We start from the raw sequence: 144,179 nt of genomic DNA, 5'->3' as shown, positions 1-144,179 counted from the left end.
AGATCCATGTGTTTTGAGACTATTCAGATGCCAAAACACTGCATCACACTTTAAGAGTAGGCTTAAAACTTTCCTTTTTGATAAAGCTTATAATTAGGGCTGACCAAGCTCGCCTTGGACCAGCCCTTAGTTATGCTGCTATAGGCCTAGACTGCCGAGGAACTTCCATTGATGCACTGAGCTCCTCTCTCCTCCTCTCCATCTGTATGTATTCATTTACCATTAATGCATGTTACTAACTTGACTTCTTCCCTGGAGTTCTTTGTGCTTTCTCATCCGCAGGAAACCCCATGGACCACACTGACATGGGGATGTCCTTCTCCTGCGGTTGCTGCTGTTTGTTGTTGCTAGTCATGTATCTATCATTATTGTTGTTGCTGTTGTTGTTCTGCTTCTCTGTCCCACTGTGTACAGTATTGTAAATAACTTTGCAAATATATTTAACAGCCCAGTTTCTGTAGGGGTGGATGGCATTTTTGTTTAATATCTTTCCTCCTGTTTCTGTTAAGTTAGGAGTTATGTCAGTGATTTGTATTTTTGTGTCTTTATGTTTAAATAGGTAATTTTAGGTTGATTAGCTTTAGTTCCCTTTTGTTTATTGTTTAGCAGTTAACTCACCCTGAAACCACAACTGTGAAATAAACATTTAAAGGCTGCAAAATCCTTTGTTGCTGCTGATTCTTGGGAGCTGGGGAGAGGGAGTATCATTTTCATGTTGCGCCAGGGTTTCTCTGAGGCCGGGTCATAACAATGTATTTTTAAATTCTTCTGCTTCTCCCAGTTTAAAGGCCCCTAATGATAGACCCACAGAGATGTTTTTGCCTATTTTGCTTGATTAGACCTCTACTTTGGAGTGTGTGGGCCTGTATAGACTGTCTTTGATTGACATCTTCCCTAAAGAAGTAAAACATATTTCCAATCCACTGGAGATAGAAATATGAACGTAAATTCAGACTATACAATATATATCTAAAAAACACAGCAGTAGAGTGGACAAAAGAGTCATTAAGTTTCATTCAGTGTATTCTGCTCATTCATCATTCACCACATTTGGATGACTCATTCAGTATACAGCAGGTTTAAGTGTTTAGTGTGTTCATAATGGAAAAGTGACAAAATTGACTTTTGATTGATTTTTGTGTGTGCTATTGATGGATAATATTCTCCCACAATGCAATGCACAAAACAAATTGAGGGAGCTACAGTACTCACAGCTGTGGCAGGCTCTGATGATGGCAGTGTACACACAAAAAATATTCCTCTGAAGAAGACAGTCAGATGGATATATTGGATAGTTGCTTGTAATTACAGTAAAAACTATACAGTAAATCTCATACATTAATTAGATCAGAGATCCAATATATCTACAGATAAGTCTGTAGATATATTGCTTGTAATTACTTTCAAATAATGTTTATATAAAGTAATGATTATTAAAATTATGTTTTTGTAAGCCATTTTGACATGATCCTATTTTTTTGTACAGTATCAAACCAATATTTTTACCAGGAATTTAATGTAAATAGATGAGATAATCACATACAATTAAAGCCTAAAGCTCTCAAGATACCATTAATGGGTGTTAAAGGATAATTTGAATATAATTTTACATAATTTTTTTTGTGTTTTACATTCAGACATTTGTGCTTTGATGGGGCAGTCTTAAGGATAAATTAGATAATTCTATGAATTTACAAAAGAATACTGTATAAAACAAGCCATTATTTAAATTAGGTAATTTTAAGGTATTTCTGCAATATTTTTAATTTTTTTGTGCATATTTATACATTTATTTAACATTCTAGCAATATTTTATAATTATTTTGTTTTTATTTTTTATTTAAAGTAAAAAACAGAAAGTTGCCTTAATTTTACATTCAGTAATAGGATGTGTATTATTTATATTTTTACATAGAATTCACTGTAATTTAACACTTAAGACCATTTAGTAATTGAATAATCTTGTTTAAAAAACTATAATATTCCATTATATTAATGTACAGATTACAGCCTTTATCTTATGGTGAATATTTTTAATAAAAATAATTTACTGTGTTTTATGGCATTTACACTTAATGTAGAAAAAACTGTAAAATAATACATTAAATTTCTGTGAAATAACTTTTTTTTACAGTGTAGTTGTGGTTTAGGACTTAGCAGGTTCAGAAAATCCATGTCTACAGTCTGAGTTGTGAGTGTGCTGGACAATTAAGATGTCTGTTGTGTTTGGACATGATGCATCACTCTCACAAGAAATCTCTGAGCTTGCCATTTGTTTTTGTCTGCCAAGTCACTGTCCAGTGCATTCTTAGTTGGCAAGATAACTTCTTGGATCAATCCATCCTTCCTGCTGTGCATTCTTTAGTTTTGGAATCGAATTTCAGCCATTATGTTTAATAAAAAATGTACATGAAATCATGAGTTTGCCAAATAGAGTACAAGGGTGGGCAGGAAGGAAATGGGGCCCCAAGCGCCTTCAGCAGCCAAATTGCTTCACATTAGCAACTGATTCTTCTTCTGAATTCCTTCATCCACAAACATTTCAGTGATTTCTGTCCCTTGGATGACCTCATAATTTACATTCGCAAATAAAGTCTATGAAAAAAGCAATGAGAAAAAAGACAAAACTGCCTAATACAATCATAAATCAAGTCCAAAACACACAACATAATTCCACAGATGTTCAAGTTCTTCTGCAGCCAGCCAGTAGAGGTCAATGGAAGGACCATCATGCCCACAACTTCCTCAGTTGACTTTGAAAGCCCATGTTGGTCTTGGCTCCTCAGGCTTCACAATGTCACGGCAACTCGCCAGCTAAAATGTTCATAACACGAGTTAGGAGCCAAGAAACACTGGGAAACACCAGAGAAAAGCCTTTGGCTGTAAAGGCCTGGCAAAGTGAAAAGACCTGATGCATCGTTGTTTATGCACAGCAGCAGCAGCAGCAGCAGCAGCAGCAGCAACAGTGGACTCTGATTTCTCTTTCCAAATCCCAAAGACTTCATTAATACAAATATATACTCATTATCAGCAATGAACTTGAAATATAGATGGATCAAAGCATCACGTGCATGTAGTAAATATATTTCTTTGTCTGTTTCTCTTCTTTCTGGGACAATAGATTGGTTCCATTTCATGTTCACATTCATCCATCCATCTGGCACTGCACATGCAATCCCAAATGCTGCTGATCAGATTTTGATGAAAGTAGGGAAATGATGCATTTCACCATTGCTCTCTAATATTTTTAAAACTGGATTAAAGGAATAGTTTAAAATGTAGGGAAAAACACTTATTTCTTTCTTAAAAAGAGTGAGATAATAATATTGATGGCAATCTCATGTCTTAAATACAGAGCTGGAGATGGGCACGTTTAGCCTAGCTTAGCATAAAGACTGGAAACATGAAACAGTCTGGTTCTGCCAAAATTAAAAAAAACATGTCTACTAAAAACTCTAAGGGACGGGTTATGCTTGAAAAGAAGTAGTTCATATGGCATGTTGTCTGACCTCGCTGGAAATAAAATGTGTATATATTTGCACCAGATGGCCGCTCTTAAAGGTGCCGGTCATCATATAGAAGGGAAGATGTGATAATGATGCACATTTTCAGAAGGTAATGGAAGGTATAGTATTGTACTCAGTTGTTCACATGAAACGTGACAGAAATAGTGTTAAGAGTGAAAGAAGAAGGCTTGAGAGAGAAGTTAAAATTCTTTTCTCACCTCTGCACGCTTGGCCAATCATGGCATATAGTGAATGTGAATGTTAGATTGGGGCTTGTAAAATTCCAAAAATGGTCAGACACAGCTCCCCCCAATCCAAAATTGGATAGGTGTGGCGGGAGAGGATTTCTTAAGCTATTTGACCACCCAACAAACACTTTTGACTGGAGTATACGCCAGCCTTAAAACTGAATGAACATGTTTTGATTTTAGCAGAAGTTACATATTGGAACAATTCTTGACGAACAGTTTATCTATCACCTACTTGCCAAATACAGTTAATGAGCATGGATTTTGGTTTCTATAAAGGTATGATGGTACTTCATACCTCATTGTGACTACAAAACTTGGTTGCTGTGCACAGTCACTGCTCCTGGCTGTTGTTTCTCAAGAAATACCATGAAACTCAACAAATTGTTTAAACATTTTTCTTGCTATGCAGTTAAACAAACAAGATACAACATGTTACAGTTTCTCTCAATTGCTTTGAAACATTTCTCAAAACATTTTTTAAGTCCTCAGCACTGAAGATGCATTTCCCAAAACAGCTCATACCTGCAGCAAAACACTATAGTTAACCTGCAAAAGGCTGTAAACCCCCCAAACCCTTTAAATCATGTTTCAAAATTAAGTTATTTTGTCAATGAATAGATCAATGGCACAAAATGACATGATTCTTTCAGATTGTGTAAAACCAAGGTGGTCAAAATGTTTAGATGTTTTGTCAGAATGACAGTGGACTCTGGAAGTGTGTTCCTCATCTCCTAATTTCCAAAGTCTTCTCTTACATGTTTTCACTGACACTGAATGCCTATTGGGCCAGACTGTTATTTTTCTGAAACTAGCTGACTGCTATTGTGTATCAAAGTGAAAACTCTTCAGATGCTGATTTCAACAGTACAAGGTTTCACATTCTACTTTATAAAGCAAAATATCACTTAGATTTGCATATAATATGAGGAAAAACAACTTTATTTTCCTGGAGTGGTACACAGTACAATACAGTAAACAGAAAAAAAAGAAAATTGAAACAAATCATAGGCCTACTATATGAAGTACAGTAACAAAACAAAGTTACAGTGCTGGGAATCACGGGACATCCTGTCAAAAAAACAATCTGTTTTGATCACAAAGACATAAACAACCAATAATTGTTCAAATTGTAGACAGTTGTAGTTAGTCACTTGCCTAAATGTGCAAAAACCTCTGCAAATGGTAACAAAGAATGAGAAATGCTCTTTCTGTTGTGCACAAGTAACAAAGTGTTGTGAAGAATTTCTTCAACTGTCATTCAAGACTTGAGCAATTGAGAAAAACTGTAATTGGTGAACTTTAGATGTGTTAATAAACGTCCTGCGTCCAGTCTTTATGCTAAGCTAGGCTAACTACATCCTGACTCCTGCACCGTACATAATACACAGACATGAGATTGTTCAATCTTTTCATCTCACCCTCAGAGAGAAAGCATAATAGTATATTTCCCAAAATGTTGGCCTATTACTTGAAGACAGGATGCCTTAATTACAGTTCAAACAAAGTGATGTTTTATTACTAATTGACCAAGAAGGGTGTTGTGTCATCTATGGGGTACAACATGAAAGCCTTTTCTCTGTTTATTTATACATTTATTTCTGTTTCTGTCTGTCTTTCAAGCATGTTCAGTTTGTGACTCACATGAGCGGCTCAAGGCTGTGTCAAGGTTGTTAGCTGCTACTGGCATAACACAACCAAATCTGTGCAGTCGAGTGAAATGAGTTGAGTTGCATTGTGGGTAATTGTGGGTAACACAAACACACACACACACTCACACACACACAATGGCTTTCATTCTTTATCGTCATTCTTTCTTGCACTCTCTGCTGTGTATGCATATCTCCTTTCTGACACACAGAATCACTGACATTTTCACCCTTCTTTCTCCTTCTCTCTCCTTCCACCTTTACCCATCCTCTCTCTGCCTTCCTCTCCCCCATCTCATTCTGATGCATGGCTGTACATTTGGCCTTTGTAGAGACAGCCTCGCTCCTGGAGGATTCTCCTGGAATCAATTTACCCTGCCTGTGCCAAGCCACTGATCAACAATTTACAGGCCATCAACTGCTGGGGCTACTGGGAGGCTGTTTAACCGGTATATTAGGTGTCTGACATGACAGAGCATTTACAGCGGACATAGTCCCTGCTTTAAACACAAAGAGTGCAACATATCAGCAATGCCTTTGATATTGAGTTGCACAATTGCAAAATATCTACACTGGTTTTGTTTAACCTGCAGTTAATCCCTCTCCTGTTTGCTGACATGTTGCCTTTTGGGACCGGAGTGGATTTAGTCGATGAAGATTTAGTCTGTTACACAAATGTGCTGCAGTAGAGTGTGTTCAGTTCTGAGCCCAGATCTATTAACTCCAACATTATGAGATGCGGCTGATCAGCCGATATTTCACCGAGGTGCGAGTCAGAATTCTATTTGCAACTTGGAATAGTATTTGTTACACAAACATCATAGAGAGGCAGAAAAATCAAGGCAAAATGACACTTTCGTTTCAAGCAAGAATGTAAAACATGCAACACCTACACAGCAGCACAATGAATGAAGCGCTAACACACTCCATTGGAGAGAAATACATTCAACACATTTCAGTGTGATTTCAGCTGCGGAGTTGAAGCCTGCATAGACACATTTGCACCTGACGTGCATGTTAGACTGATTCAGACATGTAAACCATATTACAGAGCCTTCACACATTTTTGCCTTTTGTTGAGCTGTGCAAAATAACAGTTTACAATTTAAAAACACAGCTCTGTGGTGCTGTATCCATGGAGATGAATTAGATTCAGTGGGGCTCGCTCTCCTTCTCTCTCTAGACCCTTTATGCATGGAGAGAAAGGAAAAGAGAGTGAGAAAGAGAAAGAGCAAGAAAAACAAGAGAGGAAGTGTGAGAGACAGTCGGGCAGTTCAAACGACAGACAGGCAGATAGCGGTTGACATGCGACGGCCATATAGAGTGGTGATGGCCGTGGTAATGCTACCTGGCGTTCTGTTCAGTGATTTAATAAGCTCGCCCAGCTAGCCATAAATCATCATCAGGCTGAGTTACAAAAGCTTAAAGGAGAAACACACCCTAAAACCAGAATTCACATCACTGCTTTTGAAGGAAAAGCGTGTTGCTCTGATTTTTGCGTTCAAGTTTGATGAACTTTCATGTTCCAGCATGTGTGACTGGGAGTCCTTGTGTAGCTTGGAACACATGCAAGTTTTTAAAACCAATCGAATGAGATCATTCTAAGCAATAGCTAAGGCTCTAATTTGTGGTATAATATTATAATGAATGTCATAATGAATGACAAAATTGTCACTATGTCTGCAAACTCCTCAAATGAAATACTTAGGTGAAGTTTACACAAAACTGCAGGATAACTGCAGTATAGTTATCATCATGAACTCTCTAAATGGGCTGGAAATTCACCACCAGTACTTCCACAGTCCACATCATCAGTCTCCCGCTGCCCAAGGAACAGCTCCAAGCGTCATATATACAATATAGTGACACAAATTACAGGCTTTGTTCATTTTTGTCAGTTTATGAAAGACTTGCTAACATGATAATAGGAACGACATGGGCAAAATTGGATTTCAGCTGTGATCTGTAATTAAAAATCCAACCTAACGGCCATTTTGGCAAGTAATTCACTGAGCAATGAGATGAGATTGAGATACATTCCTTTAATGCATCTCTGGGCACAGTTAGCTTCTGCCTGAGTGGTGTGTGCTTTACTACATCTAACAAACTCCATGTGCTACAAAATATGTTACAATTGCTCACTTTCACTGACAGTATTTATCATAATCAGCATCATCCTGTATTAATCCTGTATAGTCTCAGAGTCTACTTTTCCATTCTGACAAGTTGGACTGTAACCAGAATTTAACACACTATGATGTAGTTTTAAAGAAACATAAGAACATTTCTTAGTATTAATCAATGTGTTTGTCAAAACTTTACTCCATGATATGTTATAAAGCACTTATAACTACACCAGTTTTACACATTGAAGTCTGTTAACAGGTCTTGGGGAGCACTACTGCATATGTGAAAAAAAATTGTATAAATCTCTTTGTGATCCTGAGGGAGGTGCGTAAAAAAAAAAAAGTCTGAAAATGAAAAAAAAAAATCTGAGTGTGTGGAGTTAGGAAGAAGTGAGGTTATCAGACCTAATGTAAGTGCCAGGATTTGACAAGGGAGAAAAATTGATGGAATAAAATAGGTTGGTTCTCTTGCATCAATCTTGTTTTAATAACTGTCCATCGTGACTCCGACAATCAGTAACCAGGTTACTCAAGGTTTCTCCCCTACCCCCGACCTTATTTTGGAAAAGTGGTTTACTGATTTTAACTGTATTCGTGATTAAAGACGCTGCTTTCTTTTTTGGGGATTGTTTGTGTGTATGTGTCTGTGACTTACAGCACAGTGAGAGGAGAGGCAGACAGGCAAACAGCCCAACAGATGTTTGAATATAACAAACAGTCAAATGGTCAGTTGTGGAAACTGACGTATTTAGACTTCTACAGGCTACTTTGTCTTAGTTTCAGCTTTAATTGGACTTTGGATGGTATCATTTTAAATGCGAGGATGCATTGCTTCACTGTGCTTTCCCTGTCTGCACCCTTTTGTTATGCACATGCATGACCCGATTATGCATACACATGGCAGAGAAATCTACCTGGGAAAATCAGGTTTCTCTAATCCCCTACCCCGATTATGGTAACCTGGTTTCTCGTTTCCATGACTGAGTGTTAGGAGGTCAATGCTAAATCGGTTGATTACTCTTTTAACTGTTTATACACCAACATGAAGAAATGCTTTATTAATTCTTCATACACTGCTAATAAATGCCAAATATGGAGGTTAAACCTAAGTGTTACCAGCATTTCTGACAAGCCACCAAAAACAGTCATTACTTTATTTTTTTCCACATTTTGTATGCAATCATGCAATAATGTTCTGTAAAGGTTATCTCTAAATGCTGTTCCAAAGCCTTCTCCACGCTTCCCGGTAAGTGTTACCTAAAGATCATACTTCTCATTTAATAGGCGTTCTGTTTGGCCTGGTAGACCTTTGCCTGTACATGTTCACAATGCCTGAGATCAAGCCAATCCTGCAGAGAGACTTCAAACCCCTCAACAACTCGCTCATTAGGGAAACAGTATGCAAGCCACCCCTGCCTGTGACACTCATCCACCAAGCCCTCATATTTGGCACTCTACCTCTTGTTGGCCTCTTCAATCCTCATGGGGAAGAGTCTGCTACTGTGTGCCCAAATGCTTTGATTTTTAAAATATTCTACCACAGAAATCTTGCCTTGTGCATGTGATAAATGCAGAATTCAGTCAGGACAAATGTGTTTGTAAAGCATATTTCAAGGGCCATTAGATAATTTATGGCCTTTATTGTATGTTGGTAGGAGCTGCACCAACATCAACAGAACTTTTCTCTATCTGTATATCAGCAGATATTGGTTTCTGTGCTACATGATTGGGTAATATTGGTGGAGTTGGCATTAGTGCACAGATATCCTCATCTCTGTCTCTAAAGTACAGTAGTGCCCTCCAACTCCCCTTTAAGTACAGGACAGATGGCTCCTGTGTCGAGCTGTTTCAAGTAAGACGGCAACACACTTAAACACACGCCTGCACACAAACACACCTGCAGGTAGACTTGAACCGTAGGTCTTATCAGGTTGCCCCAGCTGTGTTGCCAGACGCTGGCCTCCACTCTCCGTCTGTCTGCCGGAGTTAAACTGGGGGCGTTTAAAATTAGATTTAACATCGATCATTTCCCCGGCCTGAATGGGGCCCAATGTCAGAGGCTGGCAGGGGCAATCCCTCACCCACCGTCCGTCTGCCTCGCCTCAACACACCATCAGTCAGGCCTGGGAGAGGAAAAGGGAGGGATGGAGTGAGAGAGAATACAAGTAAGGGAAGGAGAATGAAGACGGGGAGTCAGGATAGAGGTGGGGAGGAAGAGAGAAAGGGGATGAAGGAAGGATGGGGGAAGAAGATAAAAGGTGGAAAGGATGAATAGAGATGCAAGGACTGGGGTCGCTAAGAAGGAAAGGAAATAGAGAAGGAGTAAGGGAGGCAGGAAGAGGTGACAGAGGTGAGGAGGAGAGGTGAAGGAGGGTGAGAAGGAAGGAATGATGGAAGAGTGATGGATGACGGGAGGGAGGATAATGAAGACATTTACAAATAAAATCTTCATGCTCTCATTTTACATACCAGTTAGATAAATTTAGCACACTATATTTCATTAAAAAAAACTTTTATCCTTAAAGAAAACACTTAAAGAAAGTGTTGAGCAAATGTAGGTTCAGACAAAGTTTAAAACTGTAACATTAATTTATTATATCATCCCTGCACCTGAATGGATAGCTGAGATTAGACAGCAGTGATAGAGACTGCAGGTTCCTAACAGCAGTGTCATGTGAAACAACAGAAGCAACTATACCCAAAACTACTGTTAAATCATTCCACAACCAGAAACCATGGATTACCAGAACCATCTGGGATGCCATAAACACATGCACTGCAGCCTACAACTAGGGGCTGTAGTCTGGAAACATGGACAATTGTAAAGCAGCAATGTAAGGAGAGCAGTAAAGTAGACAAAAAGGGACTACGGGAAGAAATTGGAACTACAGTTCCAGGAGGGCAATCTCAGACGTATGTTGCAAGGTCGAAGAACTATGATAGATTAACCCCCCAACCCTCCCTCCTTTCCTTGTCAAGTGCTGATGCATCTCTAGCAAGTGAGTTTAACAACTTTTATTCTCGCTTTGAGGACACAAAAACTGCTGAAGCAGAGGTTAATGGTTGGGTGGGTGCACCTTTCACACCTATCACCCTTTCTGAGCATGACGTCAGGAGGGCTTTCAAGCATATGAACACCAAGAAAGCAGCAGGACCAGACAGTATCAGTGGGCGTCCTCAAGCGATGCGCTGACCAACTAGCGTCGGTGTTTACAATGATATTCAACCTGTCCCTGGCTCAGTCTGTCATACTCACATGCTTCACGTAGTCCACTATCATTTCTGTGGCCAGGAAAACAAGACCAGCCTGCCTGAATGACCACCGCCCAGTGGCACTCACCTCTGTAATGATGAAGTGCTTTGAAAGGCTGGTCAAGGATTACATCTGCTCCTCACTACACAGCATACACATACACATACAGTACAGTTTGCTTACTGTCCCAACAGATCAATGGAAGACACCATAGCACACATCCTCCACACCACCCTATCTTACCTGGACAAGAAAGAGGGCTATGTGAGATTACTGTTCATTGACTACAGCCCAGAGTTTAACACCATAATTCCCTCCAGGCTCATTACAGAGCTCAAGGACCTGGGATTAAAGGGACCTATTATGCTTCTCCTTATTTTCAGTCATATATGTAATGTTACAATGTCAGATGTTCATTTTAAACATGGCCAACGTGTCAAATAATAAGGTAAACGTATGTAGAAGTGATCTCTGTGAGCAAAAAGCACCAGCTTGAGACTGCTCTCAACGTTTTTCTGATGACACAGCTGTGGTGGGCCTGATCACAGATAACAATGAAAAGGCCTACCTGAAGGAAGTAGAGGACCTGACCTGGGTGCTGTATACTGACTCAGTGGTGAGAAAGACAAGGCAGAGACTGTTCCACCTCAGACACTTGAGGAAATACCGGGTATCCCCTCAAATACTGAGGAATTTCTACTCCTGCACTATTGAGTCCTGACAGAGAACATCACTGCCTGGTACAGAAACAGCACTGAACAGGATCACAAGGCCCTGCAAAGAGTGGTTCATTCAGCTTCAGAACATACAGTAGGCAGTGCTCTATCCTGCCTAAATGATATTTACACCAGGCACTACAAGAATAAGGCTAGGAGAATTCTGCCCTTAGGCCACTAGGATCCTAAATGAAGACACTGCCTAGACTGCCCCCCTACCCCTAACGGTCCCCTCCAACCCTGATCATACACATATATTTACTACTATTCCCATTCTATTTAAACCCTTTTTAATGCACAAATTGAAGTATTGGCAGGATTACATTTCAGAGACAGTGACAAATAAATTTGATTGATCGATTGATTGATTTTGATTTATATGACTTATTTGCATGGTAATTGTATTTTCATGCTACGTTTCCCTTTATGCGGTGTCACCACCGAGCAGAGGAGGAAGGTGATCTGCATATTAACAAGTTACATGGTGGGTAATACTGGGGCAATGTTGGATAATAGAATAAGTGTTCCTGGGTTATTGTCCCTGTGGTGCAGCTGTTTGAAGGATAATTTAAGGTGCTTTTGTTGAGCAGGAGGGGGAATGTGGTTAAAGACATGTTCAAATGAATGTTACCTTGAAAATGTCAATACCCTCAGATGCTGATATCTTCTTTCTCTGTCTGACAATAACGTAGAGATCCTTGCAGTGTACAGTGGTGCACAGTTTTACCTGGTTTATTATGTGTCTCTTTTCCTTGAACCAAATGAAGATGACAACTCAAATTATATAAATGAATAAATTAGAGCTGCTAACTTAATAATTGCCATGTTTTCAGACACATCTGATTTTCAGGATTCTGGATGTCTTTAAAAATCAAATAAGGGTTACGTGTTAAACATACTGCAGCATTTTTCAAAGATTTACTTGATTTCTGTGAACAACACAAAAAGTCTCCAATATAAAAACAATGATTGCTTCAAAGTCACAAACTCTACCCAAAAGATATTCTTTATTCATTACTTGACTGGCAGTTGCAATCTCAAGCTGCTGCACTCGTAATGTAACTTCTACATTTTGGACAATAGGATATACAAGGAAATGAAAGCAGATTTTGTAGAACACATAAATAGACAATAAGAAAGCCAGATTTTGTATTGGGCAATTTTAGTTACATTTCTGCTCTATCAACCTGTCTGACCCTTTGTCATTCAAGCAGTACATCCTTTTATAAAACACGCAATAAAGCCCTTCCAAGCATGAGATTCTCTCTGTAATGCCATCCATATACCACACCCCAGTTATGGCCTTGCAGCTATAATGCCTACTCATTGGACTGTCGCTACTACCATCAGCATCCTTGTTATGTTTGTGAGGCATGGCCTTGCCAAATGTGAGGGACATTGATTTTTATTTCCTTGCTCCCAAGAAGCAGAGTAGGGGTTTCTGGCACAACTTCACCTACTTCCAAGGTGCACTGAGAAGGGAAAAAAGTCTAAAGAGGTCAAAACTCCAGCAACACTTGTAGTATATAGAACAACTTTATTGTTAGACCAATGTATTTCAGCTTGTGGCCATCATCAGGGATATCATGAAACACATTACAAACGACATTTAAGTAGGGCAGGTATGAAGCAGAAGAAAAAATCAAAAAGGTAAAAAAATATAAAAGACCACCAATCATATACATCCACACACATATCAGCCAATGGGGCACCTACAAAGATGGGTTGGGTATAAAGTCATGTGGCTTCAGGCTAATTGTTGTCCCAGACTGGCAGAGAGGCAAGGGGAGTCTCCAACAAGGGACACGGGTGACACCATATTTGGTCCATTAACTGGAGATGTGCAACTTGAGTTTGTACAGAAGAGGCCTTAATCCAAAATGTGCCTTTTTGAAAACGTGCCCATTGGCTGATATGTGTGTTGATGTTTGTGATTGGTTATCTTTTATATTTTTTTACCTTTTTGATTTTTTTTCTTCTTCATACTTACCCTAATTAAATGTTATTTGTAATGTGTTTCATGATGACCCCAATAAAGGCCACAAGCTGAAACGCATTAGTATAAGTACAATATTCACAAGTACAATATTTTTGAGTGAACACAGTAATTAAGCAGTTAAGATCTTTTTGTTGTATGTTTCTGATACATTTGATCAGTAACTATTTCCCCTTCATAGAATAAATACCCAACTCTGTTTCCATTCAGTTAATTCCTGGCATGGCTTTCTTATTAATGCTTGTTCAATTAGAGTTTCCTTCACTTTGAGTTGAAAGTGAATTAGCCTAATGCTGTAGTATATGAACTGCAGTCAACTGTTTGTACAAAGGAGCCATTCAGGGTATGGAAATGGGTTTTACCTCAGGGATGAAATCATAGGGCTGTTAAAATAATGAGAGAAGAGACAGTTTCATCCTCACATTGAATGTTGAGGGAATAATGTATATGCAGACTCCAAAATGCTTCACCAGCCAAGGATTTATACTATACAGTATCAGTTACAATAAAAGTAGAGGTAAAACCATTTCTTGAACCTATTTCGAAAGAGTAGATGTCACTTTTAAACTTTATCTAATTTTGGAACAAAATCCAATCATATACTATATGAGTCTTTGAAAGAGTCTGGCAAGTTACTTGAAAAATGTAATCATTTACACATAACACATTACTCCTTAAAAAGTAATCATATTACTAATAACTCAACAGCAAAAATAATTGATCACTCATTACTCTACTTTTATTTACTTTTATTACTCAGCAGACCATCAACAGCAAGTTTAATGTTAGTACCAGTGACTGCATGAAGTCCTGTACTCTCAGTGAAGCTGTATTGTTCTCACACCCTCCAATTCTGAACTAAAGCAGGTGTTTCCAGAGTGTAGCCTTACCAGTGGTTGAAAATAGCAAGCCAGCTAAGAAGACACAATATGTAAAAGACAACTTTGGGTTTTCTTCTCTTTCAGTGCAGGCAGTGTCAGCTCTTGTTTCATATGTCTATGTGATCATTAGAAAAAAGATCATTTTGTTCCTCTGTAGACTACAGAGTTAAAATGAATGTGTATATTTAGAACATGTATAGTCCACTGTTTTTGTTTAGTGATATATTGTGTGTTGCTCATATGGAGTTTTAGTATATTTTTATAAATATCTCTTTTGAATGTTAGCTCTTATCATCCCTGTATCATATGTATTATTGTTATGTAGTGTGAGAGTAGGTTGTCAGAGTGTCTCCACTTACATGGCACAAAGACAAATTACTGTGCTTTCACTGTCGTTGTACGTGATAAAAATGAGGATGTGATTGTGTTTTCAATCACATCTGTGATTTCTTATGCAGAAGAAAATATGTCTAATGATGCCAGCAGGAATCTGAAACACAGAATGGAAGAGATATTTACTGCGTCTCCTTTCATATCGTATATTCATATTCACAACTTAATGTCACTGCACTTTGACAGTTTCAAAAACAACTATTTTGAATGTATGTACCATCTCTAGGCCAATTTTGTAATTCGGTGTATGGAGTTTGATAGCAGAGAGTGTCTTAGTGATCTAAAGCACAACAGAAGTTACCACTTCACACTAACAACTATCAATCAGTTGTAGAAGAGGCACACAGACCAATCTGACTGTTAAATCTTTTGTATTGGGTTTTTCTCAAGAATCAGTGTACTTTTACTTAAAGTCGAGTGCATGTTTAAGATAAATGTTCCATGAAGAGAACAAACCTTTCTCAAAGATAAAGTAAAATATCAAGAATCCTGGTACATCATTTACAGTACTGTATGTCAGTTCCCTCTCCTGTTTAGTGATTAGTAAGGAGTATGAGCTGTCTCTGACCATATCTCTGCTTTACTACCATTCCAAGTTAATTTAACATTTTTCCCAACACTGTCTTCTTCCCTCTCGACCCCTCTGTGATATCCATCAATCCTTAACTGTTGAGAGACACACTCATTTCACAGGTCAATTAATTTTAATCAGAGTGTGTCAATTTAATCTGAGTTCAAACCGCTAGACGGACACTTTGTGAAAATCTCATTAACCTTCCGATTTCCAATCTGCTCACTTCATCAGCAGGGCAGAGCAATGACTCAGTCATTTTCAAACCCACGCTTTTTCTGTCAGTAAACAAACTCCTGAATTTGGATGATGTCAAGGGAAAAAGAGGCACCTGGGAGGGGAAACACACAACATCCTCACACCGTAAATGACACTGACATTGACTTAGTGTCCTCGGGTAGGTGTTTTAATAGCAATAACACCAGCAAGAAAATCAATGTGATCTTAAGATAAGGTTAAGTTTAAATGATTGCCATGAAGATAAGGGACGACAATAGAATATAGAAAGCACTACAAGGAGGACATGTAGAGTCATCATCAGCATTGCAGTCTCGGAAGACCATAGATTGTGAGTTAGGTTTTGGTGCAGTGTCTGCTGTGGCTGTGAAATCCAATCTCTAAGAGGCAGACTTGGCCACAGATGTTACATGTTGTTGTTGCTTCCTCTTCATTCTCTTTGCTTCTCGGTGTTGAGCCAGGCTAGTTTCGTATATCAGTAGCCCACAGCAAAGTGCCTGCTGCCATTGAAGATGGTCTTGAGCTGCATCTTCCCAGGTGGCAGGGTTGATGTTGAGGAGCTTAAGGTCTTGCTTGCAGACATCCTTATAGCGTAGCTGTGGGCGGCCAATTTGCCTCTTGCCAGATGACAGGTCTGTGTAGAGAATGTCCTACACATGCGTGAAGGCTCTACACTATGTCCATGCAGATCTGATGTCTTTTTACTGCAGTGTAATTTCAACTATATCACTCTGCATCACACAGATCATTATCACAATTCTGTCCATATGAAAGGAAAGTCAGTCAGCCAGCACATAGACAGCAAGCTCACAACTTTAATTAGTATTGAGAGAAATGTCTCCATTCAAACTAAATTACAAGGGATACTACTGAGTGTTTGAAAAATTAGAAAAAGAGAGGACCCAGTAGAGCCACAGCTGATTCTTTCTTTCTTCTTCCTCTGTGTTGACAAAAAAGAAAAAAACACAGAAACCTTAAAGCTGCACTAATCAATATTGTCATATTTACAGTGAATCATCAAATGGCCATGTATGATGTGAAAAGAATAGCTCTGATTTACCTACAGTGACCTGTCACCCAACTCTGCAATTCCCCTAAACTCTACACGACAGTTTAGTGTCTTTCAGCTCATTGTTTTGTTGCTTTATCCCGCAACTTCATTGTCTTAGTTCACTCCCATCGCTCTCATTAACCTCGTTTCCAACAGAAGCAGGCAGAAGTTTTCAGCATAAAGCTCTGATAAACCTATATGCTACCTACCCTGCACAAAAACAGCACACAGAAAAAGCTAGCAACTAGCTGTTGAACATAATGTAGCTTTCAGGAGGTAGAGAGTGCTGCTTAAAGCTAAGTTCAAGAAGAAGACAGACTCCAGTCAAATATGTGGCCATGGCTGTATTACATGTCCTTACTTATTTTAATAGGTAATGCTTCCCATTGTTTATTTCTTTTGGCCATTTCATGATGGAGGGCCATTCAAACGGCTACTGGACATTGCTCTCCTTCTGTCTGGTTCAGATGTCCTAAGGTGGTGTGACCTTGATGCTAAAACGAACTCTAACCCTTTCTGCCATTGTCCCATGGAGTATGTGGTCACCACCTTTAGATTTGATTAAAATCTGGTTGAGCACTAATATGAATAAGTTTCATCATTTTTGCTTTTATAGATTTTTACCGGAAAAAAAAGAAATTAAATATGTGGAAGAATTTGGAACAAATGTAAATGACTCTGTATTACTCTGTACACCAGAGTCCCTATGACTAACTTCGACGTTTTTTTTAAAATCTGATTTTCCACATTTTTTAATATTCAAAGTAAACAACAACAAATTCCTTATATTTTATTAAAAAAATGATGAGCCCTAAGTATGAATGTAGCAATTACAGCAGAACAGATGTGCATGTTTGCATAATTAGGTCTTCATCATTATCAGATTTACAGATGGAACAACATAGACATATATACGATTGGCCCAATGCTCTGCTGTTATTTCCACCATAATACTGAAGATTTCACTAGGTGGTTCATTTAATTTACACCAGACTAGAAAATGAAGCTCAGTGACACTACTGAAAAATACTGTTGATATATTCTGAATCTTTATGCACAAAGATTACATCTCTTCAGTCGAGGTTGTACACACTTCATTAAGCCTGACTCTCATTGCAACTGAGGCTTAGTGCTTTTTATTCTAGAGGTTTCAGTGTAGCTGACAGACTAAATCAAGCGCACCCAACCACTTCGGCCAAGTATTCATTATTTGGACTTAGGTGTCGTGGAGAGCTGATAAGATGCAAGCTCATTTGTATGAAAGGCCAAGACACCCTTCAGAAACCACAGAGCCGTACAGGCTAGCTGCTGTAGTCAACATTGGCCTTTCATCTCTATCTCTATCTGCTTCGCTCTCCTATTCTCTTTCTTCACACAAGCACACACTCACACTGCTGGACACAAAAGAATAATAGGCGCGCACTGCAAAAAATGACAAGGTTGGCGAGAGATTTTATTCGCTTTCAAAGCTTATCAACCTCATTTTAAGATTGTTTCAGTCAACTCACTCTACTGCAGACTCCCAATCATAATGTGAATTGTCTCAGGACATTTGCTTCAAAAAAGAAGAAACAGGCTCAGAGTTTTTTGTTTCGAGATTCTATGATTATTTCCTGAAAGAGGTCATTTGAAGTGAAACTAGTGGAGTTCAAGAAAATGTGCAACAGTATAATTTCACACAAAAAATACCCTGAAGTAAGGGTGATATTTCTTGATACAAAGTACAAGCCCTTGCCAAGCTTGTAATTTTTACAGTGCAAGAATATGAGGACATGCACTCACAAATACACACAAGCAGGCACACATACACACTCACACACACTCATGCACTCTCTTTATCTCTCTCTCTCTCTCTTTCTCATAAAGACGCTCTCTGGCCTTTTTAGTATTCTGATGTGGTTCGTGATTCTCTGTCAACATTTGACTTCACAGGCGGTGGGGATCAGACTCATACAGAGAGAGGCCAACCGCCTGTGGCTCACCACTGCAGAGGACTGTAGCTGGAGATTACATGGACACAGAGACAGAATGACAGGAATACAGACAGACACTGACCCTCCTTACACCTTGACATTAAGGGGCATTAAGTAATCTTTGACCTTAAATGATCTCTGTAGCCAGCTACAGCCGTACGAAGTGCACAAACTAATAAATTGAACTTTAGAACAAGTTTTTGACCCGATCACCTGTCCCCTGGAGCTACGGTGGCCTGTAACTGCCACAAAACAATGAAGTGAGATTGTCACAGTTGAGACAAATAAGCTTGCTAATCACAGCAGAATTCGTTATCAACACCCTGGAGATATATTACGGCCATTTTGTGCTATGAGGCAGTTACAGTCTTACTTATAGCCTCTTTAACATTCATCTCACATCCAGTTTGCTTCTGGATATGATTCAGCTGGAGTACATTTACGCCTGACATTAAAATGCGATGTGGTATACACAGTGAAATTGGATTTCTCTTTCCCTTTCTGAAATGCAGATTGTGTCCTTTACTGACAGTAAACATCTCATCCTGCTTGTTGTTCACACGCAAGTAATCACACACAAAGTATCCCATCTTGAAGACGAGTTGCTTTACATTTATTATTTAGACAACATCAGTACAGCTTGTGACCAAACGCTGAATATGTGTACATGCAACATGCTTACGAATGGTTCAAACCTTTGGGGTGTCTTCTTCATCCACATCTGCTACTGAAGTGGCACTTCAGCATGTCTGGTGCAAGTAATCTCTGTTGTTATTATGGCTTTGAGGCGGATTAGAAATACCCAAACATTGCGTTTTTCTCGCTCTAGTGCAAGCACATTTCTTACTGTCAACCTTACAGCTGTTAGCGCGGTGCTCATGCTGACCTCTCACATCTGTTTCCATTACCCCAAACCACAATTCTATTAACACATAATACACACAGAGAGAAAATGAATAATAAAAAACACAAAATGTAGCAACATTGTATGTAACATTACTGTTGCCTCAGGTTGCCCCCACATGTGAATGCTGCTTTGTGTACTTATTTTAATCATTATAGACACAAAAATCTGTTTAAAGTGGGCATTTAGACTTAAAATAGATTGTTAAAAAACACAAGAGGCTTCATTGGTGAGGATGCATTTTTTCAGGTATCAGTAAGACGATGAAATAGGATCCAGTTTGAGTATCAGATCCATGAGTTTGAAGGGTCATGAGACACCAAAACACTGTATAGCACCTTTTAATATAAGACAGGACATAAATATAGAAAGCTATAACAGTGACAATCACTTTATTGCCTGCTTTTACAATTGCAAGGTTAAGAGTAGAATAATGCCATTCATGTTGCAGGGTACTATACCTGGAATATGTGCTTGAATGCCTTTGATTGGCCAGAACCTTGCTACATGCTGCTGTTTCGCATTGTTGCAAAGGTTGAGCCAGATTCAGCACTTCTGCAAGATGACCCTGCATTTTTTTTATGGCTCACTCCAGATTTCTATTGCTATAACAATGAATGAGCTGATTGAAATGAATGAAGAGGCTTTTTTCACAATTTAGCTAAATCACATAACCTCATACACATTTAGAAAAGGACTTGTGTTAACTGTCCCTGGACTCAGCGGGATAGAAAAGTGTTATGGTTTCTCATCACAAGCCCCCAAAACAAAGTCTGCTCTCTTCTTTCTCTGTTTGGAAGAAATTATCTTTGAACCAGAACCTGAATCTGAAGCTCAGATTTGATGTTCCAGGGCACTGACATGTATTGCAAAGTTTTCTGAACAGCTAATCCTGCTATCAGATCTCTGTATTGTGGGAATGTGATTATGTGTGTGGAAACGTGTGTGAGTGCAAGATAAAGAGAATCTGAATAGGAACAAGTGGTGTGCACAACTTTGTGTGTCCACCCCTACAATCGTGTACGCATGTGAATTTTCATGTGTCTGTGTTTGAGTGTGTGCAAATGTCATTCAAGACAAGCAAAGCCTCTGAGATTTGATCCTGTGTGTGAGAGCTAAAAAGGAGTGATGCAGGGATTAATAAAAGGGATTTCTTCAGTGTTGTGAATAATTCATTAGAAAAATGTGAGATTAGGACACTTTTGATTTTCTAGCATCACTTGTGACTCGAGCTTACCTCTTAAGAGTGGAGATGTAAGTGCATGCAGGGATTTGGGGAGGATGTTTGTGTGTGACAAAGACAAAGTAAAAATGTGGGAGTTACATTTGACAGACTGTCTTGTCTTGGAGGAAACCGACACAGACACAGAGCACATGAAAAACGCCACATAGAGTGACCCCAGCTGGCTTTCTTGCTGTGAGGTGACAGTGTTAACCACTGCACCGCTGTGCCACCTGTGAATGTTTTCCTGTCCTTTTTATACAACAACATTTTAGCATTTTGGCTCTAAGGCGGGCAATGCTGATCTGTTGGTCATTTAGTTGGTCCACCGTTGTGATCCGGACTGAAATCTCTCTAAAACTACTTGATTGGCACAACATTTTGTACAAAAATTCATATACTGGCTTTGGTCCCCCTCAGACTTATAAAAATTTGAATTTACATATGACTCTGTACATTCAATAAATTACGTTTTATGATCAGATGAGTTTCTAACTGATGGGGGTCAGAAGGGTCATCTCAGTGTGTCAAAACGTCCATTTTTGTTTTGTCTACATGAAAGCATTGTGCCTCTCTGTGAATTTCAAGCTCTTCAAGAATCTCTGAGATACCATTGAAATAGAAGCTCTCTGTATTTGGTAGCTCTGTGAATTTAAATTGGGTTTCCACTCACTATACTGTACATGAGGGTGAGCAGATTAACTCATGAAATTAATTTTCATGCCTTTAAGGACCTGCTAATCCACCTAAAACACTTTCGTCAGTATCAGTTTCATTGGAGAGTTTTTGTATCAAATTGTGTTCTATATTCTTTTTTCAGAGGCTTTTTCACCCCAGGAACAATGTGTGTGTGTGTGTGTGTGTGTGTGTGTGTGTGTGCAGGCTTCTCCACTATCACTCAAAGGCATGGGCCACCACCAAAGAACACCACAGCCATCATATTCATAATGGAGATAAAATTAATTTCCTTTCCCCTCCTCAACCTCTGCCTGCCACTCTCCACCTCCTCTCTCTTGCTCTCCCTCTCTCTTTCTCTCCCCTCCACCACCTACACTGTTCCTACATACATTTATATCTGAAGTCTAGTGTATGCCCTGCCTCCTCCCATCTTCTCTCTCTCTGTCTTATAAGTCTGATTTTTTCAGCCATGACATGGATTGCCAAATAATCCTTGAGGTCTTTAAATAAGCTTGAGTAAACCCAACTTCTCCAGCTTTTCCACTGCAGGAAGGTCACCAGAAATGAGGACCTTTCTAAGCTGCAACAGTGATCGTGAACATTAGTTGAAAATATAATGCTGCTTTTCACATCACAGGAATTGCCCTCAGAATGACTCGACCAACTAAGTGACAACTTTGAAGTGCTTATTGTGTGCCCTAATCTGCTGTTACACACTTAACACACTTAGTGAGCAAACCAAATTTTGCAGCATCAAACACAAATAACAACCATCGTTCACCATCAAATCAAGTGCTGGAGTCATTTCTTAGATTTAACCAGGATATATCCTTCAACAACCTGCCCAGTCTTAAATCTTTTCCCTCCAGACGTCCACCTCGGTCACGATTGCAGAGTCACTCCTCATTACTCTTCAGACTCCACCTTGTCTCTGTGCCTTTCCCCTCACCATAGGCAAGGTTCATACGCTCCAGCTGACTGCAGAGTCTAACTGATAATCCACACATACAGGTGGTCAAAAGCCTTTATTACTGCAGTGTAGAAGTAGAGCGAACCACAAATAGCTGTGCTACATATAATAATACAAAATAGAAGAGGACAGGAAGGCTAGTGAGCAGAATTAATATCAAGTCACTCATTGCCTAAAGACAGAAAGAGGAGATTGGATTTTTGGTATATTCAATATAAAAATTGAATTTCATTATTTATCTATTAAGATTTTCATGAATGTCATTACACAAATGTGGATTGAATTATTCTCTTTATATATATATTTTAAATGTATTAATTCATTAATGTGTTTTTTTCCACTTGGCACACCAGAGACTCCAAACATCACACATGTAATTTGGCAAACTTCACTAAACATTGTACCCTCAACCTGGCGGCACACCTGGTGTCCAAATGAAACTGAATGCAAATCACTAGAGTTGGGTTTTGACATTTTACCATTCATCCAAAATGCTTCCTCAAGTGACAAGTGGTGTCTCAGCCCCCTCGTCTGTTCAGGGCAGATTTCTGCTCTTTCACACGTCTTTCAAACCATCTGTCCTATCTGACGAGATATTTACATTTTGGTTTTCAAAACTGTGCTTTTGGCAGGTTAATGTGTTTTCACCAATGAGTTATTTCCTCTGCTGTGCATTTGTGAAGAGGCTCCTTGGTTTCTCCAAAGTACACATCTGCATAAGATTTCTTCTCTGTTGTTTTAAAATACAGTTCACTGAGTAAACAAAGCAAGATCTGAAAAATACCAAGATTATGTGTTTGGTCCAAATCCTTAAATTCTCAGTTGCACCACATTCTACATGTGGGATGACTATTGTTTGTCCAGTTTGATGTTTTTGGCTGTTTTCACATTTAACAAAGACCTACTTCGAATTTTCCATAGAATTAATGTGCCTCCTTTCTCTTGAATCTAGTGTTTGGGGTATGATTTCTGCAAATCAAAACTACCCCTAATTTGGTGTGATGTCGTAGTTTCCCTATGAGTAACACCCAGCGCCAATGTTCAGTGGTATTGCAGGAAGTGAAAGTAAAGGTTTGGAGGTATTAATTTGTGTTTTCTGTGCACCTCAGTGCAGAGTTTTCCCCTCTCAGTGAGGGACACTGCACAGTCAAGAAAACCCAATTTGCTGTAACTTGTCTCCTCCATGGTGAAACTGATGTTGGCATCCAATGAGTTTGTGTGTTTAGTGAAGGCTCAAATTACAGTTGGGCCTGATCTTTTCCCATGTGTTGTCCACATACCTCAGCTAGTGGCTTGTGGAATCCCCCTGTTAAACATTACTACTTCCTCTATGTTTAGATTTTGCTGCAACAGGGAATTGTGGTGAACCTTCACAGACATGCGAGAGGTAATTCAAGTGGTTCCATTCAAAACTGGGCATTAAATTTGATTTAACCCCCAAATTGTGGGGTGTAGATTTCAAGATGGCAGTATACAAAGCTGGAGCATTTCTGCAGTGGGCTAGACCTGATCCATATACAACATACCACAACAGTTATATAAGATGGTCAACCTTTGATATGGTTGACCATGTAATTCTTCTTAATCACCTTGAACACTATTCAGGCCTTAGAGGCACTGTTCTTAACGGGCTTTCTTCTTACCTTACTGGTAGATCTTTTTCTGTTTCTGTTGGTAACTCTGAATCAGATGAAGTCAGAATTCCATATGGGGCCCTTCAAGGGTCAATTCTTGGTCTTCTACTGTTTAATTTGTATATGCTCCCACTTGGGTCCATCATTCAACAATACAACATTTCATATCACTCCTATGCTGACGACACACAGATATACATATCTGTTTCTGCCAACCACCTTAACCCAGTGAATGATCTCATCCAGTGCATTACTGATGTCAAAAACTTCTTGCAGCTAAATGAGGACAAAACAGAGGCACAGCTTTGAGGCACCAGAATCACTCTTTTTTAACTCCCCTGTCGGTAAAACCCTGTGAGCATGTCGAAAACATGGGTGTGATTATGGACGTTGATCTTAACTTTCAGAGGCATGTTTCCAATATATCTAAGACTGTTTTTTATCATCTTAGAAATATATCCAAAGATAGATCTTTCCTGTCACAGCAAGATTCTGAAAAGTTGGTTCATGCATTCATTTCCAGTCGATTAGATTATTGTAATGGACACTTTGCTGGACTGGCAAAGCAAGCGCTTAAGAAACTCCAGCTTATTCAGAATGCTGCAGCCAGAGTATTAACCAAAACCAAAAGGTGTGAACACATCACTCCTGTTTTAATTTCTCTTCACTGGCTCCCAGTAAAGCAAAGAATTGATTTTAAAATACTTCTTTTTGTTTTTAAAGCTATGACTGGCCTATCTCCCTCCTACGTTGTTGACATGCTCTCTGAATACACGCCAGACAGATCCTTGAGATCATCAAATAAAGGTCTCCTCACTATACCAAGAATAAACTCTAAATTTGCTCATGGTGCCTTCAGTCATCACAGTCCTACTCTTTGGATTTCTCTACCACATGAACGCAGGTCTGTTACAACAGTGTCTTCCTTTTAAAGGAAAAAAAACATATCTTTTTTTGCAAGCTTTTAGTTAGTTTAATGGGTAAAATCTTCATTTTAGAAATAGTATTATTATTGTTATTTCTTTTTAATAATGATAATGATAATACCTTCTTACCCTACTCTCTTATTGTAATGCCTTCTCACTTTATATGTTTTTATGTTTATATGTTTTTATATATGTAACATCTCCGTATTTTATGTTTTATCTAATTTGTTTTATATATGTAATGTTAATGTAATGTTATATATTTTTGTCATGCATGATCTTTACTTGTTTTTAAGTACATTGAGTGAGGAAAATGATACAGTGTTGACAGCAAAGCTTATTCCCTGCAAAATTCCCATCCATAAATATGTACCACTGTATATTATGACCAAAAAAGTGTTGTTATGGAAATCTGAGATAAAGTATTTTATCTTGATTTGTGCCAATTAGGCGTTGATAGGGGATGGGACTTTAAATAACCCTGCTGATGTGATGCATAACTCAAATAATATCTAAGAGGAGAGAAAACTATTTGATTGCACCACTTGACTTGGGAAAAATGATAGGCCTAAGGGCAATCGTTTCTCATCATCTCACTCTCTCTCTCTTTTAATAATAGCATTGCCACTCTGAATTTTGAGCACACTTGTGTAGGACTCCACTGCATGATACAATCACACTGACCTCATGTGATTTAATGCAATCAGCCCTCACAGCTTGTGTGAAATTGTATTGTTCGGTTTCAAAGGGAAATGAGGTATGATTCAATGGAAATGATCCTACAGCGTCGCCCCAGAATAATTCTGCAGGGAAATGATGAGGCGATGTCATTAAGCAGACAGTTGTGTATGAAAAGCTTTTGGCTCCTTCAGGGATTGTGGAATGTGTTAATCATTGTGTAAAACATAAAGGATTTGTAATAACGGTAGCTTCAAGGCAGCTGCAGTGGAGAGGAAATTCAGAGTTAGTTGATTTCTAGGTTTCTGGTCTGTTTGACATGTTTTGATATAAAATTTCTAGAATAAAAAAAAGACCAGAAATAAACTCTGTTGTGAAAAGAAACAAGATGAAATAACATTTCATTACAATAAGCTGAGTTTTAAAATGTATTGTATTATTTTACAATGTCTTGGTTATTCATTTTGTTTGTAATTTATTCATATGATTTTTTATATTATGATTTCTTTTTTATTCACTATACAATATACTATAATTATATGTAAAGATTAATATTTTGGTTCTTCATATCAGAATTCTCAAGTGGTCTCTTGTCTTTTTTAACTGTCTCTAGTGTTAAAATAAAACACGGTGATGGTGTTAGTTTATATGCACCACATATCCGTAGCAAATTTCTGGAAGATCAAAACTCTTTTTTTCTAAATGGGGTTTTTATTTCTGCACTGAATGTGCATATTAATTTTATTTCTTTTAAAAACTATCTCCCATATTTTATTAATTCTGTTCAACAGCACTTTGTATTGCCTCTGTCTTTGAACAATAATAGAAGTCTACAGAGGAAAGCAGCAGCACGAGAGGAAAAGTCAGGGGATCACAAATGACTTCAGGCTTCATTTTCTGGAGACCATGAATGTCTGTACAACATTACACGGCAAAGTATCCAATAACTGTTGAGATATACAGTCCGAAGTGGCCGACTAACCAACCGATGTTGGGACCCTGGAGCCATGCTGCTATAGTGTGGCAGCTATAAACTTGCCTTTGACTTGCTTGAGTTTCTTCAGCTGTCGCTCTTTTTTTTTTATCTGTTCTGTCATCACTGCCATCACTGATCACACTAACACACTAACCAGTTCTTCTATTGCTCTTGCAGTTAATATGATATGATAATAAATTTCACTGACATAGAATTTTTTTCTTAAAAAAGTTACAAAGTGTTTAACAGTAAATGAAACTGCATGTTCCTACTTTATCAGATCAAATAAAATGCATAATTTACTGTTTGCCAGTTTACCACATGTTTAATTCATTGATGACTCAGAGAAACTGTTGCATAAAACATTTCATGCATGGATTATTACTTGATGTTTTACTGCAGTCCTTGTCTTTTACAGTCCAGGCTTGACCACATCAGATGAACATGCGGCTCATCGTCATTGCTTTCACGCAATGTGGGGTAGCTGCTTGTCCATCTGTCAGCTACACTAAACTATCAATTATAAATCTGGTTTTCTGGTACACAAAACTTGTGATATATACTCATTATTTTATGATGACTCACCATCATTACTAATTTTAAGCATCAAAACACAATTTGGGAAATACTGGATTGCAGCTGATCTAATTTACCTTGCTGAATATGCTTACAGCATTAGTACAATGTATATGAGATTCAAAAATTTGCTGTTAGGTTTTAAACTCCACGCAGCTGTCAACCTCATAAAAAAGAGCCCTCTCTACTTTTCCCAATCAAGGCTTTGTATTCATCTGAAACTGTCTGGCTGTCTCTAGCTGTGGGATTTCCATATAAATTTCTCTTTAGCCCCTCTTGCTCCCTTTTATTCTCTTCCACTCTGTTTCTCTCTCTTTCCTTTGATCAAGAGCTTTTTCCCTCGTGTTTGTTGGGATGTCAAGCTTGACTGCTTGGCAGTGGCCTTCCTTTTAAATGTTGTTTCTATTGCTCTACTGTCACAGATCACTGGCTAGAGACTGGAGTGGCAATGGAGGCTTCTATACCAAGCACGACTCATACATTTCCCAACGATGCTCATTGAAAAGGTGATTTTCGGCCTGTCTGGAACAATAAGCCAGCTTGGCATACAAAGCTCCCCTGGTAGGAATACAGCAAAACTGAGATCTTAAGACCAGGATCTCTCAGGAAGTCTGATGACGTATGATGAGGAAACATTCATGTCTAATTTTACTTATATCATTAATAGGGGGAAAAAACATATTTCTGTATTACTTCGTGCGCAACATGCTATGTGGCTATCTATCTATCTATCTATCTATCTATCTATCTATCTGTATAGTCATTGTCCATACTTACTGTATGCTGTGTTGCAGACCTCAAAGACCTGAATTGATATCCCCTGATAGACAACTGGACTTGAAAATCTGTATCCAATCAGCGTTACGAAAAAGCTTGAATAAACTAAATTTGTTCAAAAATATTTCAGGGTAAGTAAATCAGATTGCAATCCTGCTTGAAGCACAAAAGAGGCTTTTTTATAATGTATTATAAATTGTAGACATGCTGAGGATTAAACGTTACCAAGTGAATTAAGTAAATGTTTCTTTTTATTTCCAGCTTTACTGAAATTAGAGGTAAATTGCTGTGGTACTCATGAGCTCTAGTCACGCTGTCATGGATACAACCAAGCTTTACGACAGTATCATGTAACGTTTTACGGCATGCATGTGTTTTTGTGGGCAGCGGGTTGTTATTAGCTAACTGCTGAAGTGTATGCTCTTATTTGTTTCCAACGCTTGAACAAAACATTTTTACGTTTTCCAAGCCAGAGAAATGGATGTTGGAGAGCTCCTGAGCTATCAGGTAGACATTTTATTCTGCTCAGCAGTGTTTAGGGAACTCTAACTCTAACTTAACGTTAGCAGTTAGCGTGCTAGCTAGCTACAGTATGTGACAGCAGTGAATGAAAAGCTACGATGTTAGCGTTAGTTATCGCCTAAAACAGGTTTTACACACGCATACTCAGACAAACGCATAGGCATTTGTACACTTGCTCATTTGAAGAGGTTGCATGGTTTTGTGTTCAGTGCAGTTACACAAACTCTTAACTTCTACTCCGTTTCTGTCTTGCGTGCCGGTTTCCGTTTAAAAAAACTAGCAATTAATACAGTTTTATTATTTTGGTAGACGCACAAACTCCATATTATACGAAGAATAGCATTTTATCAATCGTTGGTTTTCATTATCAAATTCGGCACACGAGTGACCTGTAAAATAACTCGGTATTTCATTAAAATCGTAGCTGCTGATATTTCATGAAAGACAGTGTTTCCTTGCTGAGTTTCTTTTGTGGTGTTTGCAATGTTGTATTCAGTCAGGCATACAGCTGCAACGATTAGTTGATTAGTTAAACATCAGAAAATCATTCGCCAACTATTGTGATAATCGTTTTGAGTCGTTTTCTAAAGAAGAAATGCTAAATTTCTCTGGTTCCAGCCTCCTCAATGTCAACATTTTCTGGTATCTTTAGTCCTCTGTGACTTACTGCACATTTTATAGACCAAATAACAAATCGATTAATCAAGAAATAATCAAAGAATTAATTGATAATGAAAATAGTTGCAGCCCTATTCAAGTACATAGAGATACTTATAGGTGGGATGGAAAAACTTATTTCTTCATTCTCACTTCATTACTTATCTCTGATCACTTCTTATGTATGAAATGTAAAGGAGAATACCTGTCTGCTTCCTCTTCCACCCCATTTTATGCAAGCTACATCTTAGTCATTACAATTCCTTTGTGTGTCATTACATTTCTCTGTCTCCTCTTATCTCGCAGCCTGATAGAGGAGCAAAGCGTCTAAGGGAAGAGGATGGAGGAGCAGCAGGAGAGGATGACTCCCGAGGAGGGAAACAGCAGAAAGGGCTTAGTGTCAGAGAGTTGACCAGACACAGAGAAGCAGGAATAGGAATGGAAGGAGGGATTGAAATGAGGGAGACTGAGGAGCTGACTGGGGATAGGAAGAAGATCCTGGAGAAACTGATGGACCAGGATGAAGAAGAACCTGAGGTGGGTGAAATTCTTAGTATAATTATTATAAAGTTGTTACATTCATTTTCTGCAAAGTGTTATTTTTATTCAGAAACACATTACATGCACACACTCTTGATGTACTTTCTTTTCATTCACTTTGTCTCAGCAAGTTGCTGTAGCTTCTCATAGTTAGGACTTAAACTGCGACCTTTTGTTTATTGTGTATGTGCAGGTGTTGTTGGTATTGCTTCACTGTTGACACTATTCATTGCACACAGAACAATGGAAAATATAGACATTTCTAATGAGTAATTATCACTATTTATTTATAGGTGTCATGCAGCACTGTGCATGTGAAGTGGTATGATAGCTTTGAGTTGGATTTTCAGCACCTCTGAGAATCATCACCCATCACACACACCAACGCTGCCTCTCGAAAGAACAAATGTGACCTCCATACAGTGTGCTTAAAGTTGCAGAAGAGTAGAACAGAGAGTAGAGATGGCATGTCAAATGTGTTGCTTCGCCTTGATTTTCTCTGTTGGAGATTTGAGGTTTATCAGGACTCAATAAGTGTGCCAACATTCAAATGAGGTTTCTGTTACTCTTGGTAATCTGCATTGCTTATTTTCTCCCGGTACTCTTGTACTCTGTGTGAGTTACAACGAAACATGTCTAAAAATGTGATGGTTTCAACTTCTTAGCTACTGTAGGTGAGAGTGTGTTTATGTCTAAATGTCCATATTTCTGCACTTTTTTCAACTGTTCTTATTATCTCAAACTGCAGCCTTTTCATATATTCAATGTGTCAAGAGCTACTCAGAGCAAAATGCTGCACTGTTCCATAATGTCGGGCAATTGTAATTTCCTACCCTGTCATTATTATTATATAAGACTTTCCTTGCTTTTAAGCCAACAGGAGGTCAAACACGTCCCCTTCCAGTGAAGTGACCTCAGATTCCCTCCGATTGTTGAAAACGTCTGGCACTCTGCTTCACTCATATGATTAAGCTTAGTTTATGCTTGATGCAGTGTCCTCAGTGCAAGGGTGTGTGCGCCAAAAATGATGTCATTGCGTCTTTCACGTTGAGCACAAAGGCTCCGCAAGTTGTTGCAGCTCTTGGTTGCGCACGCCTGAACTTTTTTAACTGCTCGTGGACATGCTGACTGAAGTAGCTGATGTGCTTGTCGATTACACACATCGACCACAGTACAGCTATATCCTCCACTGAGACGTCTCTCTGCATGTAAGGGATGGACAGACCATCCCCTTTTGCGTCCCCTTTGTAGTTTTAATAGCCATAAGCAGATAAATTCTTCCTCAGCAATGACGAGCTCCAGGACAGCGTGTGTAGCTTTTTGGATAATAACATTCTACAGGTAACAGTCGTTGACTTCTTGCTTATTCACAGAATATTTTGTTTGTACATCCCCCAGGTGTTTCGGAGAATACTGCAACAAACAACACGTTGAGCATAAAAGCGTCTGTGCATGCTCATAGCTCACGCCCCATTTGCAGAGGCTTGTGCAACTACAAACAAGGCTTTAGGATGAACTTGATGTCCCTTTGTTGTCATTGCAGCCGTTCCTTCAATAAAATGTGATTTCTCTTTCTGTCTTCCTTTTCGTCTTTTCCTGCCTACTCCTTTTCTTTTGTACTAATCAAACAGGCGGAGCCAGTGGATGAGAGTTCAGTGAAGAAAATGATCCTGACCTTTGAGAAAAGATCGTACAAAAATCAGGAACTTAGGATAAAGTTTCCGGACAATCCAGAAAAGTAAGCATGAATGACACCCTGCATTGTTTTCTGTGGGTCATATTTTAGGATTTTGTTAAAACAAATCTTTTTTTTATAACTGACAATGTATGTATGCATGTATGTAAGCTAAGTTTTGTGTGGACTTATGGAAGCTTAAAATGCTTAAATTCATTTTTTGGTAAATTGACACTGTGTGCATCACTATCACCAAAATAGAATTTTCTGTTGTCTGCCACTTCTCTTCAAGACAGGATGTGTCTAAAACTAATGAATGAATTTCTGTCTGCCTCAACTGTGCTTTGAGATGAATGATAACGCAGAATGCTAACATACTAACGAAATTTCTTCTTCTTTAAACCAGGTTCATGGAGTCGGAGCTGGATCTGAATGACATTATCCAGGAAATGCATGTGATTGCCACAATGCCAGACCTCTACCACTTGCTGGTGGAGCTTAATGCTGTGCACTCACTGCTGGGCCTCCTCAGTCATGAAAACACTGATATCCTTTCACTTAAAGATTGATTCAGTCTGTCTGTTCATTTTAATCCATTCATCCCATGTTTAGAATTTGGCATTTAACATTGATTTTTAAAAGATAAGTCTGGTGATATTATTATTTATTTATTTTTTTACTTATGGTCAATAAATCCCGAGAAAAGACCAAAAGCAGTAATAATAACACTGTAGTTTTGTTTTTTAATCAATCCCACATACAAGTGCACTAAAATAAATTGGTTGGAGTGAATTAAATGTCATATAATATAAAACAAAACAGAACAACTCAATGACACAAACTTATTGTCCTTAACCTGAGCTACATGTCGCCATAGCAGTAGTGGATCTGCTGCAGGAGCTGACAGATATCGACACACTCCACGAGAGTGAGGAGGGTGCTGAGGTACTCATAGATGCTCTGGTGAGTTCAGGATTTACATCAGTCTTTGTTGATATTGATGAAACAGCACTCTGTGGGGTCAATACTTCAGGTCTGGGCTCTGGCATCCAAAACAGGCAGATGAGATTGATTCCTTTAGTCTCTGTTAATGAATCAAAAGCAAGGACATTTTGAGTTTTTGATCACAAAACTTTTGTTATATTGCTGCTGGGCAAAAAACCCTTTTGAGACCAGCATCTGTCTACATTTGATATATTGATACTAACAGATTATGAAATTTAGGATTATGTTAAATGACTAAAGTAAAAACACTTTCTTCAACTTCAAACATTTACTTATTTGTTAAAAGAAATTGCTTATTGACTTTTGAAACATACAAAAGCCAAAATTGAGAGCTTATTGTTTATTTAAGAAAGATTATAAATGTGACAATATATATAGTATAATTTGGTTAGAAGAGATCACTCTGCACAGTTGGTATGTTACCACTGCATATAGAAACTGGTAGATACAGAAGTGTGATTGAAGATGAAAGATTCTGTGAAGACTGCTATCTAAATGAGGTGGAGAATGAAATTCATTTCATTCTATACTGTTCTTTATATCATGATTTATGACAAATTTTGTTTGAAAAAGTTTATGTTCCAGACTTCGATCTAATAGGTTTTGATAATGTTTTTACGTTTTCTGAATACCTTTCTAAAGCATGGGATAGGAGGAGAAAAGTAACATGGTAGTTAAATTCCTAGGACTCTTATCTCATATGGACTGCAGACTATTGTTTTATTTACTGGATCCTGGAGCATTATTTGGGGGATGTGTATGTTTTATGTTTAAAGATGCTTATGTTTATGTTTGGCTGATATATAGCCTATGTATTGTGCGGATAGATGATGGTGGGTAACATGCCGTTATGTTTGATTTGTTGTAGGTTAATGTTTCTGAACAATCCCATGAGGGATGAATCATGTAAATGACCAGACACAAAAAAACCTTAACTAACTAACTAAACTAAACATACTGTAGTTTAACTGAGCTACTGGGGTTTGCGTGCACAAAATACTTTGTGTCATGGTTTAATGATCTTTTTAGTAATATACCAGTATGAGTTGTTGTGGCAATGAAATGCATTTGAGATTGAATTTCACAAAGTGACAAGAACTTAGTCAAGGTGAGGGGAAAAAAATCAAAATATTATGTCAGCCACATGATTATAGCATCTCATCTCACACTCTTTATGGTTATCTAAAACTTTTCTTTGTTACCCTCCAGCTGTATCTGTTGGCATCAATTCTTCTCCCTCTCTCTATATATTTATCCCTCTCTCTCTTTTGTTGTTGAGCCTGTAGTGTTGTATATGAACCAGGGAAGATTTTTGATGCCCCATTATGTGTGCTGACATTTAGACTGATACAGACAAAGACAAAGGTCAAACTACAATTACTATTTGCCAATATACCTATAAAGGGGGAAAAAACAGCGTGCCCCAGTTCCTTCACAGCTGTCACTATGACACTACATCAAAGACTCTGTTGGCTTGAATGTGCCAAGTTTTGTGCCAAGCTACATCCCACTGGTATTTGTCAGGGATATTGGGAGTTGTTTCTCACCACAATGAATGACCAGTTTTGTCTGACGTCTCAAGGGTCTTTGAGCAGGCTGACTTGATAATTTACACTTCTAGGCATCCACATAGGACATTTGAATCCAGGAGTTCAGTGAAAGAGACATTGCAATCAGGATCACAAGCACACTGATATATTTGAAATCGAGATAGTATGACTTCTTTGTTTTGGGACACATTTAACCAGTAAACACAAACCCATCCTCCCCGTGGAGAAAAAAAAATAGTGGTTGGCTTCTTTTAAGGCAGAGCAGAGTGTTTCCAGAAGAAGAATATGCCAGCCTTTTAGAGGAGCACTCAATTGTTTGGCTTTAAACTACAGCACTCTACTTTTTGCCATAGTAAAAAAAACAGCAACTTTGAAATCCTCCCCAGCGCCACAAGCACATCCATACACAGCTCTGTTGTTGGATTGTGTGAACTACATACGTTATGTTTGAGGATAGTTTGATGATCATTTGATTTGCCTTTCCGTGTTTGCATAATGTACTGTTGGAATAATAATACTAAAAAGTGGAGTGATGTCTTAAGAACACATCACTCTGAACCATTTTGATGAGCATCAAGAGGCTAGCTGGCTGGCTAGTATCTGACAGGAACAATAGTACAGACATGTTGGATGAATGTCAACTTTTGACCAAAAAAAACTGCACTGTGTGTGTGTGAATTGGATTGTGACATGATATTGGGTGAGACAGTAGCTCAGGTGGCTTTGCAACACTCAGGAAAAAAGGCATCATATAAATGCAGTCCATTTACCATGCGATGGAGCGCCATAAACCACACTCTTCTTTACAGTAACTTCCAAGGGAATTGGTTTAAGGGCAGCAAGGGTTGGTTGAATCCATTTGTCTCTCCTTTTTGCTGTAATGCCTCCAGCTCCTCTGTCCTTGCTGCCAGAAGGCCAGGTGGTATCCTTGATAAGATGAATAAAAATGATCCACGACGGTCTCTGGTGGCTCATAAATCTGTGTCGACTGTCTGTCTTCTTTCATCTGTAATAGTACTTTTATCCAGCCAGTCGGCTCCCTGCGAGGCGAGTTCTGTTTGGTTATGAGTCTCCAATCTTGACTTGAGTGATAACACTTGGACATGTTCAGAGAAGCTCAGACAGAAACCAAGTGTCATCTGCCAAGACCGAGGCTTAAAAGTGAACATTCATTTTGTCATCTCTTCATTCCTCCGCATCTTCTCTCTTTGTGAAATGAGTTTAACTTTTCTTCTGAAACATCACTTCACGTAGCAAAATATAAAGATAAGGATTGAGTTGCCAGACTTCAAACAATGTGGAAAAAGTTGAAAGTTGTGATATTTGAAAATTATTCTGTTAAAAATTATACTGATGTAATGGTGGGAAATTTCAAAATCTGTTCTCAACCAACCCAACCTCAACAATCATACTATGTTACTTGTACTTCATAGTATACAATAGTCATGTTAAGTAGGGGAAACATGTTTTTGAGTTGTGTAATGTCATGTAAATGACATTCTTGTACAAGAAGAGCTTTGTTTGTAAAAAAAAATGCAGTTTCTGAGTGAGTCACCCTTCTTTGAGCTTCCAGTTATCACTAAACTTGTATGAAATAAAAGTTTAGTCAACGTTGACAAGGTTTCATAGTGTTTATATAGAAGAATTAAATGTTTAATCCAAGATGGACTTGGATGTACCTCTTGAAGAGGAAAACAAAAATCAAAACTTCATTGACATTAATTTCAACCTCTCGATATCAAACTTTTGTTTCTGTGTCTGTAGTTGGAGGTTCAGGTGGTGGCCTTGCTGGTGCAGAATATGGAGCGGCTGGATGAACAGGTTAAAGAGGAGGCTGACGGCATCTATAACACACTGGGTAAGGAGACGTACGCCGAGGCCTTGATGATGAAGCTCCAGTCAGTGTTCATCCTCAGGCAAACTGCCATCAACAAAAACAGCATTTGTTTTTTCATGATTTTATCCCCAAAAGACCTATTATATATACATACAGGTGACAAATTAAAGGAATGGCTGCTCTGAGATTTAGTTAAGGGACAAGGGACTGTACACAGTATATTTTCAGCTGTTTACTTAAAAAAATAATAATTTAATTTCCTCCAACTTGCCAACGCTCTGTTTGTTTGTTTCCTACAGTATCAAGCAGAGCCTTCAATTGGATACTGTTGGGTGCAGGACAGAAACAGAGCTACTGTCGTTTCACTGTCACCTGTCCAATTTGCGCAAAATGCATCTGAATCAAACTGCTGAAAACTTGGCACCCAACGCCCAAACATGCAAAATGTTTTGAACTGAATCCCAGTCTATCGAAACTGGCCAACAAAGCTTGTGCCAGGAGTGAAATATGGAACTGCTTTGCTTACAAAGACTGCTACTGTCCTCTTGTTCAGTAGTGGGAACCAAAGTAAGATTGCAAGCAGTATCTTAGTGTTTTTTATGCAGCACCACATCATATTTTAATTATAATCAAGGTGTATTCTTATATTCCTCATTCAATGCAGGGTAGAATATTATATGTAGAATGTAAGTTGTTGATAATTATTCCGCATTTTCTTTGACGTTTTTGTTTTTAAGAAAAATACGATAGTTATTCTGTTTTCTTTGTGAATATTCTTGTTGGTTGTCAATCAAGAGCAACAACATTACTAACACAGTTTTAGACAGCGTTGGTATTTAAGTCACGATTGTAGTATTATCACAACTCTATTACTGTATGCACAATCCTCACATACCAATCTTCCTCTTAGTAGCAAAACAAGCTGGGCTGCAATATAACCAGTAAAAAAATTGCACAGCGTTATGCATTCATTCATATTCAAAATGTGGTACTAATATCTGGGACAAATTTACTGCACACTGTAGGTGCTGCAGAGACGCTTCTCTATGCCTCTATACTGAACATGATAAAAAACAGGTTTGGATAAAAATAGCAGCTCAACGACACTAGAATATTTAGAGCAAGCATTATTAATCAACCCTTTCTTGTTTAGTGCTGAAACATGACAAGCTCTTCCAGCGGGAGGCACATCTTCAAGGTGTGTATGAGCCAGAGCCGGAGCTTTTGGGCGGCACAGTGACAGGGAGTCCTTGTGGACTCACACAGAGAGGGTAGCCTAACTTTATTTGTATTCTATGAGCTTTAAAGTGTAACTACATCCCTACGTCTGAGCCCCACTATATAATGTCTCTATGTAAAGCAAGTAAACAAAGTAGGTTTGTCCTTCGTGTTCCTTGAGAACTGTCAATCTGATCTACTTCATTCCTGGCAGGTGGATTGCTAGGGAAACGAGGAAGTGCAATGTAGATGTGTAAAGTTGTTTGGATGAGCGGTTCTTGAGAAATATATAAAAATACCTCAGAAATGACGTTGATTTGCTTCTTCTTCTGACCATGGAGTCTATGAGTGGAAATACGGGCAGCGCCACATTGTGGTCGGAGGTGGGATTACATCCATCGTGTTAATGACTTAAAAATGTTTAAGAGACTTAAGCTCTATTGAACTGTGTAACGTTACTATGAACGAAACTTGGCAGAATCTTGCAAGATTAGTGCTGGATGTCTCAGGCACATTCAGAAATATATAAAAAATACCTCCTAAACAACGTTGCTTCTGCTTCTTCTTCTGCACGTTGATTCAACGAGTGGAAATACGGAGAGCGCCACTCTGCCATTGCAGCTCACATTGTGGTCAGAGTTGGGATTACATCCGTAGTGATAAGAACTACCATAGAGAATGAATTGAAAAAATTTAGAGAGTTAAACTCTATTCCCATTCCTGACATGCGGGAACTTTGTATGTATGTTCAAGACATAGTGCAGGATGTCTCAGGCACGTTTTGAACAGACACTAATGATCAACTTCAGCTCAACTCAAAATTGTAGTCTCCAGATATTCTGCGTGTGAGGCGTTTAGGGAGCATCAGTAAATTGTAGATTCTACCAATAGCCTGCATGTGAGGCATTTAGGGAACATGGGTAAATTATAGCGTCTACTGATAGCCTTGGTATGAAGCGTTTAGGGAGCATTGGTAAATTGTAGCATCTATTAGTAGTCTACATGAGAGGTGTTAAGGGGATGAGCACTGTTCTCTCTAGGTATTGAGAAATTGACCCATTCCGAACAGGCATGATTTGGACGGGCACTGCTTGTTTTAAAATGTTGAATTGCAGTGTAATCGGAACCGTTACTGAACCTGTCCGACCGCAGCTCTGCAGCTCTGCAGCTTTGCAGCTCTGCAGCTTTGCAGCTCTGCTCCACAGCTGACAGGTCCACAGCGGAAAGGTTTGCTGACAGACAGTCTTGGCAGAGCTCCAGTTACACCATGATTTAATGTTTGAAAACAAGATTTTACCAGCTGATTACTGCAGGAACAGACAGCCACAGAGTTGAAGAGCTGCAGGGCGAGATGTGAGGAGGATTTCTGTTGTTTTTGTGGCTGCCAGCAGTGCTTCCTCCCATGGACAGTAACAGACAGAGAGACCCCTCCAGCAGGCCAGTGCAGCTGTTAGCTACTGAAGCTAAAACTGCCTCGATCAGCATATATTTGAAAATGAGCATGGGCAGTTTCACAGACTCACACTCAAGGGTGGGCATTGACATTCTACCATTTATATAAATTTCATGATGTAGAGAACTCCCAAACAGTCGACTCTACGTCAGCATTGGCCCCGGCTTTTCAGGACTGATTTTAAACAGCAGATGACAGGTTTAGCCATTTTTAACCCATGAAATGCTGATTGGTATAAATTTGGTGTCAGTGTCGATATTAACACCGGCATTGATGTGTTTCATCACAGTACAGTGATATAATTTAGTTTACAGCTCAAAAAACACGTTTTTAGTGTGCAGTGCCTCTTTAACAATGTGTCCCCCTGCTACCAGGTGTCCTCGCCATTTTCAGTGATGGAAAAAGGAAACTGTCAGTGTCTCATTGAAATGTTTTGGCAAAGAAGAGGCACCTTTAAAACACTAGCAGTGTCCAGTGAAATATTTTTTCCCCACTGGCTGACTTGGCCAGTAGATCAGAGTTTTACTGGCCCTTTGTATATTTTCACTAGCCTTGCAGCCAAAATTTTTTTCCATAATTTTGGTGATTTATTCATTGTATACATAACATGTATAACTGGGAAGCTCCCTGAAAAGAAAAACCCCAACTTAAAAGGCAGACTCAAGGAATCACCCCAGCACCCCAAAAATTCTTATATATACACATACATACATACATATACATACATAAACAGGGTGACAAATTAAAAGGAAAAACTGATACAGGCCTGAATGCTTGACCCCTACAGTGAGGGGATCTGGTGGCTCTGTTATGCTGTGGGGGACACCTTGCTGGCATGGTTTGATAAAACTTTTCCCACACCCAAATATTTTAAGAATATACCGTAAAAAGCCTCACTCCACCCTATTATTGGGGCACTTTCATTCCGATTAAGCCGCATAAGGTGTAATAGGCATCTGACATTGTCTGTGGATGACCTTCTTTTTATGAATCCTACTTGATTTGATTGTATTAAGTGTGATAAAATATTTTCCAGCCTCATAGAAAGAACCTTCATCAGAATTTTGCAGTCGACGTTGATCAAACTAATAAGTCTAAAACTTGCTGGATCAGTTGGGTCTTTATCTTGTTTAACAATTAGGGAGATCAGAACTTCATTAAATGTTTCTGGCAGTTTCCCCAGTGAGAACAAATCTTCATACACAGTTGTGAGGATAGAAGCCAATTTGTCAACATACTTCATAAAATATTCTGAGGGAAAACCATCTAAACCAGGCATTTGTCCAGCTTTCATAAATGAAATAGCGCTTTTGACCTCCTCTACAGTTATGTGGCTGTCCAGATAATCTTTCTGATCCACTGACATTTCTGGCAAGTTAATCTTTGAGAAGAATGTCCTGTAATTACCCACCTCTGGATTAATCTCAGACCTATAAAGTTGGTTATAAAAATTTGCAAATACCTTGTTAATGTCCCTTGTGTAACAGCTGCTATGGTATAACTAATCTTTTTTTGGTATAGGCTAATTGTCTAGCCAGTAGTTTCCCTGATTTTTCTTTCTCCACTCTCATAGAAATTACTTTTTAGTCTGAACGGGGCATACTCAGCTTTTTTTATTGCATATTTTGTTTATTTGAAATCTCAAGTCACACATTTGTTTGAGTAGTAGATCAGTCTGTTTCTCAGACATTTTGTGTAATTCTTTAAGGTGAGATTTAAGATTCTTCACTCTTTGTATTTGCTCCCTTTTTTTCTGCTGGAATAGGCCATAATTCCTCCCTTTTATATAAGCCTTAGAGGCCTCCATTACTAAACCTAGTTGCACTGCAGCATGATCTGTCGATGCTATAGGTCCTATTGAGCAGTCTGAGACACTCTCCACCAGATCCTTACTGATCAAAAATAATCTATCCTGGAGTGAGATTTATGATTATGGGAATAGAATGTATATTCTCTCTCTTCCGGGTTGACAAGCCTCTATATATCCATCATTTGATTATCCTTCATCAATAGTTTAATTGCTATTCTGTCTTTTGGTACATTATTAGAAAAAGTGGAGTCCCATTTAAAACTTGATTAAAATCTCCAGCTATAATTGTATGCCCATCAACTATGCTCCCCACTGATTTATTTATTTTATGAAAGAAGCCTGGATCTTCCATATTTGCAGCATAGATATTACATAAATTAACTTTTATGTCATTATTTTTGGCTTCCAAACATAGGCTCTAATTCTTCCTTCTTCGTCCTTTTGTGCCTTTTATAATGAAAAAATTCAGCTTCTTATGCACCAGAATAGCCACTCCATGTTTTTACTAGAGTATGAACTATGATATAACTGACCCACCCAGTCTCTTCTAAGTTTAGCAGCCTCCGAATCGATCAAGTGAGTTGTTAAAAGGCTATGTGGGCTTGTTGGGACTTGAGGTATGATAAACACTTGTTTCTTTTTATGGGATTTTGTAGCCCGTTTACGTTCCAGGGCACTATCCTTACACAACTAGCCATAGCTTAACAAATGTGTTTTATGTGCCTCATACTGAGATGATAACTCGCATAGAGGCAGGGGGGTAGTGAATAAAAAGGGAAAAGAAAAAGAGGTGCTGCCCAGCTGCCTGTAAAAACCTAAGTAAACAAATACCACATAAAAATCCTCGTTCAGAACAGAGAGCATTATATAAGACCCTCATATATGGAACCCTATACCCACCTCCTACCCTTCCCTTACTCTCGAGAGACCCACCTCAAACATGATCTGTTAGGCACACTGAACTGGTCACCATCAAGAACCCCCCACCACCCCTCACAAAGTCATCTATTGGTAGCTATTTCTCATTACAGTATGTGTATGTGCTGGCCAACCAGCAGAAAGTATTGAAAGTATTTCACAGGCAACATTTTAGTGATATTATTTGTGTTATTCTGAGACTTATACCAATAAAAGCAAAAATAGTACCAATTCTTTATTATCCTGACATAACTAGATCTAAATCAGGCTTTAATAATAAAATGTGACAGCAAAGTCTCCCTTGGATTAAAATAAAAATACGAAACAGACATCCTATTCAACAACTTCGAGCCTCGCTACAGTGGTTGGGCATACAGTCCTATACTCACTGTGTCAAAAGATGACTTGGACCAAGTGCAAAAAGTAAAATAACTGAGAATAGTGTCCCATTCATGTCACTGCACCCAGAGCATTGCTGTTCCATCAAACAGTTGCATAAATCCGGATCCCAATTTTATTCGTCTCCTGGCCAGATTGTTGGTCCTCTGGGTTAAAGCTCAAGTAGCATCTGGTGATTATCTCCGTTCCTCTGTTTCGTCCTTGTTAAGGAAGTTCATTGCCTCTCGGCGATATGTAAACTTCATTCTTTTCCCCTCCATGTAAAGCGTAGCTCAGCTGGATACGCAAGGGTGAAACGCACATCAAGATTTTGTAGCCGAATTCTAACATCTTTGTACTTTATCCTCTTCTCTGCTGTCTCTTTAGTCATGTTGGGAGAAAATGACAGCTTGCAACCTCCTCAGATTATATCATCCTTGTTTCTATATTTCTCCTTTGCGGCAGCCAACACTCGCTCCAGAAAATTTAGAGGGGTGTGATAATTGGTATGGGTGGCCGGCCTTCTTCAGGCATTGGTATTGGGGCTTGGTGCACTCGTTGCATCTGTGTTCTGTCCAGTTTAATCCCCAAGGCTTCGGAGATGATCTTCTTCGCACATTCTGATGGTTTTCAAGTTTGTCCCTCAGACTGATGAGCCGCAGGTTCTGGCGCCTGTCTCTATTAGCAGCATCTTCAATGGCCTGATGCAGTCTCTCACACTTTTTAGTACTTTTATCCGCTGTTTGGCGAACCTAGTAGTTCTCATCTTCTAACTGAGAGATTCTGCCTTCTGCGTCATGTAGCTGGAGCAGGGTTCCATCGACATCTGTTCTTAGCCCAACATTGGCCCCCTTAATTTCTGTCATATCTACTTGCAAAGCCGCTAAGAGCTTCCTAACTTGCCCCATCTCCTCTGTGGCCTTTATCAGGGACTGTTGCACAGCAGATAGGATATTTCCTTTGTTAATCTCTCCTTTGCTAGCATTAGCGTTTTGTTTGGCTGCTCTAGTTGCTGTAATGCATAAATCACCAGATCTATCACACAGTAAATGTGTTTATCACTTCCCTAAAACTTGTAGCACAGCCACTCTGGTTTAACTAGCGAATTTGGAATAACTAGGTAGGTTAATCGAGACGTTTCCAACTAGACGACCATCTTGCTTGATGATCTCAGGTGACTCTGGATATGTAATGTTGATATATTACACAAATATGCAAAATATAAAATCAGACAGATATTGGATCAGTAAATGAATGGTGTATAAATGTAGGTTTCTTCTTATTTTGTGTAAAGCCAGAGAGTATGGAACATTTCAGCGAGTATGATAATAAACCTTGATAATAAACTCAGAAAATGCTGAGAGATCTGCAGAAATGTACTTGTTAAAAGAGAACAGTAAGAGAAAGAACATAATGGCATTTGTTTGTGTGCAAGTGTTCGCTCCAAGCTCCTTCTGTCTGCTCCCGCGAGCCACCTGTCCACTCCAGACATGGAGTTGAACCGTAATGAATGAATGAGAAGTGCAGAGGAGGAAAACGAAACAGAAACTAAGAGCATCTGTCTTCACAGTAAATCATCTGTTGAGTGTTTGATGATTATTTATCTGTGCTTTACAACGCAACAACTGTGAAACAATCAGAAAATAATTTATTTCTCTCTGTCACGGCTTTGTTTTCGTCACCCTCTCCTCGCTCGACCACTGCTGCTCTGTCTCTCTGTCTCGCTCGCTTGCACGCTCAGCTCACTCACGCTCTCTCTCACTCTTCTTCTCTAGTCTTTTTTTAAATGAGTCGAGAAGCCGACAGCAAAGCCTAACTTTACTTTTAACCTTATCAAACGAAGAGAAATGTCCTCCCCTCGTCCTAAACTATATGACTCTGATTCGCCCGCATAAACTTTTACTCTCCTCGTGCCATCGGTTACGTCGGACCACGGAGAGTCAGAATCAGTATTTGTGACATAGCTCTGACAGCATTAAAAATAGAATGAAGGTCTATGGGAGGGCATGGGCCAGCAGATAGAGAAGTCACGATCTCTGTATTTAGCCTAATGCGAATCAGACTTTTCTGCCTCTCAGCTCTTTTTGTGTGGAATGAGTCTACTGAGATGACTTTTTTTTTCCCCCCTTTGTTGCTAGATTGAGGCCAAGTGTCAGGAGGGCTGTTTAGGTGTGTGTGTATTTGGCTCTGCGTGTGAGTGTGGGTTATATCGAGGGAGCAGCGCTAGTGCATCGTCTATTCAAGTTTGTGCGCGCGTGTCTCTGTTTGTGTGTGTGTTTGAGTTATCAAGGGAGCTCTCCAAGCTTGAATAAGCCTTTTGTCTGCCTTGGCTGCTCTCTGCTCTGAGCCTGCTGTCCTCCAGGATGCTGTCTGTCTGCTCTGTTTGAATCACTGATAAAGGCCCTTCCTCTCTATCCCACAGCACCCTTCCTCTCCATCTCTTCCTCCGTTTCCTTCTCTCAGCATTTCTCTGCCATCCGCAGCCCCCTTTCTCCAGATGTTCCTCTTTTGTATTATTTTTTTTTTGTTTGTTTTATTTCTTTTTATTGCCTCCCAACTTTCTCTATCATGCATGCTTGTTACGCTCTTGTTATTCCCTCATTCCCCAGTTCACTCACTCCTCATGTCCCTCATCCCCTCAGCTTTCCATCCCTCATCTTTGGTTTGTCTTCCCACCCCTTTCCCTCCCTTCTGTTTTTCCTCTCCTGTTATTTTCCTCACCATTTCTCCTAGCTTCCCCTCTGCCTCCTCCTTTGTAGCTCTGTCTCTTCCCTCCTTTCATCACCATCCCACAATCTTTCTGTTCCCTTCTGCTGCAGTCTGCTCTGATAGAGATATCATGTGGCAGGGACAGCTTTCTAATGATAATATTAGAAGAAGCTGGGACAGAATCCAGATGAACCCTCTATAAAAAGATAACCGTTATATTTCACAGTTCCTCTCCCTCAAACTATGTTTGCATGCCATCTGTATGTGTTAACTTTTGACTGATATTGGCTTTTGATTAAAGACCCCTGTAATTAAGTGGTGGTATGCACTGACACACCATTATAGAGAAAACATAGACCTAAAAACGTATTATTCTGCCATTTAGTCTACTTTTGGGTAATTTACAAATGGACTTTTAATTTCCCCTTTGGATCAATCAGTGAATCAATCAATGGGAAAGACCACAGCACAAATTTCCCCAGATTTTACTTCTATATCCAAATATCTATGTTTCAGAGGTGCTTGAGGATGTCATTTGTAACAGCAGACAAATGTACAGTCTCAGTCTGACACCTAAGAAGTAGGGTGTGATACTTATTTGTACGAATGCATTGATCTTTTGCACCAGTTTTTCTATCTACATAGACAACATCAGGTCAGGATTTACTGTGGCAATAAAACAGACTTTGTGGTCTGTCATGACAGAATGAGAGAAACACTGAATTATATAATGACAGTGACAAAGGAACCGTATTTATCAAGAGTGGGTCACGTCTGGCAGACACACAATACACTCAATAAGATCAGTATCGTCACCAGTATTGATCCAGCGGTTTGGATCGGTGCATTCCTAGTTGTTTGATCTCTAACAAGAAACAAAGCTGGCAGGTTTTTAGTGACTTGCTCAAGGACACTTTAGTATGGCAGAGACTGATTTTGAAGGGTAATTTTTGAAGTTTCATTTTGTTTGCTTCCCTCAGCTATCATAGAAAATATGGCAGAGTTCAGACCAGGCCTGTGCACAGAGGCAGCTCAGCAGGGACTCATGCAGTGGCTGCTCAAGAGAATCAAGGTAAGAACTTTGCAACTGGATAAACTTATTTCCTTTACTTTTATTGCAAAACCTTTTTTTTCACAGCTAATTGCATTTAGTATTAAGTCAAGTTCTTCTAAAACAAGCAAAAAAAAATCCTTTTGTGAGGAGGTAATTTCACCCAATTCACCATTATCCTGGGATGATTCCCCAAGATAATATCAGTCAGTTCTATGAAATTTTAGAAACAAACTGATTTCCGATGGAAATGACTGAAATAGTCTTAATTATTTTTTTTACTCGTTTCACACTGATTTTGATGGTTCAATATGAGACAACGGACATTGTTATGGTGGACATTATTGTATTTGAGCTATTTGTATCCGTTCATTTCTGTAGCAACATTTTCACTCTGCTGTGTTATAATCACGATGGTGACTGTCAATGTGTTAAATGGAAATTAGACCACTTGGTCCTGAAGTCAAAAGATATATAAGAATATAAATGGATATTGATGTTTTTACTGTTGAATTTATACTTGTCAGAATGTCTCCTCACGGTTAAAAAAGGCATATTTGTTGCAGAACGTATGATGTGTTTGTTAATACCCTGCTCCGTAAAAGAAAGGAGTTTCACAAGATGTGTGGTAATTGGAATTTGGTCTCTTTCCCTCTCAGGCAAAGATGCCGTTTGATGCTAACAAGCTGTACTGCAGTGAAATCCTGGCTATCTTGCTGCAGAACAATGACAGTAAGTGTGTCCCAAGAAACGGTTTGTGGGTTCCAAATGATATTAGTTTATTTTCCACGTTTCTGTCACTTCTCAGTTTCCTCAAACAGACTGCCAAACTCTATTCTTCCTTCCCTTTTTTCTTCATTTCTTCTATTCCCTTTAATTCCTCGCTCCATTCTCCGCTCTCTTTTCATCCCTTCCTTTCCATTTTATCCATCTTGGCTTATTCTTGTTCTCTCTCAGCCTTATCACTTTCTATCCTCCCCTTTGTACCTCTTCCTCCTTTTCCTTTTTGTTTCCTTTCCATGTCTCTCTTTCTATCAGCTCCTCTGGCTCTATCGCTCCTTGAATGTCCTGCCTTTCACAGCCTTTGTCCTTTCCTCTCTCTTGTCTTCATCTCCCCTTTCTCTCATTTCCCCCATCACTCTTTGGTTTCATGTTAACTTTCATATTTCCATGTTTTCTTTCCTTCTATCCCTTCTTTCTTCCCAATCCTCTTTCAGTCTCCCCATCTCACTTCTGTTCTTCCTCTCTCCTTGTTTTGCCTCTCCATTTGCTGTCTTCTCCATCCTTTCTCCTCCCCACTAAACCCTGTAAAGCCTCAGATAGCCACAGGACTATCAGGTCTTCGGACAGGTTTTCATTAATGGTACAAGCCATATTGATATTCAGTGGGAGTCCTGTCTTATTCTCCTCCTCTTCATCAGTGCTGCCCTCATTCATCCTCTCTCTACTGACCTTCAAATACAAAATGAAATTAAAGAAAATGTTATTTTTCAAAAAAACAAAGGAAATGTCCTCGCATGAATAATGTTCCCTGTTATAATACTGTCAGAATCTTGAAGTAAGAATGAGGCAAATCACACAACTACTATTAGAAAAATGATCATTAGGGAAAACGCTTGATATGTTAATTTGAATGTAATTATCGCTATCTTGCTGTCAATCTTGACTTAAAACACCACTCTGAAGGGTATACATATATGTAAAAATACTTTTTGCTGTGAATGAGAAGAGCATCTCATCACCACTAATTGAGACCTCTGTAGATTCACTATATTTTTACAAATGAAACTCTATTCGTTATGAACGCTTCACTGCCTAGAAAAGATAACAAAATACAAATGGCAAGGAAGTGCTGTGTGCAGAGAAAGCTAGACTTTATCAAAGCAATAGGATGAAGCTGTCACACACTATTATTGTTGGTAAGCATGGGCTGTGCCACCACCTGATATCAATTTACAGGGTTTCCGAGTGTTGAGGTCCTTTAAATTTTAGAGGCCCTCACTGCCTTTTGTGGCCGCTAAGAAGCAGAATTGTGTTCAGAAACCTTAAAAGAACAGTTGAATACTCAAGTCTACATGGAATAACTTGAGAGGAGATATATTTTTCCGTGTCCTCATTTTCTGTCTCTGAGGTCCCTCGTGGCCAATGTGTTAGTCAGTGTGTTTATGCTCATCTTATGCCACTGTAGCGCTTCTGTCACTCTCTCCCTTCCTTTGTCTTTTTCTCTTTTGCTAGCCTTCATCTATGTTCTTAAACCTTTTTCTCCGACTGTTTTTGCTCCCTACATGTCTATTTTTTTGTAACCATCTCAATTTAATCTCCTTGTTGTCCTGTTACTCCATTTTTATCTCTTAGTCTTCTGCTCACTTTGTTTCTCTTTGTCTCTTCAACAGATACCAGAGAACTATTGGGAGAGATGGATGGCATTGATGTGTTACTGCAGCAGCTCTCTGTAAGATTTTGCTCTTACTTTCTTTCTTTTGTTCAACCACTGCTCCTCTTACTCAGCCATCATCCATTTTAGCCTCATGGGGTAAAGCTCAATCATTTCTCAAACATGAACAGTATGCTGAGAGGTGGTGCTCTCCACATCAAGCCTAGCCTAACCCCAAGCCAAATTCTTCACCCTGTTTTCCCCCCCTACTATTAACCTCAACCAATACACTCCTCTGTAGATAACTGCTAATGAGGTTCTGAGCATCCTGTGACATGTCATTTCCTTCCCGCTCAGGTGTTTAAACGTCATAACCCGTCCACAGCTGAGGAACAGGAGATGATGGAGAACCTCTTTGACGGGCTGTGTTCCTGCCTCATGCTGCCAGCCAATCGGGACCGCTTCCTCAGAGGGGAAGGGCTTCAGCTGATGAATCTCATGCTTAGGTGAGGCTGCACGCTAGAGGAAAAAGCCATGTCTTTTTAGTTTGCACATATCTTTTTCCCTGCAGTCAGTGTTCATTCACTTGTTGTTGCAGATGTCAACGCAGATATGTCGCACTTTCTGCTGGTGGTGCTCTTTGACTGTTCAGCCAGTCACCACCCAGGTTGTGTTTTTAATATTTAAAAAAGACTGTTATCACTTATTTAAGTGATGAGCACCATCACAAAAAACTGTTGTTAAACAGCACAGTGGAAATCAGTTGATTCCTCTACCACATTAAAATACTCGGTCTTTACTCATTATGAACATGACTGAGCCTGTCTAGTTTGCACAGTTTCAAATATGTAGCAGGGAAGATATTTGATGCACAGCAAACACGGTTTTGACAGTTGCTCATTTGGACTCTTTTGTTCATAATTATTACAGTGTTTGCTTAACCACTATCCTTGATGGACAAATTATTGCAGGCTGTTGTTTCAGTTAATGGATTACTTCTCAGCAAGCATTGATGCTATAAAATGTATGACTCTGGCTAAGTAAACACTAATAAGAATGCTTGTCAGAGGTTAAAATATTGTTTGTTTGAAAAGCTATCATTTTATTTTTGTTATAAAATAAATAGGGCACAGAAGAAGAATCTTCTTTAGTTGAAACTCCTGGGGGAGCAGGCAGCTTTGGGAGGCTTGAGGGAAGCTCTGACAAAAGGAACTTTAGAGTCAGCTGCCAAACAGCAACCTTTGTGTTGCAAGAGGCTTTCAAATTTAAAAAGAAATGACAAAACTATGTACATTTTTATAATTTATTATGTAACTGGTGGCGTGGGTACTTCAGTTGAATTCAGCTGAAGCTGGTCCGTTCGGTTAAAATGAGACTGTCTATCACTGCTGTTCATTTCAATGCAGTGTGTGCTATGTAAGTATTGTTCAGGCATGAATAAACTGAAATGAATGATGTTACAGGCTATTTAATTGGCAGAATGTTTAGATTCAACTGAGTCACAGATGGAAGAAAATATTTGTTATTATGCTGAAGTTATTAACTGATTATAATCAGCATCATCATTTTGTTTTTGCAAAATTCTTGACACAATTTCCAGAAACAAACGCATTATGTTTGAAGAATATTCCCTGTGTAATATCAACCTCCTAGATTAAGGAGGGAAATATAACCCTAACCGTCACCTCAGAACATCTCTTGATGCACACTGGCCTTCAGTGCTCAGTTCATTTCTTTTTCGTGCTTTCTGTACTGTGAAAATCTGAGCACTCATAGCATGACAGTGTGTAGCACAGCAGAGAACAGCATGTCTCTCTACTTGCCTGATGAGACGGCCGGTCCATTCAATCAGCAGTTGGTGGAGCACAACAAGGCAGAGATGTGACCTTAAAGAATCATAAAGACGCATTACACGCATTTATGAAACCATCACAGCTTCTGCACCTCTGAGCTGATAATCACCTCACTGGACACGTAGTTTTAAGGCTGGATCGATATCTCATTATCGGAATGCAAAAACACTTTTCTGGTAAATCATCCACCAGGGAAACAAAGAAAGAAAAAGAGGAGGGGAAAGAAGAGACCAACATATGACTTTGGGATTATTGTTCAAGTCTCATTTACTAAGTAACTAATTGTGTGTTTTTTAAGAACACTAAATGCTAATTTAATTTCTGATCACTTTAATTCTGCCTGATAGTAACAGTACAGAGAATACAGAACACCAGCAGATGGATTTATACTTGTCTGTTAAACAGTGTAGGCAAAGGTGATTAATAGACCACTGTCATTTCACCTGCTGATACCACCACCGCAACACTAGATGGATGTGTTCTACATTATCAGGTCATTATCATGCATTAGTCAAATATCCTTTAGTAGTCATGTTTACATACTTTCATTCACTGTTTGATATAAAGTCATGATGGGAGGGTTTTCTGTTTCTACCAATTACTGAAAATGAACCTATTGCTGTACAATCCTTTATCACTCAGGTAATCGTGTTTATATTCTTTCATTCAGTTTGTGATAGAGTGATCGCAGCCATTATAAATTATGTCTAGTTTTACTGTTAAGATTCCTGAGCTTTTCTTTAACATAATTTATGTTCCCTTCACTGTCAACAATCTCCACTGGCATCAGAAACATCTGTGAGAAAACACAACCACAAGCTGACCAATCTCAGTAGCTGCTGTCCAGACATCTAATTACTTTTTTGCAGAGGTGCATGTCAGCTACAGAATAGCTTTGGAGCCTCCACGAATAGGCTCTGTTTGCTACACCATAACATTGAAACACTCATGTACAAAGCCATCCTCAGTGACTGCAAATGTTTGGTCTATTGTGGAATATACTGTAAATCATTCAAGCTTAAAAATCTCATCACTTCAGACCACACATTATGCTGACTTTATTTTATTTTTATTTCTTTGAATATTTTCTCCAAAATTATTTTACTCTTTTCCATGCAGAACAGGCCTACAAAGTAATATCATAATCACTGCAAGAAAGCATAGTACCACAGCATAAATACACAAATACAAACTAGAATACAAAAACACAATACAACTTAAATTAAAGTGATCATTGTAAATAAATAAAAAAAGTTATAAAAACCTCTCTAGAAGGCATAAATACAGTGTTTTAGCAGAACACATGTGGCTCAAAACAGTTAGTTTTAAAGGGGCACAACGCTTTTTACACACGTCAGTTTACTCATCATGAGGAGTACTACTTATAACGTCCCAGATGATGTCAACAGGGTTATCTGGATTTGGGTTTAAGGCTTAGATTTTTAATAGAAAGCCTGTGTTACAAACTGGAAGTGTGGGGTTTGAAAAATGTGAATGTTTACCAGTCAGAATAGGCCTAAAGAAAGACTCTGTTGAGTTGCATTATGGGAAATACAGGATTTTTGAAACTTGTCCCATAGGACTAAAAGTTAGATCAGACTCTGCTGCTTTGGTTTTGGACAGTCTTTTTTAATCTATCTTTTGTGAGCACCCCGACTTTATGGAAGTGCAATACTAAATCACTGGAGTATCCCTTGAACACAGCAAAGTTCTACATTTTTTCACCAGCTCCCTCATTATCAGTTTTTTCATTCAGTTTCATTATAGTTTTAAAGAGAGATCAGCTCTTTGTCTTTGTCTGTATCGTGTCTTTAATTCTGACCAAGACAAGATAACAAAAAACTGAAAACAAAAATCATCCCTTCTCACTCGACAACATGTTTATTGGTTTTACATCAAAAACTCAATTTCATTTCCTACCAGAACTCTCCTACTACTCTACTCTTCTTCTCTTCTACTCTGCTGCATACAGATTTCACACTTCAAGTGTCTTGATAAATTACAGGCACAGCTAAATGTTTGTCAGACCAGACTCAGCTCCTGTACCAAAACCATTTTACAGACACATGTCCAAGAACCACATATTTTAGATCATGATGACCATTCACACCAGACTATCCAATGTTTTGATATTTTACATTTTTGAATGTACACCCCCCCCCCCCCCCTCCTTTAAGGGGATGTTGCCATTTTCCGATCATGTCTAAGACTGTTTTGGTTTTGTCTTTGGGGTTTATAGGCTGATTGCATCAGTCAGCACAGGTTAATAAACCTGCCAGAGTCCATCTTTAAGTGATTCAGTCTCATCTAGAATCTGAGTCTTATCAAAAACGTACTGCTGCTGTCATGCTGGAACCCACCGGACATCTACCCACGATCCATTTTGGCGTTACGAACGCATAGTTGACGACACCAGGAAGTTGAGTTAAGTCAGCTGTCTGCCAACTGAATTGCCTAGTTTCCCTTCGGAAAGTACACAGTGTATCGCTCCCCCGTGGCCACTCCAGCCGTCCATCATATATAATGTGTCTGTCTGGAGAACCAGACTCAACTGCCTGAAATATGTGTCCCTCCTCTGAGATAAACACTGTCATCTGTCATTGGTGGGAATGGAGGAAGTGACACTGTGACAGACAGCTACATTTCCTGAGAGGAAGTGTGGAGTGGGGGGGGGGTTGTGGAAGGTATAAAAAAAAAAGCTGGTCCCTTTTATCATACCGACGCAATGATGATAGAAAACAGATCGTCTTCATTGCAATTTATTTTTTAGAGAACACACATTTCCAGGTTTATTCTAGTTGTCTATTATATGACTAATTTATTTTCAGGTTTTCAGAATTACCTAAAAACAATTGCTTTATTTTCTTATAATTCCATTGTAAACTATGAAGTTTGAAAACAACAACACTGAGCTGGGAGAATATTTCGGGAAATGGGGTTAGTATTAGATTTGATAACCATCTTCAATCAATATTGGCAAGTATACCTTTTAATATTAATCTGACTTATTTGACATTCTCATATGCAGAAAAGTCAATATACCTGGCTTTGAGAGGTTGATATTATCAGCTCATCTAATTTACACGAGGAAAGTCTTGTGGAGGAGTTCATTAAATCTGTGATGAAGGAGGAGCCTGTTACTGCTTTTAAAGTACTGATTAAATGGTGTTCATAGGGAAACTTTAAAATACCAACCATATTTGTTACACCCATCTGGAGGGGTAAGGTACAAATGTAAAACTATGGTGTCTGTTTTTATCTGTGTTTTAGTTGATAATCATTGCCGTGAGCAAAAAATCTGTATTACTGCTAGAAAGGAAAAGAATGTATGTTAAACGGCTGAAATAATGTTTGAAAATGAAAATAAATGCATGAACAGAATACAGATCACTCAAAACACAAAATGTTTATGGCAGCTAGCTTAACTGTATATCTTTTAAGGACATTTCAGTCCTTTATATCTGTTAAAACAACATTATATATCTCTGACTTCAGTATTGCTTCCTCTCTCTGCTGCAGAGAAAAGAAAATGTCTCGAACCAGTGCTCTGAAGGTCCTGGACCATGGGATGATTGGACCAGAGGGAGCGGATAACTGCCATAAGTTTGTGGACATTCTGGGCTTGCGAACCATCTTTCCACTTTTCATGAAAACTCCCAAGAAGATGAAAAAAACCGGAGCTTCAGAGAAAGAGCACGAAGGTCAGTCATTAATAGAACAAGGCAGCAGTAGACATAATTTCTTAACAAATACTGCAATCAGCAGCAAATGTGTCACCCAGTTTTGACCTGTTATGGCAGTGTGAACTGTTGGGCCGTTCAGTGAAAGCTGTGGTGAGAAGCACCATTGCACAATTTTTCAATTAGACACTATCAGTAGCAAATGAGATGTTATAGCAAACATATAAAGGAAACTAACTAATGGAAACCAAACCACTGGGGCAAAGGGATACCAGTTGCCTTTCTGATAATGAGCAAGTATTTAGCTGGAGTGCAAAATGGATTAATGGATTCCACTGATACAATGAAGAAACTGCACAAATTAGGTTTATTTCTATAATTCCCTTATGTCCTAGAGAACCTGGATTGTGGACCAGTTCAAGCAATGGAAACTGCTGAAATTAGAGAAGACGTTAGAAGTCCTGGAAAATTACTTTTGTGACTATGGACCCAAAATGGTTGCAATGGTAGATGGTGGCAAAGTGTTTTTTTTTAACAACCTTTGAGGCACTTTATGGTATTATTAGATAGCGATAGTAGAGAGATGACAGAGAGAGAAGGAGAGAGAGGGGTGCAACAAAGGTTACTGGCCAGATTAAAACTGGGGACATTGAGGTTCATGATTGATTGCATTGATTATATTGTGTCCATTCTTCAGGACGTTGAGGTGCGGTATTGTTTCATTAAATATACACTTTGAGTTGTGTTATCTTATGTTGTGCGCTTTATCAAAGTCTTTAAAACCATATCTGTCCACCCCTGGACACTTAACCTGACATTATAGACCAATTTGAAGTTGTGCAGAGACCTAAAATGCAAAATAAAACCTTTTTATCAGGGGATCACAATGTCAGCCTGTATGTTAGTCCACCACTTTGGTCCAGACTGAAATATCTCAAAAACTATGAGATGGATTGCCATGAAATTTGGATAGATGTTCATGTTCCCCAAAGGATGAATCCTACTGACTTTGGTGATCCCCTCGCTTTACTTCTAGTGCCACCATCAGGTTGACATTTTTAGTGAAATATTTCAATATCTGTTGGATTAATTGCCATGAAATTTGGCACAGACATTCATGTTCCCCTCAGGATGAATTTAAATGACTTTGGTGATCCCTTAACTTTTCTTTCACACCATCATCAGATCAAATCTAATTGCATTCCCATCAGCCTCAATTGTACTTTGTTTTTAGTGCTAATCAGTGAATGTTAGCATGCTAGCATGCTAAACTAAGATAACATGGTAAAGATTATACTTGCTTAACATCAGCATATTCCCATTGTTACCAACATAATAAGAGTTTTAGCATGTTGACGTTAACATTTAGCTCAAAGCATCGTTACACCTGAATAAACAGACGGGTGACAAATTAAAGGAAAAACTGGTGCAGATCTGAATACTTGACCCCTACAGTGAGGGGATCTGGTGGCTCTGTTATGCTTTGGGGGGCATTTTGCTGACCTGGTTTGGGTCCACTTGTCCCCTTAGAGGAAAGGGTCACTGCAGATCAGTACAAAGTTGTTCTGAGTGATCACCTTTATCCTATAATGAAACATTTCTATCCTGATGGGAGTGGTCTCTTCAGGGATGACAATACCCCAATTCACAGGGCATGAGGGATCACTGAATGGTTTGATGAGTATGAAAATGATGTGAATCATATGCTATGGCCTTCACAGTCACCAGATCTCAACCCAACCGAACACCTATGGGGGATTTTGGACTGACATGTTAGACAGCGCTCTCCACCACCATCATCAAAACACCAAATGAGGGAATATCTTTTTGAAGAATGGTGTTCATCAGCCTTGACATTGATTTTACAGTCTCTGAACTCTTCTGGAGGGATGAACACCATTCATCTACCACCAATGGACATGAAGATATTATGCATAAAACAAGGCATGGTAACATATTTCGGTCGTTTTCATAGGACCAAAATGGTATGTGGGGTAGGTAGTAGGAACACACACACATACATATATATATATATATATGTATTCCATAATGGAAACATGGAACATACATGGAAACTCCTATATGTATGGTTGTAAAGGGTACAAAGTGCCAATGTCCTTCCATTTTTCCTTCATACAAAAATAGACACACATTTGAGAGATACTTATGGCAGAAAAATGTTTCAGGATTACATTTTTTGCCTCAGTATCTCCATGATTATTGAATTCCTTTGTCATAGGAATTGTAAGAAATGAAGAATAAACATGTTTTCAGTATGTTCATTGGAATGGAGGGCATTTGAGATGGGAATAGTATTTCTGGTCTGGTCAGGTTTATCAGAATCACTTATTAAAATAAGTGATTCTGATAAAACCTCTGGTGTCAGGAGGAATAAGTGGTATCCTAAATGGCCCTCTCAAGCTCCAGTGGGAGTATCTAAATGTGTTTCCACATAAAAGGTTGGATTTGTTTATACATGTAATTTGACAGTGTGTATGTTATAAAAGCTATATGCCCTCATAGTAAAGAATATAGCTTGCATTGATGACCTCTAGTAAAATCAGCCTACAGGAAAACATCTATTTCTTCACTCCAATCAATATTTCAGAGGCTGGGACTCACATAAGTACAGATAATAAGGGAAGACCCTGCTCCTTCATTGTGGACTTTTTTTTCCCTAGAGTTAAATCAATGCCTGTAACTATGTGTAATTATCTATGAAGGGAAGATGGAAGGACATTGGCACTTTGTACACTAAATGACTATACATTAAGCTATTTCCACATACATTTTCATGTTCCTACTAGCTACCTTATATACCATTTTGGTCCTATGAAGATGACAGAAAAATGCTACCATGCCTTGTTGTATTCATAGTATCTTCATATCCATTAGTGGTAGAGACCTCAAAAAAAAAACCTCAGACTTTGAACGAAATCTGAGATGGTGCTGCAACCACTTTCCTGGATTCTGTCTGATCTGACACAGAATGACCCAAGTACATAGTGTACATAGTGTACTACATGGAAGTGTACTAATGGAAGTATCCAAAATGAGACACAGTGTTAGTCTTGTTCAATGATAGGACAAATAGAACACAGAAGATCACTGGTTTATAATAACAATAATTTTGAATGCAATATTTTCCACAGATTAAACATACAACATAGCATGCCAGTTGATTTCCTAGAAAAATGTGTTCGTATATTCATATAATTTGTGCTGACTATTCCAAATATGCTGATATTTTACTCATATGTGATCAGCAAAAATGGTATTGTTGTTCATTAAAGTTACATGTAACATGTTATTGAACCTTTATAATGTGAATATGGTAATGACTGAGGTGTTAATAGTATTGATGATGCTTGACAGTGTCACAGCTTTTTGTTATTTGTCAAGTTAAAAAAAAAAAAAAAATCAATAGATTGCTGACTGTGCTAATTTAAGTGATTACACTAATCAAGATGGGGACACTTCTTTCTTCTGCTTCTGGCTTTCTGTGATGTGTAGTCACACTCGTTTCCTTACGACACACTCAATCCTAATCTGCTCATGTATCACGGTTTGCTGCCTCTTCGGCCTGTCAGTTTACACTATCAATTCAATCTTGATTGATTTTCCTGCCCGCGCTCTCAAACCTCTCTTGTCTCTGAGTGAGAGATAGGAAGTGCAAACAAGAGCCAGAGAGAGAGAGAGAGAGAGAGAGAGAGAGAGAGAAAGATAGGATGTCCATGTTTTACGGGGTGAGAGAATAAAATAGAGGAGACTGAAAGAAAAAGGTAGAAACCCTGTCCAACTCTATGTTCTTTGTTTGATTACTTATGTCCAAAATGTGGAATCCCTTCTCTCTCTCTCTGTCTGTATTAATTATGTTTAATACGTCTGGTGGGGCCTCCCAGTCCTGCAGAGGAGAACAAATTGTCTTCCATTGTGTCCCGTCTCACCCAAGGACCAGATGAATTAACCTTTGCCCTTCACAAGCAGCAGGAGGAAGAGTAGGGAAGATAACCCATCCAGTTAAATCTCCCCCCCCTCCAGTGTGTTGAAGCCTCTGGCACAGCAGACACACGCTTAAAAGACAGGCTTTATAAAGAGATGTTGAAATCCACCATGAAGGTTCTCTATCCCTGTGAAGTTTGGCAAGTGTGGTCTAGATCTGTGTAAGCTGTATCCAGAGAACCAGGGTATGATGATGTATGCAGTATATATTGGGGAGATATGAAAATCAGTATGATTCTGGCCTTTTAACTCAGCAGCTCTATTTGTTGACTCCTGCTTGGAGTCAAAATGTTTTAGTTCAGAGCTCAGAGTGTTTAGTAGTCTTCAAAGCAAACCATATAAACTTTACAGTAACTAAAGTAAGGTCTTTCCACAAACTTCATCATAATATCATAGTATATCATAGTTTAAATAAGCATCAATATAGACAAATTTGGGATGAAGGAAGCAGCTGCAGTGTATGTAAAATGTTAAACTTTTATCTCCTTTTGTACATCTTTGCCCAGCAGATATGCCCGAGACTTCCTGTAAAACCTATATGTTATAATCTTGTCATCGAAATGCTGTTGAAACAGGGTTTATGTGATCCAGACAATTTTTCAACAAGATTTAGCCCACTTTCATTTGATGCCTAGACGTCTTTTCACCAGCAAATCACCAAAACCAGGCATACAAGTGCTCTTATCAGCTCCTCCAACAATAACTTTCAACTTTGGAAAAAGAATATAAAGTAAAATTCACAAGTCTTTGGTCCTTGAAGTCATTCTAATTTAAATTAATCTCTTATGCTCCATCTGAGATAATACTCTCTGAATAATTTGAGCAGCAGCAATTTGAGCTCAACACACTTTACTAAAAAAAATAAAACAAAAGCCAAACTAATAGACAATACAATTGATAGATTACATCGTAATTAATAGATAACAGTGCAAGAAATCATAAGGTTGAAAGTTTTGAAAGTTTGATTTGTAATCATATGCTTGACAAATGATGAAAAGTAGCACCAGCTAGGGCGTACTACCACTCAACGTTCACATTTATCCAATTTCATAACCAAATTCAGACTATTATTTGGAGACTGAATAACACCCACATTCACATAAGCTACCTCTCCAACCATGATCAATCCAACCATCTGTGCTTTTATGGTCAGCTGAAGGATTAGTCTATATTCAACCATACAAGTTTTTAATATGCAGTAATTTAGATTTAGAAATAGTTTTTCTATAATAATTCATGTTGTGATTCTCTTTGATCAGAATTGCAGCCTGTATAGGATTTCCCATCATGATCCCATTGATTTGTCTTACAGCTATAGGCGTAAGGAGATGCCTGTCATAAAAGAAGGTGTATTGAGTGAGCCCTCCTTCTCTGTAAGACTACTAATTGAAAATGCTGTGAATCAAGTGGCTCTCCAGAATAACACAATAACGCTGTAGATTAATTAACTATCAGCTGCTTCAAACAAAAGTAATTAGGAGGTAGGGACCTCTCTGTCCTTCTATCCTTAGTGCTCTCTCTCGCTCACATTCATTCCGTGGCTCTCTCTATCATAAACCTTGGTGCAAAGATTGATCCCCATGAAATCCTTTCTGAAATTGACACAGCCCAAATGACCAGGGATTGCCGGACCACATTAGCATACAGAATGGCATAATTAATAGAGACGTTGTAAGTGCGTGGGAAAAAAAAAAAACTGAAAGGAAAACAAAAAAAATCCAAACAACAAATTGCACTTCTCTGCTTATGAATATTCTCATCACGACGCTGCCTTTCACCTTGTTTTAGGGTCTCAGTTTACTAGTGTATGTACTATGTCATTACCAGTGAAATGAGATTGTATGATTGAAATTGGTGGCAGCCGGTTGTTATATTTAGGCGGCTAATGATGCGAGCGAGTGTGAGAGGGAACAGAAGTAAACAACTAATTTACATGGCGAGGCACAATAGTCATAGCTCCATCTCCAGCACCACCTCGGAAAAGTGTTTCTTTGTGTACTCGCCCGCATGTGGGTGTTTGTTTGGCAGAGAGAGAGAGTGCACAAGGGGTGAGGCTGAGGCGGCTTTATAGTTGGTATGTTTAGAGTACCACGCAAACACCTTCGAGTGCAGTGAATGCCCTCTTTTCTAATGAATGCACTAAAACAAGTAATGAGAGAGGCACGCTGGCAGATATAGCTGTGCAATAGAAAAAAAAAAAGTCATGTTTTGTGTCACTGCAGTTCTTTTGGAAGTAAGCAATGGGGAAATATGAGAAAGCCCAATTACATCACCCCCCACCCAAATAATGGCAGCTTCATTTCAAAGACACAACATGCAATTTTTAACTGCAGTCTCTTTTTCTTATTTTCCCATTAATTTATCACCGATATCTCTCCTCTGATATTAACAAATGGAGATTTAGAAAAGCATGACCACACAGCAGAATATATGAGGTGAGATAAGTGCCTCCCTGTAACAGAGAAACTTAGTTATCTGGATTTAATGATTAAACTTAAACGTCACATATCTCAGTCAAAAGCAGAGAATCAAATGGAGTTCTCATTTGATCATCTCCCCCTCCCAGCGCTGAGCCCCTTTGGCACCGATTGAGATCAGTGACATTTTACATGATACAAGTTTGATTGTTATCTGTGTTGTCAGAGTCATGCTGTGTAATCCTATTATTAGTGTATTTCAGAGGGAGAGATTTGCAGTTGGATCCCTGTGTACGGACGCATCTAATTAACATCTTCATGTTTGGTCTTTCCTCCGGTGGAGATTGATCGTGTTCCATCTCTGTAAACTTATACTCTAATGAAATATACTGTGTTATATTTGGATGTATGTGAAATGTTTTATTTCAAAATTCAGTGCTCAGTTGAGGAAAAGAAAGGCTCAGTATTAAGAAGAAATGTATCAGTCAGTTGTACAGGAAAAGTTAATTTCATGGTAATCATATCAGCCATTTTTTGTATGTGTCTATGGTATTTTTTGAAGTGGGAGATAACAACATATGTTATATGTTTCCTAAGAAATCTTAATGAAACCCACAGTGTCTTGTTTTATAAGATCTAAAGGTATGTGAAAAAGGAAAGAAAGAATGTAAAAAAGTATGTGGTGCTTAATTTAAAAGTATATTAGGCAAGATTTGTCAGCTAGTGTTTGTAAACAGCATTTAAAGTTGGCCCCTCCTCCCCGTGTTAGCGAGCGAGACAGAGAAAGAGAGCAGCAGCGGTGGTCAAGTGAGCTAGAGAGTGAATGAAGAGATTGATTGTTTCACAGCAGTTACGTTCTAAAGCACAAATAAACATGAGTACACCTCTGTACAGCCCCGCCCCAACACACAGACCCACAGCTCTTGTCACAGAGACAGAGACAGAGAGCAGAGCAGACAGTGATGTAACCTGGTTGCTATGCTACGAGTCGCGACCTCAAACCTTGCGCGTTGTTATTGGCTCGGGCTACACACCCACTGCTCAAAGGTTGATGCCCAGAAGCATCTTGAACACAGCGAAATAATAAGAAAATACAGGCAGAAGGCAGTGTCTCTGCAGATAAATACACCCCCACACACTTCTAGTGGGTCATAAGTGATGATTGAGATGGATTACTCCTGTCTGAGTCTATACATTGTTTTTTAGGAAAATCCTGCGTACCTGCGTACCATACCTTTTAATAAATTAAAGTATACATTCATGTTCAAGATTCTACCTACAGTCCTCTGAGAATCCAACACTTTGTTCCCTTTCACAGCGACAACACCACACAACATATGACGCATAACACTTTAAATGGCATATGGAGTAGAGCCAGGGCACAAAATTAACACCAGCCACCAGCCAAATGCTGGTAGATATGTAACTGACCATTTGGCCAGTGGACAAAAAAGTTAATTTTGCAACCTGAGTAGGGCTACAGCTAATGATTATTTTCATTGTCGGTTAATCTGAAACTTAATTTTCTCAGTTAAAATCAGTTAAAATGTCAGAAAATTGTGAAAATTTGGAAATCATTGTTTCCAAAAGCCCAAGGTGCAACATCAAATATCTTGTTTTGTCTTGTCAACAGTCAAGACAAAACAAAGCACTAAAGAAACCAGAAAATGTTCATGTTTGAGAAGCTAGAATGAGAGAATTAATCGATTATCAAAATAGCTGTCAATTAATTTTCTTTTGATCGATTAATCAGTAATGTACTTTTATAATAAGCTTCCTAGTTTTGATGTTGATGATACCTTAATGAAAATGTTTTATTCCTGTTTTATTAAGGGTGGATGAAGTGAAAGATAACATTTTACTCTCATTACTCTAAGAAAAAGCCAATAAGTACTTTATCAGACCACCTGCTCAGCAAGCTTGAACACGTAGAAAGAATATTTTTAACTGCTTTGCCTGCAGTGTCCCATCCACCGTCGGTATGTTTTACACAACCACAGTGCGCTGGTTAAGCTAATAACACGAAAGCTGTCTCTATGTAGCCTCCCTATTTATCTGAGTTTGCCACGTATCTTAAAATCTGGCAAATTCTTGTAAACTTAGCTGCCGGCTGAGACAAAGCAGCCCCTCCTCTCTACCAGCAGCACCTGCAGGCAGTGAATCACATTAGCAGCAGAGGGAGGAGGACAGAGGACAGGAGGAAACACTGCCTGCGCGGAGAGCAGCTGCACACACGCCCCTTGAATTGGGTGATGGTGATGGGTTGAAATTATATGTTGTATGTGGATTGTGTGTGTAGATTGTGTTTCATAAATGATCTGGCAACTTGGGTAACGTCAGACAAGCTGAACTTATAGAACCGTGTGTGGGACGATGATTTATAACAAAGGGTGAGATCCATGCAAATTATGGGAGTTTCCCAGGGGAAACAACGTAACGGGAGCACAGCAGGAGAGGTGGTGAAAATACGGGAGAAATCTGGAAAAAACAGCAGGTCTGAGTCTTAGAAACAGCAGTTGACGACAGTACAATCTCACCACAAGGTCCATGAAATAGTAGCAGTGGAAAGTAAGATTATTTTGTCGATGACACTTTCCAAAGTTAAGAATGAAATTTCAATCTCATTTTGAAGACAATGTGGATGAGAAGTCCTTAAAGTGCTCAGAGGAATTAAGATTTGAACTACATTTCCATGACAACTGGGCAACTACATCTTCCAAGGAAGATTGGACCTTCTGGTGAGAGTTTAAGTGTTTAGATGTGATTACATACAAAAGCAGAAAAATAACCAGAAAATCGTTAAGTGTAGCCCTTTAGACATGTTTCATCTACCTCTCCACTTATGCATGTCATTTTTCCAACATTTTCTTGGATTATTTTAAAAAATATTTTCTACATTTTTAAAAAAATAACAGGAGTGACTGTTTTGACTGAAGACTCTGCATATGTGTTTTATGACTTAACAGTCATTTTTAAGACACTTACAATGTCATGTACACCATGTGCTGCTATTTTTTTGTCCTGACTTTCCACTCCTCTCATTCCCTCTGAGAGTTGAGAGCCTGAATTTGTTCCTGCTCCTTCAGAGAGAGAATATGGTCTCCATAACCCCTGACAGACTAGCCTGTGGTGCTGGAAGGCTGATTGCTCTCCCCAGAGCACAGTTAGCCCAGGCCCAATCTGTCTCTCAGTGAAGTACCACCTATTTGTATTCGTCTACCATTCAGAACGACACTGCACTTCCTTCAACTGTCAATCAATGAATGAATTCAGGCTACTCAGGGTTATTTGCATGTTAACTTACTGCTATGAATCCCCTGGGGAAAAGATGAGGCGAATGGTGAATGATTAGTGGTAGAGTGAAAGCTAGCATTTGCAGCTTAGCAATGCAAATATTCCTCCAGCAAAAGTTGACTGAGAACTTGTTAACCACTGTGATGTTGCTCCAACAGTCTCCCATTGTTGGCCATTGCACCGCTCCACTGGAACAGTTTCCAGCAAGGGAACATTTGTTCTTTAAAGCAAATTAAGTTCTCTTCTGTTCACACAGTGTTTGTGATGTTGTCGGTCTGGGTCTGAAGTTGTAGTGAACTCTGTTCTTCTTTTGAAAGATGAAACTCTTAAAATAGGTCTCTGTAAAGGCCACAACCAAATCAGAGGTTACCGTTGTTTAAATTATTACAATGTTGGCTCCAAGGGAAGGCTGTCCTCAAGTGGTTTTCACTTGCAACAGTGTCAAGAGCAGCAGGAGATTGTATAAACCATAAAATGCTCTCTCTCTAATGAGAATAAGTCTCTCTGTGAGCTGTGAATGTATGAAAAGAAAAAAAAAACAAATAGAGTGAGCTGCTGGACTTGGCCTAACTTTACATTAAAGTGATTATTATCTGACTTGTGACAGTGGGGTCTGTTAATTAGTCTGTATTTAAATAAGACGACAATATGTTGTATGGCTAATTGTTTGTTACTGAGAATGGAGGGAAACTATATTCAGTTTGACTAATTGGGGTTAACAAGATATGTCGTATATGTATTTGATGGTCTGATTGATCTTAATAACCGCGTGTCATGACTGATTACCCCGCACTCATAACAAGTATAAGCTGACTGAAGTGAACTACCCTGCACATGTCTGGTGGCAGCTTACAGCTCATGACATGGTTGTTTGGCATTTGTAACAGTACTGTGCAACCAATGAGTCTTGCTTGTGCACGTCTTAAATGTAAAATCTTTGTTATGCATTTGATGATTACTGTTTTGTCTGAATCTTTGACAGGTTTTGTTGTAGGTATTGCTAAAGACGAAGATGATGGAAGTTTTTCTTGTGTTCTTGTTTGTTCCTTCTTTTTATAGTCAAAGTTGAAGTGTAAATCAAAGCATGTAAATGAAGTATTGATTGGACACCTTTCTAAAGACAGATGAGGAAGCTGTTTTACTCAGCCTTGCCCTCCATCTTGTACCCCCAGTGTAATCCCGCCTCCATCCCTCCACAAACTGCATCGGAGTGGTCGCTGTTTAGTTTTAAACTCTTTGGAAAGAACATTCCACAGCCAGCGATCAATAGCCTCCCCGGCAGGGCGTGGAGGTGGCGACATCAATTACCACTCGGATCAAGTTGATAAAGTAGCGTCCTTTCGGAAATGGCAGTTGGCCTCCTTGTCCATGTGTACAGGAAATAAGGTTGTCTACGTTAAAGCAAGGGAACCTTAAACTCTAATAAAGATACCTGATGTACAACCAGAGCAAACGGTTTTAACTACATGTTTTATCTTAGTCCTTATTTTAGTCCTGAAAACACACCAGTCACTTGCATCTAAATCAAGTTTGTGTTGGTCATAGATCCCTCAAGTTGTCCATTCATTTGAAAAGGTGAAAACTAAACCCCTTCCGAACACCTTCATTTCAAAATCCCTTAATTAACAAATGTAATTATCTGTTTGGTTTAAAAAGTTGCGAAGAGGGGAAAAACACACAATAACTTGAAAGCAATCTCTGAATTTTCACCTAAATTAAGAAAAAATTAAATTGTAAAAAATTTTAAAATTAAATTTAAAAAAATTAAGGCCCCTTTTAAGGTATAAATTAAAGCATGGCTTTCATGTTATTTGGTCAGTTAGGGTGTTTTCACAGATTAGAAAGTCCTTAAACCAAGCAGATAATCCATTGAAATACATACAATCCATAAATTATCCCCTTAAAATCCCATTAGAAATACTTTCATTACATCATTAATAATGGGTAAATTTATAATTATTAATTTAGTTTAATAGTAATAAGGGTAACAGAAGAGTTTCAGATCAGTTCTTTCTTTTAGTCAGGATTTTGGCTCACAGTTCAGCAGAAATGAAAGAAAATGTTCATTTATCTCAGTTTTTGAGAGAATATATTGTCTTTTGGACCTTTTGGATCACAATGTTTTGTATAGTGTTTCATGCATTTCACTGCCTCATACCTCCAATCATATTGTTGATATGAATGAAATATATGTACAGTATATTATGAAAGACTTGACATTGGCAGCTGTTGTAGCCTTCAGTTTTCTCAGCCTTCAAGTCTTGTGGGTATGGATGGTGCGGGTCGCAGGGGATTGCACAAAGGGAGCTGACAGCAAACACGACCCCTTTTAAAAAGCAGAAATGGGATTGATTCCTGTACTCTTGTTGCTTAGCAACTGCAAAGCCCCGTTGAGAGAGAATATTGACCTCTTGTTGATAAAGTCCAATTACATTTTTTTCTCACTCTGTATATCCAGAGATTTTACAATGTCATATTCTGTCCCCGCTGTGTATACAGTGCATTGTTCATTCAATATCATAGAGAAATATTATACTATGATTGTCACCTACTGGTGCAGCCTGTGAGTGAAAAAGTCTTTGAATGGGATAACATATCTTGCATAGTATGAATCGGTTTAACAAGGGCACCCAATAGGACTAACAAGCTTTTGTTGCTAATTTAGTCAATTAACGTGTTTTTTAAACCCTCCCAATTGCTAAATGGCCCCCAGAGCTGCCACAAATTTATATCAGCACAAGAACTGTAATTTAGCTACAGCCAAAACCGTTACGCATTTTCCAGCATGCCCTAAAATGAAAATTGATTTCTAAATTTCATTAAGTTTCTCCTCCTCTCGTTCTGCGCACTCTCTGTAGGAGTATCCATGCTTAGCTGGCTGCGTGCTCTAATTACAAATTATCAAGTGTTAATCGATTTCTTTCATAGGGCTGCGGATGTGGGTGTGAATGAGCTTTACAGTTTTTGTAAGCTTACTGTTTGTTTTAACTGCATATCGGAAGCTTATGTTATGTAAACTGCAGGCACCTGTTGGTTTGTGATGCCATTTTCAATGTCATGTCCGAGATATTGTATGTTTGTGTGAGAGAGATAGTGGAGACTCAGAGAGGAAGATGCATTTATCTTGTATACTGTAAGTTGTTCCATAAAGAAATAATAAATGTAGGTAAATATAGATAAGAAATAGATAAGGGATTGTTTTGCTGGGTGTTGGAAAATGTTCGAGATTTTGTCTTGATGATATAAACGAGAAAGCTTTAGCTTTACTTCTCACTTCCTTTTCCATAGAGCATGTCTGCTCCATCATCGCCTCCATGCTGAGAAATCTCAAGTCCCAACAGAGAAGCAGACTCCACAACAAGTTCACAGAGAACGACTGTGAGAAGGTCAGTCCTCTTTATCTTTTTTCTGTCCTTTCCTTCTCAATCTCTTTGTATCTACAGTTTGCAAGCAAATTCCATCAGGAAAGCGTAAGCAGAGGCGTTCATGTGTTTAACATCAAGACAAAATGAAGCTCTAAGCTCTATATATGTTAATCACACAAACACATGGTTAGTTTAATATAATAGCAGATTCACTTCATGTTGTTTCATGCAGATCCGCTGCAAAACATTTGTTTATGTCCCATTTGCTTTATTAGATAAAGCAAGACACTGTGCTGTCAACACATTTAATTACCTAATTTCCCTTTTCTTATATTACCCATTTATTCTGTTATTGTGCAGCTTTATATATTTTTAATCAAATTCCCGGTACTTAAACATGTATAGATGGGAAGACAGCAAGGAGTTGATAAATTGCTATAAATACTAATAAATATATTTGTTCAGGGCCTAATCATTAGCATGACTGTTTTCCAACGTTTTCGAGACACAGATGTTTTGACGCTAATTGTCAATTTGACTATGAAGAAAATCAGAATGTTACTAGAAAGCCTGAATTTTCAAACTATACTGTTACCTTTAGCGTTGATTATCAGTCCTGCCTGTTCGTACAATCCTCTTTTTCTGTGCTTACTTATCAAGGCCAGTTATAAGACCAGTATAAACAGGCTTCTTAAGACATAGTATGTGTCACATCAGGAGTGACACAGAGGGCATTTTGGCTGGAATAGATTACCAGTTGTGATGTGTGATTCAATAAACTGAGTATTTTTATCAGTCTAATATTATTTTCACCAGAAGCCAGAGGCAGGAGTTTACAAGGCAGGTTAAATACATTCAGGTTCACATTCAGGTCACTCAGTCAGGCTTCAGTGACAACACTGTGTACCTGTGGATCCCAAGTTCTACCATGTCACAGAACTTGAGCAAGTGATTAACATATCAAACCTGACACCTTAGCTGCACTCTTCCCCCGCTACTCCCACATTTCCCATCACATGTGCAAAAATGTTTCATATCCAGTATGCTGCTCAAGGCCATTTTAATAGGATATATGACTTCTAATGTGCAAGCTACCTGTTGTGCAAATCAAACATGGATGTCTCCTTCATCACCAAGTCATCCTAGTGTCTCATTTCCATCAAACATTCTCTGTAGTACAGTTGTTAATGTTCAGTGTCTGACTATATGTTAATACAATACATTTGAACACAAACATATAGATGGGTCTACAATGTATGTGTTACTAAGTTATAAAATCACATTTATCAAATTATTTTAGGTGTTATATATTTATCCCAAATAATATTTTCTCCCCTTTTTGCCTTCAGAGTCTCATCTTTCTGTCTCTTCTTTGTGCTCTCTCCTTTTCCCCTCACATTTCTCTGATTTTCGTGGTGCTTTCTTGTATGCCGCGTCTCTCACTTTCTCTCCGCCTGCCTCTATTTCATTGTCTCTTCAGGTTGATCGACTGATGGAGTTGCATTTTAAGTACCTGGAGGCTGTTCAACAGGCTGACAAGAGAATCGAAGGAGAGAAACATGTAAGCATCTCTCCTTTCGCTTCCATCCCTCTCGCCCTTTCAATCTGTATCTTCACATACATGATTGTGTTGATGATACACTTGAGTTCTTGATTTAAAGGAAACCAAACATTGTGTTGTTGACCACAAAGGCACAGCCATCAAGGAGTTGTATCTGTCCAAGGCATTATTAGAAGAACTGATGTCCACTAGTATGTTTCTTTTTTATATATGTGTACTTTCGGGGCGTTTCATGCCTTTTTATTAGATAGCAACAGTACAGAGATGATGGGAAACGAGGGGGGAGAGAGATGGGAAATCACACCAGAATTGAGCTGCAGTTCTTTCTAGTATTTTCATTTCAAGAAGGAGTCACCAGGACAACGAGGGAGTACGGCATGGGCAATAGTTTGAATTTAATGAATTAATTGTCATGTAGAATTTATAGAACAGAACGGATATTTTGCTGACGACAATGAGACCTTGATTAATCTAGATTCCTGGAAGGTTTTCATTGGATCGCTCATTCCTGGTAAGTTCTAGCAGTCCGTTGAGACAGCTTCGTAAAAATTGACTCGTTGAAGTGATCCCAACTCAGACTTATCAGTTTCTTTGAACCCAACAAGCAGCACTATTTGATCCTGAACTGACTGTAGTCTGAGAAACCCCTGTCCAAATCTGATCTGAATCAGACCACCACAAGCGATATTCTAGGTCAGACCAGTAGAATCAGTGCCTTTTCATTAATTAATTAACGCTCTGTTAACCTAATGACTGTCATCTAACATCAAGGTAAAATTCTACTTGAGTGAATTCATCCATAAATGAGTAATGGTGATATTCCACTCCGCTACATCAGAGAGATTGAGATCAGCAGTCAGCGATCATCAGTGTTGGCACATCATCTGTCTTCATCTTAATGAGTCGTGTTGGTTCTCACTGTATCACGGGGGGAAAAAGGTCCTTCCACTTAGGTCATTTAGTCTACTATTGAGTCATGTAGTCTTTCATTGTAACAAATTAAACATTTAACCAAAGGCAGGATTACACTCTCATTTGAGTACAAACTTGTTTTCAAGTATGTTGCAGTTTTGTTGCGAACGGCCTGCGTTATTTTAATATATTTTCACTTGTATCATGAAAACAATTTGTATCGGGAATAAAACAAAACGTTTCTTGATTCAAGAAAAAAAAGTTTGTCGTATTAAGAGCTTGTCTTATGTGAAATTTTTCTATAAGCAGTTTTTTTTTTTTACAACTTTAAATCAACCTGCTGCGGAACAAATAAAGCAGGAAAGATAACCTTTCATTATAATTGTCTACAGAGGAAAAACATGGACTCCAGTGCAATCCTATCACACATTGGTGGTTCCGTTATCACCAACTAGATAAAAAATTCAAATTGCATTATAGATGTTCAGATATCAACCTCAATCCCTGTTGTAAAGGGTTGGCATGTGTGATCAAAATGTCCCCCCTTTCTCAGTAGATAAGATGTGCAGTTCCACATAGTGTCACATTCAAAGCCATGAGGGAAGAGACCAAAAAAAAACCCATCACAATCCTGCTGATAACAATATGACAGTTAACAGAGGAATGGAAAGCTTGATTGCTGTGTGTGAGGGCCCTATTGAGCTGTCTGTGTGTGTGTATGTGTGTGTCTGTGTGTTGAGCTGTGGACTAGACAGGCCAATGGAGGGATATAGATAGAAGATAAGTGGCCAGGCAGGGGATAATGGCTTCAACAGACAGAGAGAGAGAGAGAGAGAGAAAGAGCATCCTGCCCTCAGAAGAGGAATGAAAGAAAGTCAGATGGATATACTGTAAATATCAGACCAGGAAGTAGAGCTAAGAGAAGAAGGGTGGATGGGGAAAATGGAGCAAAATGGAGAAATAGAAAAAAAAAAAAGGTGGATAGGAGGAAGTTGAGTGAATGTGGGGATGACAGGGGGGAAGGGAGGTGTGGGTGGAGACGGATAAGTGTGAGATTTCTATCTAAAGATGACAGAAGATTCATTTCTCAGACAGACATTGTGGTGGGATTGCCAAGAAAAGGCCAGACAGTTTGACATTTTCTCTCCCTCCTTCTCTCTTACTTCTTTTCTCTCTCCCCGTCTTCTTCTGTCACTCTCTCCTCTCTTCCTCCGGGATGGCGAAAGTATGACTTTGTGATAACCTGGTGATAAGAAACCCTTTCTGCGTGTGCCACTATCTTTGAAGCCACACGGTTAGCCTTCCACAGTTCAGATCCACGCTGAGTCAGAGGCAGAATGAGGCAGAAAGTGATAAAATACCCATTTGTGGAAGAGCAACAGTATTCTATTCATTGTACACTGCAAATAGAGCAATTAAAAAAAAAGACTTAATATTGTATATTAGGATGATTAAATCTTTTTTTTTTTATCATACAAGATAAATGATCTTGTCAAGCAGTGTTTGCAGTATATTATTAAACTCGCAGTGTGGAACTTTTACATATAAATTAATGTTTGTTACATTCAAGTCGTTGCCAAAGGAATTCACACAATGCCAATTAAGTCTGTCACTGCCAGATAAATCTCTGTATTTCACAGTACATGGAGTTTTTAAATCTCACGTTCCCACGGTGGCCATTAATTGTGCAGCCTTTTCTAGACTTTTCAAATGTTATTGGACCAAATAGATCAAATTCTGATCATGAAAGTGATTTCGCGGGAGTTGTGTGACGCTCAAAACAATTTATCCACAGTTTTACAACAGTAGGTTACGGCCACTGTGTACCGGCCATCGGGCATACCGGGACAAGTCCAGGTGGACCGTCAAAAAAATACGTTTTTGGGCCGGTGGACCATCAAAACATATCTATTTTTACTGGCCGTCTCTGTGTGCCTGTCATTCGGGGTGTGAGAGTGTGCTGCATGCCTGTGTCAGGCCAGCCCATTCAGACCAAATCAGGTGTTGCAGCACACCACAGCAGGGTTGAGCTGAGGTGTGTTGGGGTGTGGATGTGTTTATTTGTGCTCTACAACATAACCACTTGGAAGCTATCAGAAAATAATATTTTATTGATTTGATCCACCGGCTCTCTTCATTCGTTCTCTAGCTCACTTGACCACAGCTGCTCTCTCTCTCTCTCTTTTTCTCTAGAACGTAACCGCAGTAAAACACTTTGGCGTATTTGCGTCATTTGTGTCGCCTGGCACAAATTCACATCTATTTACGTCTTTGTATTGACTTTGTATGTAATCGTGCTGCGCTGAAAAATTTACTTTGTATTTGGTGTAAACACACCATTAGTCATATCAAGTGGATTTCTGCCATATTTACACATTTAGCACCAAATTCCCTACTTTCCCTACTGAGCTGCAGTGGTAGTAACGAAAAGAGGGATTCTGGCACTGAAAATGTAACGTTGAAAGATATCTACTTGATTTGACTAATTTGGACGGCTGAAGCTTCATATCAGCTTCAGATAAACTTTTAAATACATTTTTACCCAGAAGGACTGTGGATTTTGTCCCCCATCACTTACATTGTAAGTGCGTTACGAAGAGATCTTTTAACAGCCAGTATGAACAGGAGAAATGATTATGGCAAGAAAAAACTATTTCAATGTTCATTTGGCCACCTGACTGTTGTTTTAAGACAGACTTAAAAAAATTGTGAACCCATCCTTTAATTTAGGTGGACTACTCTCAAAAGATGGGTATATTTCATTGAGTTACTATATTTCAAGATAACTTGTTTTGATTTATAGTCACGCTAGCAGCACGGCTGTAGGGATGACAGTTTAGTCAGTCCACGACTTACAGTAGGTCAAGACTGAAAAATGTCAGCAACTATTTGACAGATTGACATTATCGAAATTTTGTGCAGATTTTGATTGTCTGCAGTGGATGAAAACCGATGAGTTAGGTTACTCCTGAATTTTAATCTAGTGCCATCATTAGGCCAAAATTTTAATTTGCCCAATACTTCTAATAAAACTAATGACGTTCCCATCAGCTGCTGTCGTGTTTAGTACTAATTAGCAGATATTAGCACACTGTGAACATCATAAACATTATATCTGCTAACCATTAATATGTTAGTTGTAATTGTTGGCATGCTGATGGTAGCATTTAGCTCAAAGCACTGGTGTGCCTAAGTACAACCTCACAGAGATACAAGTATGGCTGTAGCCTCTTGGTCCTGTTCTGAGAATGATCATTTAGTCTCTTTTTATTTAGAGTTGACAGGAGTCTGAAAAGTCGACTGCAAGGTCAACACAATCATATTCCAAACATCTGTTAGGAGAAAACGTCTGTAGATAACTTTGCTCATCTCAAGAATCAGACCAATCTTTAAGCTTGGCAAGACAAAACCAACACCAAGTACAACGCAACACAAGTATGCAGGACAATCTTAAATGTATCCATCCATCCATTTTCTTCACTGCTTATCCTCTAGAGGGTCATGGGGGAGCCGGAGCCACTCTCATCTTGGCATCTTAAATTTATTGATTGAAAGAAAATTCTTGCAACAGTGTAATGGTGTGTTCAGACAGAACACGAAGCAAATAGATGTCAATTTGCTTCAGGTGATGCAAATTGACACAAATACGTGTCCGAATATGTTTCAAATTTACACATATTGTGGCTTTATGAGTGTACTTAATGAACATACAGAGAGGAGACGGGGGAAAAGGGGAGAGACTGGAGGGAAATAACAGAAAGAAACGGTGTTACTAGTAAGTTCTGAACACAAATACTGTTGCTAGCTAGTTAACTGCTAATGTTCAGTAATGTATTATGGCTGTCTGGGGTGAATAAACACAAATGATCCAGTGGTCAAACTTGTGCAAGTAAGGTGTGCATGTGAGGTGAAAATTGGCTTTGTGTTTGTCTGAACACAACTGAAATGAGTCATATTTGAACAAGGGTGGCACTTGTATGTAAAGAAACGATTTCAGGTTTTACAACATCATGGTGAACCTCCTCACCATCACGTGCAGAGAAGCAGAGTTCATCTCCTAAGAAGTCATGTCTTATCAAATCCCTAAATTGAGTTAAATAAAAGGACAAATAATCTAGTTTCAAGCACATTTCAGAAGCTTCATTTCTTACATCAAACCTTTTTTTTATCCAGTTTTGAGGTCTTTTAGTGTTTCTTATCGACCTAATTTGCATGCTAGTTTCAATTAATCTTTTTAAGTCAGTTTTGTTTGTTGAAGGGATTTTTTGTAGTGTTGTTTGGGGCGTTCTATGCTTCTTTTTTTTTTTGAGTAATAGGCTGTGGTTTCATTCCTGCTGGTACAACTCTAATACTGAAAAACACCCAGATGATGCTGTAAGTCTGTGAGAATCAAAGCTTCTACCAAATGTCATGTTATGTAAAATAAGGTGATAAAGACGCCTGTCCGGCTCCTCAGCTGAATCGGCTGCCGTCAGCAGCAGTGTGTTTTTTTTTTTCTCCCTGCTGCGCCTTTTGGTTTCTCCTAGTTAAGCCTGTTTTTAAGGGGCGGTAAGCAAAATGTTTTTCCTCTGCAACATATTATCCACAGATTTCTCAGGAGGATAGCAAAGAAAAAGCTGCTGCTGCTTTTTTTTTTTTCTGCGTCTCCAGCCCAGTCCCTTTAATAAGCTGCTTATTTTCCTCCCACCTTGGTATCTCTCTTCGCTTCTCTTTCTCTATCCCTCTGATTCTCTCCCTCTTTCCCTTAAAAGCTGCTTTTCCCCTCCTGCTATATTTCTCATTTTTGACTCCTTCCTTCCCTCCCTCCCTCCCCTCCTCTGTTTCTCTCATCCCTCTTTTCCTGTCTTTTACCCACCCCCAACATCCATTACTTTTCTCCTCCCTCCACTCTTTAAGTGTCCTGTTTTTCTCCCCCCTGCAATCCCCGTAATTTTCATGTCCGCTCTCTTTTTCTTGGTTCTGCCCTTCTTCCTTTGTTGTTCACCATCTTTCACATTGTGTTCTCCTTCGCCTCTATTTCTCTTTTACACCTTCCTCCTCTCCTTCCTTCTCTTTCTTCTTTCCTTCCTCCACTCTAATCCTTCCACCCTATCCCTTTCTATCCTCTTCCTCATTTAATCTCCCATTTAGTCTTTCTCTCCATATCTGGTTGATTTTTTTTCTCTCCTCTTTTCCTCCTTCTGTCCCCCTTTCCTCCCATCTTCTCTCACCTCTCTTTCTGCTTACCTCCCCTCTCTACCTCTTTTCCTTCCAAACCTTCCTTCTGCGCTCAGCTTGTTGGTAACAGCTCTTGGAGATTGATGAAGCTCAGCAAAACATGGCTGAGGCCGACCTCAATACTGTAAAATGCCTGAGTGCACTTTCCTAGCACCTAAGAACCCAGTTGCTCGTTGTGTTTTGTGTGTGTGTGTGTGTGTGAGAGTGTGTGTGTTTCCTTTACTGGGCTGTAGCAAGCATGTACAGCAGAAATGTGCTGGTATAGCATTGTTGACAGTATAAATTTTAAAAGACAATCTGTGTTAAGTTGGAATTGGTTTTGCACCTGGATGTAATAAATTTAGTTTTCTTTAATGCCCTCCAAGAATAAATGCTCTCTTTCTGTCTCTTTTCTCAGTTAACTTTTCTTTCTCTGTGTCACAACTTGTGTCTTCTCTCAGATTTCCTTATCTTCATCCATCTTTTATTCCTTCAAAAGTGAACATCCATTCATTCATTCATTCATTTGTTGAGGATGAGGGAGTGAAGCACACAGCGGATAAGCTAAGTTTGTTTGTTTCTGCAGGTTCAACCAACACATTTATGTATGAGCTTTTACCTCTGAGGTAGATTTTATTTAGCAAGGTTGCACCAAGATGCCTGAAAATGCAAGTCTCATCCTCTACTTGAAGAACTGTAGAGGGTTTTATAACAGCAACACCAGAGCCTGGGGCTGAATGATTAATCATTTGCATATCAACATCGCAATTTGAAAGAGTGCAATTTTCAAATCTCAATAACCACGAATTAAACTATAAGTTGTATAATTAACAGTTTCTTAGCAAGTTGTAACAAGCTGTGATTTCACTTGCTGTCACAACTGTCGTTTGCCTCTTTACTCAGTTTAGCTGTCGTTAATTGACCTTAATTCTATGTGATAAACACAGCCTTGACTTTTCTCTTATATGGTTATGTATGTTGTCCTCAAATCTTTCAGTCTTACCAGAGACCATGATCTTTCAGGTCATTGTCAGGGCCTTCAGTGCTTTAATTGAGACTACCTTCGTTCCCTTAATGCAAGCAGATTGAAACTGGTGTGTTTACAGTATTCTTTTCAATTTTATTAGGCTAACTACTTTTATTTCTGTTGTTCAGAACAGAAAGGTAAGTTTGTAGTTTGGGCAACTAAAAAATTGCCTTTAAAACATGTACAGCTCTCATTATTTTATAATAGTTTTAAAGAGACTATTGGGCCCCAGTTGTTGAATCATGTTGGTTCAAAATACGTTGTTTCATGTCTGGATGTAATCCTTAAACTGATACCATCAGACCAGACAGACTGCAAAGCTGCATTCTTAATCATTCAACTTGATCATCAGATAATGTTGAGATAAAATCTTATGTGAAATAAGTTTGACTAAAATGACAAAAAAAGATCTGATGACTAAAAAAATTGACTAAAACTATACTAAAATAGTATAGAGAGTAAAATGCCCAGACTTTTAGTCATTAAAACAGGATGAGGTTGACTAAATATGATAAAAACTAACAAGGACATTTGACTCGGGGCTAAGACTAACTAAATATAAAAATAGCTGAAAAAAAATTAACTCTAGCCATTACTTTGGTTTATGACCAATTACCTGTAAAACAAATGACTTTCCCATCAGCCTCAGCTGTACTTTGTGTTAAGTGCTAATTGACAAGTATAATTTGCAAGAGGAAGCTGCTCGGGGCTCAGCACAGACAAACTATGTTCCACTGGTTGTGATTGTCAAGTTCAGCAACTCAGAGTTGAGTAGAGACTGAATGACTGAATAGTAGCGAGAACCTCCTCCCTACTGGTAACAACACTGTTTTTCTTTGCCCCACTTTGTGAACAAACTAATTGATGTGCGCCCAAAGCAAAGGGCTGTTCTTTCTCCGGGAGATTATCATAACTTGAAATCAGCATGTTGTCTCGCACTCGCACAAAGTTTTTTCAGTCTCAGTTTTTCCTCAAACTTTACCTCTATATCTCTGTTTTTTAATGAGGATATGTAACCTCTCTCTTTCTGGTGTTTGCTTAAGCCTCATAAAAAGCATTAGGTCCCACACACACAAACACGAAAACACGCGCGCAGTCACAGTGGGTTTTTGCAAAGTGCTGACAAAGAAATCACTTTAATTCTGCATCTAAGCACTCAGCGGAAAAGACAGCACTGGAATAACAACCAACCGTGCACACACACACACTACCTCATACACACACACACTCATACAAAAGCAGATACACATGCATTAAGGAACACACCCAGATAAAGCTTCTTGTTCAAGACACGCACACACAGTTCTTATACTCGTCATACACCGGCACAAACACATGTACTTGGATTCAGATATGCACAACAACATTCACACTGCGCACACACACAGTCTTCCATAAATCATACACACCCCATCACACAAACACACAAGTACAAAGCGGCTGAGTTACAGTAAAGGGACCGAGACTGAAAATCACTGCTTATTACTTTGTCTGTACTGTAGCCAGGCTGCCAGGCTCCCCTGAGGTTGCAGTAATTGACTTGTCCAATCCCTCCTTTCAACACGTTATTCTTTCTTGCTTCTTATGTCCGGTGTTTGCCAGAGGGACTGAGCTGACACACAAGTTATTGGCTGCAATGTCAAAACTCAGGAGTGGACAAAACACTCCCGCTGTAATGAATACTGCCACACTGTCCGTGTAGGCTCGGGTTTTAATATCCCAAAAGTCCACTTCTCCACTGCTCACAATAATGAATATTTAATACACTTGTCATTGTTCAAAACCTTCCACCCCCCGTACAGATTCAAAGGTCTGGTCTGATTCATGGTGTGTTGGACCATCTTTTCTCTTCCATTACTGTGAGGCTCCCTGGAGGGTGCAGCAATTGACTTTTCTAAGACCTTCTTTTAAAATGTTTTTCTTTCTTTTCCTTCTTGATCAGTGCACTTGTTGCTATAGAGAAGTTAAGTGGGAGAAGTTACTGCGAGTGTCAAGGTTTACTGAAGTAAATGTCCTGCATAGATAATGTTGGTGAATTCTAGATGAAGCATTTTTGAGGCTTGGATGAATATGAAACTCCTCTAGTTGAATCACCTGTTAAAAGCTGCACGGGAGTCATTTACACAGCTGTTTCATTTCAACTTGCATGTACAAAGTGTACAGCGATTTTTTTGTCTTCTCCGTTTTCATCTCCTGAGAGGTGTTGGATCAACCAATCAGCTGGCATGTCGAGATTAGATAGTACCTAGATAATATGCATGTTGCCTCTTTTGTGAGCAATCCTCTCTGTGTAGGTTTGTAGAGACGTTTATGTGCATCCTCACAGAAGCATTATTCCAGCTTCAGGCTCATTGACATTGTAGTATAACATAGAACATATGTGTTAAATGTTTTACTACATACTGTAAGCCTTTTAGTATTTATATGGGTTTATGTTACATAGTTATATACAGTTATAGTTATGTTTATTTAACTATAGTATTACAGGTGAATTATCCAGGAGACACTCATGTTTTTTATTTTGAGCACATAGATGACAAAGTTTATTCTTAAACTTGGAAAAATAGTTACGCAAAAAGAAATTCTGGGTCCAGTTACTAACGTTTTTCTGGAGCTTTCCGTTACATCTCAGTCTTTTTCATCAGACAGGGTTTGCTCAGTTGTCATGGAGATGGTTCAGTTGTCATCATGTGACCATTAACACCAGACCAAAACTGGTCACAGAATCAAATGGCAACAGGTCAGTCATTGCTCCGGGAGTCACTGGATGACAAGAGACAGCTTAACGAGGCCATTCGCTCAAATCTCCATGCTTAGGTCACATGATGACAACTGAGCTAAATGACCAAACTCACAGAGGAAGACAGTGAGATGTGGTTTAAAGCTCCAGGAAAAGAAAGTCTAAACTCAATCTTATTTATTATTTATCTACATATATCTAAACAATTAAGGATAAGATTAAAGGAAAACCTCTGGAACCAGAATCTCCACAGGGAGCCGATACACAGATTCTGAGCATAATGCCAACGGCTGAGATCAGGATGCTTTGTTTCAGATCTACATGTATAATATGCATTTATTTGGTTGAGGCAGGAAATGCATTGCAAGCCCAGCTCTTACTGGCCCAGCAGCTGTCAGTCATTTTGACGAACTGTCTGATGATTTGGCACAATCTAACACAACTTGTTTCTTGGTCAGTCAACATACCGGAGCAGACAGCATCTCAGCTGTCAAGACAAATGTCAGAGGGACTTTGAGTGAGGTTTTCTCACTTCTGTAAACAGACCCGGGAATTTCTGTTTTCACTTCGGCTCTCTATTTGGATAGATTATCTCTGCTTTAGAGGTAGAGCTGACGAAGCACTTAAAACTAAACTGAAAACCCTGCCAAGTAAATACTGAGGAGGAGTATCTCCATCCTGAGCTTCCTCCTTTTCCTCCTCTGTCATTTTGACAACCACATCTCCCTCCCAGGCAGATTGTTTGTGCAGTAAATAAACTAAATGGAGCCTCTGACTGCAGTGTCACATGAAAAAGAATGATACCAATTTGGTACTCGCATCCAAATCTTGACACAAAAACCATTTTGCATTGACTGTAATGTTAGAAGTCAGTAGTGTAAGCGACTATTTTACAGTGAGTATACAAAACATCAGTAGCTTAATTTTTTTCTGAATTGCTGAAGGTGAACCAGGTGAATCTAGGTGAAAGCTGTTATTTTCTTATGATTCACTAATTAAATCCTCAGTCATGCAGTGCACTTGTAGATGAAGTGTAATAGACTGATTAAACAAGGATTTTTTTTTAAGCTTCTAGATGATGGAGACATGGGGTGTGCTGAAGGAGTAAATCAGTACAAAAGTCCAATTAATTTTTTTTTCTTCACCAGTCTTTTTTCTCCGTTGCCTTGATGCTCCTTCTACCTTGTAGAATTACTTAGAATTCATTTCTGACTGCGGACACACATTACAGTCCAGTATACTGTATTTCTACTAATCCTGCCAAAGCTGCATTCACATTGTTTCATGTGGTTTGTTTAAAGTCGCATACCTCCACAGCTGATAGGCTGACGATGGCTGTAATGGAAACATGTGGATATAATTGAGTTGTCCAAGGCCTTCTCAGAGAACGCCACCAGCTCTGCTTTGCAGTGGTGGCCATGAGCAGTAATGAGGATGACAGGAAATTGCTTCCTGAGTGGAACAGTGAGAGAAAATGCAAACACAGGGTAACTATGCACGTGCATGTTGTTTTTCTCTCTCCCTCGGGGGTCAGAGGACTGTACATGTACGCACCGTGTCCTATCTATTAGCCATTTTAGGCATACGCTATGTGTTGTTTATCCCTGTCGGAGTTTGATTGTGAGACTTGTGTAACTTTGCCGCAAGCTACTGTATCCTTTCCTAATAACGAGCCGACTTGTCCTGGAAACTGAGATAATCTTTTTTTCCTACAGGAAGGAGAGGAAACACGGTTTACATTCAAATAGCTTTGTTTCAAGTTTTTTTTTTTTATGCATCTTTAATGCACGCTCGTTGACAAGCAACAAGATCACACTTTGGGACTTTTTTTTTACAATGCGATAACTCCCCGCTATGTAACAAAACAGAATTCTGGGCCAGTGTTTTACCCGGAGGACACAGAAGAGACAAATGCCCTACATTCAATGGCTTTATTAAAGGTTCTCGTTTTAATTATCTGCATTGTTTTGCATCTTTAACAAGCTGCGGTTGAGTGTGTACAGTAGGCCTTTGTGTTGAAGTTGTATTCAGTTGTCTTTTCTTCTCTCTGGATGAAAGCAGGATGAGAAAGCAACGTCGTGACAATAGATACGTTCCGCATCCTGGCTCTGCAACCTGCTGCTCAAATGGTTTTCCCAGAATAGTCATGTGCCGTCATCCTCAGGAGCTGCCCTTTGATTGAGGCATGTTAATGAGCTGAACTTCACAACTATAATTGGGTTTTACAGTGTAATTGATCTTTTAGGACAAGGCCTTTTGAAAGTTTTAATTTTCTTAGAGATTAAATCATTGGGATGTAAATGTCATGTGTGGTAGCCTTTAGCTCCTCGCTGAAAGCTATTTGTTTTCATTAGAAACGCTTTGAAAAGTCGCCCTTTTTCTTGATTTACTGTATCACATACTGTTCCACTGTTTTTTATATTTTTTAGGAATAATCCATCCTCTGTTAGACTGCTACACATACACATTGAGCTTACATAGTAGATGTGGAAATTCTCTAAGCTAGACTTGCATTATGTAGGTTAAATATCAGTTTATTTCTCTCTAAATTGATCAGGTGAATTCTATAAAAATCCATTAAATGTATGAAATGATTTATTAAGAGAGAGCTGAGACATGGACAGGTCGAGAAGAGTTACTATTTGTCCGTACCTGATGCCTTTTAACCCTCATGTTTAATATATTTGGTTGGGCTCTAAAAATAAAAGGCAAGATTTGAATGTAAAGTAGTTTCTACGCTTTGTTTTCCTCATTGTGATAATTTAACATTATATATAGTTTTATCCTTTCCCTACTTTCCATACATAGAGGTAAAACTGGTGAAACACATTGTGTCTGTTCAACTCCAACGGTGTACACTCTCAGATTGTCCTCTCCCCCTCAGGTCTGCTTCTTAATCTCTAATGATGATAAATGTGGGCTGTGTGCGTATTGGCAGCACTGTGTTATTGGCATACTGACAGGGTTGTTAAGATGGATAACTATGCAAGTGTATGTGTGTGTATGTGGGAGTATGTGAGCACCAGCAGTGGAGTCCCCACAGACCCCCCTCCCCACTTTTTCTTTTTTTTTATACAGCTTAGCAGTGAAATCAATTGATTTGTGTGTTTGGTCATTGGAGAAAATGGATTTGTGGAAAAGCTAAAAAAACAACACCTAAATTAAACCCAGTCTCATGTTTTCTGTGTTGAATCTCTTGCAGAAAACAACAGAAATCAGTGAATTGTCGTTTATTCATCTTGTCATGTGTAACAACTTGTTCTTTTTTTTAATGAATGTGTTTTACCTTTTTATGTGTGTGTGTGCAGGAGATGGTTCGTCGTGGGGAGATCCTGGACGATAGCATGGAGGATGAGTTCTACCTTCGTCGCCTAGACGCTGGACTATTCGTCCTTCAGCTCATCTGCTACATTATGGTGGAGATCAGCAACTCAGGGATACCGCAGGTACATACACAAACACACACAATGACTCAGGCTTGCCAAAAGACGTCTCTCTCAGATTAATTATTGTAAATCTGATCAGACAGGCTATAAAAGCAGACAGAAGTCAGATGGTGTTCATGAGCACTGCGGCCATAGCTCAATCACTTCACTACGAGTCTGATTTAAACTGAACTCTTGCAGTGCTGCTTTTGGCGTTTCAGATTGAACACGCTGTACCTGTTGTTTAAAAAGCTGCAGTATATCCTTGCTCAATTAGGCTCTTAAGGGAAGTAATCATAAATTAATCATCAGTCATAAATTAGTGGCCCCAAGACTCAACATGTGGGAGTTTGTATTCCGCTAGAATAATGGATGCTAGTTAGCCTTGCATGCTAACATTAGCACTGATTCCCACTAGACTACTTTTGTCCATGTTATTTCAATTAACTTTGCAATGAAGAAATGAATTTTAAATGCAGTTTGACTTACGAAATCTTTTTCTCTGCATTTAGCTACAGCAGAGGGTCCATCAAATTCTCAACCTAAGAGGAGGCTCTGTCAAAGTAGTGCGCCACATCATGAGAGGTAAGTTACTACATGTACTTTATTACTTTCATTTCCTATTCAAATCCAGCACTCAAGTGATACCCAGCTTTAGTAACAAACAAATAAAGGTATGTAAAAATGGTGGGAAAGATATTACCAGCACCTGCACTATAATGGCCCCCTTGGTAAATGTAGCCTCATTTACACAATTTGCATAATTTTTTCCACAATGTGAAATCAGTGTAGTCAGGTCATACTCTTCACACTTTGCTCAGAGTTTCTCTTTTCATTGGAAACACTGTTTGACTTCCAATCAATTCTGTTTTGTTCTGCTCTCTCTGTGGTAATCTGATGTTATTGAAACTCAACACTTCTTCACTTCTTGCAGATGTTTCACAACAAGGGATTAATCCCACCCCACACGCCCCACCCACACACAAACACGCAAACACACACGCACACACACACACTCACACACACACTGTTGGGGACTTGTAATGTGAAACATATGGGGGAACTCCGAGCTAATTAACATGACTTCTTACTAAAATATGATAAAACATCTCTCTGTTGAAGGAATCTCTGTCTGTATGTATGTACTTTGCCTATCTCTTGAACTCCTCATCCAAGCGACTCCCCACTTGGCAGGTGTATGGCTGGGGACCCAAGGGAGTGCAGTGTCGAATTTGGTGCATTTTGACACACGATACGTTAATATTAATAAACTTTGAATAAACCAGCAATCAGTGAGCCGCTCTGCATTGTGCAGGGGCAGGGCAGAGCTTCAGGGCTCTGCTGACCGGCCCCAGCATGTCACGGGGAGACCAGAAACGAGGCGTGACACGAGTCAGAGAAAAGTGCTCCAAAAAGAGAAAAGTAGACAGCAAAAACAGAGCTTTTAATCAAGAATGGACGCCCTGTGTCTAGACAGAAAGCATAGCGCTAGCAGCACATTTAGCAGATCAGCAGCAGCAGCGAGTGACCTGTTGTGTTTACACAGGATGCGTTCAGGTACATTGTTGAGCGAAGGTCACCCGCATTTTGGAAGCACTCAGAGACCAGTGCACAACGACTGTAGTTATGTGCGTAAAATGGAGCAAACACTTCCACGGGCTATTCAAAACCAGTTTGTCTCATACGTTCCCAGACTGTGGCGATTGTGAAGCACCACTGCAGACAAAGCACAGATCTTTGGAGCAGACATACCCACTTTAATCCAAACTGAAGGTACAGAAAATGGAACAATCTAAGAGCCCAAAATGATTGATCCAATTTATTTTAGCACATTATAATAATTTTAAATGCAGCCCTATTTTAGGCTACTTGAAATGAGAAAAGAACATTTACTTACTATTAGAGTGCTTAGTATTAATAACATCTGTGTATAATAGCATGTTAGTTTCTTTCATGTTGTTGGTGTACACACTCATTCACACCTCACATCAACAGTATTAATTTTTCTGTGCATTGAAGTAGCAGCTGGAGGGCAAGCAGCCAGCTCATACTGAACAGGCACTAGTGCTTATAATGGAGTGAATTAGAAATACAGGCATGTTTTTCTTCAGTTAAAGCACATCATTTTAAGTTCATGTAATATTATTAAGGTATGAAAAAAAAGTACCTTTTTATATACAGTTGCTGTCAAAACACATTCACCACTCAGTGGAGCTTGTTAAACCACCAGTGAAATATTTTACAGCATTCTTTTTCCATCAATGAGTTTGAAAGATTTCTGCCCATTAGCTGTGGTTTGGCCTTTAGTAAAAAACCCAAGTGTTCACCTTATGGTAGTATCTGAGTAAAACTATGAATGAGCTCTACAGGTTGACATGAGCCTATCCCAAAAACATAAATCCCTCACCTCAGACTGAAATATAATAAAATCAGAAAAATTATGTGTACTTTGGCGGGGCAGGCAGCCTGCCAATGGTAGCTGCTTCTCCACAAAAATCTTATTGAAACATTTTTTAAAAAATCCTGTTTCCAAGTGCTTCTCTCCCTGGCAAGAAAGCAACATTTCAGGGTAAAATGTTGGTACAATCACTGCTCTTTGGCTGTGTTTGTTGTTTGATAGCAAGCCCGTGCTGTTTGCCTGCCAGAGTGTTTGTGTTGGAATATAATAAAATACTATGAATAATGTCATTCTCCCTTATTCTTTTGAACAAAGGAAAAGGGCCTGGGCAAACTTTTTTTAACTGAGGTGTCACAAAATGAAACTGTTTTGTGTGATTGTTTTAGTACATGTTTCTGTTCTGTACATCCCTCTTTTGCATGTATCACACAGTCCCCTACTTGTGTCTGTTAAGAGACCTACAGAGGGGGATTATAGGTATTAATATGACAGATAACAAGTCGTGAAAGTCATAAAATATAAACTAAAGAGGGGGGAACTAATTGAATGTTAAAAGTACTGCTGCAATAAATAAACAGTGAAATCCAGCATCTGTAGCACACAGATAGTATATACAAGTGCCTTTTATTTACATCACTTGTCAACAAATGGTCAAACAATATGCAGAAATGCATCCTGACATGAAAAAATGTAATTTAATCATGTTGTCACCGTGAGAGGAGCCTGTGATCTGCCTCATTCTTTTTTTTCCCCATTTCAAATATTTCCTGTCCTGCTGTATTTGTTTTCTGTTTGCTTTTCAAACACCACTCAGGTGTGTTATTTCCTTCCTGGTGTGACATCCATCCTTCCTGTATCAGTGTCGGATAAAGCTGGAGGACGAGGCTCCGTTCACACACCCTCTGCCTCTCGGTGGCATGTAGCACTGTAGATAGAGCCATCCGTCACGCATGGCAGTGCCAACAGCGTGGCAATTCTCCAGTCCTCACCGTGTGTGTGTGTGTGTGTGTGTGTTTGTGTGTGGCAATGTGTTCCTAAATGTGCCGACGTGTCGCTTTTGTTTCCGTTTGCATATTTGCATACAAGTGTGGCTTGCTTGTCCCTGTAGTTTCCAATATATGTTTTTGCTTACTAACATGATTTTTTTTTGTTTGTGTGTGCATATAATGTTTGCCTTTAGCATGTCTACATATGTATGTGTGCATACATGTTCTTGCTTGCTGTCATGTGCGAATTTTTTACATATTAACATACCTCTGAGAGAAATTCTGTGCAGGTGTGTACATGTTCAGTTTGTTTCCTTTGTCATTCAGTTTGCATATTGTATTCATGTCTGCCCTTGCATGTGTATGCGTAAATGCAACACTGTATACATATTAATATGCATGTTGTGTGTACCCGTCCTTGCATGATCTTGACTTGTCTTATTTATTTATTTGTCATAAATTGTGTTTGTGTATGTGTGTTTCAAGGGCTGTGTTTGTGTGCGTCTGTAATGGCATGACATTGGTGCATCCGTCTATCTTAATGCGTGTGTGTATGTGTGTATGTGTGTGTGTGTGTGGCTGGTAGTGTGTGCCCTCATCCTTTCCATTAGGCTGCACTGTGGATCCCTCTCCCATTTCTAGTGCTCCACCCGGTCAATGTGAAACTGCAGAAGAAGGTTAAGCACATGCAGAGTGTGTCACCAGCTCTGCTGTCTTGACCTCAATGGCTTTAGCTGGCTGAATGAGAAGCAGCTCAGCAGGAAGGAAAGCTAAGCACATGGGAATGAAGAGCATTGATTTCTCTGATGTTGTAAAAACATGCTGCAGGGTTTTCCATCTCAGAAACTTTAGGTTGTATCACAGGTTGTAGGACTTGTGAACATCTCTTTTGGTGTTGTGTTTAATACAGTTTCAGCTATGATGAAGTTTCATAGATTGATTGCAAATGACAACACTGTATCTGCTTAACAAGTCCAACAACACAAGAGCAGCGGCATGTATAGAGAACTGTCTAGTCACAGTACTGTTGGCCACAACCCTGGGGGGATCCATAATTTTCATGAGAGTGGACCTGCATGGATGTTATGCCATGTATCACTTAGTGCTGACATTTCAGCCATCATTGAAGTATCAGTGGCACTCAAAATCTTGAAATATGCTACTTATCATCTTCAATATTTGTTAATGCCAGCATTTTTCGGGAAACAGTTATTCAAAAAAAACAGCCCACCAGATTGCGAGAGATCTGTTCTTTAAGCTGTCCTCTTTATATTTTGATGCTCATATTTTAGAGATATATTATTTTTTATGTAGTTTTAACTATTTGATCAGTTACTCATGGATTGGCACAAGTGAACTTATTTTTGATCATGTTTGTGTCAGTGACCACTCTACATGGTAACAGACATGTGAAAACACTGCAGGGAGATTAGGATCCAATAGAAAACAAATCCTCAACTTCAACAAGATTGTCATTTGTCCTTTGTGCACCCAGATTTCAGACTGGTATCACAGTGTTTTTAACAAGTTGCAGTGTCCCAGCTGCAGCTGTAATCACACTTGGTGCTGCTGCAGAGACTGCTCCTGGAAATGATTCTCCTTGTACTCATGGCAGATCAGTCCCAGTCACTGACCTGAGTAATGGTGATGCTCAGTACTGTATTTTCCTCTGCTGCGTTGCCGTGGTGACAGAAGGAGAGAGTACCAGCATGCTACAGAAAAGGTTCTGCTGAGAGTTGAAGAGTCACTGTATCTCTGACCTTTCTGTCTGTGTGGCTGACTGCAACGCCATTTATAGACATGGCGACACATTGACAGGCTGGCAATGAAAGAGGCTGTAGGTTTTCATGTTTTTGTTGAGTATTACTGTCCATCTCTACTTACCTGCTTTTTTCCAGTCAACCTTATAATTCTGCCTTTTTTTGGTTCAGTAACATCCCACATCTCTGGGGATGAAATTCAAATCCCTGGTGCTGCCATTCAAGCCTTCTGTGGAAGCTACACATCTCTGTGCCATGGTCCAAAGCTATACACCCATACCTCCAGATAGTGGCCCAACCTTTACCCCAACACTATGGTACTTCTCAACCCAACTATCCTCAGAATACCCCGTGATGGAGTGACTTCTGTACTCCAGACTGGACTACTGTCACACCGTGTGTCTTCTGATAGGAATTAACTGAAAAACTCATATCTCAAGAAACTATTCACGTACTGGTATGTGTACCTTCCGACTCAACTCCTGGCCTAAACAAGTATCTGCTTGATTTCTTTACGCCTCTGTCATGCAACATGGTAACATTGTTTTGAATGCCCAGTATTGCACTCTATAAGAATTAAGCTTGTTTTCATTTTGATCCCAGTTAGAAATGCTGGTTTAGGAATAATGAGATTTTTTTTCATAGTTTGGCTGCATTCCTATTGGCAATCATAAGATGTTTCTAAGTGGTCAGATGACAGGACAGGTTTTAAACAAACCCTCTAGGTTAGCCAAACTTATTAAGTAGAAAGACAAGTTGTATTCTTCGACGATATCTCTAAGGCCCCTCCTCAGACCCATTATGTCTGTTACTATCCTTTATGTACTACAGTATCTAATAACATAAAAACATCCCTCTCCAAAAAAACCAAACCAAAATCTCCTTGGTGTCTTTGACAGCAATGTTTCGTCCTCCCAAAGCCTGCGGGCTCTTGTCAGGAAAGCCTGCTTCATTCTCTTCTCTCTGCAATGTCTCCTAGAGAAAAGTAGTCTTTTTCATCTTTCTGTCTCGACATCCCTGGGTTTAATGTGTAATCCCTGCCTCAGAGGCTGGCTGAGAGACAGAGTGAATGCCTGGACCCCACTGGGGCTGCGGCAGCTGCAACTTTCTCTTTCTGCAAATTAGACTCACAAATCGACCGTCGGACGGTCTCAAAGGCCTTGTGTGGGAGGCAGACGCACAAAATGAAGAAAACTGTCAAATGCTCAGAAGCACACAATGAAGTACAAGCGCTCCACAATACACCTGGACCAGTTACTGTTCACAACCAGAGGACACAGTATGGATTTCAGTCCAGTTGGTGCCTTGGGACCTCTCAAGATATGAAAGCATTTTTCAGAGGAAAGATCTTGAAATAGGACTTTTTGTTAAACAGTGATGGGCAGACTTCAGACTATCTGGACTAAAGTTATTCAGTATGGTAGTTTTAATGCACTGCGTCTCTCAGCTTTGTCCTTGGAAATACAAAGAATAGCTTAATTTCAGTGTTATTCATAAGTGAGTACAATGCGACATACTGGAGAAGGCTTACTCCGCTGAACTTACCTCTTCTCTTGACTTCTTGTTTCTAATTGGATGTCTGGATTACAACCAGGCAAAGAGAGCATCTTCCCCAGAACCAGGTTCAGTTTGTGGTAATTTGTATGTGCATACATAGAGGAACTTGTCAGATCTTGTTAAATTACCTTATTATATCAGTTGATGTTATACATACATGCATACTTATGCATGCATGCATGCATGCATAAGTATGCATGAAATATGTAAAAATGTATTAAATCAAATTTCAACAAAATAACTGACTCAAAGCAGTTCTGGGGTTCGGTAGTGTTCCAGCATAGTGTAAAGTAATAGTTGCTTTCTTGGGCTATGGGAAAAATATAATAAAGTGAGGTAGTTGACAGAAAATTAATCATTAGAAATTCTGATTATAAATCAATAGCTTGAGTATTTTGGACTGTTGGTCGGACAAAATGAGCAAGGAAGGTCTTCAAGTATCTACAACCAATTACTTGCCCTGGATTCAACCCTCCTTGGATAACCATGACCTGGATGACTGAGAATCTTCACAGAAATCAAGAAAATAATTGTTAGTTGCAGCCCTATAATGAGATAAAATATAAAGCTAATTTGTCGTCCTCTGTGCGCACTGTACATGATGGGTATTTAAAGATTACAACATATATAGTATATGCAGTGCAAAGCAGGTTAATCCCAGAGACTTTAAAATTAATGGACATAGCCACTGTGATGTCACCCATTGGTTTGTGGACTCCCATTTTGAAGCCACGAGTTTGTAATTTGACCGTCATCATTTTGAATTTTTGAAGTCAGAAGTGACCATTTTTGGGTGAGAGGGTGGAGCTGACCCTAATGCTAGCTGCTACCTTGATTAGCACAGTGCATTTACAATCAATGGTTAACTGTGATAGCGAAAAATTATCTTCATCTTAATGTACTTACTGGAAAAACTGAACATCCGACTCCTTAGGGGGTCTTTTAGTACAACCAAATGCTGAACAAAACTTTTTTTAGGCAACCAAACTATAATAGTGACGGCTACTCCTATACTCTGTGAATCTGGGGTTGGTTACGTTACATTACCTAACTAATGTTGTCGTTGTGGTAACGACTTGCCATCTGTCATTCAAAGCAGCTGTGCCCTTAAGTATGCATGACTTTAAGCCTTAATGAAATTTAAACATGTGAGTTACATAAAAATTCACCCCCCTTACAGTTGTCATGAACAGGGAAATAAGCTATAGAGACCAAAACCATCTTTTACCAGGCTGTAAACATGTTTATTCCTGCTCTCAAATTTATTTTTTTAAAATGGGGGTCTATGGGGAGTGACTCGCTTTTGGAGGCAGCCTCAAGTGGCTATTTTAGGAACTGTTTTTGGCAGTTCCACATTGATTTCATTTTTCATCCCCGGAGGTTGCCGCTTGGTTAATCTGACCCTACTGAGGAAGAGTTCTATATTTTTTTATTTGTACAATTGTAAATTGCTCATAAAGATTATATACAAACATAAAGGCTCTCACCTTTCATTCCTCATTTTTGTTGATTAAGTAGCTGAAGCTCGTTCTGGTGTCGCACTTTGAATAAGACTGTCAGGAAATTCCTAAAAACTCATCAAGTTTAAAGCATATATGAATCCTCCTTTCACAGTCATCTTCCATTCAATGCTGGGGATTGATCTTGTGAATTTCTGACTCACAGGATCTTCTCTGTAACCTCATAAGTCAAACAGCCACGCCTGTGCTGTCAAGTCAACTAATCTGACTTTTCTCTTTGTTCTGCAGAGTACGCAGAGAGCATTGGGGATGGGAAGAGTGACGAGTTCAAAGAGGCTGAGCGGAAGAGGATCATGGACCTTGTAGACAGCTTCTAATCTCTTTTCACACACACACACACACACACACACACACACACACACACACACACACACACACACACACACTCAAACAATATGTTCTTACACGTGAGAACATTGAAAACCCATAGTTCTGATTTGGGACTGATGGTGACCATGACCTTGACTCAGTCTAAGAACTAAGTGGTCTATTTTCTGTAACATACAGAAGTATGTTTACATGCACAGAAATACTATGATTCCTAGTCCTCTAAAGGCAATCCTTTATTTACTGATTTTCATGTAATTTTTCAAATAACCTGGTTTACATTACCACTTTTACCATACCTGGTTAAAATCCAGTGATGACTGTGCAGTTTAACATACTCACTGTATGACCAGTAAGAGTCCAGAAGATTGCAGCTCCACTGAAAGATATAGCAAAGATGAAATGTACTCAGTTTTGTTCATTTTCTGTACTGTGGTGTTGAACACTGCGGGGTAATTATGGACAGACGTTGCAGAGATCCGCAAACTTAATATTTCTCCCTTGGCCCTCCCACTTTACCTGCTTTGTTTGTTTGGGATTTACATGTAAAATATTTTCTAATAAAACATTTGGTAATAAAATCCTGATTGCATGTTTGGTTTGTTTGATTAATGTCACGGTTTAGTGAGTGAGATTGGCACAGCTTGTTGATAACAGTCTGTGCATATGAATATCATTATGCCTACACTCGGTTACTGTTGCACAGAGGCACAGATGGAGACAACAAACCTATATCTGCAGCTTTCTTTGCAGGGGAAAAGAATCCTCACAGAAAGGCAGACCTGCTTCTTTTTTATTTGTCTGAACCCACCCGCTGCTGAGTCTCAGCAGCCTCCCGGAGCTCTCAGCCCACTGCTGTTTTTCTTTGTGACGATTTTCACACACATCAGTGTGGAGGTGTATTATGGTTGAGCTGTATACACAAACAAACCAACTGTATTATTCTCCCTGTCTTGTGCACCATACTTCACTGTGTCTGTATTTATGCTTAGGAGCAAGGAACATTCCCAATTACTTCTGCATTTTAAGTGTGTGAGAGAGAAGACAGATCAATGCAGAGAGGAAATAGAAGAGGATGTTTTGCAGAGACTTTATCAGAGTAGTCAGGAGATGACCCACTTAAACTCAGTTTACCCACTATTTTTAGTCTGATATGAATCTTTGTCATTTTCATAGCACACTGTATTGTCAGACAAATTGTGCATTAGCAAACAGGAAACTGTTTTCTAAATATATATTCAGTTGTTTGTTGAGATCAAAGTACAGTCAGCTTCAACATATAGATAAGAATCATCCCCTGCTGACACTAATAAGCAGCCAGTGGTGCAGAACTTAATTCAATACTTGACTTTATAACACAGAAGAGAAGGGAAAGCACTGTTTATCTGAAATCTCAAATATCAAATACATTTTTATAGTATTTTTTAAATGCATTAGTGCATGAAATTTACTTTTTCATATTGGCTTTTTACATATTTGTCTGTCTTAATTACAGTGTGACCAGTTGAAGAGTCAGGATTTCTGGACTGAGCATTAGGCTGATTGGTTGGTTGAACTTTTGTTAAAATGTCATTATTTGTTATAGCTAACATCCGTTTAATTATGTGGGATTAAGACTATTTATTCCAAGAACTCAGCCAGCTCATTCGAATAATGTAGTTCTAGTTAATTCAGCTACTTGAAGTTGACAAATGAACTGTCAAACTCAACTTTTGAGCCAACATAGACGAGAAGTTATAAAAGTGCTCAGGACAATGGAAAGTTTGAACATCTACTATCTCTCAGTGACAGCTGTGGAAACTTCATCTGCTGGTGAAGACCATGTGATATTGTTGAAATCTTGAGAAAGAAGTGGAGATTGTTTTGTCAGCGTCTGTTCCCAAGTTTAAGAATTAAATTTAGGTCAGTAACAGATTTACAATCTTTGTAATTGGATAAATTAGATATTGTTTTGCCTTTTTTATGTCAGAACCCTGCTATTAACTCACTGTCCTGTCAATATTTGAACCTTAATGAGTGATAGAAAATAACTGGCTAATCTAACATCTGATCGGTGGGACGACAGTTGTTTCTGTGTTCTTGAATAACTCCTTTATTGTATGACATCCTCTCTGGTCCCCTGACCATGATCCTGGCAGGAAACAGCGGTGTTAGGGGGGGGGATAGAGGCCACACACTGACAGCTGTCACATCTGCTACCTTTCCTAAGTGTCTTTACAAACTCTAATATCGCTTAGTAACAAGATGGGTAGAACGGCAGGGAGTCGTTTGCATATTGTATTGGCAGAGGAGGCCCAGCCCCATGCATCTCTTATCAGTGATTATGACTGCGGCGTGTTTAACAGCGGTTGTACAGCAATTTCACAGCCGAGGGGAGGGAGAATAATTGTATTTTCCGAATGACTGAGTGCAAACACTGTGCACTGCTGGGCTTTTGGGCTCCTCTCTTTTAGTAGGAGACTGAGAGGAGAAGGTATTCTGTTATTGAGAGTAAGCACAAAGATTGATACTGTGTAAAACTGGGACATTGTAAGATTTAAAGCCTTATGTGCCCACAGGCCTCCAGGACCTGAAAATCAAGCTCAATAATAACATATTTTTCCAGGTGTCACTAACAGTGGAGCTGAGAGAGGATACATGTTTAAAATGTATTGTCATCAGAAGCACGCTCTATCTAAAAATACATTTCAGAGAACAAATCTGCCTTTAAGTGTCCAACAATCAGTCGGAAACAATAGAATGGAACAAAGTAAAAAATAACGAACAAGACACAAAAAAAACATATTTTAGAGTTGTAAAAGGGCTTCCTGACTTATCTAAGGCTAAAGGCACTACTGATCTTGGTGCATGGTCACATCAGAAAGTGGACCCGCGGGAATCATTTGTCCATCCTATCGAAATTGCTTGATGATGGACGCATGTGATAACAAACTTGCCCAATTGTCATAAAAGTATCCCAATTCTTTTTCATTTAGGAGAAGGGTTTTTGGTCTGTTTGTCAGTATATTTTATTGTTTTAATTACTTGAACTAATTTCAGTCTAGTTGCAATGAAAGGAAATGATATTTGGTTTTGTCATTCATCAATTTTCAGTCACTGTGTGTTGAGTCTGTTGAAGTGCTCTGTTAGTCTCAGTCATGATAACTGGAGAAGAGAAGGAGAAATTTCACTGGACTACATCTATGTCTTACTTTCTGTCTTGGAAAACCACCCAAATGGTACAAAAAACATTAACCAGTAGCAGGCTAGCCAGCTGGTAACAGGCTAACTCTAGCCCGCCAAGCTAGCTGGCTTGCTTACTCCCAGTTAGCAACCTAGCTAACTCAGTTGCTTACCAAAAATGAATTGATACAGTTTATGTATTTTACTATTGATAGCTGTGCCACAACCAACTACAAACCATGCCACACCTCTTTGGTGGAGCAGTTAATACTGAGCAAAGCCTAAAAATGCATGCTAATATGATAGCTTCCTCCTTTACATACTCTCCAGGTCTCTGTGTTTCCTAGACTCTTGAGACTATTCATCAAACTTCCCCAAAATTGAACTGTACATGAAAGTTTCCTGCAGATTTTTTACTTTTTTTTTTAATCTGTGAGTAAATCCACTGATCATTGGGATTCCATTGTAATTAAATGATTTGGGTCTAAAAATTTTCTGTCATAAAATCTGATATGACCAGTCCCTTAGACTCTGAGTGAAAGAAATGAAAACCTAACAAAAAAACTGGGAAAAACATTTGGAGGGTCAAGTCAGTGAGGAATGCCCCATCAGAACAGCTAAAAGCAGCATGACAAGGTGGAAAGATGGCACCCACCTGTGTCCACTGCCAGGTGAAATCACTGTATGTGACGGGTGTCTGTGCTAAGCCTGACATAATTCAGCCATGATCATGCCATACAGACGGCAGACACTCAGTCAGTGTATGGATGCTGACAGAGCAAGAGGCAGGCCTGGACTGGCTTCCCAGCAGTCACTTTTATTAATGGCTGTCTGAAGTATTGGAAGTGGGACAGTGGGAGACATGAACTGGACAGGCTGGAGCTAGTCAAATGACAGCAACAGTTGATTGTATTTGAATTAGAATAGTTAGATTTCTTCAATTGCAAGAGGAAGCTCATTTCCAGAGAGGGAGGGAGATGTTTGGGACAGTGTAGTCTCTCCTGGTTCAATGAAACCTAAATGTCTTGGTTGGCCGGTCAGTAGCTATGCTGTGCATTCAGATAGCAGCAGTGCTTACAGTTCAAATTTATTATAAATTGTCCTTTATACCTCAACATCATCAACCCTGCCTTGCTGCCGCACAATTATATGACTTCACACACATAAAACTGTCATCACTCAAACCCATGGGCTCAAAACAAAGCTATTAATTGCTGTCACAGTCCAACTGTCAGGCTGCAGCAGTGGTCAGCACAGGGGCTGAGCTCAGCTGTTGTGTTAAGTTATCACCATTAAACAGGCCACTCTAACTCCCTACATGTTATTGGACACTGAAAAACATTCATTTGCCATGCTTGTTTTATTTTGGCATAGCACAATATTAGTAAGGCATGACCCAGTAAATGGGGTCTAATGATGCCCCAGAGGTAAACTGACCACCAGTTGGTGATCATCATAAAGGCATCACCATGAGGGATAGAAACACAAACACAAGTATATTGTCCTGTTTTCCATTCCTTACACCTCAGTACAGCTGATTATTATGTAAAGTTTTTGGACCAGTTTGTGCAATTGTAGTTTATTGTGTTTTATGGAACGTTTAAGCATTCATAGCACACAAATGTCTGGGATAATGGCTTTTAATAAAGAGGATAATTGGAGTCAGGTAATCCAATCAGTGTGTTGACATTCAGATATGAGTTACAGGTCCCTGGCTCTGTAAAAAAGAAAGAAAGAAAAAACCCACAAAGTTTGGTTACCACTCGGGTTTGGTCTTCAAAGCAGAGTTCTGGTGAGCTGAAACATGCCTCTATCAATCAGGCAGACTGTGCAAAAATGGCAAAGATCAGTGTCATATGTATCAGAGGGAGATTCCATAGACCTCCAAATGGATGATAATGGACCTGCAGGTGTGTTATACACTTGCTAATGTTTGTGTTCAATGGGCCATGAATAATTATAATGAAAAAAATGAATGGTGTTAATGGACAGGAAAAACGCCATCAAGAAAAACAAAAATGTCTGCAAGTCTCAAGTTTACTAAAGAACAGGTTTCACAAGGCTACTGGAACAAAATACCGTGGACAAAACCTGGAGGGAGAACACACAGTTCTGACCTTGATTAAAATGTGATGGAATAAATCCTACCAATGAACAAATAAATACATTGAAAAACGTATTCTTTATTTTATTCTGTAACAACCTGACACACCTAATATAGATTAAAGCTAATACATGTTTTAGATTCAAATGAACATACAACCATTGTACAGACTCATCTATTTAGACAGAAATTATCAGAACAAACCTATCTCTGACATTATGTCCTATACTGTATGTAGAAAATTTGACAACTCTATTGTGTATCAGTATCGTCATAGACACAAGATCATAATTTAGGAGCATTTAATACACAATTCCTGTTAGTAAAGGTAATAAAAAAGGCTTTCTCTGGGTATTTCCTTGAAATAAATGGGACACACAGTATATCATTTTATCTAACAGGATGGACAAAATACCCCCGGCTATGCTGTCCTGTTATACAAGCAGTAACATATTGTTCCATAAAGTCCAATAGTCCATATCATGGTGTGGCTTGTCATGAGAAATTTTATCTTCCACTGTTCAATTTGTGATCAATTCAGAGGCTGCATTCAGTACCTTGGACAGCGACACACAGGCTGCATTACAGCAACACAGAGGCGGCATTTCAGCACCACGGACAGCGACACAGTCATTCTTTATCTCCCTTTCAGTCTTTTTAAGCAGACATTCAGGATGAAATGGGCTTATTACAGTTTGGCCCAAACACTCTTAAGTGGGTGAGTGAGTGAATGAATGAATGAATGAATGAATGAATGAATGAATGAATGAAAGAATGAGTTAAAAGGCAGATCGTAGTCTACTTCATAGACAGCAGCTCTATTAGCCCCCTGATGAAGCCTTTTGGATGAGATGCACAAACGTCTCCAAGAATCTAAAACAAGTCCAGTTGCCTTTGACTTAGCTCTTCTGAATATACCAGGGCCTGGATGACTGAGAATCTTCATCGATCTATGAGCTCCCATTCAAAACCAGGCTTCCCACTAGCAATAGATGTTGTAATTCAGACTGGTTGGGGCAGTCTTTCAGTCGCACTAAACACTAGAACAAAGTGGTGTGCACTGCAGGCACTAGACCAGAGGCCTCATTTATAAAACAGCGCGTAGGATCCATACTTAAAGAATACGTGCGCACAAAAGCCGAAAACGATTTAATTGATTTTGCTTTGCCTCCATGATTTTATCCCTTCTCCAGGATTTTATTGTCTTTTACTCTTTTACTATATCTTAATTGATATTTATCCCCTGTTTCAATATACATACATATATATATGTATGTGTATTGTGTATATGTGTGTGTGTGTGTGTGTGTATATATATATATATATATATATATATATATATATATATAATTTCTTTTGTAAAGCACTTTAAGCTGTCATGAAAGGTGCGTACGCACCAATGCACGTATATTTCCCTTTGTAAATCACAGTCCACCTGGAGATATGCGCACGTGGATCAGTCTCATATCCAGTCCTCTACACGCCCACATTCAACCATAAACGGTCGATGCAAAAGTATTTATGAATACTGACGTGTTTCTTTCGCCGGACCAATCAGTTTCTCTGTCTTTAGATTCTGACCAATCAGTGTTGAGAGTCATCGTATTGGCCCTCTCGCTCGTCATTTGCACGCGGGCAGCTGCAGAGGAAGGACCGTAACAGCCGTGAACGGACTTTTATTGTTTTGTGTCTCCGTTGTCTGACGTCTTGAAGTTATGTGTATAATCGAAAACAACCACACAACTTTTTCAATAAACATTCCTGTGGATCGTAAAGTTAGACATCTCTGGTGAAGTTCGTACCGGATACACTGCAGCGGGCTGATTCCCAGTTAACCAGTTTTAAGTAGTTTTTACACCACAGACACTCAATTTCTAAAATACAATAAAAAATGTACTCATTTATATTTACTCCAAAATCCAGCATAGAGGTATCTCTCTAATTTCCACAGTCCATATAGGAGTGCAGGTGGTGAAGTTTGCGTACAGGTGAGCACATTCTTCCGTCAAGTTTGTTTTTATAAATCACAACTTTTGCATGGGGTACGCCTCTTTCAGGCCCCGTTTTGTGCGTACGCAACGGTTATAAATGAGACGCCAGGTATAGCAGTCTACAGGCAAGACAGAAAAAGTTAGTGTGTAATGTGGTTGTGGGCTGCTGCTGCTTTGTTAATCTGATACTAAATTTTGTGACTGACTAAAATAACTTTCCTGCAAAAGCTCTGACTGGCTAAGCCCAGACAGATGACAGAAAACTGCAAAGTAAAGAAAAGAAAAGTTAAAGTGGCTACAAGGCCCAAATAAGATCATAAATGGGCTCTAATTACCTCTTCAGCATTTTACTACCAGCAGGAGAAAAAGTCAATTGAATTCAGATGTACGGCTCACAAATTTCTTGTCCTCTTGGATTATTAAATTTTTTTTTTTTTTTTCAATTTTTACTTCAAGACATTTTTACTAGAGAGCAGGTTACATTACATCTTACTCACACATTGTAGCTGATTTGGATTTCTCTGGACAAGTCTTTAATAAAAACATCTCACACCTGTGTGGTCACTAGGATACATATGACACTGTGAGGAAGACTGTTGGTAGTCGCTTTGTTTAGCTAATTCCCCTTTAAACACGGCAGTAGAAAAACATGTTACTCCGTGTATTAATAAAACATAACCATAATAAAAATGTTGAGGCTTTGAACCTTTCAGTGCTCTCCCGCTGTTTTATAAAAGCGCATTTTCTTGAAGAAAAATGATACCTCCTGAAGTTTACTAAATGATGTGTTTTTATATCACCCCTGTTATAATTGATATTCCCCACTGTAAGCCGTGGCACTTCCCATTTGGGAGAGGTCTCCTTCCGCCGCATGTAGAGCCGACTGCACGGAAGCAGAGCCAGTCAGTCAGTCAGTCTGCTGGCACAGAGGGAGGCAGAGACGACTTTTCGCTCCTTCGTTTCTTTATTTCTCACAGGCATCTCAATTCCCTTTTCGCCAGTCACAAGTCACCTGGATTAAAACAACAGCAACAACAACAACAAAGAAAAGAAAAAACAAAACAATCTTTTCCGACGTGCACTTCACTCGATGTGAAAAAGACAGAGAGGGAAAGGAGAGCAGATAAAACAGAAGCAATGGGAGCGTTCAGGGTGCTGCTGGGGACTTTACATTACATGGGACTCTACATGCAACTTAGTGTCTCAACGAGGCAAGCTGGCCACGGCGAGGTACAGAATCACATCTCTGGCAACGGTAGGTGTGAGATCCGCTTCAGACGTCTGTAATTCGTTTTATCTTATGAGAGGACATCAAAGGGGTTGTGGAGAGGACGGCATAGGTGATACCATCTGCTCACATGCAGAGGAGGAATTAAACAAAGAACAGCACGCAGGCTGAGAGGATGATGCTGATATTATGCCAACTAATGCAAAATGTATGTTTCCTTTGTGTGTGAATACCCAAAGGGCTTGTGTTTTCTTGCTGTCAGGCATTAAATGAAAAAGAGTTTACGTGTATGCATTCAATAGATCAACCTGTCATTCACTAAGTGCATTTCTGCTCATTTTATTTGACCAACAAGATCTGTGATCTTGTTTAAAAATATATGTTCAGACTATTTCCAGTTATAGTTGTTCAGTCTGGTAGACAGGATAAATGTGGTAGCCCTTTCTGATGAGTTTAACTACACATTTCTGATGGAGTATACTGGTGCCTTTAAAGGTTGCTGTGATCTTTGGTGGTGTAGCAGTTTGTGATGTATGGTGATCCAGCGCTCATGACTGACAGGATTTTGTTTTCTCTGAGAGCTGCAGCTCTTCACCAGTGCCTCTCATCCTTCTCTGTCCTGGTCAGTGGGTGATTCATCCAGGCGGAGCAGAGGTGATGTCAGCTGATAGATTGAAGTTAATATTCTCTTCTAGTATCCCCATGAAATCTACGGTATGCTTTCCAAAACTGAACAACCTCCCACCGATTCAGGTCTGCCTCCTACTCTCTCACACCAGGAGCTTCCCTAAACAGCCTCCAGTGTTTACTCTTCCTTACGTCATACAGACCAACACGCAATGTTACGGCTCTCTGGTTTGTCCTGGTAACTTTGGCTCAGCCTGACAATTTCCACAGGTGTCACGCTGTCAGCAGCATTAAGTGTGGGTTGAAAAATAAAGTGAGGAGGTGGAGGAGGTGATAGCCTGAATACCTCAGTGTCCTTGAGCAGACACTGTGTCTTATGTCCGTTTCCAACTTCTCTTACTTCTGTAAAGGTTCTTTATTATCAGATGCTTCTCAACATTCATAACTCAGTTTGGGTCTCACACACATAGTTATGCAGCACTAGTCAAGACTATATATATATATATATATATATATATATATATATATATATATATATATATATATATATATATATATATATATATATATATATATATATATATATATATATATATATATAGGTGCTCAATGGGACATTTTACAGTTGAAAAATAAACTTGTGGATGACAATGTGATTTTCGATATATACTTTCACATTTCTGCACTGACTGTTGTTGTTATTAATTCACTGACGTACACACAGATACAGACATTTCTGCAATAACCTATTATCAGCTCAGTCTAGCTCTTACAGCGCACACCGATGAGGATCCTATTCCATATTAATTGAGACACTGATGAAATTAACTCACCAGGTAGGATCACGTCTGCACCCGCGGAAAGTGACTAGTGTGAAACTTGAGAAGAACTCATCACTTATTAGCTTTTTCTGCGTCTTTCACCTGCATCTCACTGCCTTCATCAGTGGATTGAGTTTTCTCAGTTGTCATGGAGATGGCACAGTTGTCATGTGATACTCCTGATACTGACTCCTGGTTGATGCTGTGACCGGTTTTGATCCGGTGTTAACAGACAGCCGATGTCATACACACTTCCTCTCGAGAGGTTCCTTTCATCAGGCTGTAGCAGCAGAGATGAATTGGTTTGTGGTAAGTGATGACTGCTTGTGACTTGAAAGTCTGTATGTATGTTCTAACAGTCCAGCCACATAAGGAGCTCCCACGGGAATGCTGCTGGTTTTCTAATACTATAACTGTGTACCATCCATTAGATGTCTCTTTGTTATCCTTTGTTAAAAAGCATGACAGACTGGCCAGGTTGAAGCATGAGCGTGCTGTGTGCAAAATGCTGTTAAAAATATTTTGTGTTTTCATTTTGTTGCCATTTGGAGGACTATGAGTAATATCTCATGGTAAGTTGGTGCATTAATAACAGAAAGGGATCTGTTTTTCAAATTGAAAAATGTTATGGAAAAGAGTGTGTGCAGATAAACTTGTTTTTGTTTAGTCCTGAGGGTAGAGCGAAAGAGAAGAGGAGGGCAACAGGAGATTTAAAACTCTTGCAGATGGTGAGTGCGGTACCAGATCCATGTACTGTTATTGCTAATTGAAATACTGAGTGGCCACGTAATGTAATAATTAGTAAATCATTCAGAACACGGTGCATAATGCTGTGGCGTAGAGTTAAGTCTAATAGGATTGTCAGATGAATTGCAGGTATAATGATTTGCAAGGTGGAAGTGATTATAGTTCAGGGATGTAGAGGATAAACCCACCTGAACTCATTTAACACCTTTTTTATTTGCTGAGTAAATTTTACCATTTTTTTCTTTTTTTTTTTTTTTTGACTGACATCAATAGGTGTGAGATGAATTCACAAGACAGGCTACACCACAGTGAGTCTTATCAAAACGAATGGCATGAGAACTGGGTCAACTGAGGAAAATCACAAAGCCTTCATTTGTTTTTCTGAGAACAGTGTAATTTCAGGTTGTGGTGGTGTTTTCCGAGCCCCTGGGGGGGTCATGATTTATCCTCCTTTTCCTTCACTGGCACATCACCAGCTGGAATAGAGAGCAGTGAGGAGAAAGAAAAGTGATCGTATAGAAGTGAATGAAAAACAGTTTGAATATCTCTGCTTGATTTTCATAATGTCTAGATCCACATCTGCCTTGATGCTGTTTTACTCATTGATACTTTTCAATTAACTTCTCATTAAGACATGGTTATCCAGTGAGGTGATTACTCCAGCCAATCAATTGCCTTAATTAATCAGTGAAGGGTAAATGAGCCGTCGGGCCAGCGAGATACTGAAACTTTCCAAAGAAGAAATAGATTCTAATGAGACATCAGGACCAGACTGACCTTCTCATAACATTTGGATAACTGTTTTTTATTTCCTTTTGAGTCATTTATCAGCTGCCATTACAGCCACAGTGACATATCACTCTTACTCCAGCATCAATCTAAAGGAAAACCTTTTCTCCACTTTAATGTAAGGTGACAAACATGTATTTTTGGCTCTACTGACTTGACTAAAGCAGATATTTGTGTCTGTGAGCTGTCACACAGGGCCGGTCTCATATCGTCACCCTCTTTTGACCTCCATTACCTGCAAAACCAGCCCCGTTCTGACTCCTATTATTAGACTATTGGATTTGAAGCGTTCTTCCAATTCAACAGGTGAAACATTTACCATTCAGACAGAACAGAATCCTCTATGGCTGCTGCACCATCTTAAAAGGCTTCAGGCATGGCTGCTCCTCCGCACTATGACAGTGTTTGAGAGGAATATACTGGATGAATGTATGAGTATAAACACAGGTCTAGCACAGATGCAATCACAGCCTGCGATGGTTAAGCCTCCTTCACAACCTGGTCTTTGCCACCTTAAATGCAAAGCAAACTGGAGCACTGTGGCAGTGACATCACACTAGTATTAGACTATTAAAAATTAAAAAATGTAACACTGGCCAATGCAGTATCACTGGCAAACATTCAGCAACAGCTTGTGGGGTTTACTCGTGTCTTCTGCAGAATCAGACACCAAATGTCTCCCTCTGCTCCTCGCCTCCCACTCACTCACTGTTCAGTACCGACGGCGGTGTATCGACACAACAGCAGGCTTCCATACAGTGTCACAGCAGCGAGTATGGAAGAACAGTGCATTTAAGAGCCGAATATACTGCAGGTCTCTGGTGGAGATTCACTGACAGTTTTTCATTACTGTTACAAATATAGAATACACTGTTAACTAGATCAGCTCACACGGGCACAGATCCAACTAGCACTGAATAAACATAGTACTGGCTTTTAAAAAAATAATTACATGAACAGCTGTTTTATCTCATCAGGATACTCACTGAGATTTTGTAACAAAATTCTGCTAAATTAAAGACAATTAGAATGATGAAGGTAATAAGATGAACATCAAGCCATATTTTTCCACCTGTGTCAGTACAGTCAGTTGAAAAAAGAGCATGTGTAAACTATGCTATTGAACATATGTGCCACTTTTTATAGCAGCTATATTCATTTATATTAGCCAACCTAAGAGAATACATTTTTAATTTTTTACAATAACACATACATTATAACCATCGTTTATTTTGTTAAGTTACAGAGGCCCCATTTCAGGTATAATTTTGTTGCTGGTTGGTTTGAAGACGCTCAGCTGCTTCAACTGTCCTTCACTATCAGCACTATAAAAATCGTTTCATTGGAAGATTGGTATTAAAGGACCAATGTGTAGCAGTGAGGTTGCAGTTGGCTATAAACTGAATACTACCCCTCCTCCTCCTCCCCTTCGAAGCACGCAGAAGAAACTACGGTGGCCGCGAAAAATGCAAAAGGCCCTCTCAAGAGCCAGTGTTTGGTTTGTCCGTTCTGGGCTACTGTAGAAACATGGTGGGCTCTGTGGAAGAGGACCTGCTCCCTATGTAGATATAAAGGGCTCATTCTAAAGTTATGAAAACACAACAATTCTTATTTTCAGGTGATTATACACTAATTAAAACATACTTATGAATATTATATTCCATTTCTTCCAAGTCCATTAAATTGTACACACTGCACCTTTAACATTTTTCACATTTCTCGTATTGCAAACCTGTCTACTAAAATGTGTCATATCTAACTATCTATTAGCAAATAGTTTTATAGAATATGTAATGCCGCCTGTAATATGGGTTGAGAAAAAAAGAAAATGTCTGTTGTTGTTCCTTGACCTATTGCTAATCTGATAACAACAGTTAAACCAAGCGTTGAAGTAAGACTAGTTTAAATACAGTAGGTATCAATCTTCCACTTTACCGCCAGCAAGCTTTTAAATAAAAATGTTTTGATATAAGTGGTGCTGAAACACTCAGATGAATAATTGATTAGTTGGTCAACAGAAAATGAATCATCAGTTCTGGTAATCGATTCATTGTTTTTTGACTGTCAAGAAAAAAATACCAAACATTTGCTGGATTCAGCTCCTCAAATGTGAGCTGAACAGTTTTGTGCCTTGGACAGTTGGTCGGACAAAACAAGCAATTTAAAGATGTTACATTTGGCTCTGGAAAATTGTAATGGCCATTTTTCAATATTCTCTGAAAATAACAGATTGGAGCTCCAGATAGAAGCCCATTCATTGCCTCTTTATAACTGTATTCTCTGCAAAGTCAATAGGTGCTCAATCTGCCTTCATATTCTTTCCAGTATCTGATGTGACCTAAATTTCTTTCAGATGTAAGATACATGGGGCTCTTTTATACTCTCTGTCTGTCCCCCACTGTCAATTAACACTCTCTTGCTCAGAAAGAGACATAAAAACAGAAGAAGAAGGAAAGTGTCAGAGCAAACAGGAAGAACGAGTGAGGGAGGAGAGGAGAGGAGAGAGGGACAGGCTGACAGTTTTAAAGCTTGTTGGTGCTCAGCAGTAGGTAGAGCCATGTATTTAGGTCCTGACCTCAGTATATACTCCTCACTGAGAGGACAAGTGCTGGAGGGCAGGCTGCTATAAACTACAGAGAGGAGAGAAATGATTACACACATAATGCACAGTTTGGTTGTCTCAGGACATAAAAATCAATCTTTTACATGGCTTCGCCTGCATATCCCTTCATGCGCAAAGTATAGCAAAGTTAAAATCCATTATATTTTCATATTAATCTGAATTGATTTCGCTGCTCTCAGTCATTTGTTGATACAAAACAACAGTGATTCAAGCTAAATCTACATGATAGTTGTTAAATGTCAGGGACTGCCACATGATAGCAGGAATCAAATTAAACTTTGAAATAAAATGTGACTAACATACTAACATATGTGTTATTATAATCAAAAAATCTCCTGTTTCTTCTTGCATAGAAGAGCAACTACACCCTCAATTTCAGCCACAACCTTCCCCTCCAGGATACAGTATCTCACAATTCACTGACAGGCACCACTTGAACCAAATTCAGGTGAAAACTGTTGAAAAAAAATTTGTGATAAGAAATAAATAAAAGTTTTTGCTGTTTTTTTGTGCTCTTTAATGAAAACTGATTTCCACTCGTTAAAGACACCCACTATATGTAGATTTTTTTTATGTGATTATATCATCTCTTCAATTCTGTTTTTTAGTTGTAGAAACATTACGCAATCTTGCAGATAACTGGTTCAGTGTGGCTTTGAGTTCAATCATGTTTGTCTCCTGATCTGATCCAACGAGAGCCTACCAAAGTGTCTTTTTTGATACTTCCATTGGGGGGCACCAGAGATGAAAATTCTACGCATTAAGCCTTTAATTCATGGATTTCCTTCTTTCTCTCTTTTTAAAGTAATAACAATACAAAGCCATAGTCTTACACCATTAGGGCACTAGTATGTCCATATATGTATACAATTTTATTGCTGAATCTTACAAGTTTTCATGTATGCTGCTGGTGACTTTTTGAATGAAGGCAAAATTGTTTTGCTCAGTGGAGATCTGAAAGCATTTTAGAGTTGGCTAGTCTGCATTCATTTCCCAGGTTCTGTTGCAAAAAACAATAATTAACCAACATTGGACTTTAAAGGCTGATACTGAAATGTTGGGATCTAAACTGCTAATTTGTGTGTTTATAGACAGCATGTTTATACAGTACACTACTACTTCTTTGCAAAAATGCAACAATTAAGTGACTCGCCAGAATTTAGTTTTCATCATGCTAGAAAAGACAAAGGAAATTCTTGTGGGGTTTGCAGCTTAAATGAAGCATCTCATTGAATGTTACAACAACTCTGTACTACAATGAGTCCGGAAATGAATAATGAATACACAGAAAAAATAGAACAATGTTACAAATTAATAGAATATGCCCAGAGCGTATCAATTAATTCCAGCTGTTACTGACAGATGTTCTGTAGCTGCAGCTGCGGTCAGGAAGGAAGTCATATGAGTGGACGACACTGTCTGGCTGTATCTGATACAGGCAGGCAATTCATCAGTCTAACCCTTGAAGAAACATGGCAGCAGTTCAGGTGTTGTACACATTGCTTGACAATTTGGATTCAGACCTTCAGTGTCCTCCATCATTCTTGCCTCCTCCTCCTCCCCTCGCCTGTCACTGCTCGCTGTGTTGTGCTTAATAAACTCAGAATCCTCTCCTCTCCTTCCCCCTGCATCAGAACGCTCTCTTCAAAATCGGCACAAACAAGCTGCAGGGTCAGCTGGCAGTCAAGGACTCTCCCTCTGTCTTTCTCTATAAGTGCCTTCTGCCCCACTCGTCCTTCAGTCTCTCGCAAAGCACTTCACGGGTGTGTTTGTGCGAGTGTGTATGGGGACATACTTTAGAGGAGAAATGATTGCAGGCAGCTCTGAGCGTGGCGATCCAAAGCTGCACTTTCTCTGAGGTGTCCCTCTATGACTGAAACTCATCTCCGGGACTCATCATCCAGCCCGTGTGTGTGTGTGTCTGTGTGTCTGTGTGTGTCTGTGTGTCTGTGTGCCTGTGTGTGTATGTGTGTGTGTGTGTGTGTGTATGTGTGTCTGTGTGTCTGTGTGTGCATGTGTGCAAGGCTCTGTGGACTTTGTGTGAGAGATGATAAAGGCAGCTTTGAGACAGATGATCCAAACTCTCGCTCTCTGTATTCCATGTGTGTGTGTGTGTGTTTGTGTCTTTGCGTGGGTGTACACTGCAAGTTGTGTGTGTGTGTGTATGTGCTTGCGTGTGTGTGTGTGTGTGTGTGTGTGTGCTCCAGGAGATGGACGGGGATAGAGTATTCCCTCTATTGCACTCAGCATGATGATGTTGGGGGAAGTGCTTGGCTGTGAAGACTTGTCTGAGAGAGTGTTGCTTATCTTCCATTAGACACATTACTGCCAACATTGCCATCAAAGAGGAAAGACACACACACACACACACTCGGATTTAAAGACACACACACACTTCTCCTGGGGAGGCACTTGGCAGGATTCATCTGTTGGCAGTCTCACTGAGGGAGGAAAGAGGAGGAGGAGGAAGACAGGCGAAGAGGGGAATGTGATGTATCCATGGTCCAGGATCAGTCATTTGCAGCCTGAAAGAGCTCCTCAGCCTGCAGCAGGCCGCCACATAATTTAGTAAAGTATCATTGTTCCCTGGAGAGTCTCTCTAATTTGTGTTAGACATTTTTCAGACTATGCAACTGTATCTTTAGGTTTTAAGTTACATTTTGATTTTACAGGCCATTAGAGATTATCTGTGTTTCTTTGCCTCATGAAGAAAATCTAACTGTTTTTAGTTTGTTATATATAGTGGATATGAAATGCAGGAGTGATATTTTCAGCACAAGCCTCCATACTGTATGTGTGACATCACGCAATGCCTCTGCTACCCAGAGCGACTCAGAGGAATGTAAATGAATCATGAGACAAAAATGAAAAGCCAGTATTGTGTGTTTGTTGTGTTCTAAAACAATCAAGCTTACAATGCAAAATGCTGTCTTAGTGCTTTTTAATCAGTTTTAATGCAGGAATGCGATTACAAGGCTGTCTCGTCAGTCCATTGCAGTGAATTTATAGTTCACATACTGCTGAGACATATGAAAATAATCATCCATTGTGCACACTGTAAAGTACACACGTAGGCTACCATATAATAGCCATATTATGAGCTACACTGGAGGCCGGGGCCATTCTCCCTAATATTGCAACACACATCTTCACACACACTCTGGCAGAAATGTATTCGGCTGAGCTCTGTTACTATAAAAAGCCACAATTATTGAAACATTCATAATCCTGCAATGGGTTACTGTCTTTCATTTGCACTGTACGATCCCCCACCTCATAATATTGTGAGTTGGTTGCCACATATACAAACAAACTTATGTCTGCTGTAGCATCACTATATTAAACATGCTAATCCCATTGGATTCATATGACAGAACTTATTAATGTATAGGAACATATATGAATATGTTGTATCACCCTATTTTCCATCCCGCAATCCTCAACAGGGCAGTATAGACGATGGATGAATGATGGGATTTTCAAGCTCACCTACACTCTAATAATTGGGCATGAAGGTTCATTCTTCATCTTGGGAACAGTAGAATGTCAAAATATGGTCCACTCACTAGCTTTCAGTCCTATCTCAAAGTCTTTTTTGTAGCCTCAGTCTTGTCTTTGCAATACCATGTAAAGCAATCAGGTGCATATTTCAAATCCCTTCTACAGGGTTCTCATTTTAAATGTTGAAAACATTAAAGTGGACATATCAAGCACATTTCCATGAACAGACATGCGCGATAAGATAATGTCAGCTTGTCTGCAAGGTAGAAAAAAACATTGCAAATGAAGTTTTAAAAAGAGTTGAAGCCCTGGCTTTTGACTAACAGGGAGCATTTCTACATATGTTAACCTCATGTTTTGGAACTTTGACCATGTTTAGCATAGATATCCGACATCATAACAGTATATAAATAAGAGAAAATCACAAAAAGCATTAATGTCCCCTTTTAAAAAGTCAGCCGGACACAGTGTTTTCAACCAACTCATGGAGCCAACATTATCTTAATTAGCTGATAAAATCTTGTCTCCAGCTAGAAATTAAAAGCCTGCTTTTGTTTACTTTTGTTTGAAATGAAGGACCCAATGTTTCATAAAATTACTAAGAATTCTGAGTGGTAAATCTGCCCCAGTTATCATTGTAAACTACATATGCCATGCTAGAATGAAAAATTTGACAGGCTGAAGTCCAGTAAATTATTTACCTGACAAATCAAGGTATGTCATCACATTGATGCAAACTTTATACAAAAATATGAAATAATATTAAAAAATAATATTAAATGGATTGCCATAATGGTATAAATGAGTTGATAAAATCCCTGACAGCAGAGAAATTTATATATTGCCCAACCCCATTCTGAATTAAGGTTTTAGGGTCCTTACACCAGGTTATGTGGCTTTATGTGTTGGTCCTGAAACACAAGTTGCATTGTCGTCCTGACATTAATTTCTGAATAGTTAGTAAATACATTTTGAACTTTCCAGACTTCTGGACCATGTTAAATAATTTCCATGTGTTCAGTTACGGCAGTGACCAGTTGGAATATTTGTATCTCTTCTCGTCAGTTTTCTCGGGTTGCTGTGAAAAGCATTATTCTACAGTTAATTACATTGAGTCTAGCTGCCTTTACAAGTGGCTATATGTGATTCATTGACTCTATTTTTAAGTTATTGGTCATGTCTTACTTTTAATTGTTATGTACAGCCACCCTCTCCCCTAACCTAGCAATTCCTCACCATAATAACATGTCTCTCATGAAAGTATACGCTGCTATTCTATATACAGCGATGTTATGGCCTCGTGTCAGTCCTTTGAAATCAGCCCATCACATAATCAGCAGGCAGCATCCCATGACTTCAAGCATATGGGGGAAACTGCCTTTGAAGTATGCTTTAATGTGTTTGCTTCTTACTCTGCCTTTCATGTCGTTGATATCGAAGCATTTACATTTACATTTTGATGATTTTTCTGAAGCACTGTTTCAAGGAGAGCATGGAAAGGTTACATTATTCATAAAACTCACATTCAGTCATGCCTTCGATGTGTAAGGTACTACTTTTATTCTGAACCTCTTTAATCCTGTGAGACCCACCAATGACTCCAGGCTCACAAAATGTATTTTAAATTATTGAGCCTATCTCAAAATTTTGATGTTGGGCAAAGTTTTGGAGAGTGTGTATAAAATGATGCAGAGGGCTACTAGAATATTTCTATTTGATTGAATAATGTATGAATATGGCTGGGTTTAAATATTTTTTTACAGAATATACAAAGTTGGTCTTGTCTTTCAGTGGTCAAGATGTTTTTACAAAGTTTAAGGTAATGAAATTTAAAAGGGGACTCTGAACTGCCAATTTTATACATCAGAGACTGTTTACAGGTCTTGGAGAATATTATATTGTATAAGGTCTTTTGTGGCTCCAGAAGGAGCTGTGTAAAATCTGATAAATGATGTCAGTTGGGGCTGAAGACTTCGAGTTTGAAAATGAACAGAATTTAGGTGTGTGGAGTAAGTGCGGTTACTGGACCTCTGCAGCCTGCTCCTCATCTCTGCTTGAGGCCTGTTGCTCAAGGCTACATTAGCCACTACTAGTAAAACACACGTGAATCTGACCAAACTGCCGGTGGCGGAGTTGCATTTTGCCACAGGTTTTGACAAGAAAGATGAATGCATGAAACAAAGAAAATATCTCTGGTTCAGCTGCATTGATTTTTGATTTTTTTTCGTGATTTTTAAAAAAAATGTCCATCATGAGTTCGACAGTGTTATAGGAATGCAATGCTAAATTTCATAAAAGTGCTCTTTTAAGGGGAAAATATCAAGTTGGATGCCAAAACCCCTACAATTCAACAATATTACAAAATGGAGGGGAGTAACTGATCCTACCTAAGTACGTCATATACAGATATGTCATTTAACAGTCTTTAGGGGTGAGAAAGGCTAACTGTGAATGTGATGATGATTGCTCGTATCTGAAAAAGGTTGCATAGCTAAAGTTAAAGTTTATCAAAGCTACATGAATTTAGTACAAGTTTGGGGCTTAGATAGAATTCAATCTAATCTGAATCCAGACTCTAATCCTTTTACAGTATTTATTTACAGCACTTTTAGGTAGCATAATGCAGTGGCATGGTGTGACTTCTCCACTAGGTGGGGCTACGGCCCAAGGTGGCTCTGTGTATTTTGGCTTTGAGCATGCGCTGTACAATGTAGCGTGGAGCCAGCTGCTGGTGGCTATCAGCTAAACTAGCAGTTTCTTAAAGTTTAAAAAATATCTTTTGGTGGCCACTTAGCAACTCTTTTCACTTTACAGTTATCACCACAGTACCACAGATATCAGTGTATGTTTTGCCTGCCTTCAGGGGTCAAATGTTATCTAATAAGGAAGCAGCAATTGGGTGGAAAATCGTTCAATCTGGCAACATTTCTTGAGCATAAAATTTTCTGCCCCAGACCCATCTATTTATGGCGTGCAGTATCAACCAATCAGGGGTCACCAGGAAAAGCCATATAATGATGTGGCGGAGAAAAGTATGCCCTTCGGCACACAGGGATTGTAGGCATCACATTTTCATTAGTCATTGCACATTTCTATAATTATATATGATTTATGTGAAATTAACAACTGAAAGTTATATACACACACAACACAACAATACCAAAAATTATTTTAATTAAAATATGTATTTCACAATTGGAATTGCAGGAGGGGCAACGCCTTCAAGGGCCCAAACGCCCCTGACAAAATGTGGAAGAGATTTACCAAGCACCTTATTATGTAAATGTGCTGACAATTTAACATGTCGATTTCACGGCTGAATAAGTGCTGTGTCATTTTGTTTTGTGTCATGACAGCAGTCTGACTAGGTTGACCTAGTAGCATATCCATAACATTTGCAAGGCAACAGTCCCCAGTAGCAACACTCTCTCTTGAGCACCAGGTGCCAAATATCATGCAAGTATTGTGGCTCTTTCCATAATGTTCCTGTCATATCTGAATAAAAATATGTGAATCATTAATGTAATTGGACACCTACAGTACATCTGACTCATAAAAAGCCATTACTTTAAGTTATTCATGAGGCCAGAAATGTTGTATTCAGTTTCTGAAAAGGGCTTGGAGCTTAACAAATTTGTGCATATTTGACTTGGAACTAGGAATCTGATCTCAACCTTACCAGTAAAAAAGTCTACATATGCAATGTAGACAGCAAAAGGAGGAGCGTAAATGTATGCATTTTATGCACCTTTGTAATATGTTGGTGCTCTCTGCTTGTAGCTTTACTCCCTCATGTGTATCCATTTCCTTGGACCTGCTTGTACTATATAAGCAGAGAGCTTTTTTTCATCTGAATGTCTATGTGAAGGCAAAATACCTTTAAGTTTTTCATTTTAATGCCAAACGTCTGGCACAGACACTCCTAGTTTCAAATCTCAGACCACCCAGTGTTCACATACAATATAAAGGCACGCAGCTTCAAACTCCACGCTCATTAGGTGCTGCTGGACACATAATCCAGCGAGCAGACACAGAACAAAGCAAGCAGCAAGAAATGCCATTTTTGTAGCCTTGCCTTGTGAAGCACACATATACACACTCGGACATACACACAAAATGCTCAATTACGTGTGCTGCCCTCGGCCATTTTCGGACAGGGTTATCCATTATGTCTCTGCTGTGACCAGGCCTAATTACACCGCTGTGGAGAGCCTCTTCCCATCACAGTAGGTGTGTATGTATACGGACAGAGAAACGGTGTGTGTGTGTGTGTGTGTTTGTGCGCGACTATATTCTGTGAATGAGTCCACATCCACTGGTTGGTTCTGCAATTACCCAAACTCCAGCCAAATTAACTGGCGCACACATGTGTAGTTGTTAAAATATTGTTTCGGGTTTACACACACACACACACACAAACACACACACACACACACACATACACATACACAAACACTGATTGGCGCACTTTGCTTGAATCCAATAATGCTCTTTCCCTCCTTTAGCCAGCTGCCAGTGATTCACATATTCTGTCTTTCGTGTCCAACTAATAGGCTCTTGGCCATCTTTGAGGCTCTGCATGGTATTTACAAAGGGCTGCTGCTGGAGAGCTTGATACCTGTGGGCAGTGTAGAATGAAACATGTAAACACACACATACACACACACTAATACCCTTACACTCAGCTTGGTGTGGTAGTACAGCATAAGAGTAAACTGTATTTGTTCAGTGTGTTGTGATTTGTAATGGTTGGCTGCACTGATAGGCACTGAATCCTGCTGGTTAGATTTAGTAAAACTGTGTCTTTCAGATCTTATTTGTAAGTATTGTTGGGGCTGCAACTATATATTCTATTTTATTACCTCATTTAATCTTTCAAATATGTTTTCAATTAATCAATTAACCGTTCAGTCCATAAAATGTAAAAATAAGATTCATACCACTTTTACCACTTTGTGTGTTAAGAGAGAGCTTGAGTCAGTTAGCCTTGTTTAGCATAAAGACTGGAAGCAAGTGAAAACCACTGGGAAGGCTCTCTCAAAAATTTTGGAGAAAGTATAATTGCAATCTTTTTTAAGTTTTTAAGAATCTTTTATTAGCTACTGACTCTGGGGATTCTGCCATTCTTGTGCTTTTAGATCTCATACCTGCGTTCAACACCATAGACCATAGTATCCTCATCTCTCACCTGGAGCATTGTGTTGGCATCAAAGGTACTGCTGTGGAGTGGTTCAGGTCTTACTTGTCTGATAGAAGTTTTTCTGTCAGCCTTGGTGACTCTGTATCCTCCTCAGCTCCTCTCCTTTGCGGAGTCCCTCGGGGTTCTATTCTTGAGCCAGTCTTATTTTCCCTTTATATGCTCCCCCTTAAGGTCCATTTTTAGAAAATATGGCATCTCGTTCCACTGTTATGCAGATGACTCTCAAATTTACTTGCCTTTGAAACAGAAAGAGGCAAACTCTTTAAAACCATTGTTGGACTGTCTCAGGGACATCAAAGACTGAATGGTCTTACATTTTTCAAACTTTAATAAGAGTAAAACTGAGGTCCAGGTATTTGGATCCAGTGGTGCCTGTGATGCCCCTCATATGGACCTGTGTTCACTGGAACCATATGTAAAACCCACTTTAGAAAATCTGGTTGTGATAATGGACAGTGATCACATCTAGCTTTTTTTCAGCTGAGACTCTTATCTAAGGTCAAGTACTTTTATTGTTTAATGATTTTGAAAGGGTTATACATGCTTTTATCTTGTCCCAACTTGACTACTGTAATGCTCTTCACGTTGGTGTTGGCCAGGTCTCCCTCTCATGCTTACAGCTGGTCCAGAATGCTGCAGCTCATCTTTTAACAGGAACACTCAAACCAGAGCACATTTCTCCCATACTGCCCTCCTTCCACTGGCTCCCTGTATGTTTTAGGATTGATTTTAAGATTTTATTGTTTGCCTACAAATCATTCAATAGGTTAGCTTCAACCTATGTCGCTGACCTTTTACAACCACAAGTGAAGGTCACTCAGGTCCGCTGACTAGTTGCCTCTAAAAAAACAAAAAGCAAAGATTTTCCAAAATGTTCCTAAAACTAGTCCTTTCAGGAGTCGCTTTCTGTATGTTGAAGTAATGTAAAGATAAAAAAAAATATAAAATAAAGCTGATGGGACGTCATGTAGCCGAGTGCTTGAGAATCTCCCGGTTGGACTCTGGCTGGAGACCTTTGTTGCTCTCTCTACCTGCATTTCCTGTCTGCACTGTATCTCTACTATCTATATCAAATAAAGGCACAATTCCCAAGATATCTTTATATAAAAATAAAGCAGATATTTTCCATACCAGGTTTCTGCAGGGCAGTGACAGCTGGCACCAATACAGAGCGAGCAGCCAAAGCACCCTAATGCTGAAGGGGGTCCCAGACATTTCACAGCTGAGACATGCTGACATGCTGCGACGACAGAAAGGCTGTGGATGAGGCCGCTCACACTCAGAGCTGTACTCAGCTATCCCTTGGGTAGATTTCTGTCCGCATCTGGCTGTGCAACTCGGAGAGGAACACTTTGGCCGGAGAGGATGCAGCTCAATATTGAGGCTACATAGCACTAAACATGACACAGTATCAATGATGAGAGCATGCTGCATATCCAGCTGAATTGCTACTAGAGGAATGCTTTAACCATGAAACCACTCAGTGCTGAAGCTATAACTCCAGACAAGGGATTAGTGATGAGAACATGTTGCATATCAAATCACCTTTTGCTGCTGTTCAGCATTACATTTAGACTCAGATTTTTCCTAGTTTTCTCTCCCAGGATTCTAGGCTTCACTCGTTTCCACTGCAGTCGCACTGCAGTGGCCATTTTGCCTTCATCCCGGTACACTTTCAATTAAATGTCTTTAGAATCTCAAAATGGTGTAGGGGAAACAAACAGGCATGAGTGAGCTGGTATGAAAAACAAAATGGTATCATCATAAGGCAGGAAACCAAAGTTGTCCTCTGCTGGTCTGCACTAGCGACATCCACCAATCCTCTTTACCTCATGTACTGTAGAGCCATCACACATTATAATATACAGAGTATTGACTCCTAATGAATGTATTGAATTGTTACACAGGTCTAATTTACTGTTAAATATTTACATCATCCTTCAGTTCACATCATTGTGCGACTTGGGTGACAATTTTTAAACCTATTTATATGTGTTAGAATATATAGTAAACCATGCCCACACATCTATAAATTCTGCCATTGCAGCATGTCAAACACATGGTTGGATGGAATTGGCAGCCATAGTGTTTTGAAAAGCATCCCAAAGAGAATCTCATTTAAACCTCTGTGATTTTCTGTGTCTGATGCGTCAGTTCAGCTGACTCATGAGAGTGACTCATAAGGGTAGTGCACGGTGTAATATGGGTGGAGATGTGTTCGTGTTAATGTCTTTGTAGAAGTTGTGCATGCAGACTTTAGAAATCGTTTAGATATTTGGACTCAGGTGGTACTCACTACAAACCCAAATCATTGTAAAAATACGATCTACAACTTTCTCTATCATGTACACCTAGCAACGTCATCAGTACTGTATGCACTGTGTACAAACCAAGTGGTTTAATCATGAAAATGCAATAAACTCTTTCTTCAGCTACAGCTTCAACATTGTAAAACACTGCGCTCACGTTAATATCTGATGCCGTGGGACAAGGTAACATCACTTGAAAGTAGTCAGACAGGGAAACAAACATAAGCAGTCAGACAATCAGACAGGAAAAACTCCCACACATCCAATTTGTAATAAATTGAGATTTTCCTTTAAATCACCATTTTAAGAAAGCAACTTTTTTAATAACACGGCTGTGCATCACAATGTAAATGCATCATATTCTCTGGTGTTGACAAAACAATCTCAGTTCAAGGTCCACTGACCTGCTTGTTCTCGAGCTCTCTACCATATTGCACAGTCTTCATCAGCAGTTGGAGTTTACTCATTTGTGGTGGAACTGTAGATGTTAAAACTTTCCAGAAAAAGCAAGTAAGTGGACCGTGAACTGAGATTGTTTTGTCAGCTGCTGTTTCCAAGGTCAAGAATGAACTGTCAAATCACTTCCTAACATAAACTGGTTTGTTGCAGCCTACTCAGGAAAGACCTGATATAATCACCTCTGATGGAATAGACAAGGCTATTTCAGGTGAGGTTTTTTTTTATATGAGAGACAGGATTTCATTTAATAGGACGATTAACAGGTAATGGACACATTACTGCAGCTTCTTTTCCTCACCACTTTCTGAGCCTGGGATACTTATTCATCTTTGTACAGGTGTTAGTTTCCAGTAAATTAACTAACTCAAACACGTTTTTTATTGATAATACTAACCTCACATGCCGATGAGGCCTACAGTACCCCTGCCAAAATTCTGATTTCATGCTTTGGGCTTGTCTCATTAGATATTTAACTCTGGTGTAAACAGTTTGAAAATGCCATTCTCTCTTGATTAAATGTTATTGTGCTTGTAACAGTGAGCCCTTGATAAGCTCTGCTGTCTCGCTGTTGTCCTGAGCTGCACGATACGTCTTGCTCATTAGCTCAGCTAAATTGTAGTTTCAGAAAGACAAACACAGCCGTGCTGCAAATGAATTCTCCTACAAATGAAGCTTAGCGTCGCCGCTGCAAATAGATTACAACCGAGGAGTTGTATTCCCAGTGTCGCCTCTGATTAGCGCCGCAAAGACGCAGCTCGTTCTGTTTTTAGAGAGAGTTGTTCCTGTGTGACAGCTCGGCGTCTCAGAGGAGGCTTGATGTGTTGTGTCCCTATTAGATGTGACACTTTTCGCGTCTGTTATTCTTTTTTTAATCTGGCGTGTCAAAGTCTCTTTGTTTTTCCTCTTTTCCTCAATCTTTTTTGGCTGTGTCGCACTCTTCTTTCACCTTCCTCTTTTTTCTCTCCCTTTTCTCTCTTTCTACACGGATTAATGTGGTGGAGGTGTCATGTGGCAGCCGCCGAGGAGATGAAAAGATCCAGCACTGATGCAGCCAGGGCAGACACTCGTCTATCACAGGAAAAGAGTTCTTTCCCCTCTGATTAATCGAATGTGGTTTACTTTAAAATTCTGGGGAAGTTTTAGAAAGTAGGCCAGGTGACTCTTTTTTTCCCCCTCAACTCCTTGTGCTGCTGTCTGGAGTCCTGAGGTGCTTTTTAGTTCAATTTTTTTCCTCCTTAATGTAATGAGCTGTACTGAACTGAGACTGCACAGTTATTTGAAACTGATGCTCCTCTCCTTCCAGTTCATACAGCTACTTTATCACACAGATGTGGTTTAAAAAAAGATTGTGTTAAGAAAAACATATTATTTGGTATTTATATTGATATTATTTAGATTCCTAACAGTTAAGGCTGTCACACCCAACTATGAATCTGTGTTCAGCTTTAATATCAAGATGCTGTGTTAATTCACTTCTGTAGCTTTTACTCACAGAGGCACAATGAATTACAGCCCTGCCAGACCCCCAACAAGCCCCAGTGTTCACAGTATTCATAGTCACTATCCACACGCTACAGTATATCACCTTGATTTTCTTATTAGGCGACCAGACATAAAGAGGTAGTAACTTTCTTTCATTTTATGCCTCCACACCAACGACAGCCTTGGCCAGACGAATTACTGTATGTTTTCGGGTTGTCTGTCCATCCATCTCCATCTCAGGAATGCCTTGAGGGAATTTTTCAAATTTGGCACAAACATCCACTTGAACTCAAGGGTGAACTGATTAAATTTTGGTGATCAAAGGTCAAACCTTTAAACTGTGGTGATTTAATAGATCTTCTGTGCTGCTGGGTTGAAGATATATGTGAAGAAACCACGTTTTAGAATTTGTAGCTTCTTTGCAGCAACATCCATATCTGAAGCTTTGTCTACTGTCATGGCTACAACAATCCTCTTTATTGACCAAGCATGTGAACACATACAAGGAAAATACACTTACTACCTTTTATTAAATTCCTTCAAAGTCTTTACTACAAACATTATATGAGTCTGGACAGACATGGATGTAAACTGCAACGTGACTGGTTGGCTGAGGCATGCAACCATGAGGCAGTATTTCTAGTAATTTTTTTTACTAAAACTGCCTTCTGATGAACAAAAGCACCAACAATCCAGTCTCAAATTATGTCTAAGCTTGAATCTTATCAGAACTGTTTCAATTTTTCATATTGTAAGGCGGTGTTCAGACAGACAAAAGCACTTGGTAAAAACATCACAGCCCCCTCATCCAACTGAATGGGACCGCTGCGTTGGCACAGCGGGTCTCCTGATGCTTAGGACTACAGAGAAAAAAGTCTCCTGGAGAAGGAGTTGAACTTTTGCCGGGCATCAATCAGCAAGGCACTGCTAGATCATCTTATTTGGCCATTCAAATATGTGCAAGCTCACATTCCAGGTAGATTACTTTGTAATGTGAACAGTATCCATATGCAGAACAATGTCAAAGAAACCTAATGGGGCACACTTGTAACCAACAAAGCCCCTTTAAGCCTCCTATAGTGATATTATATAATGATATTATTATAGTGATATTTGTGTTCAGACACTACCTGAATTCCCTTGAAGAGAGTGGCCGGTGAGACCTTTAAAGATTGGTCTCGTATAAGGTGATACAGACTGGGAACAATTGTCCTGATGGTGACCTTATAACAACCATCTGAATTTTAAAACTTTCAGTTTCTGTAGAACTCTCAATGTGCGGATAAAGTGTTTCATATTTAAGTCTTTTACAATGAATTCTGAACAATGACTAAAACTTTTAAATCACCTTTTTTTTCCCCTTCATGGCTAAATTGCAAGACTGGAGAGCTCACTTGCCTTGTGGCTGCTTGCAGCTATAATTTGTTTTGCTATTTCAAATGCCATTTCATAAGATTCACTGCCTCACTCCAAAATACTTATGGCATTTCTTGATTATTCAATGCTATAATGTGGAGGAAGAGAGTAAAGATGGGACAGAAGGGAGGATGGCATTTAGCAAAAGGTTGATTTGAGGCCAGTTTATAATGTGCGCAGGGTACAGGACTGAATGAGTCCATGTTAGTCTTAGCTTCTATTTAACCAACAGTAAGTTAAAGATCCTCTGACTCTTTCCAGAGTCTTCACAGCTGCAGTATCATTATGTTGATCACAAAGGCTGACGTCATCACATCACCCAAAAGTATATCTAAATATAGTTTAGTGGCTAGATCTATACTGGGACATATATCTGCAAACCAGATGAAATGAGCTGTTTCATATGTAAAACAGCTTATTTCAAGGATTTTCTTTCTGTGAAAAATAACTTCACATGACATTAAAATACTTCAAATAAGTAAAGCTGCACTGCAAGTAAAATGATCTCACTACTATCAGAATTTGTTGTCGCAAACCTAAGATAAGTCTGAAATGCCGTATCTCCAACCTTTTATCTTGTAGCTGACAGCTTAAGACCATGGCCTTGTTTTATATTACTCCACCATTTCAGAACGAGAAAACCTGACTTATTGTTCATTTGTCTGATTTTACAGTGTTTGAATCTTTCTCTAACAGCATCATACTGTGAGTCAGTGCTCTCAATAATTCCATAGCATAGTGGAGATGTCTTTTCAACTTCATTAAGCTGCTGTGTTTATTACATCCCGACATCTTTGCTTACCTTATTACACATATATATTTTTTTTCTAACATATTCTGGCTTGCTCTCTGGGTCAAAATGTTGTTTCAGGGACTTTTTTAAGGTAACAGAATCCTCAAATGTAAAAGTACCATATGTCACCAGTTTTTTTTATTTTTGAAAAACACCATCCTTACTTCCAATAAACTACTTTATTATTGCTTTTCTACATGAGAGACTGACAAGAGATATACTGTAGTTAACCCTTTATGCTCTTGCTGCAGTAGTTCCACTGAGAGTTTTGTGCGGGTTCTCAAAGATTTGTTTGCCTCATTAGAAATGTTTGTTCATTCATCCAAATCAAATTTGCTGGTAAGTCTTTTGTTGATGTCAATTAAAATAATTTGGAAATTAGTCAGTTATCCAAGTGGATGTTTATTTAGAAATGGTTGTTAACCACAGTCTTTGATTATGGTTTAAGTTATTTACATATTGGGCAATGGAAGCTTAAGTATAATGGCCAGTTTACACTCTTCGATTTGTTCACAAAACCAACAGGCAATATCAGCAATTTGACTGTGAAATATACAGCAATAGTACAGCAATATTGTGTGCATTTCATAATTAAATAAATAATGATGATGATACAGGTATAGAAATTGTGCTGACAGTTAACAAAGGAATAAAAAAAACCTTAGAGCAGGACTTGAGAGTTATTTATGAACTTCCTACACTTGGGACAAAATTTGGTATTTCAGTAAAGTCATCCAACCTTTGGAAATACACATTAGCCTATAATAATATAAACAAATTCTAAAAAAGTGTAGCCCCACCATCAGTAATGGGAAATAATAAAGTGTTTGCATGAGTGCAGCCAGTTGCATCCATGACTTGACGCTGAGTGAGAAAATAATTTAATCTGCACATTATTTGAGGCGATGTAACAGCAATCAAAGTTTGATTAATTACGCCCAAAATTGTGGTGACTGACCTGAATGATCACTGTTGCACAACTGTATTTGCTGAGAAAATGCATAATCTTTCAGGGACTTAAAGGGACATTTTGCCACATTTTATTTGGATGTCTAAACACTGTAAAATGTACCCTCATCCATAACATCCTCCCATATTTTGGGATGCCATTTTCGCTGTTGGAAAAGTAGCTAGTTTGAAATACAAGCAAAAAGAACAAGGAATTTTTGTTTTTGAGCTGCATCTAGTGCATGCTCCCCTGGCTACCCAAAGGCAGAGACTAGAAATCCAAGCTGAAATAGCCTGTAGTTCTTCCTTGCCCCCAACTAACTAGAATACAGGAAATAAAGTTGTTGGGCATGTACAAGAGAGAGCGCAGTGCATGCAATGAGCCAGTTCACTGGTTTATCTGTGCTGTCAGCTCGCCCCATGAGAGCTCGACGAGGAAGAGTGAGAGAAAAGCCGGAAAAGTGCAAGAGGAGGGGAAGAAGCAGGTGTGATTTGGGTGGAGGGGAATTTAACCACTCCCTGCCAGACAGGAAGGCTCAGTTCCAGCTGTCCTGTCTACCAACAAGCCCCCTGCACCCCCCTCTCCTTTGTCTTGTTGCTGCCTGTATGCCTCCAGCATTGGATACAAAGGCTTTCTCAGCTCTGGCTTTTAACAGTGTGGAGATAATGGGTGACTCTTTTGGCTCTGTGCAAACACTCTCCTCACTGTGCGTTCAGTCAAACCAAACAGCATCAATCATTCTCGATGTTAAAGAAAGATGTAAAGACATCCAGCTCATCACATTTCCCTATCCATAAATGTCCCCTTTGCAAGCAGAGCTGAATATGGAGATTCAAGCTGCTGTTTATGAAAATCTTTTTCATTTGCAGCTCTATCGCGCCATGAAATGAAGCATGCTTAGACCACAAAACTCCAGGTATCGCACAACTGCAGATGTTTTTGTAGCCTTTGTTATTAGAATCAGAATCAGCCTTTTCAGCCTCAAGAAATTTGGTTTCCAGTATCTCTCATTGTACAAACAGTGCCAAGACCAAATGTACAGGAAGATACATGTAGACATACAGCTTAAAACAGATAAGCAAACATAAAGCCAGAGTGTACAGGCATGAAGGTATGAATAGATACATTTATATATGAACAAGAAATGGACAAGTGTCTATACAGATCAAATTGCAATTATTGCAAACTGTATATACAAGGTTATAAATAGTGCAAATGTGTGTAGGAGTGCAAAGAATTTTGGAATAAATGTATGGAAACTGTAATATACCAACAGGAACATACAGTATGTACAACCTGCTTAGATTTACATCTAATAACAAAACAATAATACAGTATGTAAATTTTTAAAAGGGTTATTACACAGAAAGTGTTTTCTGACATCACATGGCTGTTCTCATGTCTGGTTGTGTTGAAGAAGTTGAAACAGGTCATGTTCAGGGTGCGAGGGGGGGTCTGCGGTCGTTTTCCCTGCCCGATTCCTGACTCTGCAAGCGTATGAGTCCTGGATCGTGACCAGGTTGGCACTGGTGAGCTTCTTCTCTGCAGACCTGACTGCTCATTGCAGCCTCTTCTTGTCCTCTTTGTTTGGTGGCTGATTCAACCAGACTGTGATTGATGTGCAGAGAACAGACTCGATTGCTGTGTAGAACTGGACCAGCAGCCCCTGTGACAGGTACTTACGCTGGAGATGAGTTTTCTGTGAATTTGGTACAAAAAGTTCTGAGACTGTTATTTATTTTAGTTGTGATGAGTTTAAAAGCAGTTGCCGTGCCAGAGGCATTTCCTTAAAGGAACTGCCTCAGATAAACTCAAGTATTCAATCATCAATCATTTATCATTGAAAACTACACAAATTTGTTTAATTGCATGTTTGACCTGCTGTGCACTGGCTAAAAGACTAAGTTTTAACAATTAATTAGCAAATTCTTGGGGCTTTACAGACTTGTAAAATACAACTTTGCCACATAATGTAATAGAATTAACTTTTTTTATAATAAAAAATCATACTAGAAAAATATTCAACTTTACTTATCAGTAATTTAATTTTGTTTTCCGTGATATTATATGACTTTTTAAGTGAGTCTGTGTTTTTAAATAAGGTTTTTATAGCTCTTTACTTGCTTCCAATGTCTAGTGTAGGTGTTCAAAGTCTTTTCAGGAAGGACAGGAGAGGGCAATAGAGGCTGGCACCACTGTGGACTGTGGCTAGTGGTTGTGTTTTTCAAGGTGACTTGAATTCTATTTATTCATTTTCTGGACCCAACCCCTTGCCCTTTGCTAAAAATGCAGGATGTAGAAATCCAGCAGCGACAGGCAAAATCTTGTTTTTACCAAGTCCAAACAAATCCACCAATGGGATTTGCAATGTAAATCTACATGTTTCAACAATTCCCCAGAAGCATTATTTGTTTACTTGTGGAGGTATGTGTTTGCCTTATTCAAAGATGCTGACTGCAAAGCAAGAAAATTGCCTTATCTTACCCCTTTTGGGAGAATGTTTCACTTGTTTTGAAAGAGTAGTGTTACTATTTGTATACAGCTCTTGTTAAGGGAGACTGTTTTTGTAATATATGCCCCTGGGAAAGAAGTGATTGATATGTAAGACATTAAACAGGCCAAGCTGATTCAGCCTTTTTAGGTCTCTCCTTCCTCCACCCGCAAACCTGCTCCCTTTCAGTTCTCAGGCCCAGCAGAGAAAGCTTACCTTTAGCTGTAAAGCTTGGGTGCTGGGTTTTAGCCTGTGCAGCTGTCAACTCCTATCTATCTGCCTGTGCTGGTGCTGGAGAGGATACTCCAGGGTGCATTAGAGAGGGTTGGGAGATTAGATACTGAGTGCTGATATCTGCTGTCTCGCTCCCGCTACAGTACGTCTCCTCTCCGCCGCCGCTGCCTGGCCCAGGAGAATAGGTTTGGTGGAGGCAGCTTTTAAAGAGGCAGAGGAAGAAAGACTCCCTTTTGTGATTTCTGCATGCCTGTTCTTTTCATTCTGCCTCTTCTTCCCTCTGACTACATCGTCTTCTCCTCTGCTTTCTTCTCTGAAACTAGTCCTCTGATGGCTGCACTGCTACAGAAAATAAGAGGGCTGCAATTGAACCAAAAGAAAACTACACTTTATTTTCTGAATAAAAAGCAAACAAAGATTTGCCAGAAGCTTACTGAGTGTTTTGTTCTTGTATTGTTGAAAACATGGCTGAATTTCCACACTTTGTGCAGCTGTTCTGTGTCTATTGGGAGCTGCTATAGATTCACCTTGGAGATGGCTTTATTGATCGCTCTGTCTCTCGGGGTGAGCAACACGCCTTCAAATTCATTGACTGAGTGTTTGGCGAGGTGTTTTAATTGCTATGTGCTTGTACACTGCAATGGTGGAAACAGGAAAATTGAGTCACTGGGGAGACACAGAAGCAGTGCGTATTCCCTAGACGCGCAAGGAGGAATACTGCAGAACCCATAGCAACGGAGACATCATAGGCTTCAAACGACTCTGCATGCAGGCATGTACATACATAGCTGTGTAAATTATTATTTAAGCACAGTATGTACATGTGTTCGATATGAGCGATGCACCATATGTACTTATCATCAATCTGCTTCATCATTAGGCTGCAGGTATCGGATGGATTGGCATGTAGAGACATTCATGCTCCCTATGGATGAATTATAACTACTTTGGTGATTCCTTACTTTTCATTTAGCGCCATTGTCAGGCAAAATTTTAATTTGTCCAGTACTTTGGTTTATGACCAAATACCCGTAAAACTAATTACATTCCCACAAGGCTCAAATGTACCTTATGTTTAAAGCTAATTTGGAAAATTTTAGTATAAATTATAGTTTGCTAACAAAGTGAGTAACAGAGTGATAACAGAGTGAACATAGTAAACGTTACATCTGCTAAACATCAGAAACATGCTAATGTTTAGTATGTGTGGCAAATTTATCTAAACTCAAAGGTCCATTTACTAGCCTTTTCCAGATCTTTCAACCATTAGCAATAATAGCTGCAAGGTATACCACAAAGTAAAAAAAGCTAGTAAGTAGACCTTTACTTGAGCTTATTATGGTACATGTATTTGAAGTTGTATTCTGTTCTGAATGGGCTTCATGAAGAGTAGAGAAAACTGCAGGTCACATACAGTTTAATGTAACAAAAGCTTTCAGTTTGAATCCACAAATGACCAAATTTAGCTAATTCTGGATAACTTTAGTATCCGTGATTAAGTAAGAGACTCAGTATGCAAGTGGCGTGCCTTTTACAAGCCCTCATGAACACCATGGAATGGCTCATAAACACAATGGCATTTACGCATGGTTGTTTAAACCTTCATACCATCCATCACTCTTTTATGGCTAGTTAGCTCAGCTCCTGCTGTTCTGACCACACACACCCCACAGGGCATTTTCATTGAGGCTTGTAAAAATCATTACACACCTCAGTGTGATGTGTGCATGTCCTTTTCAATAACTTGAAAAGGCCAAAATGCTCTTGTTACTTGGTGTGAATTCTGACACATTATATAGTATTTTTGAGTAAAGCATGAATGTAGAGTGTATGTCACAGTCTAAATAACATCACTGTTGCAGTTTCAACACACACAGGCGCACAGAAACAGGTTAAGTCTTTGAAAAAGAGTAGATTTTCTATATTTACAGAAAAAGCTCCCTTGATCTTCTCAAATTAGTCAGATTACTCTATCTTCACCACATGGGAAACCATGTTAAATCCATGACAAATAACAGGATGGGTAGGATTAAGTGCCTTTCTACAAATGTTAGAGAGGCTATGAATTTAACTTTGGAGTGAAAAGATTCAGAGGTTTCTGTTTTTGATAATGTTTTGAAACGGCATCTCTCAATTCCCCTACCCCCAAACTATTTTACATTTATTATGCTGTGGAAACACATTATTTCATTCTGTTGTTTGGACTACTGATGAAAGTTGTGAAGTATTATAGACTTATGAATAGGCAATAGGCATAGCAAATTCCAACTGTGCCGCTCTACAGTGAATTCATTTGTGGTTTCTCATTAGTGAATCTTCAAAAAAAAAACAAAAAAAACAACAACAACAAAAAAACCAAACGTGTTCCAAAGAGACAAAACAATCTCATGGACTCTGCTCTCTCAGGCTGGTTTGTCTTCGGGTTTGCTCGGGATTAAGGCTTCCGGCAGGTTCTCTGTTTAAATGAGGGCAGTTGTTTACCACAGAACTGTGTAGAGACTCATTATTAATAATAAACAATAATAATACTTTTAATTTGTACTGCACTTTACATTCATAGTGAGGCTCAAAGTGAAGTGAGTTAGACCATGAAGCTTGTTATGAGGCCATGTGAGAGACTCGTTAGTCACTAATTATTTCTGAGGAGCTGCCTGGAAAGTCTGGATTGACATGAGTGGAGAGAGACATAGAGAGACATACAGTACAGTAGGAAGATGGATGTGATGTTGGAGAGATATGTTAAAGCCATAATTAATTAAAAGATATAAAAGTAATGATTAGTTTGTCTTTAACTAACTGATATCACATTGGCTTACACTTTCATCCCAAAGCTGTTTCACAGGGTATGAGCTGCACACACTGCAGATGACAGTAACCATCCAGAAGAGTAAGAACAAGACAAACTGTGGCAGTACTGTGGTTAAATTGCTAATTAATGACACATCAGAACCTGTCCAGCTTATTTATGAGACTGGTAGACAGAACACAACAGGTTACTGTTTCAGCGGTGAAAGCCATCTCTCCAGTGAGACCTTGAGCTATTTGAAAGAGCTGATTTTGTTTCCAATTCATTTTCTCACCTCATATTTGATAAGGTGACCAAGCAGCTAAAGGCCTTTAATTTAAAGATGCATTATAGGATTCTTTTGGCCACCAGGGGGCAGTGGAACAAACTAAAAGCAGACGTTGTTGTGGTGAACGGAATGGCAAACAACTGCTTATTTAGCGGTTGTAGCAGACAGACATCGGAAAAGAAGTCGATGAGAGCAGAGTTGCGGGTCATAAAATGAAAGCGATGATCTAAAATAGACTAAAAAGCTTTTAAGAGCTGAGTGTAAGACGGAATAGGGTGATAATTCTCGGTTGTTTGACCACTTTCACATTACACATCGTCATTTGATCAATTTTTAATATACTGTAAAATATTGATTAGTGCAGCTTTAAATTTCTTGTGATGTTGTCCATGTCTGTGTTGCTAATGCATTAAAATCCATAAAACTTACTAAAAGAGAGAAATATCATTCAGTAAGGATCATAGCTTTGAGATCTATTCAGTTACTGATGATATTTAGGACACTCTGTGTATCACACACACTGTGGCTGCAGGTAAAGGAAATGGGAAGCTGTGTTTTATTGTCCCATGAGTGTCTCTTCATTTCCAGTCTGGCTGTCATCAACATGTTTGCTCTTTAAATGTCAGCTTCACCACCGTCCCAGTGTCCATCCTCTATTGCTCTGTCTCTGTCTCTTATTTTCCATCTGGCATTCTTTCTTCCCTTATCGTTTCTTATATTCTGAGTAGAAGTACTATACATATATGCAATATATAAATGAGCTTATTAATGTGCTTTAGCCGTGCTTCTCATAGCTCCCGATGAAAGAAAGGGGACATTTTACAGAATCTCACAGGCTGCATGTGTTTTTATGCATAGCACAGAGGACAGAAATAGCCCCGGCTCTGGTCCTGAATTTCTTATTGTTCCAAGCAAGAGCACAAGGCCAAACATCTGATGTGGTCCTACAGAGCTAAATGAGGCCCTACTGGATGAGAAGCCAGATTTATGTGTCTGTATTATTCCTGATTGTGATGGAGAGGAAAGACTGGTGTTTGATGTACAGTATTTCTATAAATACTGCACAAAGAAAGGCTGATCTATGTATATGCCAAATTTAGATATGTTGTATTTAAAAGGTTCAGGTAATATTAAAATGATTGTCCTAAATCAAACTGTTCTGTAATTGTAAATCATGCATGATTAGCCGATCACTGTTACCAATGACGATATTGGATTATTCAGGACATTGTTATTCAGACATAGTTCACCGCCTGATGTTCCTCTTAAACACGTTCATCTCAAACTGTTTTGTACTACAAAGGCGTTGTTGTTATTCTGAACTCTCTGCACCATTGTGTTTTGTGAGGAAGTGATCGTTGAGCGTTGATGTGGTAATAATTTGTTGTGCAGAGGTGGCACCTCTGTTGTGGTGAATTACAGAAAAAAACGACTCGTCCTTGGTGTTCTAGTGGAACCCTCTGGCTCAGGAAGCCATGTTCTCCTTTTAACCTTTTTCATTTGATTAAGAGGGAAAACAGTGTTTGACCTGCGCTGTGGGGAGTCAGGCCGGCAGCTGGGATTTGGGCCAAAACAGCAGGAAACTGAGCTCAAGTGGAGGAGCTGGCAAAGCCAAGGGTGGTGAAGGTCCACACACATACACACACACAGTTTTATTGCACATAGAACACAGAAATGCACATCGACATTATTGCATTATGGACTCACACACACAAAGACGTGTGTATGTGCAAATTCATCTATGGTATTTACTGGATAATACACACATTCTGCAAGAATACACAGACTGAGATTGTCTTGAAGCTACAGCCATTATTTTTTCTTCATTGAATCAAATGACTGTGTTTAATGTAGAGCTGCAACAATTAGCTGACTAATCGGTAAGTCAATCGACAGAAAATTAATGGCCAACTCATTCGATAATCAATTACTGGTTTTGACTTATTTTGATTCCAGCTTCTCAAATGTGAATTTCTGGTTTATTTAGTCTTCTGTGATAGCAAACTAAATATCTTTATAGTTATGGACTGTTGGTCAGGACAAAAGAAGACATCTGAGGAAATCACTGTAGGCTTTGGGAAAAATCATTTTTCACTATTTTCAGACATTTTATTGACCCACTGAAAAATCGAAAAAATAATCAACAGATTAATTGATAATAAAAATAATTGTTAGTTGCAGCCCTAGTGTAATTTAAAATGGATTGCTTAATGTGACAGAACGACAGTGACTTATCAATCAATTCTTCAGCTATACAGCACTTTCAAGCCTCTTTTGTGCTTACTGTTTTGGTTTTATGGCTGTAAATTTACTGCACATTTTACTCTTTAATCAATCTTATGTCCGGCTGCAGCTGTTTTCAGCACATAAGCTCTGATAAGCACACTGTGTGCTACCTGCCCAGCACCAAACAGCAGACAGACAAAGTTAGCGACTAGCTGGTGAAGAAAGTTAAAGGGAGAGTAATAATTTGACTTACATTCATCAGAAGGCAAAAACATAACTCCTATTGCATGATAATGTAGCTCTGCATCTGCTGGATGTGTGAATAAGCAATTGTTTGCACATTAGCCATAACAATAGTTAGTGATGGTTTGTCACGGCTGAGTCTGTCAGCTTGTTTTGGAATTCATCTGCTATCTATTGGCCAACAATTGATTAATGCAGCTTTATGCACATACAGTGCTATATGAATTTACACACCAAAAGCCATGCACATACATACACTGGCAGATAAAACTAATTTCTTTTTAGACTGTTAGAGGCTTTAGGGTATTTGTATTTATTTATATGTATTTATAATATTCTAAGTATCTTAAGTCAGCTATGGTGAGTCATACTTGTGACCACTGTTTCTCTTCGCTAATCCAGTTTTCCTGTGTTTGAATGACTGAGACTTTTTTCCCTTGAAATCAGCTGTTTGCTAATACGTTTGATGCAGCAGCATTTTATGCACCAAATGTCTTTGGCCCTCTTTAAGTTGCTTAATATGCCCTTGAATGTTGTTTAAAAACATTGATTGTCAGACCTCTATTAAAGCTCACACAAACTGATGAATATTCAACCTAATATAACTGCATTTGCTGCATAAATTGCATCAGCTGCAAACACAGGAAAGTTCTGTTTTGTTTTGTTTTCAAGGAGAAAAGTCTCAAAAGTCATGGCAACATACACCAAACTTAAAGCCTGTATAACTGAAAACACACACTGCACTACATGCCACTGTATACCTTCTTATTTACTTCAAGCAAGAATTCCTGAAATTTTATTGTAAATCTTAAGGAATAGGTGTTAAGTAACAGCAGTGCTTCAAGAAAGCGCCCGTTAAGTGTTTGGTTGCAGATTTGATTTTGTACTTGAAAAACATTAAACTCCTATCAGCTCCAGGGCTGCTACTCTTGCTGAGCCTGACCTCTGACCTCCCAGCAGAGAGAAGGCCATGAGGAAAGTGAATTACCTTATATAATATATATGTTTTTTTTTCTTTTTATCACACAGTATTGATCCCACCTGGGTCATTTCTTGTGCCCTGTGTTAATTGTATTGACTTGAGCATTTAAATGGGCTCAAGACAAGTTATCAAGACATTATAAAGCTCAAGCTCCTGCCTCCATTGTTCTTTGATCCTTTTCAAAGGTGCACCCACACATTGTGTAATGTACCTACAGTGCATCAAGAGATTCAGAAGCTGACGCCAGTATTTTCTTTTAGCCATTAGGAGACTTACAATAGATGCAAAAACAATAGATTTTTACCTTTTGCTGTTTGAGTAAAGCAGTAACTACAAATATATTTACATTTATATAAGCTATCCATTAGGGAATATCAAGTAAATTAGTCTTGTAATGAAAACACAATTCCATTTAGCAGGAGTGTAATTGAACAACACAGCCATACATTCCGTTTTCTTTCTCAGGGTGTAACAGAAGATGCACATACATCAGCCTAATTACCATTATAATAGCTAGTGAGTCACTCTACACCGTAGCCACTTCCTCCACTGTTATGAAGCCATTTCAAGAAGCTGAAAAGCTCTTGAGAGTACTGTATGCAGCCCGATGCACCACCAGCCATCTCACACACTGAACAGCATTGACATTCAGAGGCTGATGCTGCCGGCTGCCCAATCATGATGGATTCAGATCGAGAGCAGAAAAGGCACAGAGAGGCTCGGTGTTGCCAGAGCCCTTATGTATAAAAAAAACCTGACTGTTGCAGCAGTGCGTCGTGGTTTCTGAGAGGAGAATGTTGAGTGAGTCTGGGTGATACGAGCCTGGAGGCAAAATGCATAGAAGCAAATGCATGACGGGTCTCTCAATATCCTTGTTAGGCAACTGTGAAATAACTTATGAGCACCGGCAAAGTGATGTATTCGGGTTTTGTCGAGGCAGGGAGGAGCAGAAGGAGAGAAGTGAACGGCTAAAAAGTTTTATGTGTATGTTCTGCTTGTTTTTGAGAATATGCATGCTTGAATTCACATGCAGTCACTACAGCAGTGGCCCTCTTCTATTTTGTGACAAGTAGAAGACTTGTAAGCATATGTTGATTCTCCACTTGTCTCAGATGATGTGGTTGCTAGGATGAATGAGATTGAGGTTTTAATGCTGTCCGTACATAGATTATATCCCTTTAATATATCTCACAATGCTGTAAACTATGGATTTGTGCCATAAAAATTTCATTTATGTCAACATATAAATGGTTTAGATGTGTTTGTCTTCTCTGTTAACCTTTAACCCTTTAAAATTGGGCTTTTACAAAGGTTAATGATTGATCAGCAACATAATACAAAATATCATCCAGCAATAATGAAGGTTCCTCGCAGCCATAGAAACTGTACAAACTGTACATTATTATTTTCATCCAGCCCTGTAATGTTCTGATGTACAGTATAGTCTTTGTGTCTGGTGATGGTGTAAATGCTGTTCTAGTGAGTGTTTCCACAGTGATAAGAATAGTCTCTTTTTTTTTGGTATGAATAACGTTGCATTGTTTCCACTTTTTTCACATGAGGGAGAAAACTATAGTGTTACACTGCACTCGATAGTTCAGATTTCTGGCCACAATCAGCAGGTGTTTTAGCGCACGTGAGTCCTATGGGAGTTCACTGTTCCTCAGTGGTGACTAATCATTGCTGGAAAACCACAAGTGTAACTAATAATAGTGGCTCTACTCCATTTATGTGTGCCAGTAAATCATCAATGCAAATAACGGGTAGCCTGGAGCCGGGACACAGACAGTAAATGGAATTCAACCAATATTAAAGCTGCATTATTTGATTTTCTCAGCCACTAGCAGACAGAGTAACTCCAAAACAAGCAGACAGACACAAAGCTCTGACATATTATTCTCTTATAAAGTTGTTACGGATAACGTGTTAGCAAACATCTACTTACACATCTAGCAGACATGGAAGCAATGTAAGCATTCATTTGGAGACATGTTTCTGTCCACCTGATGAATGTAGGTCCATTTAGCTCTGTTTTGGTTTCTACTAACTCCTGAGATAAATATCTGGCTCGTTAGATGCTTAACGTTCGATTTTCCTCAACAGCTGCATGGCTGCAGGTAGTATGCTTTAGGATTATTAGACCCACTTTGCTTGAAACAGCTGCCTTCTGCTGCTGGAAGCAATTTTAATAAGAGTGGTGAGACTGAATCATAGAGGAAATTCACATCCATAAAAGTAAACAACAAGCTAAAAGAGGCTGAAAAGCTCCATAAAGCTGCAGAGTCAGTGGATTCAGTTCATCTTTCATTTGATGGACTTTTCTCTTATTACACAGACAAATTTGATTCGGTGTTAATATAAAAATATTGATTAATAGAGCTTTAAAGTTATCAGTTATGACTGTTTCATAAGTTAGAATGTCCACTCTAGATTGAGCATTGATCTGTCAGTCTATGACCACAACCACTTTCCTCCCACTCATTAAACTAAAGCTGTGTGCACTTGCCTACATAGAGTACATCACACTTGACAGGTACGAACCCTGTAAATCCTGTGAAAGTACACCCTTTAATATGAAACTGTCTCCTGTCCTTTCTTTGTGAAACGCTGACATTCTGGAGACAAGTAGATCACTCTTTACTGTATGTATACAAGCTATCAAGTGGAGTAAGATAGAAGTTTAGGATGGCTGGAGTAAGACTGCGCCACAAAGAATCATCTCCTGCTCCCTTTTTATCACAGCTGTTTACCACATTCCATTTCTCAAAGAAATAAACAATAACAGGCTTCCCTGCAGCTTCCCCGCCCACAGCTATCTGCTACCTCACACATTGTCCTCCGCCTTCCTCCTCTTCTTCTGCCTCTCTCTCCCTCTGTCACACACACACACAGCCTCATATTAATTCCTCCCTTTATTCTTGCGATATATTAGTCTCTCACAAACACACCGAGCCTCGCTCTCATAAATACCGACCCACTCATTAATTCAATCTGTGGTGATGATTTATTTTCTAGCTCATCGCACAAACACATACAGAGTCTCTTTTTCTCAGTCTCGTGAACACTCTTTCTCTCATATTAATTTCTCTGTCCTTCTCCCCTTCCTCCCGTGGTAAATGGGTTGACACAGACTATGACTTGGCTGCCGTACTGTAGCTTTCGAGCGCTGATTTGCAGCGATCGCCTGAGAGCCTTCCACTGTTTATCATGGAGATAATGATAATGCTTCAGGGTGAGCAGACCCAACTCATTGCAGCCTTTTATGGCCTCAACAATGGCAGTTTGGAGATTAGAGATGACTATTACCAAGAGATACAGCATTAGATAGCCCCGTGTTTGAATCATTGTAACACCAGAATCAATGGAATATAGAGATTTTTACAGAGCAGCAGGAGATAATCATTAAATAAAGGGGTAATATGTGAGATTTTCTCTCATTTGTTTCCATTTTTTACAGTAAAAGCAATTTTTGAAGGATGAAATATGTGTGGAAATTATTAAAATTAAGAAAAAGATGTTTTACTGGAAGACAGACTGAGAAATAATATATGTATGAATAGATTAGTATCTACTGTATAGATTTTTTAAATTGCTTGGAGAAAATGATCTCCTCTACATTATATGGACTGCTGATGACTGTCACATATTCCTGTGGTCTCCAAATGTGTGAAGCATTAGGCCAGAAATGCACGTGGATTTTGCATTGTGGGTTTCACAGCCAAGTAGGAAAAGACAGGTTATCATTGCAGAGAGCAACGTCAGAGGCTCTATCTCTTACACAGCAGTTTTTATGTCCCAGCTTTGAATATTATCTACAAGAGAGGGGCTGTGGGCATTGTTGCTGGCTCTGGCTGCGTAATGTCAAATCGATACCTGGTGCGTTTTGAGTTTCACAAATGAAAAATACAAGCAGATTTGATCAATGTACAAGAGGGATGTATGACTTGAGGCCTGTACTGCGCTGTAATACAAGACAGATCCATAGTTCAGCCTCAGCTGTTGAGCAGCCGAGGTTAATCCATGAACCCAGATGAAAATCGACAATTAGTTGGTTCAGGTTTCACTCATTCTTATTGACTGAATAAGCAAGACAAATCTATGAAAAGGGGTGCGTAGCAAAAGTTGAGAAGGTTTGCAGTTAAATAGTAGATTTTACTTTAAGGAATTATGTATAGGAATCAAACTCTTCATCTGTGATACAGGATTTCCCAAGAGGGAAAAAACAAGGGGAATTCCCACATGACAAGTAATAGTTGCAATTACTTTTATTGTCACAAGGTGATATACTGCATGGAGTCAGTAATCTCGTTTCATAAAAAAAAAAAAAAAGATATTTGTCAATGTTATCCACTTGTGCATTGTAAAACCTAGAATGGGATTTGATTTTCATCCCTTAATTCATTCAAATGTTCAGTAATGTGTTTCTAAATGAATTGTTAATGTGCTGTGTCTCAAAGCTGCCCTGGTGGATAATATCTGAACCTTTTCTTTTTACAACTGAATGATTGTTTTACATTCTCTTTAAATAGTTTTTATTGACATTTGAAACTAAGCCAACACCACTTATTAATGTTAATGCGAGACTACTGTATGTAACCTTTCAAAAAAGAAATAGCACAACCTTTCTATTACAAATGAAAAGATAAATTCATAAACACACACATAACACACCTTTGCTTAATCCAATACACTCAGGGGATTTGCTGCTACAGCTTTATTTGGTCTGGAAGTGATCAGTAGCTTCTGAAAGCTAATATTAGCTAAAGCCAATAAAGCATAGATAAATATTGCTCAGTCAGTTTGCTAATTTTATGAGTCGTCTCTACTTGTGCTCCTGTGAAGGAGCACTTTTTCCAGTTGACTAGCTTTTGACAGAGCTGTCAACTGGAAAACCTAGTTTGAGCAAACTCCATCAGCAGAAAAGAGCCTGTTCTCCCAAGAAAAACAACTATTGATCTTAAATTCAGTCGCCAAAAACGACCTATTGTTACGTTTGAGTGACAGACGCCATCTAGCAGCCGTAGTAAAATGAGTAATATGACCCAGTTCAGATGATGTCAATGTAAGGTGACAAATTTCCATATTTGGAGGTGGCAGGTTGGGTGTATGGATAGATCCTAACTTGAAAAAAATAGACTTTGCTGCAGGAGACCGCTGTTCATTTCACGTTTCCAACTGTGAGTCAGGACAATGTTTTTAAAAATGTAACTGTGATTGTTGTGGTGTTTACTCAGTCTTTAAGGAACTAGTAACTTTAACCCACACCACATTTCCAGTGATCATTTTAACCCAAACTATGATCTTTCCTAGACCCTAACCAAGTGGTTTTTGTGTCTAAACCTAACCAGACCTTAACCACAACGCTGTCACGTCATAAAACATTATATATACACACATATATTATTATATCACTATTTTTAACAGTGATTTGTAACAGTTTTTGAAAGCACAGACACATTATGTTGTCCTGCCTATTACTGCTGATAGAGGCACCTGATTAGAAAACACTCCTATGGGTCGTTCTGGAGTGCATGGTCAAACAACCTATTTGGTCGTTTAACTTGGAGGTCTTCTTGGCAGAGGAAGACCGTGAGATGTGGTTGAAAGAGTCAGTAAGTGGACCTTGAGTTGAGTTTTTTTTTTCTTTTTTTTGCACTTTACCAAAAGGTACATAGCCTCACTTTAAATGTTAAAAATAAATGCTTGACTACTTGTCTTCTAATATGAAATTATGACCTGCTGAGCCCCACTTAAAAGAAAACGCTTGTTTTTAATGTGGCTGTTACACGTTACAGTCTGTGGTTTGGTGTGGATCTTGAGAAATTTCTGGTTGAACACTTTGCCTGCTATGTTGTAGAAAGCTCCAAACAGGACATGTCATTTACAAGTTGCTGAGGTTAGGGGTTCCAAAAAAAATTCAGTATATTCATAGTACTGTTATACGAATTGGATAACAGTGTCCAAAAAATGGTAACTGACAATGAGCTTTTCCAAGTCTGATAACTATTCAACTGTCATCCAACTGTCAGCACAAAACACAACTGTCAGTCCACATGTGTCCCAGTTAAACCTTGTTCCCCACTGTTTCTACAAACAGTGGAGTTTCTGCCCGGATTTCACTATTTATGGCTTTTCCATTGGTCTAATTCCAGTGATGTATTTAAGATACAGTCTAGTTTTACCTACAGTGGCTAATAAATTTAACTTTCCAACTTCATGAATGTCACTGAATATTCATGAGTAATAGAGATTTATGGCTCCCTTTAAACTAAATCTTCAGACAAAGGTTATTTCTTGCTAATGTCTGGCTTCCCTGGTGCATTATGATGACCGCAGCAGGTCTGTTGGAGTTTGTTTAATGATATCATGCAGCTTGGTTCAGATGTTAGATTGTGGGTTTAAATTTATCCCCAGCTGCACCTGAACTTCACACTGCACAATGTTCAGGTACGGTATCAGCAGCAAATTACAGGTTGTGCAAAGAACCTTTTATAAGAGGACTTTGTTAGCACTAAAATTTTATGTGTTTTTAAGTGTTTTTTGAGCCACACAGTTTAAGTGATGTCAGGTTTTTTAGAAATGGGGTGAATGTATGTTCTGGTTTTACTATTGGCCTTTTGTGGCAAATAAAATAATAATCTTCATTGCTGAGGGTTTTTGCAGTATAGGCATTGTGTCAAACTTTACATCCTGTAAGAAATCAGTTTCCTTGCAGCTGGATCATTGCTTGTTGTGGCTTTATTTTGGAGGACAAAAGCGAATAGGACAATGGACTTTAGATTACAACGTGATTTCCATTCATCAGGAAGTAACATATCTGGTTTAATGTTAATGTCTTTATACCCGTACCCTGTGCAAAATAAAGGCAATGAGCTGCCAGCATTTGTTTTTTTCCAGTATTCTACCGTTTGGTCGTTGTACATTCTGATGATATGATATTTAATAGTACTGGTTGTTCCTGTAATTCAAGTCTTCTATCATATATATGTATCTTCACAATATTATAGCCCCAGCCTTGTAAAAGCTATTGATGTTTTTGACATAGTCCTCATATCTAAACTGTTGCACTGAAAAAGGACCTTTATGATGGAGACGGGTGCTGAGTGTTAATGCTGCTGACCTCAACACAGTATTTACTGTCTCCATAGCAATAGACTGAGCCATTTCAGTCACTAACCTAAATTGGTTGCTGTCATATTTGAAAAAAAAAAAAAGTGGTGAAAATAATGAATATATGACATTTTCAAGTTATTTGAAGTCTCTGAGCCAGCCTTTAACTTAAAGTAAAACCTAACATTTCAGGATGATTACAAAAATAAGATCTATCCTGAAGTTTTTTTTTGTTTTTTTGTGACAGTGGATTATATATTCTTTCCTCACATGTTGGGCAATGCAGTGGCCTGTTAACCTCTCTTTACTAAGAATGATTAAAAAAAAAAAAAAAACAGTTTTTATGACCTTTGTGGTCTCTACCAGTTTCAATTACATTGAACCTAATGAGTTCTGTCTCCTGATTCACAGATTCTGTAGATTGAATGTCATTAATGCTGTTTCAGCAAACAGTTGATTTGGGAACATTCGCTAAGGGGGTTCAAGTGAACATTCCCCAACGATTCTATGAAAGTTTAATTAAAGAAATAGTTTGACAGTTTGGGAAATATGCTCATTCCCTTTTTTTTCAGAGTTAGATATGAAGATCAATACCACTACACACACACACTTCACTTCATCTCCTCACTTTCATCTGTCTCACCATCACAGACACTTGATGATGCTACTTAGCATCTTGAAAATGAGAAAGAAAAAGAGCTCACCTTTTTTCCATGATTAATGCGTTCAGTGTTTGGGCTCGTGTAATGTTGTGTTAGTGAATATTAAGAGTCATTACACCCAGTCAGTCTCTGATTAATCAGCTGTTGCAAAAGCACATTAAGGCTTTTGTACAAAAATGATTTAACTGTTTTTTGATACATTACTCGGTATTCATCACTAAATGTTTCCTTCTGCTATTTAAGCCTCAACAACACCTTTAGTTCACAAGCAAATGTTTCAAACACTAACAGTCAGGTCAGCATTTATGCTAACAATCCTGTGTCATTTTATGTTAGTCATTATGGGTTCAAGTCGGAAATCTAACTTTGCCTTCCCTTCCCTGCCAAGAATAAAAATGTGGAGAAACATTATATTCTTATATTTTATATTTTCTAGCATAAAATTTGTCAGACTTAAAAATTTGGAAAATTATTTTTACCAGCCTCAACCCAAAAATATGATATTAAAAATCTTCTTTTGGTGAAACCTCTATAGGGCATCATCCTTAAACTTTGTTTTCTAACTGCACTGAAAGCAGTCAACTAGACCTATCTGTTAACTATGTGTCATTCTGTCTGTCCAGCTATGTTCACAGAGGTGCCTCATGATATGACGGCTCAGAGAGGTCAGGATGTCGAGATGGCCTGCTCCTTCAGGGGAGCAGGAATGCCCTCATATTCACTGGAGATCCAGTGGTGGTACATCAGGAACCATCTCGACTGGACGGACAGACAGCCCTGGACAACCAATGAGGTAGGTTTATGACAGGAACTCTGACTGCCTTATGATGTGAAATTATTAACTCTCATACAATGCCTGTGCTGTAAATGAACTCAGCTTCTACTTGGTGTTATGACAACTGTGATTTCACATTTTGGCTTGTACATTAATCTAAAAGAAATTGTCCTTCTGGGTCATCAAAGGGTGACACTATGACACAGAGGAGCGCTATCAAACAGTTCCTTTTAAGGATAGAGATGGACCACACAGAAGTAATTCTTGGAACTCAAACAACAGTCTTTCCTTCACCTTACCCAAGTGGTTTATGTATCCCACTCCCAAGCTATAGCTGTGATCAGAACACAGTCATATAAATCATTTTTTGTAACAGTGGTTTGTAAAGCTTTTACAAAGCTGTTTAACAATGTCAGAAAACACAGATCAGATAGGAAAACACTGATATGGGTTGTTTTCAAAGGCAAAGAAACAACATTTTTTGTCATTTATGTTGGAGGACGTGTTGATCTTTAAAGTTCCATTAATCAATTAATCAAATTTCTTAGGTTCTTCTGGCTAAACTGTTAGCAATCAATTGCTTTCACATCTAGCAGACACAGAGCAACATTAGCATTCATTTGGAGTAATGTTTCTTGTCATAAGTTTAATACTGACTCTTGTTTTAACTGTGTTTTGGTCCTCACCAACTCCTGAGAAAAACATTTGGGTCTTCAGCTGCTAGATGTTCACTATGTTCACCAGCCACTTTGTGACTGAAAATGGCTGCATACATGATTTAGTGAGAGAACTGAGCTGCAGATTTGGGTAATACTGCGCCCCTCTGATTTCAGCTCACAGCCATTTGATTCAATGTTAATATTAAAAAATATTGATTCATACAGGTATAAAGCATAAAAGAATAACAGTGCTCCTGAGAAATGCTGTAGGTTTATAAGACATTAAAATACCTGTGAGCGTGTGAGAATCCCAGGTCAATTAAACCAGCATATTATCTAATATTACCTGCGTAGATTATGTGAACTTGAAACATCTAATAGTTGGGAGAACAGAATATGTGCAATTGTGTGTTCATGTATATACATTCCCGTGTACGGTTTATAACCCCAATCAAACTGTATAAGTTATTAAAAGTATTCAGATTCAATCATGTTTTGTTGTTTGTGTTTCTAGGTGGCTCCTGACGAGGAGATGCCAAAGGATGCTACCAAGATAAGTGTGAGTTAATCACTCTCTGCTGTCATTCTCTAAGAAAATCCTTATGTTTGCCTCAGTGTTATATGATTAAATGAGCCACAAAACCCTTCTGATTACATTTAAATTTCTTGTTCTGGATGATCCGCAGATGTTGTACTTATGCCATACTACACACAAGGATCAGGAAAAGCTCTCACTGCAGTGAACACTCCAGACAACACATCAACACATTCACTTCATCCTTGATGGGTTTGTAGAGTCACAGCCAAAGAGCGGCCATCTCTGGTGCTCGTGGGTGGTTAAGCGTGCTCCTCAAGGGGTCACGGCCAGCAGTGCATCATCTTCAGATTCTCATAAACACTCCTGCATCTTTAACACCAAAGCCCAATAATAAACAGTGAAGGGGACAGTTTGGGAGGTCAGCAGAAATTTTTATATCTCCTCTGGTGTCTATAGAGACTTTTAGTTATTCACTCAAGCCAACGGTTTTCCTCCAGCAAGCAGGCAGAGTCTTCCCCCGAGGGTGACAGCATGGCTCTACAGTGACTTTGGACTGTTTCCTTCTAATTAACTGCAGACATGAAGAAAATATAAGAACTACAGAACATTACTGCCACACCAACCCATCCCTCTTGCTAAATATCTCTCTGCTGACTTCACAATTACAAAAACGAGCAACAAATTCTACCAGCGCATCATACAAGCTTTGAATTTACAAAGCATTGCATTGAAAAGCACTGATATAAGTATAAATAAAATATTGTGTAAAGTTATGCTTTTTCGCTGTCCTTATCTCGGTTATGTAGTCTTGATATATATGATTTATAAAAACATACTGTATATACTGTATGTATATAAACATATTAATCTTCTTCTAGAGCTTCCAAATACATCCACATGTGTGTGCAGAAACACACACACACACAAAACATGAAGCCTCTCTCTCTTTCTCCCATTAGGCTAACTGCTGCTGATTCGCTGTAATGAAAGCACCAGCTGTGGTTTGGATGACTGAGTGCGTGTATGTGTGTGTGTGTGTGTGTGTGTGTGTGTGTGTGTGTGTTTGTGTGGGTGGAGCCGAACACTGCAGGCTGTACAGCTGGAAAATCATTATGAGCTTTCTGCATATAATAGATGTTGGCCCAAATCCATATAAACATGGTAGATGCCCACTCAGACGCATAGACTGATGGACGAGTACAGACAACAGCTTTAGGTGTTAAGCTTTTACACACACACAAATGGAGGGATTGTCTGTGGCACACACACACACACACAAAATCCATCTACTGGCGTCACAGGGAGTAAGGTGGGTGATAAACGAACTAGTATTTATATCTTGGTGAGTCACATCTCCCGCATGTCCCCAGACTCTCATCATCCCGACAGTGCTGCTCTGTGAACTTGCAAAGCTTTTACCCCCAAGATGTAGTCTCTTCATACTTTTAAAGGCCACAAATAGAACTTGCTATGTAGCACCTTTGTCTGAGTGTGTGTAAGCGAGTGGGAGTGATTGGCTGCAAGGAGGTACTGCTGGCTATAGAGGCTACACTAAAGAAGTGGTTTCAGTATCACATTCACATTGCAGCTCTAATATTCTTTCTTTGTATCTCTCTATCACCTTTTTAAACACAGCAATTTATCATAGGCACCCATAAACCTTTTATTTATATTTAAACAGATAATCACTGTAAAATTGTCGAGTGGGTGGTAACTGGCAAGTTTCTTGTTTGACTGAATTTATATGCAAGGAGGATACCATAAAAGGAAAAGTTTGACATTTTAGAAAGTACGCTTCTTTGCTTTTTTGCTCCAAGTTAAATGAGTATATCCATACCGCACTCATTTCTGTAAATACGTAGCTGGAGAGAGATAGAACTTGATGTTAATTAGTCAGCTTTAGGGGTGCTACTATGTAGATTTTTTTTTAACCTTTGGACAGAGCCAGGCTTTATGACTCTATGAGTCACTATTTGGCTTCTATGCCTCTATCTGGAAGTCTGAGGAAGAGCCTTGTGCTTGAAACATCACAGCAGAGAATTTTTAAAAAAGTCCTTTAAACAGGAACTATTTGATGTGTGGATCTCCCTGTTCAAATATTTGGCTCCACCAAATAGTGTTTTTTCCCTCTAAACTTCTCATATTGTTTCATTTCAATAAATGTTCAAATGATCCAATATTTCAGCAGAAATCAAAGATTAGAGAAGAAGTCCAAAAACTGAAAACAGATTTGTGTATCAGAACTTTGTTTTTTCTTCTTTCCTCTCCCATTAATCATCTCACGACCCCCCAGATTTATCTGGTGACCCTTTGGAGGGGCCCGACCCCTAGGTTGGGAACAACTGGACTAAACTAGCTAACTGTATATAAAGTAGTTAAAACTAGCTCCACCCCCAGCAGCTACAACAGTAACATGCTGCTCTAACACTGATGCTTCAGTATTAATAATCTAATGATGTCATATATAATAATATACCAGTCAGAGGGACCAAACCACTACTTTTACTGCAATACTTTAACTACATCAAGCTCATAATACTTACGTACTTTTACTTAAGTAGGACTTTTCATGCAGGACTTTTATTTGTAATGGAGTATTTTTTCATTGATATATTGGTACTTTTACTTTAGTGAAGGATCTGAATACTTCTTCCACTACTGCATACTGTGAATGCCCTAAATGAAATGACATGAATGTAACAATACAAGTTTGTGAGGTTACATATAATTCAGGGATCATTTCCTGCTAAAGTGTTTCATTTCCCCCCCTTTAGGAGTCAGATGATTGTCAGTGCCTAACATATCACACACACATAATTTAGACACTATGAAATAAAGATCAGAGACTATGAGCTAGCTAAATGATGGCATGAAGTTTCCTGTGATGAATAATTCCCATCTTGAAGTTGTTTTTCATCCTGTACAAGAATAACAGGCAGGAAAAGGAATAAAAGCATCACTGATATATGGAAATACACTGACTGTGAATAATGTTAGAGGAGTGGGAAACCTGGTTGTTGGACAGTCAGTGCAAGTAGGCATGTGTTAGCTGGCAGATGTATGAGTGCACTTTTTGCAGGACATTCCCACTTATTGCCAGACAGCTACACTAACTGAGCATCTGTGCGATACCAGTAAGTGTTTGTGTGTTACAGAGTGAAAAGGCTGCTCTTTTCTTAGTCATGCGCATCCGCTGTGATGTTGCAGCTATTTCATTTTGAAGGCTCATCTTCAGCTACATTTATGATAAAAGGGCAAAGACACTGAAGGACAGGGTGGGAAAGATAAGCTGATAGACAGATGAGGAGAAACACAGGAAAAGGACACAGTGAAGAAAAGCAAAGATAAAAAAGGACAAAACAAAAAAGACATTCACAAAGGAGCAAAAGACAAAGCCAGCAAAAAACAAGCAGACCTACTTGGGATACCAATATGATACCAATACCAAATGATCTGCTCATTATATTTGATATAAATGAGCACACGTCCAACAATATTTAGATGTTAAACCAATGTTGATATGACATTTGGCACTGGGGATGTGAATTGTTGGCTTAACAGCAATTCAATTGACAATTTAATGGTTAGTATGAGTATTAATGCTCCTGCAGTACCTCAATGCACTTTTGTACTGTGCACTCTGACATGTCGGTTTGTGAAGACCAGCGTAAGCAATGTTAGATTCTGCTAGGCTGACCATGAAAAAGTAGACTTGTGACAAACACTGACCTGTGTTTCAGGAAAATGATCTATTTGCAATGAATGATTTTGTGCTACTCTTATTTTATACCAACACTGAAAATAACTATCTATATTGATACATTGATTTATATAAGTTGAGGAGTTTTTTGAAGGTTTTAGCTTAATGAAAGAAGAAATAGAGCATCTCTCCTCTCCAAATGAAAAGGTGAAGTCATAACCAATAAAACACACCTCAATTCAATACATTCAGGGTTTTTTGCCTGTTTTTGGTCAGGTATGACCAGTATCTTATGATGGCTAATGTGTCTTGTGTGACTATTATCCTGTGATTGTAGCCGCCATCCGGCAAGTGTTTCATAGGCTTGTATGATTTAACCATAATTTCTTGCTGTTCTCTTTTTATTTTGTTAATCTTTGCCAGGTTGTGAAGGTTGTAGGAAGCAACATCTCCCATAAACTCCGCCTCTCCCGAGTCAAGCCGTCTGATGAGGGCACCTATGAGTGCCGTGTCATTGACTTCAGTGATGACGCAGGTACCCGCCACCACCGTGTGCGCGCTTACTTGCAGGTGGTGCCAGAGAGCGACATCATCGACAGCAATCACAACGACAACTTTGAGGCCCTGGATGACACCAAGAGAGGAGTGGGATTCGCTGATGGGGACGATGTGGAGTCTCACGGTGGCACCAAAGAGCATGCTCATGGTCACCACCAGAATCACGGGCACCACCAGGAGAATGGCAAGCGGCCTTCATCGGCGGCTCACCATGGCCACAGCCACGGTGGCAGCAGTCAGCAGCACAAGGCAGGCAGGGAGCTGAGGAAGAGGGACGTGGACAGTAACCACAGCCACAATGACTGCTCCAACGAACCCAGCTGTACGCTTTAGATGTCGTCTTATTACACCTGAGTGATAGATTGCACAAGGATTGCATAACATGATGTGTGTCACAGCATAAAAAGCTATTCTTCCCACACAGTGGAGGCCTGTGCACAAATCCACAATCCGTAGAAATGTACAATATGGCTTATTCAGAGCACTGTGCCGTGAACTCGAGGACGCGCTGTGCTGGGAATGTAGCTTTTTCTTGCTGTGCATGGGTCTGGGCTGGACTGCTCACTGTCTGTAAAGCCTGGCTTCACGACATACAGCAAGGGGGGCTGACATGTAGATCTAGGCAGCTCCACCGTTTCTGGTCTCAGCACCAACAAAAAAAGACTCTTGTCTCACTATTAACCCATGCTCTGTTCTGTTGTACTTTATATACTGTAAATGACCCAACCCCGCTTTCACTCTCATTCTGCTTCCACTGCCTTACTCTTTCATTTCATACACACCCAGAAAAAAGTAAATTATTATATCTTTACAATAGAAGCATAATGTTGTACCTTTTTTCAGCTAAAGGTTGCTTTTATTCTGAGAGTGTACTGAATGAAACTCAATGTCAGTAACTCTTTCCCTGGAAAGCTTGTCATGTCTGATTTCTCAGCTTTTTACCAACAACACTAGCTGTGTTGGTGAAGATTCTGTGTACATCCAAAAATCTCCAAGTTGTTCTGTTTGAAATATATTCCCAACACACAGGCAGAAGGAAACATGCTTTCTTCAGCAGGAATTCATCAA

At 39.0% G+C, this 144,179-nt stretch overlaps 2 protein-coding genes across 3 annotated transcripts; both read left to right on the top strand.

Annotated features, from left to right (window-relative positions):
- The first annotated feature begins 28,283 nt into the window (after positions 1-28,283).
- Positions 28,284-90,239, top strand: ctnnbl1 (catenin, beta like 1). 2 transcript variants are annotated; one of them, XM_042409871.1, is made up of 17 exons: positions 28,284-28,448; positions 29,427-29,657; positions 31,292-31,398; positions 31,742-31,881; positions 32,201-32,298; positions 35,655-35,748; positions 45,194-45,285; positions 45,924-45,996; positions 47,658-47,716; positions 47,996-48,144; positions 53,011-53,192; positions 66,173-66,270; positions 67,730-67,810; positions 80,994-81,131; positions 81,623-81,695; positions 89,560-89,656; positions 89,687-90,239. In XM_042409871.1, the coding sequence occupies exons 1-16, from the start codon at positions 28,419-28,421 to the stop codon at positions 89,646-89,648; spliced, it is 1,734 nt and encodes a 577-aa protein (XP_042265805.1). In that variant the 5' UTR covers positions 28,284-28,418; the 3' UTR covers positions 89,649-89,656; positions 89,687-90,239. The 2 variants fall into 2 exon arrangements, with proteins under 2 accessions (XP_042265805.1, XP_042265804.1); XM_042409870.1 differs by having other exon boundaries at positions 89,560-90,239.
- A 7,616-nt stretch (positions 90,240-97,855) lies between these two features.
- LOC121896296 (V-set and transmembrane domain-containing protein 2-like protein) lies at positions 97,856-143,444 on the top strand. The gene is made up of 4 exons (XM_042410093.1): positions 97,856-98,170; positions 137,505-137,674; positions 138,830-138,874; positions 142,977-143,444. The coding sequence occupies exons 1-4, from the start codon at positions 98,053-98,055 to the stop codon at positions 143,442-143,444; spliced, it is 801 nt and encodes a 266-aa protein (XP_042266027.1). The 5' UTR covers positions 97,856-98,052.
- Positions 143,445-144,179: the final 735 nt, after the last annotated feature.

The sequence above is a fragment of the Thunnus maccoyii genome, chromosome 4 (assembly GCF_910596095.1).
Source record: "Thunnus maccoyii chromosome 4, fThuMac1.1, whole genome shotgun sequence".
NCBI classification, from domain to species: domain Eukaryota; kingdom Metazoa; phylum Chordata; class Actinopteri; order Scombriformes; family Scombridae; genus Thunnus; species Thunnus maccoyii.
Note: the sequence above shows the minus strand (reverse complement) of the source record. Positions and strands in the feature narration are given on the sequence as shown.

Excerpts from the sequence above, each read along its gene's own strand:
- ctnnbl1 (XM_042409871.1), top strand. The coding sequence starts at position 28,419 with ATGGATGTTGGAGAGCTCCTGAGCTATCAG. Across the intron at positions 31,882-32,200 it reads CCTCAGTCATGAAAACACTG|ATGTCGCCATAGCAGTAGTG; the intron begins ATATCCTTTCAC and ends AACCTGAGCTAC. Across the intron at positions 32,299-35,654 it reads AGGTACTCATAGATGCTCTG|TTGGAGGTTCAGGTGGTGGC; the intron begins GTGAGTTCAGGA and ends CTGTGTCTGTAG.
- LOC121896296 (XM_042410093.1), top strand. The coding sequence starts at position 98,053 with ATGGGAGCGTTCAGGGTGCTGCTGGGGACTTTACATTACATGGGACTC. Across the intron at positions 98,171-137,504 it reads GAATCACATCTCTGGCAACG|CTATGTTCACAGAGGTGCCT; the intron begins GTAGGTGTGAGA and ends CTGTCTGTCCAG. Across the intron at positions 137,675-138,829 it reads AGCCCTGGACAACCAATGAG|GTGGCTCCTGACGAGGAGAT; the intron begins GTAGGTTTATGA and ends TTGTGTTTCTAG.